The sequence below is a fragment of the Carya illinoinensis genome, chromosome 6, assembly GCF_018687715.1.
Source record: "Carya illinoinensis cultivar Pawnee chromosome 6, C.illinoinensisPawnee_v1, whole genome shotgun sequence".
NCBI classification, from domain to species: domain Eukaryota; kingdom Viridiplantae; phylum Streptophyta; class Magnoliopsida; order Fagales; family Juglandaceae; genus Carya; species Carya illinoinensis.
Window position 1 is genome coordinate 12363069 of NC_056757.1, and position 144179 is coordinate 12507247.

Below are 144179 nucleotides of genomic sequence, written 5' to 3' on the forward strand. Positions count from 1 at the left end.
TCAGCAAGAAACCTGATGAAGCACTATCATTTTTTGACTACCTTGCTGAGAGCGCACAACAGTGGAACACTCGTACTCATCGAGTTCCATTAGCAGCACAGCCACTGAGGGCTATTTCTGGAGGGGGTAGATATGAGCTTAAAGAAGACACCGATGTTCAGGCCCGAATAGCTGCATTGACTAGAAGACTAGAGGTAATGGAAATGGAAAAAGTGAAGGCTGTGAAAGTAGTAGAGGCATGTTCTATATGTGCTGATTCAAACCATAAGACCCAAGACTGCCCGATTATGCCAGTATTTCAAGAAGTTGGGTCTGAGCAGATGCAATCAGCTAACTGGGTTAATAGAGCACAGAATCAGCCTTTCTCCAACACATATAATCCGGGGTGGAGGAATCACCCAAATTTCTCATGGAGAAATGATCAGCCTGGTCGGTCCCCACCACCTCAGCAGCAGCCATTTAATCAGGATGCTCCTCAGCACCAGTATTCGCCATATCAGAATCCTCAGAGCTATCCTTATGTAGCTCCTCCTGGATTTCAGCCTCATGTAGCTGCACAGAGTTCTCAGCCTTCATCATCTGCAAAGAAGACTCTAGATGACAGTATGGCTCAGATGGCCAATACACTTCAGCAATTCATGCAGATTCAGGCCACCACAAATAATCAGAACACTCAGGCCATAAATGAGTTGCGAGGCACTATTAATAAGATGAGCACAACCTTGAGCACCCTAGAGAAAGGGAAATTTCCAGCACAGTCTCAGCCTAATCCTCAAGTGTACAGGCAACAACAACAGCAAGTGCATAATGTCTCAGGGGATGTTATTGAGACAGCAAAGGCAGTTCTTACTTTGAGAAGTGGGAAGGAAGTTCCCCAACCAGAGATGCCTATAGACACACAGGTAGTTGGTCCTACACCTAAAGATGTAACAGAGACTGATGAAGTTGAGAAAGAACCAGAGGTAGTGAGACCAGAGCTGAAGAAGCCTGTGAGTGCAGATGTTGAGACTAGTAAGGGATACCAACCTGTGGTTCCCTATCCTCAGAGATTGGCAGCTGGCTAAAAGAACAAGTATCACACGGAGATCCAAGAGATTTTCAAGCAAGTGAAGATCAATATTCCACTCTTGGACGCCATACAACAAGTGCCTTCATATGCAAAATTTTTGAAGGACTTGTGCACAGTGAAGAGGAAGCTGAATGTGAAGAAGAAAGCTTTCCTAACGGAGCAAGTTAGTGCATTGATATTGAGCGAGACTCCTCAGAAGTTTGGAGATCCTGGCTCTCCCAACATTTCCATTATGATTGGTGAATCACGCATTGGGAGAGTTTTACTTGATTTGGAGAGTAGTGTGAACTTGCTACCGTTCTCAGTATATGAGCAGTTGGGATTGTGTGAGCTGAAAAAGACCTCCATCGTGCTACAGCTGGCTGACAGATTAGTTAAGGTACCGAGGGGTATTGAGGAGGACGTGTTGGTCCAGGTGGACAAATTCTACTACCCAGTGGATTTTGTGGTTCTTGACATGCAGCAGCCGGTCTCCACTATTTATCAAGCTCCTGTCATCCTAGGAAGACCATTTCTAGCTACATCAAATGCATTGATCAATTGCAGAAGTGGAGTTTTGAAGCTTACCTTTGGGAACATGGCACTTGAGTTGAACGTTTTCAACGCTTGCAAGATACCAGCACATTTTGATGACACAAGTGATTTGAATGCTGTGGAGAGTTTGACACCAACAGATTTTATTTGTTCAACTTCTCTCTTATCTGATGATGATTATATTTTTCAAACACCTGAATTTTTACTTGATGAGAAAGTTGATCATATCAATGAAGATGACTTTGATTTTTTTGATTGTTTTGCAGATTCTTCGTTACCACTTGAAGTACAATTTGTGGGAGCAAGATGGAAACCCCAGTTTGAAGCTCTACCACCACTAGACATGCTAAAATCTTCAGAGGAAGAAGTTCCCCAGTTGAAACTGAAACCACTTCCTCAAGATTTAAAGTATGTGCTCCTTGGTCCTGAAGAAGGAACTTTTCCGGTGGTGATTTCCTCAAAGCTAAATCAGAAGGATGAAGCCTAGTTGATTGAAGTATTAAGGAAGCATCGAGGCACAATTGGTTGGACAATAGTTGACATCAAAGGCATTGATGCCGCTGTATGTACCCACAGAATCCATCTTGAAGATGATGTTAGACCAGTTCGTGATGCTCAATGTAGGCTTAATCCTATCATGAAAGAAGTTGTGAAAGAGGAAGTGTTTAAGCTACTCGTAGTGTGTATTATTTATCCCATCTCAGACAGTAAGTGGGTAAGTCCAACTCAAGTGGTACCAAAAAATTCTGGTTTGACTGTCATAAAAAATGATAAAAATGAGTTGATTCCAACTAGAATGGTTACTGGCTGGAGAATGTGCATTGACTATAGAAAACTTAACTTAGCCAGTAGGAAGGATCATTTTCCTTTACCATTCTTGGATCAAATTTTGGAAAGAGTAGCCGGTAATGCATATTATTGTTTCTTGGATGGCTATTCTGGTTATTATCAAATTACTGTAGTGCCTGAAGATCAGGAGAAAACCACTTTCACCTGTCCTTTTGGCACTTTTGCTTTTACTAGAATGCCTTTTGGTTTGTGTAATGCTCTAGCTACTTTTCAGAGACGCATAATGAGTATTTTTTCTGATATGATTGATGACATTTGTGAAATATTCATGGATGATTTCTTTATTTTTGGAAAATCCTTTGAGAGTTGTTTGCATAATTTGGCACGTATTCTCCAGAGATATGAGGAAAAAAATCTTTTACTTAATTGGGAGAAATGCCAATTTATGGTCACTCAGGGCATTGTATTGGGGCATATTGTTTCTTCTGAGGGTATAAAGGTTGACAAGGCAAAGATTGAATTAATATCTAAACTTCCTATTCCTAGGACGGTTAGGGATATTCGTTCTTTTCTTGGTCATGCTGGCTTTTATAGGCAATTTATTCAAGGGTTTAGTTCTATTGCAAAACCTTTGTGCACTCTTTTACAAAATGATATTGAATTTGTTTGGACTGATGAGTATGATGCCCCCAAATCCCCACGCAGATACGGGGAAATCGAGATGTCCGGATGATGACAACCCGGGTCACCACCCTAAGACGAGTGTCAAGTGTGTGTAAGAGCAACAAATGTGCAAAAGGAAAACGCAGCGGATAACGAAAGTCATATAACTAAGTACCAGAATTTTTCTTAATATAATACAAAGCTGTTCAAAACATACATATTAAAATATTACAGGACACAAACATAATTTTAAAAACAGCTACACAGCACAACTTCAACTCAAAACTCCGGCGGAGCCGCATCCTCGGGCTCAGCCTCCTCCTCCTGCTCGAACCCTGCACCAAAATCTACAGAACCAAAAATGGCGTCGCAGGTAAGTAAAATCCAAACACTACCAGATAAATACATATAAAACTCAAACAATATGCATGAAGTATGCCAATGCACATGTCTCATAAGCCACATCTCAAAACCCATAAAAACATATTTTTCCACAAATGCCAAAAAAATCCCATTTGGCCCAAAAACATATCATTTTCAAATATCACGCCAAAAGTCACATTTGGCCCATATCCATCTCAACTCATTATCCAATTAATCCGTATGCACCATGGCCTCCCCTAGGGGTCATCCGCACACCCTGGCTCCAGTGCCACATCACAGGTTACGACCACGCATGTGACACCTAACGAGCGATGCCCAGTTCCGCGCCCTGCACGTTCGTAGCCAAGCATCCTCTAGCCCTCGCCAGCGAAGGGCCACGGAGTTGGTGCGTAGAGCGATGCCCGGTTCCGCGCCCGGCGCGTTCGTAGCCAAGCATCCCCTAGCCCCCGCTCCCGTCGTCGCCCAGCGACAACTCAGGGGACGTCACTCAGTTTATTCCACTCCTGAATGACCAGAGGAGCTCCACCGAGATAATACCCCATCCCGGCTTGGGATCGTGATACACACGCACCCGAAAATCCACTATGCCAATAAAACAGGCTTTTCTCAAATTAAATAAAAGGCACGCGCATGCACCATGTAAATGCGATTTCAATGCACAAAATGATCAACCAACCATAAATCAATAAAACAAGCAACTCCGTCCTCCATCCATCCGACCCCCGAACTCCTCGGACTCAGTCTGGAATCAGCCAACCAACAGATAAATAATTATTGAATGAGCAAAATATATTTAAATCTGAAAGTAGGGTTTGGAAAATACTTACAGCGCTATACGGTATTTTCAGAAAACTCGCGGCGTTGCAAACGGCGGAAGGAAAGCAACGTAACAGTGAAAATTCACTGTGGCCGTGGGTCGTAAAATACCCACTTTTGAACGGAGACAAACCAAGGCTTGGGATTGATAGGGAATGGTCTAAGGATGATTATGAAGCTAGTGAAAGTGAAGTTTGGCCGTGGGTGGCGGCGAAAGCGGTGGTTGATGGCCGGATTTCCCAAAATGGAACGCTAGCTCATGGAAGTTGTTCCGATGGCTATTAGAGGCCGGAAATGGGTGGGTTAGGACGGCAAGGAACCAATGATGAAGTGGTGAAGAGGTGGTGGCCGGAGGTGGAGCGACGGCGGCGGATTGGGGCAAAATCCGTGGGGCTTTGTTGGGCATTTTCCGACCAAACGGCTGGCCGGATGGGGCTGGGGTTCGGTGGGGTGGTGCGCCGGAGGGAGGGGTTTCGACCGGTGGGGGTGGTGTCGACCACGGTGGCTGGACGGCTGTGGGTCGGGCTGAGGTTGCTTCCGGCGTGGGAGAGGAGAGAGAGAGGGTCGACGCACGGGAGAGAGAAAGGAAGAAGAAAAAGAAAAGAAAGAAAAAAAGAAAAAGAAAAAGAAAGAAGAAAAAGAAAAGAGAAAAAGGGAAAAAAGGAAAAAGGGAAAAAAGAGATGTAGGAAGAAATGAGGTTCAATCCTCACTTCGGACAACAAAACAAATCCGTCGAGAACGAGATTAAAAACCGTAAAACAAATAAATAAATGAAACACAACATCCAACAAATAAAAACCAAATTTAAAATGCAATAATTTAAAATAAATAAAGCAATATATTAGTTAAATAAAAAACAACCCTTCAGTGAAAATACACGTAAAAGCGGGTTATCACAATGAGTGCCAAAAATCTTTTGATACCCTTAAGAAATCGCTTACCACTGCACCTATTGTGCAACCTCCACAGTGGGACCTTCCCTTTGAGATTATGACAATTGCTAGTGACTATGCCTTAGGAGCTGTTTTGGGGCAGCGGGTGGATAATAGACCATTTGTGATTTATTATGCTAGTAGAACCTTGAATGATGCCCAGAAAAATTATACCACTACTGAAAAAGAATTGCTTGCAGTGGTTTTTGCACTTGATAAATTTTGGACTTATATTCTTGGTTATCCTATTACTATTTTCACTGACCACTCTGCTCTTAAGTATTTGTTGGCTAAGAAAGATGCAAAGCCACACTTGATTCGCTGGATTCTATTACTTCAAGAGTTCAACATCAACATTAAGGACAAGAAAGGAGTTGAAAACGTGGTAGCTGACCACCTCTCTAGATTGTCATCATCTCCTCCTTCAAATGTCAGCCTTCCTCTTGATGATAGTTTCCCAAATGAGCAGCTGTTTGTGGTTGACAGAGCTCCCTGGTATGCTGACATAGTCAATTATCTGGTGACTGAGTGAATGCCTTCTGAATGGTCCACCCAAGATAAGCGTTGGTTTATCTCTGAGGTACGATACTTTTATTTTGATGATCCATATCTTTTTAAGTATTGTTCGGACCAATTGATTCGAAGATGCATTCCTGATGATGAGTTTTCTTCGGTTTTGAGATTTTGTCATATGGGTGCATGTGGTGGTCATTTTTTAGCAAAGAAAATAGTTTAAAAAATTTTGCAAAGCGGTTTCTACTGGCCTTCCATGTTTAAAGATGCTTATAATTTTTGCAAGGCTTATGAGCCTTGTCAAAAATTGGGATCCATTCGCAAAAGAGACATGATGCCTCTTTCCCCTATTCTTACTTTAGAAATTTTTGATTGTTGGGGAATAGACTTCATGGGACATTTTCCAGTTTTTTTTGAAAACACATATATTCTATTGGCTGTGGATTATGTTTCAAAATGGGTGGAGGCCATTGCTTGCAAAACAAATGACCATCATGTTGTCCTAAAATTTTTGCAATCTTTGTTTGCTCGTTTTGGCATGCCAAAAGTTATTATAAGTGATGGGAGTTCTCATTTTTGCAATAAACCATTTTCTATACTTGTAAAGAAATATGGTATCACACACAGAGTTTCTACCCCTTATCACCCTCAAACAAATGGGCAAGCTGAATTGGCAAACAGAGAGATAAAAATTATTTTAGAGAAAACCATCAAGCCTAATAGGAAAGATTGGTCGGTTAAACTTCTTGATGCTTTGTGGGCTTATAGGACAGCTTTTAAAACAAATCTAGGGATGTCTCCTTATCGATTAGTTTATGGTAAAACTTGTCATTTACCTGTTGATATTCAGCATCGAGCTCTTTGGGCCATAAAATATGTTAACATGTCACTTGATGAAACTTCAGGGTTGAGAAAATTGCAGATCAATGAATTGGATGAAACTCGTCGAAATGCTTATGACAACGCTCAGATTGCAAAGGAATGCATGAAAATTCTGCATGATCAGCAAATTCATCCAAAGCATTTCACACTTGGCCAGAAAGTTCTTCTTTTCAACTCTCACTTGCACATTTTTCTTGGAAAGTTGAAATCCCGATGGAGTGGGCCATACATTGTAAAGACCGTTCATCCTCATGGTATGATAGACATTGTCAATCCGAAGAATGGTAATAGCTTCATTGTCAACGGACAACGTCTAAAGTCATTTCTGAAGGTCTTTGATCCACATGAAGAGATCTTGCTTGTGCAAGACCCCAGGGAAGTGTTTTGATTTGCTTCTCCTTCTTTATAGTTTTCTTTACTTGCTTTGTTTTTATTTGTTCTTTTACTTTGATTTTATATTTCATGTTGATTGTTTGTTTTGCTTGTTTAGTTCTGTGCACTTTCTTTTCTTTCGTTCGACTCATTGAGGACTATGTCTCTCACTAGTTGGGGGGTAGCATGTGTGCACGGTTAAAAAAAAAAGATAAATAAATAAATAAGATTTGTGAAATTTGAGCATCCTAGTGAAGTAGTTGAGCGGGATCATTTGTGAAGATTTATTTTCAAGCTTAAACATAGAGCATGATTTTTGATACATTATATTTTGTTGATATGTGGCTTGAAACACCGGGATGTTATGCTTATTGAGATGAAACTTGATAAAATTTTTGTAGAACGAAAGGCAAATTTTGAAGGACATTTTGCACATGCTTACGCTTGTAGTGTTCCTTATTTACCATTCATTGATTTAACACTGGAGAAGTAAACTGCAGGACTACCGAGCCATGCCAAAAAAAAAAAAAAAGGAAAAGAAAAGAAAAGAAAAAAGGATTTGAAAAGAAAAGAAGAAAAAAAAAACAAAAAGAAAAGAAAAAAAAAGAGAGAAAAGGAATAAAGGCAACTTAGTGAACTTTCCTAAGTAAAAAGAGCTAGAAATAGTTATCCAAGACTTTGGGGGTTGAGTGTCCAACCTTTAAAAACAGAGCTGGCGTGAAAACTACTAGACCCTTGGGCTTTGAGGTAGTTAGAATCAGCAATGATTAATCTTAAGGTTGAAAAATCCTATGGCAAATCATGGCTAGTAATGAGGAACACACAACCGGTCTAGCCCCACAAACACATTTGAGTTCTGAGACATTTGCCTTAATTCTATGTGAAAGATTGTTGAGATAGTCTTGGTGGATATAACCCTTGGGGGTTGAGTAGTAACGTGTCACTTTTGTGAGAATTCAGAATAGTGTTTGATTGTTTTTGTTTGAATTTCGATCTTTATGCAATATTCATCTCAATTAATTTTCACTATTTTGCTCAAGGATTAGCAAAATGCTAGTTGGGGGATGTGATTGAGCTGAATTATTGTATTTTTTAATGCTTTTGAAACCAATATATATTAATTCTTTCATTACTTTATCATTGGTTTTATATGGAAAAATGAATAAATCAAAGTTGTGATTTTAATTGATTAAAAGTATGAATTTCTGCTCTAATTTTATCAACTATTTTTTAATGCCAGAAGCCGCCGCTCGAGCAAAGTCAGGCAGATTCAAACGCTCGACTTCCGCTCGACAATGGGCTCGAGCGAGTTGCGGGAAAAGAGATCGCTCGAGCGAACTTAGGCAGAGTCGAACGCTCGATGTTCGCTTGACACTCCACTCGAGCGAATATTGTATTTTTACAGATCAGGGTTTATTCCGCCGTCAGAGTATATATATGTTTTCTTTACATCTTAGGACGACTCTTGGCTGGGAAAACTCGATTTTGGGTAGAGAAACACTGAGAATTCATTTTTTCCATTGATTTTCATTCAGATTCGGAGAGGAGGATTCATTCAATCGATCATTCACGCAGCTACACAATTTCCATTGGATCATTCACTCACACTGCAGCAGATTGAAGAACTCCTTGAGGGGTCCAATTGCCTCTGCAGCTCAGCCTCCTCCACCGCTTCGAATCTTCATCTCCATTCAACTGACTTGATCTTTTCAATTCCCTACTTGCTATTTCATTTCAGTTTTGAGTTTCTGAATTATTTTAGAGAATTTTGATTTAGACGTTTAAGTAATTTATTTGTTATTCATTCAATTCATGTTATTTATTTTTATCGTTTCATTAAGCTTTCATTTTAGTAGCGATTACAATTACGGTGGTTTGATTTGAGAATTTGTGATTTGAATATAATGATGAACCCTAGAACATTGAATTTGGGGCTTTTCAATTTTCAGTTCATGTTTTATCAATTACTTCCTAATTTAGTTTAATTCTTAATTTAGTTTTATTAAATTCTGAGTTTAATCTATTAGTCCTTTACATTCCAATCCAACAATCAAAATCTAAAAACATGAATCTAGTCCATGACTAGTACCATTTTCCATCCATTGCACACACCATCATTTTATTTTCTCTTTGTTTCACCTTTTTCAACGAGTTTGATTTTTAAGTAACTTTCCCTGAGGAGATGATCTAGGAATTTATTCCTAATTATTACACGACATCCTCCTGCACTTGGGATAGTTTTAGTGCTACTCATTTTTGAGTGAGTCAACTACTGGTTCATCCAGTAAAAAAAGATTGGAGGGAATACTTTGTATGTCAAAGTTTACTCACAAACGAGAATTATGATATTACAGGTAGTTCATCCACAAAATTTAATATTGGAGAGAACACTTTGTATATCATAGTTTACTCCCGAAGGAGACATTTGATGATACAACTAGTTTATCCACAAAATTTAAAATTGGAGGAAACACTTTGTGTGTCAAAGTTTATTACAAAATGAGAATTCTAAAGATACAACTAGTTCATTCACAGAATTTAAAACTGGAGGGAACATGTTGTGTGTTAGGGTTCATTCCTAAAGGAGGGACCTCGATGACACTATTAGTTCATTCATAATAGTTTAAATTCTTGATAATGCATGGGTCAAATTCTGAACTTAAAACTGGAGAAAACATCTGTGCGTTGGGATTTACTTCCAAATGAGGGATCAAGATGACACTATTAGTTTATCAATAATGATTTAAATTGTATTATTGTTTATGAGTGTCGAACTCCAAGCAATAAGATGATCAATATGATTTTCTTGCAGTAAGTATATGAACATCATTACAAGTTTTATGTATAAAATGGACTCTAATATAGAAAAACATAAGCATGTCAAATTTACACCAAGACTTTTAGACCCTGGTTTATCCATTTTAAGTTTAATATCAATTATTATTGAGAATAGTGTAGAGCACTCTCAATGGCTCTTGTAAAATACATTTTTCTTTAAAATATATATACAAAAAATGTTCTTAAAATACTACTCCATTGTATTTTGTAAAATAAAAATACTTTACATTTTGCTACACTGGTCCCTCTACATGTAGAGGATCCTCTATATCATTGTAAAAGTTTTAATTCATTTCTCTCTCCCCTCTCGTGCTGATTTCCCAATTTCACACAAGTTATCTTTATTCCATTTCAAACCCCCTCTCTCTCTGCCGTTCCCACTTCCCATGCTTCCTCTCCTATCTTTTGCAAGGTTTTGACTTCCGTTCCGTTCTGGTCAAAATTTGCTGTTCCGGTGTAGTTTCCGGTACATTTTACCACCCCGTTCAGGTTGGCTTCCAATTCCAGTCATTCTGGTCCTGTTTCGGCCATTCCAATCAAATTCCGATCATTTCAGCCGAAATTGAGCGTTTCGATCCTCATTCTATTTCAAGCTATTTTTGTAATTTTCTTCTGCTTAGATGGCATTTTTGGAAATTTTAAATTCAAATGGTATTTAATTAATTCTATAATACAAATATATTTATATAGTTTTAATTTTTTTTATAATTTTAAATATGCCCCCTCATTCTCTATTTTTTTTTTTAAATATCATTATTTATAATAATTTATCTATCCTTTTATTTTTTTTCTTTATTTTGTGTCTTAACTCAAGTTTGTGATTTTTTCCAACATAAATTCATTTTATAGATATTCAATTCTTCTATATATATACACATATACATGATACGCACTTACATATATATATATATATGTATTTATTTTATTAGTTGTTAGTTTATATATACATATAATTTATATATAATATATAATTAATTCCAAAACGGTACACCGAAATATACCAATACCGAAATATGTCGTCCAGTGCCTTAACCGAAATGGTCACCGAAACGGTATTCAAAACTTTGATCTTTTGTGCTATTTTATTGAAAGAATCTTCCCATTGTTATTATTAATTGTTATTGGTCCATTCTCTTGTATATCAAAGCATCAAGGGTCTGCTTCTAGTTTTGATTCAATAAATCTAGACCTATAGAGAACGTGAAATCCAAGTTACAAAGACTAAATGTTATAGAACTGTGCTAATATATAACAAAAAAAAAAAAAAATGTATCTTGTGGAATGTAATATATATTCTTTGACCAATTATCATGCTATAAAAATACAATATTATCATTCTCATAATATGCTCTGAGAATATTTTCATTATACAATCTCTTCTTTTTATTTTTTGAATTAATTTATATTTTGGTTTAGCTTATAAATTTAGATTAATTTAAAATAGAACATAATTATATGACATTATATATGGGGAGATATTACAACTATCAAAATATATGAGGATATCATTGGTAGTTAGAGAAAATATTTGAAATGAATAAAAAAAATAAAAATTATAATATTTAAATGATATGAAGAAAAAATAGGTAAATTGATGTACGATATATTATAAAAGTCAGTTTGTAAAAAAAAAAAAAAAAAAAAGAGTTTTGGCAATATATTTTAAAGGATAGGATACATAAACCATTGGGAGTGCTCTTAGGGTCATAAACATACAATGTTTAAGAATATTGAATTAATTACTACATATTTAACTATATGAATTTTGTAGTCTTGTACATAATGGTTTACTTTAGAGGCATTATTTTCATTAAAGTAATGAGATATGAACAAGTTAGTAGCGGTTGTTAGCTAGATACAGATTGATTTGGCTAATTTGTATCTTTTGGGAAATGAATGAAAAGATTGTAATGAAAATATAAGAATTATGTTAACTGAAGTTTGAAAGAAACAATGACACATGAAGGTTTAGGTGCCATAAGTATAATACATGATTCAAAGGGAAGGGTAAACCGTTTTCGGTATAAGTTTTGAATAAGATCTTATACATGTTTATGCATTCTTTTTAGATTAAACTTGAATATAAATGTTCAAATTTCCATTTGTTTCAATATATCATTTATGTTGGTTCCATTTTTCTTTCCAATAAAGTTGTATTTGTCATGCCTTCATATAATATTTTATTAAAAGTTTTTCACTCATAAGGTATGTACTGGAATGAAGCAAAAATGATTTATGAAAAACTTTTACAATTTATGGCATAGAATTTGAAACATAATTTGTGACATAAAAGTTTAGAAAAGATCTTCAATAAAAGTTATAGAGATTAGTAAATAAAATATTTTTTGCATTTAGATTTTCTAATCTCAGGATGTGTGTTGATTTGTATAAAAGGAAAACAAATCAAACATACCAAGAAAAAATAGTATAAGGAATAGAAAGTTACTTGAGATAATGCATATAGACACATGTAAATATTTTTCTCTATAATAGTTGATAGATAGAAGTATTTTATTATTTTTATAGTTGATTTTCATGATGTGAATGTATCTATCTGCTATATGAGAAGTCTCAAGCTAATAGAAATTCTTGAGGTACTTCTCATGGGGAGGAATTGCAGTTAGATAAAAATGTAAAAATCATTGAATTGGATTGAAATAGTATCATGAAAAATATTAAGAGTTGGGCTATAATGGTTTAAAACTTATATCGTGTTTTTAGTAATGTAGCCTTAATGATTTATTTTGAGTTATGAATTGATTGCATATACATGTATTGGTAGTCAAATTAAAGTAATACTTTATAACCCCAATGAAAGAAAGTTGAATCCTATAATAGTTATTGGATACATTATCATTACTGATTACTAAGGGAGATTCAAATAATTTAGAATGTATTTTTTCTATTTTGAATTTGAGAAAATTGAAATGTCAAATTTCTTATGGTTGGCAAAATTCAGTTGATGTGATGACCCGCTTTTACGTGTATTTTCACTGAAGGGTTATTTTTAATTTAATTAATATATTAGTTTATTTATTTTAAATTAATGTTTTTTTAATTGGTTTTTATTTATTTGAGGATGTGTTTTATTTAATTAGTCGTTTTATGGGTTTTTAATCTCGTTTTCGGCAGTTTTGTTTTGCTTTCCGGAGTGAAGATTGGACCTCATTTCTTTCCTACATCTTTTCTTTTCCCTTTTTCCTTTTTTCTCTTTTTCTCTTTTCTTTCCTTTTTCTTTTTTTTTTCTTTTTCTTTTTTCTTCTTCTTTTTCCTCCCCTCTCTCCCGCGCGTAACCCCCCCTCCCATTCGTCTCTCTCTCTCTCTCTCTCTCTCTCTCTCTCTCTCTCTCTCTCTCTCTCTCTCTCCTCTCCCACGCCGGAACCGTCTTCAGCCCAGAACCACCGCCGCCGGCCACCGTGCGGCACACCACCCCTACCAAAATCTTTCCCTTCCTCCGGTGAACCACCCCACCAATTTTCACCGACAACAGAGCCGTCGTTTGGCCGGAAAACGCCCAACAAGTCTCATGGATTTTGCCCTGATCCGCTGTCATCGCTCCACCTCCGGCCACCATCTCTTCACCACTTCATCACCGGCTCCTTGCCGTCCTAACCCACCCATTTCCGGCCTCTAACAGCCACCGGAACAGCTCCCATGAGCTAGCTTTCCATTTTGGAAAATCCGGCCTTATTCCGCCGTTTCCGCCGCCACCCATAGCCAAACTTCACTTCTATTAGCTTCATAAACATCCTTAGACCCTTTCCTATCAATCCCGAGCCTTGACTTGTCCTCGTTCAAAAGTGGGTATTTTACAACCCACGGCCACAGTGAATTTTCACTGTTACGTTGCTTTCCTTCCGCAGTTTGCAATGCCGCGTGTTTTCTAAAAATACCATATAACGCTGTAAGTATTTTTCAAACTCTACTTTTAGATTTAAATATATTTTGCTCATTCAATAAATAAATTATTGTTGGTTGGCTGATTCCGAACTGAGTCCGAGAAGTTCGGGGGTTGGATGGATTGAGGACGGGGTGCTTGGTTTTGCTTGTTTGTGTTTGCTTGATTATTTGAGCCATGAGGCGTGAGTTGCATATTGTGTTTATGTGCATATTGTTTTAATCGAGAAAATTCTGTTTTATTGGTGTAAATGGTTTTGGGTGCGTGTGTCTCACGAGCCCAAGCCGGGATGAGTTATTATCTAGGTGGAGCTCCTCTAGTCACTCGGGAGTGGGTAATACTGAGTGACATCCCCTGGGTTGTCGCAGGGCGACAACCAGATCGCACGATACGGTAACGCTGTCGTGACGACTCCGTGGTCCCTAGAGTGGCGGGGACTAGAGGATGGTCTGGCCAGGTACGTGTAGTCGTTACCTGTGGTGTGGCACAGAGCCAGGGTGTGCGGGTGATCCCTAGGGGAGATCATGGTGCATGCATAACCGGTTTGTTTTTATGGTTTTCGGATGTGGGTCATTTTCTGGGAAAATGGCGATGTTGGTTTTCGAGGCTTCTGATCCATTTTCTGGAAAAATGGTGGTTTGGGCCATTATCTGAGATAGTGGCGAGACTTGGTTTTAAGGACATGTTTTTGTGGGCCAAATGGGTTTTTGGCATGCGTGTAAAAATCATGTTTTATGGCGCATGTGCATTGGTTTTTATTTCATGCATATTGTTTGAGTTTTATATGTTTTTATCTAATGGTGTTTGGAGTTTACTTACCTGCGGCACCATTTTTGGTACCGTAAATTTTGGTGCAGAGATCGAGGATGAGGAGGAGGAGGCTGGGCCCGAGGATGCTGCTCCGCCGGGATGCTGAAGTTTATGCTTTGTATTTAGTTAAATATTATATTTGTGCTTTGTAATATTTATTTATGTATATTTTGAATAGTTTTGTATTAAACAAGAAAAATTCTGGTGCTTAGTTATTGACTTGCTTTTCACTGCGTATTTCTCGTGCACATTCGTCGCTTTTTCACACACTTGGCACACGTCGATAGGATGATGACTCGTGATGTCATCATCCGGACGTCTCGATTTCCCCGTGTTCGTGCGTGGGGATTTGGGGGCGTCACAGGTGGTATCAGAGCGGTTTGGCTCTGGGTAAAACCACATGTCCCGTAGGTAGTACCAGAATGTTTTTTTTTTTTTTAGGGTTGTGTTTTAAAAATTATGTTAAGTAAAGTTGTTATTTGATTGGTGTTATTTGTTTTATTTGTTTGAACTTGTTTGTTTGTTTTTATTTATTTAGTTATGTTTTTGCAAGCTGGTTTCTTTTGTTTTGTGTGATGTGGTGTTGGTCTTTGGTTCTGTTTTTGTTTGTTGTTGGTTTTATTTATTTTTGTTTTCTTAAAGGGGGTCAAAGGTTGTGGTGGTAGGAAAATAGGGAGGCCAAAGAAATCTACTCATGAGCCACGGGACAATACGTCAAGAGATGACTCCATAGCCTAAGCCATACGACAGATGACGGAGTTTATGCAGTAAAATTTTAGGCCACAGCAGACAGGGCCTTGGCCACAACCAGGGGGACCTTGGCCACAACAAGGGGGTCCCTGGCCGCCACAAGCAGGGCCTTGTCCGCAACAAGAAGGACTTTGGCCACAACCAGGAGGTCCTTGGCCATATCAGGGAGGGCCTTGGCTTTACCCGGGAGGATCTAGCAGCATGGTGCAAGGCGGATGCACCTATGAGTGCTTTCTGGCGCATACGACCCCACACTTCACTGGAGAAGAGGATCCGCTTCAAGCTGGAAAGTGGATCAAAGACCTGGAAAGAACTTTTGAGGTGTGTGGTTGCACCGAGGTGCAACAGGTACTCTACGCCAGCTATCTGTTACAAGGCACCGCTTTTGATTGGTGGTATACCAAGAGAGTGATGCCAGAAGCAGAGTTGGGATCATTCACCGCTGTAACCTGGCAGCGCTTTAAGAAAGAATTTAACGACCGCTTCTTTCTCGCATCGGTAAGGAAGCTAAAGGCAAGAGAGTTCTCAAATTTGGTCCAAGGAGGCATGACAGTGGAACAGTATCCCCGAAGGTTTATAGAACTTGGGCGATTTGCTCCCCACCTTATCGCCACAGAGGAGATGCGAGCTGAATGTTTTCAGGAGGGACTACGCCCTGATATATGCCGTATGGTGGTCAGCCACCAAATATCCACTTTTCAGGAATTAGTGGATGTGGCCACCCTTGTGAAGCGAGAGAATAATTTGAGTATGGGCTCCCTTCCAAGGCATAAGAGGCGGAGTTTTTCTGGTGAAGAAAGCAGCTCGGGTTCGCCTCAGAAATTTATTCAGCGGACCGGAGCTCGACCGCAAGCATCCTCAGGTGTTCGCATGGGAGGACGTGTGCCTGTTTGCAGTGTTTGTAATAGAGCTCATGTGGGTGAGTGCCCTTCTGGTGGGGCTCGATGTTATAATTGTGGCCAGCAGGGTCACTTTGCCCGAGAGTGTCCAAGACCAGTTCAAGGAAGCCGTGGAGGTAGACGCGGTGGAAGAACAAATACAAGGCAAGTAGTGCAAACCCGGGTTTATGCTGTCACACCCGGAGATGTGGATGATGCGGCGCCAGCGACCCATGATGCTGGAGTAATTACAGGTATGGATTAATTTAATTTTATGTTGGATTTAATTTTGGTGTATTTGGTTTCTCCTTTGTTTTTTTTTTGGATTTCATGGGTTGTGTGTTTGGTTCAGGGAGAGTCCGTTTGTATGAGTTTTATGCTTGCACTTTGTTTGATTCCAGTGCTTCACAATCATTTGTATCTTCCACGTTTGCGTGGATGTGTAATTTGGTCACGGAACCTTTGCCAAAGTCTTTAGTAGTGGCTTTACCCGATGGTGAAATGGTGTGGTGTTCCAAGGTTGCGTTGGGATGCCCGTTAAATTTTGATGGAAGGTTCTTAGATGCTGATTTGGTGGTGTTTAAGCTGTTGGGTTTTGATATCATCCTCGGGATGGATTGGCTATACCGATATTCTACGAGTATTTTCTAAACCCTACTTTTAGATTTAAATATATTTTTCTCATTCAATAAATTAATTGTTGTTGGTTGGCAGATTCCGGACTGAGTCCGAGGAGTTCGGGGGTCGGATGGATTGAGGACGGAGTGCTTGGTTTTGCTTGTTTGTGTTTGCTTGATTATTTGAACCATGAGGCATGAGTTGCATATTGTGTTTATGTGCATATTGTTTTAATCGAGAAAATCACGTTTTATTGGTGTAAATGGTTTTGGGTGCGTGTGTCTCACGAGCCCAAGCCGGGATGGGTTATTATCTAGGTGGAGCTCCTCTGGTCACTCGGGAGTGGGTAATACTGAGTGACATCCCCTGAGTTGTCGCAGGGCGACGACCGGATTGCACGATACGGTAACGCTGTCGTGACGACTCCGTGGTCCCTAGAGTGGCAGGGACTAGAGGATGGCCTGGAGAGGTACGCGCGGGGCGCGAGTCTGGGCATCGCTCGTTTAGGTGTTACATGTGTAGTCGTTACCTGCGGTGTGGCACAGAGCTAGGGTGTGCGGGTGATCCCTAGGGGAGATCATGGTGCATGCATAACCGGTTTGTTTTTATGGTTTTCGGATGTGGTGGGCCATTTTCTAGGAAAATGGCAATGTTGGTTTTCGAGGCTTCTGATCCATTTTCTGGGAAAATGGTGGTTTGGGCCATTATCTGAGATAGTGGCGAGACTTGGTTTTAAGGACATGTTTTTGTGGGCCAAATGAGTTTTTGGCGTGCGTGTAAAAATCATGTTTTATGGCACATGTTCATTGGTTTTTATTTCATGCATATTGTTTGAGTTTTATATGTTTTTATCTAGTGGTGTTTGGAGTTTACTTACCTGCGGCACCATTTTTGGTACCGTAGATTTTGGTGCAAAGATCGAGGATGAGAAGGAGGAGGCTGAGCCCGAGGATGCGGCTCCGCCGGGATGCTGAAGTTTATGCTTTGTATTTAGTTAAATATTATATTTGTGCTTTGTAATATTTATTTATGTATGTTTTGAATAGTTTTGTATTAAACAAGAAAAATTCTGGTGCTTAGTTATTGACTTGCTTTTCACTGCGTATTTCTCGTGCACATTCGTCGCTTTTTCACACACTTGGCACACGTCGATAGGATTTTGACTCGTGATGTCATCATCCGGACGTCTCGATTTTCCCGTGTTCATGCGTGGGGATTTGGGGGCGTCACAGTTGAAGTATGGAAACTAGAGATGTGATTGTCGTGAAGTTCATTCTTGTACTTTTGAAAATTCTTATAGTTTCTTTTTATGATTATCTTATGATAATATGGAACAACAAGCTAATGATCATCCACCTCATCAGAGAAACATTAGTGAAGAATTAGCCATAGAGAGATCAGAATAGGTAACCTCATGTAATCTTCTTGATTTGCTATTTGGTTAAGACACGTGGTGTATTTTCAAAATTTGAATGTGAGATAGAAATAAATAAAAGTTTACATATGTTTTCACAAATTATAGAAATAGATGATTCTATAACAGATCGATCCATAAAAGAGTGATTGAAATCCATTGATCAATATAAAGTCTGTAATTTTGTCTAAATTGTCTGAAATGTATGAAAAGTCGAATGGAAATAGGTCTTGGAGACAAAATCCTGACTTTAAGGGCAATGTTGAACGATATAAAGTTAGACTTGTAATTAAGGATTTCACTTAGAAATAAGCTTTGATAAAAAAAAATTTCTATTAAACCTAAAAGAACTCATTGAGGATCACTATGAGATTAGTAACTCATTATGGTCTAGAGTTGCATCATATAGATGTATAGATATGAAAACAATTGTAGAGTGAAAGTCTAAAGTCTACAAAAAACAAATAAAAGGATTACTTAAAAGAGGTAATAGATTTCTTGAAAATTGGTATTTGAAATTTAATAATACCAATACTGTTTTGGGATTAAAACAATATTTATTTTTAATATATATACCCATTGTGACACCCCGTTTTTACGTGTATTTTTCACTAAAGGAATATTTTAATTTAATTAATATAATAGTTCCTTTATTTTAAATTATCGTATTTTAATTGGATTTTAATTGCTGTTGAATTTAAATTGTTGTTTAATTTATTTTAGCTTGTCTTTGGATTTAAAATTAAATAGTTTGTTTTTACTAGTTATTTATTATATTTTCACTTTACGTTGTATTTAAAATATTTTCTTAGTTTTATTGCTTTTAAATTTATTTTCGTTGGATCAGTTGTTGGACTCCAGAGGTGAGAATTGGATCTCATTTCTTTTCCTCCATCTTTTCTTTTCTCTTTTCCCTTTTCTTTTATCTCTTTTCTTTCTTTTTCCCTTTCTTTTTCTGACCCTTCCCCCGCGGTTTCCCCCTCCCCCGTGCGAATTCTTTCTCTCTCTCTCTCTATACCCATTTCGCCTGTTTTCTCTCTCCACCCTGTGCCACCGCTCACCAGCGCCGTGGCCCACACCACTACCACTAAAATCTTCCCCTCCCTCTGGTGAACTACCCCACCAAGTTTCATCCCCAACCGTGTCGCCATTTAGCCGGAAAAGGCCCATCAAGCAGCGACGTCAAAGTGCTCCAGCGCCGCCGTCGCTCCACCTCTGGCCACCACCTCTTCACCACTTCATCACTGACTCCTTGATGTCCTAACCCACCCATTTCTGGCCTCGATCCGTCTCCGGAGCAGCTCCCACGAGCTAGTTTCCGATTTGGGCCTTTAGCCCTTCCTCTTCCGTTTTCACCGCCACCCACGGTCAAACTCCACTTCCCTTAACTTTATAAACATCCCTAGACCATTCCCTATCAATCCCGAGCTTTGGTTTGTCCCCGTTCAAAAGTGGATATTTTACAACCCACGGCTACAGTAAAATTTCACTATTACGTTGCTTTTCTTCTGCCGTTTGCAACGCCGCAAGCTTTCTAAAAATACCATATAGCACTGTAAGTATTTTCTAAACCGTACTTTTAGATTTAAATATATTTTGCTCATACATTAAATTATTTGCTGTTGGTTGACTGATTCCGGACTGAGTCCGAGGAGTTCGGGGGTTGGATGGATGGAGGACGGAGTTGCTTGATTTATTGATTTATGGTTGGTTGATTGTTTTGTGCATTGAAATCGCATTTACATGGTGCATGCATGTGCGTTTTATTTTAATTGAGAAAAACTCTGTTTTATTGGTGTAAATAGATTTCGGGTGCATGTGTCTTACGAGGCCAAGCTGGGATGGGGTATTATCCCGGTGGAGCTCCTCTGGTCACTCGGGAGCGTAATATATTGGGTGACGTCCCCTGAGTTGTCGCTGGACGACAACGAGAGCGGGGGCTAGGGGATGCTTGGCTACGAACGCGTCAGGCACGGAATTGGGCATCACTCTACGCACTGACTCCGTGGCCCTTCGTTGGCAAGGGCTAGAGGATGCTTGGCTACCAACGCGTGGGGCGCGAAACTGGGCATCGCTCATTTAGGTGTCACATGCGTGGTCGTTACCTGCGGTGTGGCACTGGAGCCAGGGTGTGCGGATGACCCCTAGGGGAGGTCATGGTGCATACGGATTAATTCGTTAACGGTTTGAGTTTGATATGGGCCAAATGTGACTTTTGGCATGATATTTGAAAAGGTTATGTTTTTGGGCCAAATGGGATTTTTGGCGTGCGTGGAAAAAATATGGTTTTATGGGTTTTGTGCATTGGCATCCTTTCATGCATATTGTTTGAGTTTTATATGTTTTTATCTGGTGGTATTTGGATTTTACTTACCTGCGGCACCATTTTTGGTACCGTAGATTTTGGTACAGAGATCGAGGATGAGGAGAAGGAGGCTGAGCCAGAGGATGCGGCTCCGCTGGAGTGCTGAAGTTAAAGTTTAAGTTTTCTTATTTGGTTTAAAACTATATTTGTGTTTTGTAATATTTTATTATGTATGTTTTGAACATTTTTGTATTAAATTAATAAAAATTCTGGTACTTAGTTATATGACTTTATTAATCCGCTGCGTGTTTTTATTTGTACACATATTGCTTGTGCACACACTTTTGGCACTTGGCGATGGGATGTGTGACCGTGTTATCATCGTCCCGACGTCTCGATTTCTACGTGGCTGTGCGTGGAGATTTGGGGGCGTCACACCCGTAAGTCAATGGGAGAATATTTTCATTTTTGGTCATGCATGTATATGACTTTTGGCAAGTATGAATTATGGTTTGTGGTATGGCATTAAAGTTATGTATCTAAATAACTTTAAAAATGAAATTTATGAATGAGACATCTAAATTTTATTATTAAACTCTTTCATACAAAATAGCATACCTAGGCTTCCGTACTCTTTCCCTTGGGTCGTGTTTGTCTTGATGCGTCATGCTTATCCTATCCCTGGAAGGGCACACATAAAAACTAAAATAAGTCGATGACTCGTAAGCATTACTTCATACAGTTAAAATATAATAACATAGGTTTCAGTCATGCATTTATCACTCCATACATATCATACATAGATATTCAATTCATTTTAAAACGTTGCGAGGTGGAGTTTTTCTTTAAAAATGATTTTCATTCGTAAAACAGTTCCCCACGCCTCACTACCTTCATTTTTTAAAGGGTCTGTTCAGGCATACATCTTTTCTTACATACATACATTCTTTCTTATTATTTTCATTGGTCGTAGCACACTGTTAGCCCCATGTGCTGGGATTAGCTGTCTTTTGGACCTAATTCCGCCCATGGCTACAGGTTGGAAATCCATATGGTTAGGGTGCAGCACTGGGTACACTATCAGTACTACTTACTTGGCATTGCAATCTGCCCAGTCCAATCATTTGGTATCCTTTTCTATTCATATGGCCGTTACGTATTTTCATACATTAAACATTCAATCCTTTCAATCCTTTACGGTCCTTTCAGTCATTTACAGTTCTTTTAATCCTTTCGTTCAGTTCATTCATAAAAGTCATTTAAAACGCATGGGCTTAAACATCATCTTTCATGGTATCATTTAAGATATTAGTCCATGCATCATTTAAAGCATCATCTTTCATAGGGACATTTTAAAACACTTTCTTAACGTCGTTTAAAGCATAGGGTTGAGGTCTCACATTTCATTTTTTGAAAATACATGCAATACTTACCACGTATATCATCTATTCACATGCATACACTACATACTTTGGGTGCGTAAAAAGGGAATCCCAAGGAGGGCCGTTACATACATTTACTTGAAAACTTATACTTAGCATCATTTCGTAAAAAGTGTTTCGTAAATGAAAGCATTTCATTTTCATTTTCTTATCTTTTAGAAAACTCTAGAAGAGTATGAACGCAATACTTATCTGGATTTCATGTGACTCACTCAAAAATAAGTAGCACAAAGGCTATCCCAAGTATAGGAGAATGTCATGTAATAATTAGGAATAGAATTCCTAGATCATCTCCTCGGTGAAAGTTGTTTAAATCCAAACTCATATAAAATGATGAAAAGTTTTACAAACAAAAGTGGTGGTATGTACAATGAATGGAAGAGTGCAATGGAAATAAAAAGGATACCAGTCATAGATTAAATTCATATTTTTGGATTTTTGTCGAAATGGAATGTAAAATACTAACAAATTGAAATTAACAATTAAAGAATCAACTAAGCTAAACAATCATCATTATTTAACCTAAAAATTAAATAATAAAACTGAAATTATTTAAGTCTTAATTAACCTTTAATCAATCTAAGATGCAATTGTAATGCATATTTAATAGAAGTTTAAAGAAACAAGAAAAATAACTAATATAAAATAAAATAAATAGCAAATAAAATGTCCAAACTTTTAAACCAAAAATATAAAAAATACACTATAAATTCAAATTGAAATTTAATAGAAAGTAGGGAATAAAAAGAACAAGTCAAATGAATGGAGATAGAGATTGAAAGTAGTGGAGGAGGCTGGACTGTAGCAGTAATTAAACTCTTCAAGAAGCTCTTCAACGGCATTGGAGCCTATATGTCTCTGCTACGTTATAGCCCCCAAACAGAAAGAAAGAATTCTTTTATCCCCCAAGGTACCGTGCGTCGTGAATTGAATACCCAAGAGTAAATAATGTTGTGGCGTTGAAATGCCCAAATATAAAAAATGTGTGCGGTGTTGAATTAATGCCCCTTGGAGAATAAAATGTGTTGCCATCCCAGGTCCCGTAAGCGTGAATGAATGCTCCTCCAATCAAAATCAATTCTCCCTTTTATCTGTGCGGCATGCTTCCTCTTTATAAACCAAGTCAAGTCTCATGCAGCATGCAAAAACTAAAAGGCAAAGGAATTCCTTCCAGGTTCCATGTGTAACTGTTAATAACTCTAAACTTCCATTTTTTTTTTATCACTGCATATAAGGATAAATAAAATAAAATAAAATAAATTAAAATAAGAAGAATAAAATATATAAAAAAAATGTATTGTTCATATAAAGAAAAATTGCTCACTTAAATCACTAGTTCTAAAATTAAGCATAAACCATGTTATTAACCAATTTAAATCATAACTCGGATTTATTTATCTTAACATTTTTTTTTATATAAAATCAATAATAATGTAATAAAATAAATAAAATATATTGATTCTAAATGTATAAAATATGCAATATTTTAGCTCAATCATCATGCCATACTCATTCCATGTAGTCCATTCATGTGCGTGATAGATGGCAACCTATATGCATACACATAACCTCACATTATTCTCTATCTAATGCATAAGCAACTATACAATAAATAGAACTACGCTTCATTTGAAACACTCTCCGTCCATCACTGGGTTCTTATGTGCCATTTACTATGCTAAAACCTTTGGAGTCTTATCTCTTAAAGTGAACCTCCGTGATTCACTTTAGGATTAAGACACTAAGACTTTTGTCTTATTCTTCTATCAACCGCATGTCAACGCATGACTCAGACTGACTAAGTCATGCATCCCAATCCTAGACGACATACCCATTACTACCTTTATGCATCCTAGCTCACACTAAACCCTCATGCCCATCCATCCACGTCACATAGTTTAAAGCCAACTTTGGGGCTAAAACACTGCGTAACCATACTGAGGATAGATTACCCATTACATATGGTAAATTTGTCTGGTGCACGTGTCTCACTAGATGCACATGTACCTTACCATTTTTCAACTTAAGACTAACACTTAGTCCATTGGTAGCTTGCTTATATGAACAAACACCATACTCCGATACCAAATTGCTCAGACCCAATCAGTAGGACTTTTCCTACCTCCAGACCTCTTTACAAGTTCATCCCAACACTTGACATGACAAGATTGCATCCACAAATGCATCTCCGTCATGTCATGTAGCTCGAGACTAACCCAGAGTTACGTCACGGCACCCGTCATGCTTCTGCTACGCTACTCTTACACTTTTCCACCACTTCACACATACTCCCAGACATAAGTCAACCACAAGGTGATACCCGTCACCTCGGACTACAGGCCACGTCACAACTATTTTGGGACACTGTTATACAGTTCCCAATGCTACACAATACACTCTACGCTCCTCAAATACGTCGTCTAAACCTTCGTGACACGCCATCCAGTATATCATGACACAAGATAGAGTACATCTCATGCGAACTCTCTTCCATCCACACTACGTCACGCATCACTATGACGCATGCCACACGGTGCATCGCCGCACAACATGGAGTACGCACAATGTGTACTCTCTCTGCTACATTACCTATTATCACAACTTACACCACATGGTGCATCGCTACACAACACAGAGCACACACCACGTGTACTCCCTTCACACTTGCTACCCCACATCACCATTATGGCATACACGTCATATGGTGCACCACTCCATCACATGGAGTACACACAACGGTGCTCCTTCCACAACACAATGCCGCATTATAACTACGGCACATGCTTCACACCCATATTCCATAGCACAGTCCACAATACTACACAGTTATGCCCAACACTTCATTACACAGCCACAATTCACAATACTAACAGCACAATCCACAACCTATCAACTAACATAACAACGAGGATAAAGGATAAAGAGTCATACCATCGATGGAATAACCCATGCGTTGCCGCTTCTTGTCATGGTGGAAAGCGTCGGAGGAGTTTTACGTAACGGTCAACACTACGTACAGTGGCTATCCACCTTGCATGATGGCTGTCCACCACATAAGGTGGCAGTTTGGGGTTAGGGAAGGGCTAGGGGTGGTCTTGGGAGGTTCATGGTGGCCTTGGACTAGTGGTGAGGGGCGGAGCATGGCGACATCTCGCCTGAATAGTGAACTTGAGAGAGTGAGGGTGCGTGAGGTTGAAGGGAGCTATGGAATTTAGTGGGGAGCTAGGGGGAGGAAGAGGGAGGCTGGTGGTAGTGCTTGGTGGTGAGGTGGTGGCTAGATGGTGGCTCATGGCAGTAGATCTAGTCATGGATGGTGCAACCCGTGCATGAGAGAGTGGGGGAGAGTGAGAGATATGGGGATCTCGGTTGGGGAAATAGCTAGGGAGGTCGTGGTGGTCAGGGGATCATGGTGGTGGTGGTATGGTGGTGCACGGTGGAGAAGCCGTGCGTGTTTCAGGCATGTGTGTGTGTGTGGTGGTGCAATGGAGAGTAGAGAGTTCGGGGAAAGAAGACCATGGAGAGGAAGCCCATGAGGTGGTGATACCGTTGGTGGTGGTCGGTGGCCAAGCTGGCTGTGTACGACGGCGCTAGGAGGAGAAATGGGTTTCAAACCCATTTCCATTGAAGATGCTGTGAAAGGAGGAGGAGGGCACGTGGAGGCTCGCCGGTGGGAGAAGGTGTTGGCCAGAGAAAGGGAAGCAACTGGTGATCGGCGGTGAGGCCAAGGGTGGTTGGCGGTGGCTGGGTTGAAGATGCTGTGAAAGGAGGAGGAGGGCACGTGGAGGCTCGCCGGTGGGAGAAGGTGTTGGCCAGAGAAAGGGAAGCAGCTGGTGATAGGCGGTGAGGCCAAGGGTGGTTGGCGGTGGCTGGGCTGGAGGAGAAAATGCCACAATGAGAAGAGAAGAGAGAGAGCACGTCAAGCTGGAGAGAGAGAGAGAGAGAGAGAGAGAGAGAGAGAGAGAGAGAGAGAGAGAGAGAGAGAGAGAGAGAGAGAGAGAGAGAGAGAGAGAGAGAGAGAGAGAGAGAGAGAGGTAGGGGCCTGGGTATTTAATCCAGGTCTTTCGTTTCGGGATCCTCAAAACGATCTAACAGTGAGTTTAAATCCTGATTTGAAAATGCATAATCATTTTATTTAAATTAAAACACTGAGAGGAATTAAGATAGAATATTATTTTAATTAAAATGATGAAGTCTCATTAATCACTTGAAGAGAATAAAACAATTTAAATTAATTTAGAGTTGTCAACATAAATTTAAATCTCGTAATATTTTTAAATGACTAAAATCTTTTAAATTAAATAATTTTTTACAATTATAATATTTTTGAAGTTCTTGAAAAATATTATAATTATGTTATTTAAAAACAAGTTTAGTCCGATAACACTGAAAATATCATATATAAATATTTTCAAGACATTTAAAATATCTATAAGCTTTAAACTATTGAACTTGCTTTGAAATCTGCTTGGTATATTTTAAAACACGACATCGAGGTCGACACGTAAAATAATGCTCGTAATTATAGAAGAAAGAATGAGCGGGTTATTATACACACATGCCCATATCTAATGGGTTTAGATTAACTCAATCTTATCACTTAATTTGTTGAGTTATAGTAGGACTTGAATACCTCTATATCCAATCATAGTGGGAAACAAAATCTCTAGATTTCATAATGACTGGAAATATATAAATAGTACTGTGGGGTTAAAGTGTTTTCACCTACAATATCATTGTGCCTCTAGCTATTAGGAGATACTTAGAGGTAAAGTTGTTAGGGTGATTATTTTCTCATAGTCAGGTTAGATTCTTTGTCAAACGGATAGAAAAAAAGTACATATTTAATTATCATTATTTTTATTATTGTGAATCATAGAAAATTGAAGATCCAATTATTAATGTTCATGTTAAAATATTTAACATTTCTCTCTCTGTGTCTGATAAGGAGCAATACGTCCTCTCCCATGTGTGATTAACCTATGAAGTCCCATGGCTTTAATATTTAGGTTGGAGAAATTACATACATTTTTTTGAAATTTTTATATAGGGGTGGGGGATTTCGAACCCAAATTTTTTATTTAGAGAACCGGTCATATGTCATCATGTCATTAGACTCTTGGCGAGTAATTACATACTTACGTAGCGTAATGTACAGGTAATATAGACTTATTATATATGGGCGGACCAATTTATGTGTTGGGCTTAATGCGATGTATACAAACATATATATATATATATATATATGATAAATTTTATTTGTAGTTCCCAATTAAGGACTGTATGTGTAGGCCCTTTATTAAATAAGAAGAATGATTATTTAGGAATGATATTTTTATAATTACCTAAGCTTGCATTGCAATCCCTAAATAGGGACTGTACGTAGCATTGGTTTAAAAAAATTATATATATATATATATATATTGATTTATGAGAGTTGTGCACAAAAGATTAGACTATCTTAGAAAAAATTGATCACGAAACGTCAAGAAATTTAAGGTTGGACATATAAACTCTAGATATACGGAATTGATGACAATATTATGGAGTTAATGTGATTATAGAGTTTTGAGGATTTTAGGTTTTAGGAAAATATAGATTTTTCTTAATATCTCAGGCTTTTAATACGAAGTATGAAATAAATTAAAAATTTATGTAAGTTAGATGTATTTTATAGGTAATCAGTCGCGTTCCGAAAATATTAGATTTACATGTATTTTATTAAGAAGTACGAATAAATTAGAAATTTATGTAAGTTATGTGGATTACAGCTACGGTTGGAATCAGAATCTACTTAGATTCACTAACCCTAACTCACGAGAGTCAACAGTGGGTATCAGCTTATGATAAGTGAAAGATAAGTTCATGTTCATGTTATTTACGTATGTATTTATGATTATATATGTTTCTCAAGAAACTTTATATTTATTATGTTTACTGTATGATATGTTGCTTATTGAGTATTCGACTCATTTTTATTTTTATTTTTATTATTGTTTTGAAAACATCTCGGGTGATGACATTTATAAGGATGAGACTGCAGGATAGGACTTGACCTTGGGAGGCGAGGCAGAGGCCTAGACATATTATGATATGATTAGTTTTAGGATTTTAGTTTAATAATTTATTTTGATAAGTACATGAGACTTTATTGATTTTAAATAAGTGCTTCTGCATACTGTGTTTTGGATTTTAAGTATTTAATAAAGATTAAATTTATTTATTTATGTATCTGGCGCTCCATTAAGGAAAAAAAGTTTTTAAATTCAAGTTTAGTAGCACACCGTTTCTTTGAAAATTTAAAAAATGACTTTATTGGATAGCAGGGTGTTACAATTGGTATCAGATATCATGTCGAAGATTCTGTAGACTACTAAAAAAAATGAAATTTAGAAAATAATTACATACTTACATGCTGTACTGTATAGGCCGGTTATATAGGCTTATTATATATGGAGGGACCAATTTATGTGTTGGGCTTAATGGGATATATACAAACATGTATATATATACACACACACACAATATATATATATATATATATTGATTTATGAGAGTTGCGCACGAAAGATTAGACTATCTTAGAAAAAATTGACGTAACCTTGGGAAATTTATGACAATATTATGGAATCAATGTGATTATAAAGTTTCAAAAATTTAGGTTGCAGGGAAATATAGATTTTTTTTTTTTAATATCTCAGGCTTTTATTACAAAATACGAAATGAATTAGAAATTTATGTAAGTTACATGTATTTTATAGGTAATTAGTCCCGGATTAGCACTACGAGGTAACTAGCATAATCATACCCTTACACATATGTATTGTATACGGTATGTCTTTTATAAAAATATTATGCATGTATGCCCTCCTTTGGAAGCCCCTTTTACATACTCAAGTCATAATAAAAAGATTCATGATTTTATGTGAAGAATTATGCATTAAATTATTTATGAAAATTATTGATTTTATGAAGAGAATTATGCATTAAAAAATTTATAAAAAGTCATGATTTTATATAGGAGTTATGCATTAAAATAATTATAAAAAGTCATGCATGATTTTATGTGAAGATTTATGCATGAAAATATTTATGAAAAATCATGATTTTATGTAAGGAAACATGTATCACGATATTTTAGGAAATATGTGATTTTATTTGAAATCTATGATATGACAAGTATGCAAGTATGATTATGATGAAGTATGAATAATCAGATATGTAACGGCCTATGTTATGATAAGAAGACGGTACCATATGTTATGGGCATATTGCATTGCCAAGCTGTACATGCTAATAGTGCACCCAATGTGTCTTCCATATGTATGGATTCCACAACCCACGGCCACATGCAGAATTGGAATCTACTTAGATTTGCTAACCCTAAATCACAAGGTCAACAGTGGGTACCGGCCTATGGTAAGTGAAAGATAAGTTCATGTTCATGTTTATGTTATTTACGTATGTATTTTTGAGTATGCATATTTTTCAAGAAACCTTATGTTTATTATGTTTACTGTATGATGTGTTGCTTATTAGTATTCAGCTCATTTTTGTTTTTTTTTTTTTTAATGTTTTTAAAACACCCTAGGAGATGACATTTATGAGAATGGGACTGTAGGACAGGACTAAACCCCGGGAGGCAAGGTAGAGGCCTAAACAGATTATGCAATGATTAGTTTTATCACTTTAGTTTAATAATTTATTTTGATAAGCACATGAGACTTTAGTATTTTAAATAAGTGCTTCCACATACTCTCTTTTGGATTTTAAGCATTTAATAAAGATGAAATTTATCTATTTATGAGACCTTTCATATCTAGTGCTTCGTTAAGAAAAAAATAGTTTTTAAGTTCAACTGTTCAAGTTTAGGAGCACACTGTTTTTTTCAAAAATTTAAAAAATGACTACATTAGGGAGCTGGGTATTACACATAAGCTGCAGCCGCTATTTTAAGTTTTTGGTCTGATCTTTCTAGCCGCTACTACTTGAAGCTTGCTGCTTGGAGCTTCAAACTGTGATCCATGGAGGCTTGAGAGTTCAGGATTTTAGAGAGATGAAGCTAAAAGTATGAAGAGAAAAACATGAAGAGGAGAAGAAACCAAATTACTTGAGTTGATGAAGTGTGTCGGTTTGAGATTGTGTGTGTAACGGTTGTCTCTATCGATTGTGAACAAATAGGAGCTGAAGAAGGGTTAAGAAAGTATGCAATCTCAATTTGGTCAACATTTTAAATATATGGTGTATAGAAGTTTAGGAAAAACAATCGAAAATTATATTAAATGAAGACAATTAATTAATAGAGGGAAATAGAGGACTACTCCGATAGCACACATATTATTAGACAGCTTGATCAAATTTTCATTTCAACGACTATATATATATTTTGACACTGAAAAGAAGAATAAGATTGTCAAAAAATTTCTTAAATGAATTAGAATCATGTTCTTAAAATAGAGTGAAAAATCATTTTCTTTTTAAGGTTCTAAAATTGAAGAAATTTATAAGTTTATTTTTGTGAGATTTCTTGATGGTTAAAGTATTTTTCTATTTAAATAGGACAGGTGGCATGGGGACGGATCAACTAAATCGACACTTTTTTTTTTTTTTCTATTTTGGTTCTTGTGCATTAGGAAAGACAACCGACAAGGAAATTTTACACCTTAAACGACCTCCCTTTTGTCTTTGGACTAGATAACTTATCTTGTTTGTGGAGTGATGGTAGGCTAATTTGTTGTTGGCATTGTTTCCTCTGTGTAGACCAGAAGAGTGCTTGAATAAGGAGACTAAAAGAGATGATGAGGGTAGTGGCAAGATGATGAGTGTTTGGGTGACAAGATTAATGAATGCGATGATGATTGTGTAAGTATATATATGTTATCATGTGTAATATTTTGTAAATAGCACATGCATCTTATTATTGATAGTGGAATAAAAATAATTAGTGTATATTAGCATCATATTTCATATGCCTTTGGGCCAGGTTCCAGCAACTCGGGTATTTAGACTTGGACCTGCACACTTGGAGAAAATACACAGAGACTCAAGGGCCAGGGTGTAGGCAGGGGAGTCTCTGATTCTTAAGTTAGTATCGTCTTAGTAGTTTGTGTGAGAAAGTAAAGGGATGATGGGGTGATGTGTCCCCTCATTCCTTGCATTTCGGGACTTCTCGCATGATTTTGGCTAGGGGCCGACCTCAACTTCTAGACCGGGGACCCTTAATGGGCCGAGGGGCCATCTAGCCGGGTTGAGCTCCCCATGTTTAGGCTCATCTTCTGGGTCTTCAGCCCAAGGGGCAAAATTCTTTTACAGTAATCCTATCAATTCCTATCGGACCAGTCTTCTTGCCTTTGTCTTCATGTCTTCCTATGGTCGGTATCGTTTGATATCCTCCTTTCTGGAAGGTGTGGCCATTTCACTCCCCTGCTCTTCCACATATTGGGTCCTAGGGCACCCCTGCCTGGTCTTTTCGTCATTTGATGCGATGTGTGACAGTTCCCTTCTCAACTTTATTGGCACATTTTGTATAGTTGAGTTCCAGCACTCGATTGCATCCATTTTGTCTCTTATGTATTGATGGTGTCAGGTGACTCCTTCCCCTCCCCCCCAACGTCGCGTTGTGCTGCGCATTTCACAGGATTTGAGCCATTCCATATCCCACATCTAACACATTGAGGTGGAAAGCCAAATGTCACTTCCCTTTATAAGCTCTATCCTGTCCTCTCTTCCCTCTTTTACCACATTTGCATTCTTCTCGTGTCCTAACTTTCTCTTTCTCCCTAACTTGACTGCTCCTTCTTCCCATTACCATTCTTATCCCCGACCTAAATGGCTTCCAAGAAGTCTGTTCAACCCAAGATTCTCAAAGAGTTAGATAGTCCCGAGGTCCGCACTACGAAACAAACTTTCGTTGGTTACCACTGGCGCTTAGAGGCTACCCCTGAGTTCTTGTCGTCAGTGATTTCCACCTACCAAATCCCAAAAAAGGTGGCTTTTGAGGTCCCTAGGCCATGGGAAGGGGCAATCAACGACAAGGTTTACGCCTTCAACTTCCCTAGCATGTTCTCCTTGCCCTGTATGTGACATACTGGATCATCTCAGATTAGCCTCCTCTCAGCTTCATCCAAATGCTTGGAGGATTTTGATGTGCTACTACATTCTATAGCGGCGGGCCTTCTTGAAGTCTGACCTGGAGTACGATCATAAAGTGCGTGAATTCATTCTAACCCACAACCTCATAAAGTGCAAGGGGGACCTTTACAATTTCAAGGCGATGCACACCCCTGTCGCACTGGAAACGCGCTACCGCAAGGTCAAAGACTGGACCATGAAATTCTTTTTCGTGTCAGGCCAAGGATGAGAATTCCTACTTGGGAAGGTAACTAGCAGGGAGTTCCCCGTCGGGGCTATATGGGGGGTTGTCCATGATTACAAAGCAGTATGATCAACTACTTCTACCAAGGAGTTGCGCCATATCGCCATTGTTAAGGAATAGGTGAAGAATCACCTAGATGATGTCCTTTATGAACCCCGTTCTCGAGGAGAAGAATATAAGGGCGTATCTGCCTCCTCTTAGCTACACCTTCTTCGATGACCATACCATTCCCCTGTGGTCGCAAGCTGCCCTGGCCAAGAAGTGTTTCCCCAGCCCCCTCACCCCTCCCATGGGCAAGGGAAGAAACTTAGCATTGAGAGTGCTAGGGTCAATAGTAGCCCAGTATCCCCTCCTTGATTTCCTCCGAGGCAGTCATTGAAGGTGGTCAAGGTGCACCAGCCACCGCCCGTAATGCCTACCCTACTGCTAGCTCCTTTTGTTCAACCTTCAAATCCTCCACAAAGGCAGGAGAAAGGGAGGGAGGCTTGTTGTTCCAGAAGTGCCAACTGTTCCTCTGTTCGCATCCGCTTTAGTCACAAAGCTCTTGAAGGTCACAAACCCCACGGCGCCAACCGCTTTGATGGGCCCGCATAGGCTGTCTCAAGGGGCCAACATACTCTCGATGCACTTTTATGAGGCCCTCTTGGAGCAGGCTCCTTGGCGGTAGACCTTGGCCGTCGCTCGAAGAGTGCCAGGTGGAGACTGTTCCCCTCTCCACTCGATCTGAGGCCAGGGGAGCCCAGGCAGAGTCCTTGTAACAGGTGACTAAATCCCTGATGAACTTCTTTTTCGAGGTATCTTTCACTCATCAAAGACCTTGAAGACTGAGGGCTAGTGGCGAAAGACCTTGAAGACTAAGTTAGCCTCAAGGAAGGAGCAAGCCGAGTTGGCTCGCAATGACATCTTATCGAATTGGTGGTGACCAGCTTGGCCCTTGAATAGTTGTTGAGCCAACTTCAAGGAGAGCACGTTGTGTTGAGGGGCCGCCAAGACTTTGAGGCCCAGTAGATCAAGCAACTAGAGAAAGAACGTCGGTCCCTCTTAGATGCTTTAAAGGGGTGAGGGGACTCACTGTCGGTTGCTCAGGCTATTGTTGACTAAGAGAAGAGGAGGGCTGATCAAGAGTCGAAGGAGTTGGAGAAAACCCAACATAGGGTAGTCGCCAAGGATGTAGTCATCGAGGACCTACGGAGCGACTTATCTCAAGTCCAAGAGGTCATTCCCCACTTAGAGGGGCAATTGAGGTTGACCATATTTTTTCGCAACTAGTCTTGGTCATACAGGTACATTGAAGGCCTCAAGAGGATGCAAGACCATGTTCTGGAGAATCCTCATGCGGATTTGAGGGCGATTGAGGCACACTTAAGAGCTCTCGACGTTTGCAATCTGCCTCTAAAGCCCTGGAGCATGGTTGCAACCTAAGCCGAGACATGATCCCCTATGCCTTTTCTCCTGACTTTGAAGCTCCCGAGCCTGATCCCGAGGTGCTCGAGGTAGATCCTGATGCTCTTGAGGTCGACCTCATTACTCCCGAGGCAGATCTTGATGCTCTAGGGCCAAATATTAATATCCCCTACCTTAGATTTTATTTATGTTTCTTGCATTGTTATATTCTTTATGAAGATATAATTTTCTTTTTTTTTATCTTTTTCTCTTGTAAAGAGCTCAACTGTAAATAAACGTGCATTTTTCTTAATTGTTCTATTGTGAACATTAATTTACTACTTTTCCTTCAATTTTTCACTAGCTATTCTAATGGGTCTAATGGCCCTCTAATCTTATCATTGGCCTAGTCCATGGAGACAGGGGTTGAGGCAAGACCGTGGAGACACAGTACTTGACTCCCCTCGTTGGCCTTTTTTTGGTTTGTTTCCTTCGCTTTCATCCTTTTGTAATTCACATACATTCCGTGTGGTTTGGGAGAGAGTGTCAGATGAGAGACGACATCATCGGCACTACAGACAATTCGTAATCAGACTTGATCTTCTTTACGTAGTTGAGTAACCCCGATCTGGTGGAACTCTTAGGGAATTAAGTCATGTTGTGGAGAGACCAGGGCCCCATTTGTGGGGAGAAAGGCTGTGATGCCTTGGGCTAATCCCTCCTTTTTGGCCTCTCATGAGGGTGAGTTGTCATGCAATTAGAGTTAGGTGGGAGGTAGGGTCGACCGCATACAGCGCTTACAAATGTGGTCGAGCTTGCCTACCCATTCGGATGCTTGGGAGGTTAGGTGGTCCATGACCTTTCCCATCTGTTAACTTTTTATAGAAATGGTGACAAGCTAGGAAGTCGAAAGGCGAGAGACTCTTCCTAAGTCTTTAGAGGAGGTCAAGTAGCTCGTTCAAGTTGGACTCACCTTGTTGACCCTTGGGCTTAGCAAAGGAGGGTTGAGCAGTATGTTAAGGCTGAACTCGCCCTAAGTCTTAGAAGGAGGTTGAGCAATGCGTTCAGGCTGGGCTCGTCTCGTTAGCCCTTGCGCTTGTCAGGATGGCCAATCAGCACGTTAAGGCTGAACTCGCCCTAAGTCTTTAGAGGAGGTCGAGTAGCACGTTCAGGCTGGACTCATCTCGTTGACTCTTGAGCTTGACAAGGGGGCCCAAGTAGTACGTTAAGGCTGACCTTGCCCTAAGTTTTTACAAGAGGTCAAGCAGCCCGTTTTGGTTAAACTCGCATCATTGACCCTTGTGCTTGGGGCAACAGGGTATGAGTAGCACTTTAAAGCTGGGCTCACCTTAAGTAACGTCACGCAGTTGAGAGACTGGACCTGCACTTCCTCGTGAGGCAGGTTGGACCGACCTGTTGGCCCTCAACAGAAAGGTAAGTAGGAGACGTTTGTTCACATTGCAAAAGTCAAACCAGTTAGTGAAAACAATCTCAAAAATTCACAAATCTGAGTTGTCCTACAAAAGTGTAGCAAAGGTTTGAGGCGTTATCCGTTTGGTGTTTTCTTGCAGGAGCAAGTGTCCCATAGCAATGTTGAGTAGTCAAAGGACTAAACCTGCATTACACCAGGGGAAGGGTAGGGATGCCTTAGGCTAAGTCCGCCCCTTTGGTCCCCTGGGAGGTAATCTGTCGGATGGTTGGGAAGCCAGTCTGCACTTCATCGTAGTGGCAGGGAGTAAGTCATTTGGGTGGCCAGAAGGTTGGACCTGCCTATCAACCTTCACAAGGAGGCAGGTTGTTCAGGTGGCTTGTGACTGGACCCACTTACGCTTGTTGAAACTACAGGAAGGTAAGTATTAGGTTAGGTTGGCGTTGATCCCACTCTTCATCATAGCGAAAGTCAGGGTAAATTTTTTGGGCAGCCATGAGACTGGACTTGCTCTCCTCGGTGGAGAGGTCAGGTCGCCGCGGGGGTTGGACCCCCCTATGAACCCTCACGAAGAGGTAGGTTGTTTGGATAGCTTGGACTTGACCTGATCCCCCTGTTGATTCTCACGAGAAATGTAAGTTTTCAAGCAACCGAGGGTTGGCCGCACTTCACTGGGAGAGGGAAATAGCATCCTTAGGCATTACACTCATGCCTTTAGTACCCTGCAAGAAAGGTAAGTGTCGGACATCTAAGCAATCGGTTCGCACTTCATCGTGATGGGAGTGGGAAAGGTTGTTCGGGTAGCCAAGAGGCTAGACCTGCTCTACTCCATGAGGGAGGTTGGGTCGCCACGGGGGCTAGTCCCTCCTATCGTCCTTCACAAGGAGGAAAGTTGTTCTGGTAGTTTGAGATTGGACCCGTTCTCAGCCGTTGATATCACAGGAAAGGTAAGTGTTGGGTCAGGCTGGCGTTGATCCCACTCTTCGTCATGGCGGAGGTCAGGATAAGTTGTTGGATAGCCGAAGGGCTGGACCCGCTCTTCCCTACGGGAGAGAGAATATGGCTTTAGGGCTCATCTCACCCTTTGGAGACCCATAGTAAGGTAAGTTACTAGGCAGTCTGGAGCTAGACACACTCTCGTCTGTTAATGCCCACGAGGAAGGTAAGTTTGGATAGCTGAAGGCTAACCTGCACTCTGTTGCAAGAGGGATAAAGCAACCTTAGGCATTACACCAATCCCTTTGGTGCCCCATGAGGAGGTAAGGAATCGTTGGAGATTTTGCTGATGAAGATTTTCGTTGGTGGAGATTACGTTGATGGTGATAACGCTGGGGGAGATAGGAAGTTTACACATTTTATTTCTAAAAGGTCACACTTTCATTAATAGAGTTTACACTATTGACATAAGAATGTAAATTACAAATTGTAGAACTTTTATCAGAAAAAGTTTCGTAGGCACTTGGTGTTCTAGGAGTGCAGCGGCTTCCATTGAGGGCCGAGCCTCCCTTTGTTCGTTGTGATATGCACCTTCACTCCACCTTTAGCCGGTAGGAGGAGTCGTCTATGAAGATTTGCTGAGGCTTTATGTAAGGCGCATACTTGAACCCTTTCTTGCAGCTTAGACTCAAAAGGATCACTTCCAATGGTCTGTTTGGCTTCACCATTTTAAGTAGCTGAGGGGTGAGCCGCTCATACCTCGCTAGCCCTGTGCTTTAGTTCTTGCACGTAGCACTCTCACGCTAGAACATGTTCTTCTCGAATGTCCCCCCCTCCCTGAGAGGTCGGGAACTTCATCTTCAAATGGTAGGTAGATGTGACTCCCTTCAAGCTGTTGAGGCATTGTAAGGTGATGTATCCTTTACTACCAAGAAGTTAATTGGCAGAAGCTGTGCAGGTTGGTTATTAGTCAAATGTCATAAGATTAGTCTCTTGACTAAAGTCAAATGTCATGACTCATGCATTGGCTTAATTTGTAGGGTTGGTTATTGTTCTATTTTAAAGCTACGAACCCTAAATCTCGTTTTTATTTAAAATTGTTCTAGAATTTTAAGGTAAAAAATGGATATTTATGAATAGAGTATTTATATCATATATTGAACCAAACTTAATTTTTAAATTAAGAGAAATGCAAAAAAAAATTCTATAAAATATAAACACACAAACCAACATGGTTTGATATGATATACTAGTTTGTAAAGTTATTTTTATTATAAAGAAAATCTAACGTGTCCTATAAATTAGTTATGTCAGTTTGTAGATTTATTATTGTGAAACCTCTTTTTAATAGTAGTACTTCTCATTCAAATATTCTTCAAAGTCTTTTTTCACATTTGGATGAATTTATAGCTTCCATTTACTTAATCATCAAAACTACAACAAATTGAGATGTCATTTTTCTTGTCCTTGTTTCTGTCTCTACTGATTAATACTAGATTTCCAAGTCTTTCAACTTTGAGTTAATTAATGTCATAAGAAGATCAAACAACATTCTTTTTGCAACCATTACAATTCACAATCATGAGTTCTGCTACATATAATTATTTTTACTTACTTTTTGCGTGCTCTACTGATGTAATTGGTCAAAACAGTTATGTTATATTAAAAAAAAGTTATTCAACTAATTACATTAGTAAAATGCACAAGGAGTATGTAAAAGTAATTGCAAATAGAATTTTTGATATATATATATATATATATATATAATTTTATGTGCGTCACTTTTATGTACTCGTTTGCTTACTCCACTAATGTAATTGGGTTATATATTAAAAAAATTGATGTGACCAATCACATCAATAGAGTATGCAGGGATTACGTAAAAGTGACTTTATATAACATTACTCATATATATATATATATATATATATATCAGATGTTAGCTAGATATGTAACCTCGTTTCTGTCAACCCTAATGCATGAACAAGCTGGTTAATTAACCTTAATATATGAGATATTAATATAAGGTACTGTCGATATATGGTCCATCACTAAATTTCATACAATATGGATATATTAATTATTACTCCTATATAATTAATTGCTTTCTTTTTTGTTTCCCACATGTCAAATGGTTAGTGTCCGGAGTTAGGTACGTACAGGGAATGAATAACGGCTTGATTGTGTAGGACAAGCAGAAAAAACAATATATAATATATTTATATATATATGAGTTATTTCCTCGTGATTAGCCAATGATCATAGAGCTGTGGTTCTTGGGTAACAGCAACGGCTCCGGACGACTTGCCGTTACCGGAGAAGTACATCCTGGAGCTGTTGAAAATCTTCTCCATTTCTCCATCTTCCTTGAGAGCATTTTCACTCACCGTTTTGGCAGGACTCGTTGCTGGCGTGTTGCTCTCGAGTGTCTACTTCTTTTTCACAGGCTGCTCAGGTCAGTCCCCGAGGAAAGCTCTTTTCGGTCGGAGCTACTTTGGGCTCGATCTAACGGCCTGATCACTCTCTACCCATGTCACTTCCGGGACGATTCTTCTTACTCGGCATCTGAAGAATACACCGCTTTTATCAGGTCCTACGCTCTGCTTCTCGACGAAGCTCTCGATTGCTTTGCGTTAGATAGCAGGCGGCAGAAGATTACGAAGAAGACCAAGAACAAGAAGTACTGCCCGGTACTGCTTTACGTGAGAAGACGAAGGAAGTCGGACGACTGCTTGAAGTTTTGCCACAGCTCCAGAGCCTCATCGATCGCGTAATGGACTGCAGGCCTACAGCGGAGGCAGCAAGAAGCTTTCTTGTCCGGTCGGCCATGAAACACATCATTCGCGATAGTTTTAGTTGTTACACGATGCTCCGAACGGAGATAGTCGTGGTTTTGGAAAATCTTTTCCAAATGCCATACCGGAGTTTTATGTCGGCGTTTGCAGTGTACAAGAAAGCGGCGGTCTAGGCAAATCAGCTTTGTGGGTTTTACGAGTGGGGTAAGCGCAAAGGAGTTTGCGGGTCTTACGATTCCACAGATACAAATCACAGCTCTCGAGACTTTCCTCAATGGAATGTGGGAGATGACAGAGTCATCATCCTCGCCAGCATCCCGGTCATTGTCAGAGTCGGCTTTTAAGGATCAAGACGATGTTGAAGAACAGGTGGTTTGGAGGGAGATAGTGAAAATTACTACTGATAGCAAGTGGGAAAAGTTTGAAGAAGGAAAAGAAGAAGATCATACTAATTTGGTAAGAAATTCTGGGCGGGTTGAGGAAGAGATAGAGCCGTTGATCAAGTTCGAAGATGATGATGACGACAACAAAAATTTTGGATGGGACTGGGAGGCTCTTTTAGAAGCTTCTGTGAATGTGCACTCATGCACTCCTCCAAAAGCCATGTTGATTGAGTACATTGAAAATTGGAGAATTAATGGAGGATATGAGGCTAGTAATAATACATGGAAGATGATGTAGATATATGCAAGCCCAATGCCATGAATCCTTTTTGTCAGCCTCATTGCATATGCCCAGTTATTATGGATCATTCAAGATCAACCACTTATACGTCCATGGATATAACAAGAATAAATCATTCATGATCATGGATGCATGAAAATTCCCTAGATTCGAGAGTTTTTGCAGGTAATTGCCAGATGTGTTGATACAACTAATGATTTAGCCAATGAAGCGATTAAATTGGAAAATAATGCAAGTACTCATCCAAGGCATCTATCTGCCTTTGAAGAGTTATTATTAATATTATTCTTTGATATTACCAATCATTCAGTCTTTCCTTGATCGCATAGGCAGGCCATGGTGATAATTCAACATAAAGACACAAATATTAATCCAAAACACTAAAAGCATCGACTTCCACCACAATAATGGTAGGGGGTGGGGGTTGTTTTGCAGTATTCTGCGAAACATTTTCTGCAGTAGATATTAACTAACAAAAGATAAGTCACTCAAAACTATTTTTTACATTCTGGCAAGATTGACTGTGAGGACATGAAGGAACTAAAATCCAGTAAAAAAACGCATAAGATTACAGGGTGCTCAGTATTTACAACATTGTACATTGTATGAATCAATTTTTTCCATTTTGAACTCGCGGTGCTATTAATGAGAGCCAACAAAGTCTGTAACCATTTCAAATGTCTGGTACAAGTTAACCATCATGGGGATAAATTCGGAAGTGAAACTCGCAGCCAGCAAATTCAAATGTAAATTCACTAATAAGAACAGGATGAAAGGAACAAAGCCTTTTCAGTTCACTACAGCATCTCTCTTCAAAAATTACTTCCGGTGCCTCCGCTTTGGTTCAACTCTTTGCCTCTTGTCGTCATCCCACTCACGGTCATAGACCCTAGATCATGGTCAAGGACTTCGAATGGAAAACATGCTAAATATAAAAGAATTGACATTTTACGACTAGGTTCATGCTCAACTCTTTTCCATTATGGCTCATGTCACCAAACAAACTTTATCAAAGCATAATACATTGGACAGCAAAACATTTTGAAATGCTAGGAAGAAATCAACAACTAACTTTTTAATAGATGACACCAACCACCTTTGAGAAGACAGTACACTCAGAGACAAATGCAGCACAGACGCTAAAAGGCTTTATGCATGTATGGATGGATGTGTGGATGCATGCGTAATTCCAGGTGTGCAAGATATATGCATGCATGATACTCTGGGAATTGACTTTAAGGATACGCGTCTGTTTCACGACGGGTCATTTTGCTTGCAACTTCTTTACCATGAATTCTCATACTTGATTCATCTAAGTAACCTGCTCGCTGGATCATTGCTCCCTTCCGATCTCTCCCGTCTCTTCCTTCATATGATTGTGACACACCAACACCAAGGGAAGGAGGTTGTGGGGCCACAGGTGAATATTCCCCTGCTTCCCCAGCTGGTAGATGCTCCCTCTTAAGTTTCCGCCTCTTAGAAGCAGCACTTGCATCTATGTCATCTTTTAAAAGGTTTGCTTTCTCCCTCTCCCTCTCCCTCTCCTTTTCTCTTTCCCTCTCCTCTACCTACATGCAACATTAAGAATTTAGAGAAATTCCTGTTCAATGTATAGTGACAATGTTGATGGCTAATGGTGCATCGTGAAAAGTATATCTATCTATTATATAACAAGCAAATACTTAACACTAAATGAAACAATATAGAGCACAGGTCACAATGAATACTGAAGAACTTCTCAGGAAAAGAAAAAGGGAAAAAAAAAAAAACTTGACTCGATGGAGATCAAAGAAAAGGGATGAGGGTAGGAAAAAAAATAATTCCTATTATGACTTAGAATATTGAATCAATAGCTGGTACATTCATACACAATGTTTCATGCAATTACAAACTAAAAAAGAACAGCATAACACAGATATGAAAAATTATGATGACAGCAACAACAATAAACTATGCACAAACCATTTAAAAGGAAAATCAAACTAGTTGTAGGAATGCAGTAAATATAAGCTAGAAATCCAGAAGTCAATACTACATGTAAGCTAGTAATTCTAATACTACGTAGCCATGAATAGTCAAAGCTATAACTTTGTCAAGAGGAAGTAAAAGTGAAACTGAAGCTGTAGTCTGTAGAGCTCCTTACCAGACAAGTTTCAAAAGTAAACTCGCTAAAAGGTGGAAACTGTTTCATTTTTTTTTTTTTTTTTTTTTTTTTATTGGCACCAGGTGTCTAGGAACGACATCCTGACTAATCCCGAGGGTGCACAGACCCTCAACAATGAGTTTCCCGCAAGTGCAATTCGGCTAATTCAAGGAGAAAAAGCCCCAGTCCAATGGCGCCTAGAAATTGTTTGCACCCAAGAGGATTTTGACCTTAGACCTGGGGGGAGCATACCCCCAAGCCCAAGGCCTTTACCACTTGAGCCAACCCCTAGGAGCTACTTGAGTCAACCCCTAGGGGTAAAAAGGTGGAAAAATTCAATGGTAAAGTCCATTCAAAATTAAAAGCTTGAGTTTCTTTTTTTTTTTTTTTTTTGCTTGGTAGACAACTGAAAATAGTAGGATGGATGTGCAACACCTCCGTTGGAACACAATCCTGTATAACAACACAACCATATAAAAAGGTGATTCTCCACTCTTCAGCAAATTCTAGAGCCAAACACGAGTAAGATCAAGCCAAAAGACTATAAACAAGTATTTCTGGACTATTACTGGAGACTCACAGCACCTGGATATGACAGACAAAATTTATCCATTCATTACGCATAAAACTATCTATATGAATAGAAAACACAGATTCTAGCATGACTCAATTATTTTGCCAGACGATTACCCAGCACATCATCATAGTTATTATTTTGAATCTAAAAGACAATTATAGTACTATATAAGGGCTGATGCATACCTTCATTGAAAGAGCCTCTCGTTCCTCCCGCTTTCTCTCTCGAAAATCATCATCTCTTCTACGCTTTGCATCATCCTGCAAAGCCAGGGAATTCTCTTCAGATCGTCTCCGTTCTTTCTCTTCATGTCTTGGAGATAGCCTTTGCGTATGTCTCGTAGCTCCAAACCTTCTATCAACGTCTTCATCTCTTCTACCAGTATTGACAGATTGAGGAACCACATTAGGTGGTAAGGGTGGAGGTGGAGGCAAGCTTTGACCATGAAAACGATCATCAGCATGAGATTTTTCAGCATCATTGTACCGTAATTTACTTCTGTCATCTTTGATCCTATCATCCTTAGCTTTGTCAGGAAGTCTATCAAAACTCCTATCAGTAACTCTCTCTTGAGGTCTTTCAACTGAACGCTCTCTTCCATATCTTTCAGTTGACCTATCCCTCAATTTTTCAGAAAGAATATCATCCCCACGGGACTTATCAGGACGATCTACTCTTTCCCTATAGTCCCTGTCATATCTTTCATTACTCTTATCTTTTGACCTATCCAAAGGCTTATCCGTGGGTCTATGGACACTTTGTTCATCATTTCCCTGATCTAAAGACCTCTCTCTATCAGACAATCGAGCATCACCCTCTAAGTCTCTTGTTTCAGAATCCCCCTTACGGCGTTTACTGAGTCTCTCGGTTTCTTCAGCAGGACTGCCTCTCTTTTGCAGCTTATCACTAGACTTGGAAGCAGTTGCAGAGTTATCATGCCTAGGAGAATGAACACCCCGTGAAGGGGGCCTTGGTAGATCAGACGCTTCAGCACCATCATCCTTTACAGCAGAAGCCCTCATCTCAGAAGACTTGGAAGCTCCACTCTCTGTCTTGGATTCATTACCATGGATATCGGATGATGTTCTGGCAGATGGAGTTAAACCTTTTGCTGAAGCAGAAGCTGAAACTGTGCCACCATTTGCAGTGACTGAAGAGGAGGCATTGACAGTCACAGCCTGCCTGCCCTCTGAGACATGAGTTGAAAGATCCTTGTCACCAGTTGAAGAGCCATGATTTCTACCAACGCCTTTACCAGATCTACTATCATCTTTTGTAAGATCTTGTTTTGGCAGCTTAGTAAGTGATGCAGTAGTTGCCGATCGTTTTGCCGAAGCTCTCAACTGTCAATGGAGTACATTGATATTAGAAAGGGAAGAAAATATATGATTGAGATAGAAAGAGAAATGACGGAGAAAAATAACAACAGTAATTATGAATATTAACAGATTTTAAATCACGAAGTCCAGAAACAAACATGCCATGCAGCATCACGGGACGCAAGTTAACTAACAGATCAAAAGTGCCAAAATAATAAGATTCCACTATTCCATACCCACTTCAAACAACAAACCGAAAGCTTAATTCTTTTATGAAAATAAAAACCAGAAATGAAGAGATCGTGGGCGAGCACTACCAGATTAGAAAACGATAAAATTGCATTTTATCATTGCCTTTAACTGCCAGAACTCATACCTCACAACATTTAAGTTTCTCATATTGAAAAGTCAACTTATTTGTCCTTTCAATAATGAGGGAGTTCACTTGTAAAAAAACTAATAACGAGGTAGTTCACATGCTTTATTTTATTTGCTCTCTCAATTATAAGAATGACTAATTAATACTGTTGAGTATTTGCCAGCAATGTACTAACTAGAACAAAAGCAGAGGAGACAGGTGACTAGTCGAAGCATGCAGCACGTGTTTAAAGTATAAAAGGCATTGCCCCAGTACATAGGCAGTACACAAGAGGAACACCTAATTAGAAATAGGAAAAGAGACAAGAAAGTCATGGAAACTCAGCCCGTTACAATCTATAGAAGCTACCCAAAAGAAAAAAAATATTAAAAAAAAATCTAGCTCCTCCAGCATCCGGTGCAGTCCTTAAAATGTCTGTCATCGTTATCTCCAAATACAATGCATTTGACAAATAGAGTTAATCTTCTGTACTGCTGTAATTTGTGAACTGCCATATAACCCAGTCCAATTGGCAAAGAGACCCACAATTTTTCTGCGCATAACCCAAGTCAACTGAAAATTTCATTCTACAATGTATTGGCAATCTCACAATGGAGGAAAAGGTGGCCTATAGATTTCCCCCTCTTTTTGCACAAGCAGCACCAATCTATCACAATAATGCAATATTTCCTTAGGTTGTCCACAGTGAGAATTCTCCCCAAGGAGTTTGCCTAGGCGTCTTAGTCTGCCAAGGTTTCCTCCAAGGGAATAGGTTACCTTGTAGAAAGATTGGACAGTGAGCTTCCCTTTCTTAGTAGGGGCTCAAAGCATCTTATCCCCACCTCCAGATGTAATCTGTAGACTACAAGAGGTTGAAGAACTCTGTGAAGTTCAACCTCTAACCTTGGGCCACTCTGAAAAAAATTTACTACACTGTGGGGAACTCCACTAAATCAGCCACTGAAGCTTCTTGGGCGCATGCAATACTATACATCTTTGGAAAAGCTTCCTTGATTAGCCCTGTAACCACACCATACATCATGCCGAGCCATCATCCACCTCATGTCTAACATGATAACAAAACACCCCTCATCGTCTTCTATCTTCTTCCATATCCCCATGCCATATAACCCCAGTACCTCATTAGAACACTATCCATCCCAAGCAAATTTAGAATCCATCATGACTTTCCACAGAACCTCCATCTCTTTTTGATACCACCAGAGCCATTTCCCTAGAAGAGCATGATTGAACAGAAGCAAGTTTTGAACTCCCAAACCACAATCTGATGTTAGAGAGCACACAGCCTAGCCCAGTTCACTAGGTGAAACTTGAACTGTTAACCTAGCCCGCTGCATAAAAAGTCTCGTTGTTGCTTCTCTATTTGATTGGCCACACTAACAGGGTGGGGAAAACAAAGACGAGCAATATGTTGGAAAATTAGAGAGGGTATATTAATGTAATCCTAACACCTTTGGAAAGATAGAGTCAATCAACGGTCGATCGTCTCAATCACATCATGCCAATTTAGCCTTGAAATAGGTGCCAAGGGGACGCGAGGTATTTCATGCACAAAGATCATACCTTACATCCAAAATGCTACCAAGATTCTCACCAGAACCACCTCTGACTTAGTTAAATTCACTTTCAACCCAAAAGAAGCCTCAGAGCATAGTAACACATAAATACATAGGATGCCACAATTGCTAAATGTGGAACTTGGCAGCATCTATTATCTGTACACTGTTAGAGAGGGGCCCGCCTTTCAAACCCCGAGCAGATGACAACATCATCTCAATACTTCACATGCCTACATGTGAAACCAACTGCAAGTGATGCTGCTACATTGACTGCATAATTGAGTATGAATGAGGAATCATTAATTGAATAAAGACAAGATTTCAAATAATACCTCCAATTCTGTCGAGTTCTTAGCAGTAATTTTTGCCACGTTTTCATCCACTACTCTTACAGATTCATCCACTTGCTTTGGATTTTCCATTGATCTTGAAATACCAGATTGTAAAGCAGTTGAGGGCAAAGATGATTGGACATCCGATCCGTTAACTAAAGAACCACCTTTTACTTTCAGAATTCCAGCATCCGACTTTGCAACTGTAACACTTTCTGTTCTTTCCAACCTCCCATCTGCTGGCTTTGCTTTTAATAGCTGATCTTTCACAGAATTCCCATAATCAGGATGTAGGGTTGCTGCGGCACTTTGAGAAATTTTGATGGAAGAGCTGCTTTGCACAGGTGCAGAACTAACTGAAGACTTGATAGAAAGTGATGGTGCAGGCTTGTTATCCAGATAGCCGTTGCCAAATTCTTCATCTGTAACCCATGCAGGCTGCAGAATGAAAGGATATTTAGTTCAAGTAGATAAAATTGCAGACAAATACACAATTATCTAGCCGTTGCCAAATTCTTCATCTGTAACCCATGAAGGCTGCAGAATGAAAGGATATTTAGTTCATGTAGATAAAATTGCAGACAAATACACAATTAAAGCTCTAGAATACCTTTCTAGCTAATATATACACAGAGGAGGCATTTGGGGAGGGAGGGAGGGAGAGAGAGAGAGAGAGAGAGAGAGAGAGAGCACCATAACCCTACACGCCACCGCCCTTGGTCCGGCAAGTGGCGTCTCACCTCCAGCATAGACAAGGTTGACTGGTCCCCGCGACCTCGCCGAGGGCCGTCTGACACTGCTTCTCCTTCCGGCAACCTAGGTTTTCGCAAGGGCAGTTATCGGGTAGTGGAATAGTGACCGTACCACCGTCGGATCCAATGGTTGTCGACACAGAAGGTAGTCAACCGTGATTGGTGAACCTTCTGGGAGTACTTCGGCACCAGTTACTTCTCCAACAACGGTGGAAACATTTTGTCTTTTTGCACAGAAATTTCTGTAGGTGTTTTTTCAGGGCCTTTGTTTGATCGTGCTGCATTGGAGTCAGGATACGTTTGCGTGGGTTTGTGGTAGTTCTTCTCCGGCGTCCAAGAATCCTTTCAATGGCTCTGCCTTAGATTTGCAGTGGGCACAAAACTGTTCTTTTTCGTTAAGAGGATGAAGTGGGAGCAGTAGGGTATCTCTGATTTGGGATTTGGGATCTGTCGATGACGACGCGTGATGCAAGTTCGTCTCAGTTGGAAGGCAAGAGGTGGTTGAAAGTGGAATAAAAAATTTTCTTTTTACGAAAGAGAGAGGTAATAGTTTTCGTATTTCTAAACGTAGCAAAAGGATAGCTAAGTTCATGTGTCTAGGTGGAATGGCAGCTTCGTGGGTGGCTAAGGGGATTGAGGATTGTTTAAAACTTAACTGTCATGAAGGTTTCTTTAGAAAGTTAAGGATAGGTAATGGAGTTTTTATAATTCAACATCATGTTAACGCAAGGGGTAGCTTTCTGCAACTCTCAGAATTCCGGAATGGAATGAGGAAAGGTTTGTTAGTTATTCCGGAGGGCCCAAATGGCTTTGGATGGAGGAGGCTTTCTGCAGTCCATTCAAAGTGTTACTGGGTCCAAAACCACTATTCTGAAGCATGCAAACAATGGGGAGTTTGTTGATGGAAAAACAGTGGGAAGGCCTTCTTCATTCAAAGGTGCTTCATATGCTAGGGTGTTAAGGTCACTGGCGAGTAGTCCAGCTGAGTTCAGCTCAGCAATAGAAGGAAAGGGGAAGGCACTTGTAGGAGACAAAGGTCGTCAGGTGACGTTGGGAGAAGTGAAGGGGGTCTTGTGGGATGTTAAAGCTCAACTGTAGGGAGTTAAGGGGTATGTGAGAGATCGAGCGATTAAAGTGGATAAGAGGCTGGACCTAGTCGAGGGTTTTGGTGGTGGGTCAAGAATGGATGAGGGAGGGCGAGGGGTAGATCCTTCAAGTTTGAAGGCCACAAGTGTGCCAGCAAAGGTTTCAACACCATCACAGATAGGGTCATTGGATGCTGGCATCTTTGTCCATGCTAGTGTCACTATGCCTCCTAAGGGAGCAATAGGGCCTCAAAACACCAATTGCAAATGGGTTTAGTACTTCTATACAAGCTTCATTTTTAGTTGAAGATGAGGGTCCCTCTAGGGTCTTGTGTACTTTGGAAGAAACAGTCGAGCCTCTTTTAGAAGATGCAAACAGGGTAATAGAAGGTTGTGTTTCCCTTACCTGTTCTATGTCTCCTGAGGGAGCAATAGGTGATAGAGTACATACACGCAATGTTGATAGAGGGGAGGAACATGTAATGGTGACAAAAACAATGGACAACAACCATATAGCTGTTGAGCAACCATTTGGCAAGAATGAAATTATCGGTTTATCGTTGGTGCCTTGTGTGGAGGAAGGTTTAGAGTTGGGAGTGCAGTTGGGTACTGTGTCTAAGGATAACGTCGTTCCCCTAGTTTCTCTTCCTCCGGTAAACGATATAGTGGGTTCTCCATCGGATTGCGTTTTGAATAAAATTAACGAGTGTCAGCAAATCCTGGGGCTTTCACATGGAGAACATGAAGACCAATTTAAAGTAATACTCACTGCAATCGAAGCAAGCCACGCGCTTGAAACCAAATCACATTTCAAGAAAAGCAAGGAGTTAAAGCATCTTTCATGGGCAATCAACTATGATGCCAAGGGAGATAACTCAAGTTGAGGGAAGACTAAAAGGAGGGCATTGTGACGAGGATTTTCGGGCATTCTTGTAGTGGGATTTTCAGGTAGATGATTAGTTTAACAGAAAAACAAAGGGCTGGGGTTGGGGAGGTGTGTTCCATTCAAATTCAGGCTTAGTGTATTTTGGGTAGTTTTCACAGGCTTTTTGGGTCATTAAGGGCTTTTTATTATGGACTAAGTGTTTTCTTGTATACGTCCAGTGTACTTGGTTACTACTATTGATATTTATAATAAAAATATATATATTACTTATCAAAAAAATACCTTTCTAGCAGCCAAAGCTGCACCAACCCCTGTTGCCAACACCTTGAGATCCTCTCTTTCATCACTTTTGATCTTAGCTACCTACATGGAACGTAGAAATACAATTAAAAATGCTATACATTTACCACAATTTATTTTTTATTTTTTTAAGTAACATTTACCACAAATAATGTAATTCATGATAAAATAGAAAAGTATCCAACATATCTCATACCCGCTTTTCAAGGTTTATACCAGTCTTTCGGGTAACAGGGAAAACACTAGAAATCTTTGTCAACAATATAAGAGCATTTCGTATCTCCATGTACTCGGTAGATTCCAAGCACTGAATCAGTAATCGTGTGATCCTTTGACTCCATTTCCAATGTACCTATAAGCAGTAAGGCAACTTAGCAACATTCTTGAGCCAAGCAAAGAAAAAGAAAACATCATACATGATGATAGTAATAGACTAATTGCACTATTTCACATGCCAAAAGATTGAAGAAGGTAGAAAATAATGCAACAAAACATATTTGAGACAAAATAACAAAACATAAAAAACTAAAATAGATCAAATATTGATTCAATCAAGAACTCTATCACGTGTCAAATAGAATATCAAGGACCACCTTAATGACATAAAGGATACAGCAGGTGATTTCTCAGACTTATTCTGATCATTATAAAAAACTTTAAATTTCTAAATGATCGCAAAAAAGGAAAAATGCCTACAAACTCTAAAAAAAAGTGGAACTTATAATTGAATTTACTTTGTTTCCTGCAGAACTTCAATCTGCCCCGTATAACTAAGAAAACAGTCTCATTTAACCCTGATATATAACAATACAACACTTTTACAGAAGTATCATTATGAGGGAGCACTGCAGATCAAATGTATGTAGAATTATTGACGAATCAACCAACATTAGACTTACTGGACCTCAACCTGACAAGCATCTAACTCTACAATGACGTATCATCAAACATTTTCTGCTAGAATGCCAGTTCTTGTAGGTTCAGTATACGAGAGCCATCAGTCCTCATTCCTAAATAAGGTCACCAATCACCAAACTTCAACAACTTTTTGAAACATTGCAGATATGTGGGAACTCTTAAACTTCTTCAAAGCCAATCATGTGCACGTACCCATCTAGTTGTATCCCAATGCAATAAAATGATACTAAAAGATCAGTAACCCTTAACCTGACAAGCATCTAACTCTACAATGACCTATCATCAAACATTTTCTGCTAGAATGCCAGTCCTCGTAGATTCAGTATACGACAGCCATCAGTCCTCATTCCTAAAGAAGGTCACCAATCACCAAACTTCAACAACTTTTTAAAACAGTGCAGATATTTGGGAACTCTTAAACTTCTTAAAACACAATCATGTGTGCATACCCATTCCCAATGCAATAAAATGATACTAAAAGATCAGTAACACTTTTAACTTAAACAACAAGGAGGATCAGTAACACCAATGGCCAAGGCCTCTCTCAAAAGTAAACCCAACAAATACCATAAATGGTAAAACTGTAAGCAACTGAATGCTAGTTGGGGGGCTGCAAAAACAGAAAGAGTGCAGACTTTTTGCAAATCTTATTACACGAATAGGGTCATTCATCTTCACATACCAATCTTGGTGTGTCCCTATTCAACAGAATGAAACTAAAAAATAGTAATAGCCCTGTCGAGGGCTTAATAAAGTAAACACAGGAAGAGATGCCATAAACGAGCTAACAGTAATTGCAAAGGATTTAGAGAATGCTACATAAACTAATGAACCGTTGAGTTCTCTGACATGGTGGAATTAACAAGGAAATGTTAAGCACTTCAAAGTGCAAGACAAAGAGCTTACCCTAACAAACTGCCCATATGTAACTCGCTGGCTGTTTGGATATCGATAATACACAGCAAAGCCTGGCATGTTTCCACACTCATGTTCGTAAATAGATTCATTACTCTGGAACCCCAAAAATCGGACAAAGCACAGATCAATATATCAAAAATTAAAAAAAGAAAAGTGGAGAAAAATATGACATAACGTTCAATTGTTTTATTAAAATGCCATCTAATATATAGGTAACATCCAAAATTATCACCAAGGATAAACTGCGCAATACTTATGAAACCAAGATGAAGGGGTGATTACCTTCCAATGGTAAGCAATCTTTAGTGTCTCACATAAAAACTTTCCAAGTCTTCCAGCTTCATATTCGGTGCAGCAGCATATCATGGGTTGTAAGGTTTTACATATCAGAACATCAATGTGGTTCACTGTGTTAAAAAATGGTGTTCCAAGGGAATGAAGAGTGTGCACAAACATGGCACAATAGACAGCATCTGGCATACTGAAAGTACAGCGAGGAAAAATACAGCGCTGAAGGAACTCCATGTTGATCTTCGAAGTATCAGGGCACGAACTCCACCACTTGTCTTTTTCATGGGAAAGCCGTCTACGAACAGATGCAACATTTTCTTCATGTTTATGTAGTTCAGTTGTCAGGCGATCTAGTGATTCTTGGATTCTCTCTTTGTCTTTCTTCCTTTTGGTGATTGCCGAACTTGAATTATCAGAAAACTCCTCCAGAGCCTTAAGGGCAGCATGTTGCTTGGAAATTTCAGACTCATAACGATTTCTTGGAACATAAAGATCATAGAGAGTAAGCCCCCAAAATGTAGCATAGAGATCAGGAGACAGGCTATTCCAGGCTTTTGAAGGCAACATTGTTCTGACAGTATCAAGAAGATTTGACCACCTGCATGATATTCATGGAAGGAAAAGATGACTTGTTAGAACTTAGAATTAAAAAATAAGGGTCATATAAAGCATTCAAGTTTATCCAAGTAGATAAAAAGTACAGTTTCATGCTAACTAATGCCATCAATGCCAGCAAATTAAGGACAAAAATGTGATATTTTTGTACATGTTTACAATCATTATCTATAACAGTGGCCTAGATATCAGAGCATTTATGCCAAGTAGGTTTTCACAAAAGGCATAATAAGGTAATATTGGTCGAGATGATTACATTATAGGCCTCCTTGGAGAGCCAAGATCGAGAACCATATTGCCAGAATACTCTGTAGGTTCAGACTCTGCGATTGTGGTAGCAATATTTGTGGCATCACTGTCGTCTAAAGGCCACAAGATCTCAGAATTCCCCTGACACTTGAAGAGCTTCATTACAGGGCGATATATTAAGAAAGCAACCTATATGAAGGAAAGAGAGACAATAAGAAGGATGTTACTAATACAGAAGAAGGAAAGCAAGATGATACTCCAACAAAACCACTTGAGGAATCAATTTTCACATAAAATCAAAAGAATGAAAAAAATATAGATTTAGACAGCAAATAGATAAAAAGATAAAGCATACTAGCCCTCACAAGTATAGCATTTTGATTAAATAGGGTGGAAAGTAGCCACAGGGTGAGAAAAGGATAGAGGACATACCTCAGGATCAAGGTGGTAAACATGGACAAGATCATCAAGCGAGGGAATCAATTGAGCATAAGCTGATGCTGGAGTCACTGCACTAGAAAGAAATTCAACATATTGAAGAAGAGTGCCGTGGCATCTATCAAACTGCTCGCTAACCATCTTTATATAGGGGGCATCAGCATTAATGACGACCCTGCAAAAAATAATAGAATGAGGCAATTTGGTTTTGTTTTCTCTCTCTTTTCTGTCCCTGGATGAGACTCACTAACAGGACATAACACATCAATCTCATGGCAACCAACGTGGGCAGGTAAAAAGTATCCCACCTGATTACAATTCCTTACAAGTTGAAGTCCTTTTTATTTATTAAAAAAGGGTTAGAGAAGGGAAGGAACCAAAAGACTGTAAAAGAAACTAAAGGAACCAAAAGGACTTTTTTCATTGTACACAGCTATTAAGGCTAGGTAAGAATTTCTTCAGGCTTGGTCAAAATTTGCATGTGATACTATGATAGATATATGATGGATTGATTGTTGAAGAAAAATTTTAGCAATTGTTATATTTTATTATTACTGTCCAAATGAAACAGATGCTAATTTCTTTGCAAACACTTTTATAAAAATCTGCTTACGACAAGATCACATTATAAAGCTTGACTATTCATAAATTGTACATCAGCTAGGAGGGTAGAGTCGATAAATACTTACAAAGACAGAACAATTTGAAATACTACAGTTTATTACAGCGCTGTGACAACCTCCAAGGCGGCTGTTTGGGCCTCGAATCTTTAAGTTTTGAATAGCATAAGTTTTACCCCCAATGAGTCATCTTTAGAATGAATCCAATTTCCCCAGTGTTGCGACATCTTGGAGTTACAACGAGTGAAACCCACAAATATGTTGCTGATTACACAACCCACCCACCCACACACAAACACCCAACAAGTTTAAGGCCCTCGTGTCTGGGCCCAAGATCTGACTAGGGAGAAGAATATTATACTACTCAATAAAATAAATAACATATAGAGTTCTAAAGCTTACACAGAACGATGTTGAGCAATAAGTAACAAAAGAGGAACTGCCAGCTTTGGTTCATCTTTTGAAAGCAACGAGTCTCTAAGCCTGTTAGTGGACTTGATCAATGCCTGCACAGACATGTCAACCTCAGAAATTCAGCATGAACATAATATTAAACTCAACAAAGTCTAATGCAAAATCAAGGTGAATTTACCAGTCTTAAAGTTTTCAAGCAGTTTTTAACAGAAAGAAGGAACTAAAAAAATTACATTTTGGCTTAGGGTATCTTTGTTATGAGTCAAGTGCATAAAATATTGCAAATTTCCAAAAACAACATAAATAGTGTGAAAAGGGTAAAGCAAGAAGTTTGGGAACATCTGGATAAAACAGAATGCAGCAATAACATTCAACTTAATGAAAATTAAAAGTACTGGGTTCTCACTTATTTACATGGGTTGGAAGGAGGTTTGGTGGTTAATGGCTGGTTTGGGAAGTGACATAATCTCATCTCAAAACTTCTCATAATTTCCTTTCCAAACATCACTCAAACACAAACACTTGTCAATTTCAAATCTTCAACCTTTTCATCTAATCAGTACAATTTTCCCAAAATTCCAAACAAAACACAAAAAACAATACAACTTTTTCAAATTTAAAAACAAAAATAATATTAAAAATTATATTCTAGCAATATTTTGACTTATAATATTTTTACTCAATTTTTTCTCTCTAATTTCCTAAAACCCAATATAAAATATCTTAACTCAAACCATTTCACTACTATTCACCAAATTCTCATCTCATCTCATTACTCAAACATGCCCTAAGAGTTGGGTGAGAACAAACTTCTGGCTACTAAATGGGACATATTGTAAATATAGAAATCGCCAATTCAAAGAAAACCTCAATAGTTCAAGTAAAAGCAACATCTATGTGTACTGATGCTTGTGTGTAATTGCGAGGTCAGCACATATGGAAAAATTAAACCACACACAAAAACCACCTATATGTACATAGGAATCATGAATCCTCTGTGTGATACCCCATATGATAAGGATAAGAGTAGGTGGTGTATAAGATCCCACATTGCTTGAGAATGAGAAGTTCCTGCTCTTTACAAGGTTCTAATAGGGCTATAATTGTATCATTGACTAGTCCTTTTGGAGTATAAGCCATGTGGTTCGGGCCTTTCACTGGGACGTTACAAATGGTATCAGACCCTATCCCAACCAGAAGTGTGGGACTTGAACAGTGCCACCTACGATGGAATGGCACGACAAGGATGTCAAAAATTTATGGGGGGTAAATTGTAAAACCCCATATGATAGGAATAAGGTAGATGGCGTATGGGATCCCACATTGCTTGGGAATGAGAAGTTCTTTATCTTTATAAGGTTCTAATAGGGCTCCAATTGTATCATTGACTAGTCTTTTTGGATTATAGGCCATGTGGTTTGGGCCTTTCATTGGGGCATTACACGTTATAAGTGTGTTAACGCATGTGTAATTACCTAATGTACATGAAACTAGAGTTGACCAATTCATCGGATGCATGAGTCAATCCACATTCCTAATACACTTTGTCAGAACAGCTTAAGGTCCACCTAAAAAATAGTGCAAGCAAAAAGGGAAATACCTTGTTATTTCTAGTTACTCCAAAGGAAGTTGCCTGATAACGAAGAGTCTCACCACCTGCCATGGAATCCAGCTGTTCCTCAGTAAGGTTCTCTGTGTACTGGACATTTGCCATTTGTTGAATAAGCTCCTGATATAATAAAAACTCCAATCAATAACTAAATTTTGATATGTAATAATTCATCACCAGAAAGCACAAAAGGTGTAACCAAAGTCCATAGAATGTATATAAGATTGACACCCACCTACAGGGTTAAAAGGATACATGAAAATCATGAAAGTCAAATCCATTAAAGTTAGTAGAACCTGTCCAAAAGAAAAGATTCTAGTAAAGTAAGGCAAATCATGTGTGACCACCCAATCCAATATTTCTAAGGTCGGAATATGAATAATTTTATTCATCCGAAATTAGGTTAAATGGGCCATATTTCTAAGGACGATCTTCCTTGGGGGGCTGCTTTTAAGGCAAAGCATATTTGTGATGGCATGTTAGAAAAGATCAAAAGAAGATTAGTAGAATGGAAAAGTGTCCAAGGGGGGCAGAATCAGTTGTATCAAAAGCGCTCTATCTAACCTCCCAACATATTTTCTCTCTTTTCTGTTTACCTACAAGTGTGGCATCTCACAATGAAAAAGTCTTATGTGCTTTTCTTCAAGACAAATTGGAGATGAAGCTAAGTTCCATCTTGTTAGTTGGGACAAAGTTTGTTCCCCATTCGCTTGTGGTGGATTGGGGGTGCAAACTTGAGGATCATAATTGTGGAGGTATCATAGGGGTTGTTGTTGACTCTTAAGTATGGGAGTGTTAGTGGAGTGGTATTCTGACGAAGTAAGGGTACATATGGAGTGGGGCTGTGGATGAAGATCTATAAATAATTTGTTTTTTTTGTTTTTTTTAGAAGGGGGGATGTTTTCCAAGTTCTTCAGTTTTGAAGTAGCAAGTGGCTCTCATGTTTGTGATGTGATGAAGATGTGATGATATGGAAACCCTCTAGGAAAGGGAAATTTTCGGTACGTTCTTTTTATGATTCTATTATCAGGCAACAAAGGCATAATTTCCCTTGGAAGAACATTTGGAGGAATAAAGCACGAACCAAGGCCGCTTTCTTTGTATGGACCTCAGCCTTAGGGAAGATATTGACTATTGATAATCTTAGAAAACGGGGCCTTATAATAACGGATTGGTGCTGTTTGTGTCGAAATAGTGGTGAAACGGTGGACCATCTACTTTTACACTGAGTTTGCTAGAGATATCTGTAATTATTTTTTCAGCAATATGGGAATAGCATGGGTGATGCCGGGCGGGTGGTTGAACTTTTAGCATGCCGGAGAGGGCTCACTGGCACAACACAAATTGTAGCTGTATGGAAGATGGCTCCTATATGTATTTTTTGGTGTATTTGTAATGAACGAAATGAGAGACATTTTGAGGATCATGAACATTCTTTGGAAGAGTTTAGGAGTTTTTTCTGGAAGACTCTGTTTTTGTGGGCCATTGCTTTAGATTTGAATGGTCTCAACTTCCATGATTTCCATGTAATTGTTTCTAGTTCTTAAATAGGTGCTTTCGTATACCTCTAATGTACTTCGGCTATGCCTATCTTTATATCAATAAAATATCTTATTACTTATCCAAAAAAAAAAAGTGGCTCTCATGTTTGTTTCTGGCATGATGTTTGGCATGGTGATAGGGCCCATAAGAGCTTTTCATCCACTCTCTATTGAATAGCAAGTGATAAGGAGGCTATGGTGGCTGATTAGATGGATTGCTCTAATGGCTCAACTCAATGGAACGTTTGTTTCAATAGAGCGGCTCAAGATTGGGAACTTGGAACCATTGCTGATTTTTTGAGTTGGCTATATGATACGAATGTTGGTAATGTTGTGGAGGACAGGATGATATGAACTCCAAAAGGAAGTAGGAGATTCAAGGTTCGATCTTTTTACAAGGCTCTTTTGGGTCATCATAGTAACCATTTTCCTTGGAAGAGTATTTAGGGATGCAAGGTAGCTCCCAAGATTGCTTTCTTTGGTTGGACGGCTTCCCTTGGGAAAATTATCACCAGAGACAGCTGAGAAAAAGTGGTCTTATAATTATGGAGTGGTGTTATTTAAGCAAGAAAAATGGGGAAACTGCAGATTTATTGTACTTTGCATGGTGGCCAGGTATTTGTGAGATGCTATTATCAACCAGAATGGAGTGGATTGGATAATGTCTAGAAGGGTAGCAGATATTTTGTAAGTGTTGAAGAGGTCTTCGGGGTAAAATTCATATTGCTGCTGTGGAAAATGATTCCTCTTTGTATAATGTAGCGCCTATGGATAGAGAGAAATGGTAGGGGTTTTGAAGACTGGAAGCATTCCTTGGTGAGTTGAAGAGATTCATCTTTAACAATTTCTTGGGCTTCTGTCATTGATTGTAATGGGGCTAGTTTCCAAAATTAGCTTGTATCCATTTATAGTTCCTATTTGTTACTAAGGGGATGCTTGGAAAAAAGTTTCCATCTCATCCCATCTCATCTCATCTCATCCTATCTCATTTCTTTCTCAAACATCATTTAAACACAAATACTTTCAAACTAATCATTACAACTTTCCCAAACAAAAAATAATTCAACTTTTTCAAATCTTAAAACAAATCATATTAAAAAATTATATCCTAACAAAATTTTAACTATATAATATTTTTTATTCAACTTTTACTCTCTCATTTTCCAAAACCCAAAAAATACTTAACTCAAACTATCTCACTACTATTCACAAATCATCTTACTACTATTTACAAAATTTTCATCTCATCTCATTTCCCAAGCATTTCCTAAGTGTACTCCATGTATACTTCCTGTGCACTTTGGCTATGCCTATTTTCCTTCAATAAAATTTTATTCTCGCTTATCAAAAAACAGAAAAAGTGTATTGAAAATAAGAAAGTTTTGAACTCATCCAGCATCCATTCCCTATCTTCAAAATTTCTAACTTGTTTTTACCTACAAATGCACCATAAAAGGCAAGTAGGAACCATCTTTACACTGCTTCAATCTGTGGGCTGCCACTTCACCCTCTCCAAGTGCAAAAAAAAGTCTACCATTCTTCTGGGCATGACCCAAAAACTTAATCCCACAAAGTACTGGCAATTTTGCAATGCAATAAAAAGAATATGATCATTGGATGACTCTCTCCTTTTACACAGCACCAATTATTCTTAACAATGTATATTTTCCATAGATTATCCACAGTGACAATTTATAATCTAGGCAGTTTTTTTTTTTATAAGCTATAATCTTGGAACTAATTACTGGTAATAATGAAGTAACTTTCAGATGTCAAAACTACCTGCAATAGAACAAGCTCAATTCCTTGGCCCTTCTTTAACTGGTTCACAAGATACTGGAAAAGACCCCTCAACTCCATTGATGGATACTTCTTACACCTATAAACAATGATAATGCATTAGTGAAGAATTCAAAAAGTAATTAGGGAAGATTCAATATTTAAAAGCACATATTTAACAAGCAAATATCCACACTGACAATATATGATGACGACAATGATGATGACAGCAGTTATCAAGCATGACCCCTATAAAAAGAGAATGTTGTGGCATCTGTCACATCAGCAATCATAGCCAGAATTTACTGACATCTCATGAACTAATACAGGAACTATTACACCATTCACCAGATGAAGCATCCTTAATAATAGATAAAAGATACTAATTGAGAAGCCAAAGCTCACATCTAGGTGGAAAATGACTTCCAATATATCAAAAGTAGAAATCTCCAACTGTAAAACTGCGATGAGTACCCCAATAAAAGACGAGTGTATTTACTAATGCATACTGCCAGTAGAAGAAGAAGGCACATCAAGGTGCAAAGATGCTAAAGAAAGGAAATAAATAACAGAAAATGCAAAGTTAAATCATTACTGTTCACTAATATTATGATAACATTTTTAGCAGGAAACCATCTCATTGTTTGTTTCAATTGCTAGCTTAAAAGAATTTTGCAGTAGCGTTCACAAATATTAGGATAACATTCTTCTAATCAGGTTTCTAACAGAACAACGTGTCCACACATGATACAAACATAAAGATCAACAAAATCTGCATTAAATGTTTTCCACTTTTCCTTGCAACCTATTTTTAGCATTTTAGAACCAAATTTTACCTATAAAAAAAATAAAAAAATAAAAAAAAAAAAGCATTTTAGAACCAAATTTACCATGCAAGCATTTGTGACACTTGAGTACTTCTATGCATACTCCACCAGAAAAAAAAAACAATAAAGTCTGAATTAGGATTGAACGAAGTGTATTCAGCAAAATATCAAACAACTCACTTGAGGAATTGCTTCCTAAAAATTCTAAATTGCGCACATAAATAAAACAGACACCAAAGGACTCCACTGCCCCCAAGAGTTCCTATCTTCAATAATCTTAAAAATGACGTTTCACAAGAAATCTCTTTTCATACCACACGATGAAGATTCTCAAAATTCGAAATTCCACTTATCTTAGACCCTAAAAGCTACGTAATCCTATTTTAAAAACAACCATCAGCATTCAAAAAAAAGTGGCAAGATAATGGCAATGGGCAGGATTAGCATTAGCAATATACTGGCCTGGACGAAAAATTTCAGCTGGATCTGATGAGCTATAAACAACCTAGTGGAAAAGACGAACCAAAACTGAACACAAGTTTTTGTTTGTTTCCACATTATCATGTTAATGGAAGGAAAGGGCCAAACATAAAAATGAAAACAGACGAAGAATTAAAAAAAAAAAAATTATAACTGGCATCCATCCGTGAAATTAGCAAACCAATTCAGCTAGAAGTTCCAATACAAATTATAAATTTAGTTTGTAATGGGACAAGAGATCAACTCTACAGGATAATGCACCAAAAATCTACAGAAATGATACAGGTACAAGGACTTGGTTATATGGTACATGAAGCATCGCACAAAGATACGACCCATTTGAACAAATTATATATTACTTAGGCATTCATCATAGTGAGATACCATTCCAATTACAGTTTCATATTAGGACCACGGGAGAACACTTAACAGACTCAGTAAGATATAGTCAGAAAGACAAAGCACTAACAATTAACAGCTCAAGTGAGCAACATTAAAATTAAAGCAATGAAGAAACATGAGCCTGATGCTGACAACATAATCTACAGAAATGAATATCACAGAGTGAAAACTTGAAATGGTTTTAATCTAAAAAATTCTTCAAATCAATGCCAGCGCAAGTTATTTTTAAATATCCAGTATGATCCAGCACAGCAATAAATGAATAAGGCTTGGCAGAGAACACAAATAATGAGAATCATTCCGAAATCCATACTTTAAAAAAACCCATTACAATTCCTAATAAATTCAATGTTTCTAAGAGGCAACAGATGCCATTTTCAAAATTTAGCATATCAAATTTCTGATCAGCTAAGATTGAAAACAGCCAGGCCAAAACATCAAAACAGCAATAAGCCTAGCTTGGCAGTCACCACCGGTTACTAGCTCCATACCCCATACATCAAATAAATTGTAAGGAATCTGCTGGCCAATCCTATTCCGCATCTTCCTAAATTCAGCAAACCTTCAATATGGTATTAAATTACTTAGGGCTCGTTTGGACACTAGGGGCATGCTTGGGTAATGATATGAGATGACAAATTGTGAGAATTATATGAATAGTAGTGAACTGGTTTGTGAATAGTACAGAAATGGTTTAAATTAAGATGTTTTATGGGGTTTTGGGAAATTAGAGAGAAAAGGTTGAATTAAAATATTATAATGTTAAAAAATTGTTTAGTGAATTTTGAGAATTTTGTATCTCATCTTTGTGTCCAAACGAGCCCTTAACCTTGTGGACGAGAAGTATTAAATGGAAGATAAAGCATCCAACCAAGAATTCTGTATCTCATCTCTGTGTTCAAATTTTGAATAACCCTTGACATCACATCGACAGCACAATAAAAGTCAAGTTCTAGGACAAAAGTCGTGTACAACATGTTATAACATATGAGGAATATTGTTGAAATATAAACAAACCGGACATACCAAGAGTGTTAAAGCCTCCAATTTGTACCATCCAACTACTTGTTTAGCCCCATACCAACTCTTAAAAGTGAAAACCACAACAGCCTTCTTAAAAATGTGTATGATCAAGGCATCATGTAAAAAAATAGCCAGAACATAAATTAAAGAACTCAAGAAAAACAAACAAAACCATTAAAAAAACTGCTATCCTAAGAAGTTCGGAATGAAATATGCAAGACAAATAGAGATTTGTACCAATCTGCATCTCTGTTAGCCATAGAAGGTTATCAGTAATCTTTATAAATGGTGCAAATATCTACAGAACATGAATTCCCCCACCCCAACCTGCCCACACCCACCAAAAAAACAAAATATATAAAATAAAACACAAGGAAAGGGGAAAAACAAGAAACAGAACTTTTGCAATTCTCTAACCATACAGATCCTGCGCATTATACAACAGCCCCAAAATCCTTGGAGCTTTGACAGATGAAGCTGTATAAAAGCAGCGCAGCCCACAATCCAATTAGTGCCCCCTTAGATGTTGAGATTTACTTCAGGAAGTCAGTTGCTCGTCAACATTCTATATCTCACATATTAAGGAGAAGTAATTCCGCCCATCTCTTTCTATCAAAACACAGGAGTATGCAGAATGAAAAGAGTACACAATCAAGAAGAACCGATGACATTTATAACATAGCACCATCTTCACAACTAGCTAATGATGATGCAAGCAAACGTCCAATTAATTGTACATACTCCGATAAAGGGTTTGCTTTTACTGAAGAAAGCTCCCAGGATGTATTTCTTCCTCGATGGAAAAATATATAGAGAACAGCTTGTTAAAACCAAAACAGTATCCTGTCCGTAATCCTCCAACAGCATCGTGAGAGGAAGCAGCACAAGAAGAAAGATAACTGGACAAGGATCTGCAGTACGAACCAAAGGCATCTTATCTTCAACCTTTACCTAGGACCATGATTTCCATAGAGACCAATAAACCAGATCCATAATTCCTACTATTTTGGAGGTCAGTGAGATAAAAAACAAACAATTTTGACTGGGAAAGAATATCAGCATATTACTGTGCCCTTTCAGCTGTACCAAGCCCTGAGTACTTTGAGAAAGTCAACCAGTCTACTCTTTCAACCATCAATTCCACCGCAAAACATTGAAAATATTAAGAGAATGTTCAAGTATGATAGGATCGAAGGCTGCACTCACAGCAGACAACTTGCTTTTGATTCAAAAAAATATTGTATCAAACCCAGCAGTGATTATGCATCTTTAATTCTCAATGGACAAACTTAGCAGGTGCCTTACTCATTCTCCAATCTCTAGCAAACCATATTCAAAAGGCTAAAATAAAGAAAACCAATCAATGTTTGAACATCATATTTCGGACCAACCCACCCCAGACATATGCATCTCCTTTTTACATTCTGACCATCTGTCATCAAATCTCTGCGACCACACTTCATACAGTTCTCCAAGTATGAGTGCCCATTGGGAAGCCAAATTGTTAAAACAATTCTAACCTTGAATAAATGCTATTGCTCTTGTTGGTATACAGGCCGGGTAATATAATTGTAGGGCCACTCACCTTGTCTGCATGACAAAATCCACTAATCCCTTACCAAAATCACTTCCCATCAAATATCAATCGTCAAAAAATCCCTCGGAAATAAGAGGCAGATTATTTTTGCAACATCCAAATATGTCAGCACCAGTCATCCTGCCATTTCTGAGCTTAATCTGCAACCCGGAAACTTAAGTGAAGCATTCCAGGAAATATCTCAAATCAAGTATGGGGTAAATGTTTACTAACGATTCTAGTAGAGATCATACCAAAATGCGCAAAATAGACTACCAAATATCACTTATGGTCAGTACATTACAGAAAAGAAGGTAAACAAGAGACACACACATGCTCGGATGCATCAGCACAACAAACAAATTAACAATTTAGATTTAGACCTTTTAACTGCCTACGGAACTATGGAAGTCCTATAAGTCCCCACAAAAATTATATTAAATAGAAAACAAATGAGACTCGCAGAAGTTTTAAAACAAGAAGAAGGGGGTGGAGAGGAGGAAAGAAATGAGAACGATTGAAACATACAGATGACCCCAAAACGAAGCCAAGGATTGAAGCCAGTCTGACAAATTAAGGCCATCATCTTTTAGCTTATCACGTCCCCCTTGTGCCAAACGCTCAATCACCACATATTCCAAAACATCATACTCAAGCTGTGAAGAGAGCAAGAATTTCATCAGGATCAATACAAAATATGGAGGGAAAAAAAAAGTGTTATTGCTTTTTAGGTGAATATTTATTCATCAAAGTGAAAGGGATTCCTTCACACAGTGAATGTACTAAACAATCCCAAAGAATGGGAAAAATAGTCTTACTTTTGTTGACAAAAAAGTAGTCAATTTTATTCCATGTACACAGTAAAGACCATATTCAACAAATAATTGTTCTTACAAGTAAATAAGTAATTATATTAAATGCGAAAAGTGACAACCAAGAATGCATACAAGAGAAAGCACCAGGAAGAAGTTGAAGACCAGAGATTCATTAACTCTTGAAAAGAAGAAAAGTGGGCACCGTGTATGAGCAATAATCCAAGTGTAGAGAGAAGAATCACACTATGCCTAAACTAAATCATAGCAACAAAGCAATTACGAGGGAAACATAGTCTTGGTTAAAGTGCCAAGCGCACTTAGGCGCAAACAGCACCTAGAGCCTAGATGCAAGATTGAAGTAAAGTAAAATATATATATATATAATAACAAAATATTCATAAAATACAATAAAAAAAGTATAATGAAGCACAATGGAAATAAATTTAGCTGATTTAACTTAATTTGTTAGATTATTATGGAACATAACAATCAAGTGATCAACTAGGCCCTGTTTGGATAGTGAAAGTGTTTCATCTCATCTCATCATTACAACTTTCCCAAATTCCCACACAAAATTTAATAAAAAATTCAACTTTTTCAAATCCCAAAACAATAATAATATTAAAAAATAATATTCTAACAATATTTTTTTCAACTTTCATCTCAAATCATCTCATCTCATCTTACTATCCAAACCGCACCTAAGTAAACCAAAGTAATCATAGCATTTTATATAATTCTCTTCAGCAATACAAAAATATACAACTATGATATGTAAAAGCCATAATCAAAATAAAGTACACAGTTGAATTAACAGATAACCAAAAGGCATGAACCAAAAAAGCACAAGAATTGTAGGTACTGACTTCCATGCAAACGTAAGCAATACGATGCAATCCTAAAGTATATAGTCATCCTTACTAAGCATAAAACTATCATATTTTTCATAAAAATATTATAACTCTCTTCATCTTCCTCATTTACTTCATCTAAATTGATGGTACTAAAAAGCAGTGCGAATTTCAACTAATATTTTATATTGCTTTTCAAAATTTTACAAAAACACACTTTTTCTTCTTTAAGCTCACTAAAAAGTGTCAAAATGTGCGCTTTTGTAAATGTGCTTCTCTTTTGGTAAGCAATGCACTCTGGGCTTTGTGCTTGGCTATTTGTGCTTAAAGAAGCAAGTACCAAGAACCTACCACAAGTAGGTATCCTTTAAACATTTACTCTGTTCATTTTCCCCATTATGGTCATGCCAAGACATCTACACTTCTAAGAAAACCAATGATGTTTACTGTAGCAGTGAAAATTCCTAAGCCCTAAAAGATAGAAATTAAAGAAGAAAACAAGTTTGGAATTTTAACAAACCCTAAATCTGAAACCAGAACCACAATAATCAGCCTTTTAATACCTCCACTTTTCACATTCAAATATGTCCATCAGTTTAACAACATCAAGAACCTAAAACCATGTTAGATAAGTTGAGTCAACAAATTCTGCCGCTGCATTGACTAAATTTGTCAAGTCCAGAATTTAAATTTAATAGTCAGAATGCCGTTCAAAAAACACTTTCTAAAATACAAAGTCAAGTTAACAGGGTGGGACAAGAAGAATAGGACAGATATCTTGTCACAAAACACTTGACATGCACCAATTTCTACCACAAAAAATCAACAAAATTTAAACAGTCATCATAAGAAACAGAAGAACAAGAAGAAAAGAAGATACTGTGTTAAGATGCAAACGAAAATCCACACCTGTGTCAGATATTTGAATGCATCCACTACTGGAGTAATCATATCCCTGTACGCCTCAATCTGCACATCACAGTTTTATGACATTACATTGTCACTAATAAAAATCCAGAGCAGCAAGAGAATTACAAGGTATCCCAATTGAACAATACCTGATGAACTATTGTTCTAAGTACAGTCATTGGATTGGCATGGGCCAGTTTTGCAACCATCCGACCCAGTTGCTTTAGATTTTCCTTTGCAAGCCTTTTCAAAATTCTCCTAGTGTCCAACTGTAAAGCAATGTAGCACAACAAATGACAGTTGCAAGGCACCAAGGTTTGGAAGACAGGAGATGAACTCAATGGAATAAACAATTAATATACCTTGGCTGTTTGCCTTTTTTAAATAAAATTTGTATTTACCGATCAAAAAAAATATATACCTTGGCTGTTTGACGTGAAGCCAAAACCAAAGGAATCCCCTCATCATCTTTTTCCCATTCACCGTATAAACGGTACCGCACCTAAGCAGACAAGATTCATCTAGCAAACTGTCTAACATGTCTAATAAATTCTCAGATTAAGATTATATAGCACTGAATTATGGCCAACCTCATACGGGAGGAGATTCATTACTTCCCAGATCTCCTGGCCAACTGCTGGATTTGCAGGTATCATTTGTAATGAAGGAAGTAGACATTTTCCCAAGGCTTCCTCTATTCGTGACCTAGCATCCTTCAGGTGCAGACGAGGAACTCGATTACCAACTACAGCAGCTTCAGAATTCCGTGCTCCATCACCATTTCCTACAAGCTCTAGTGCAGACAAGTAGTAGCCTCTTAATACTCTACATACCTACTCAAGAAAAACCAAGACATGAGCTCAAAGGGCAACAAAAAGTGAAAAAAAAAAAAAAAAGGTTATCAAAATATCAGAAAGAAATAGTGCACCTTCTGAAGTAATAGAGTATCACGGTAAAGATAAGGTCCAGCACAAGCAAGCATCTGAAATAGTTCACTCGGTAGATCAATAAACGAAGCAGGACCTGATGGATTTGCTTCATCCATGGCATCAATGCCAGACCCTGAAGGAGGCCCAAAGCTTTGGAAATGTGCTTGATGAAGAATGGCATATGCTGAAGAGATTGATTTTTCAATAAGCCTGGACATCACAGATTTATTGATGATGAAAATATAGAGGCACTCCCATATAAGTCTAACGATGGTCAAACTCAAAGTAATAGTTATAAATAATGCCACCGTAATTGCACTTGAAAAAGTAAAATACTTTTATGTTCTTGTATGCTTTACACAAACACACAAGAGCAGAAGAAGTAGTCAACCTGAATTCAGACAAAAAAAAAAAAAAATTTGATAGGCAAATTCAAACAAAAATAATCCAAATATATATATAGATTGACTTTACCCGAACAAGCTGTTACAGATTTGGCTGTGTTCCACAGGATTGAGAGCCGACAGACGATCAAATAGTATATGTGCATGGTACCTGATAAAATATAGGTCATCTTATAGATAAACTGTATAGTATCAACAAGGAGAAACTGCAAAAGTTTTAAATGAGAGAAACAGAGAGAGAGAGAGAGAGAGAGAGAGAGAGACAAACAAAGATTTTAGCACCTTGTCTCTGTGTATTACATGCATAAAACAGACATCGATTAACCATATGTGTAAAAAATACATAAAGAGGCAATTAAATCAACATAGTTGGACTTCTGAATGGATGTAGCCCGTTCTAGTGTTTTGCAGCACTCAAGCAATACCACATTTGCTTGCTAAAATATAAAAACTTTGGAGACAAAAACCTCCAAGAAATCAAAAAGCACAGCTGGGAGAAGAAAAAGTATGTCCATCTCTTGATTGACAATTTTTCTGAAAATTTATGAAATGATTGAGATGAGTTTTTTTTTCGGGTTTGTGAAAACGGAGGACCTGTAGAAACTATGTTTGGGTAGATGTTTTTATTAAAGTTTCTAAAAGTAGTGGATCTAAAAATGCATTTTCAAGAAAATGCATCCGAAAACCCACACACACAGGATCCCATATAAAAAATAGTAAAATTTGAAAACAAAAATTTTTTTTTTTTTTTGGATAAGTAAACAGTAGTATTGATAATAATAAGCACAGCCCAAGTACACAAGAAGGTATACAAGAGATAAGACCTATCTAGGTGACTATAGACGTCACTAGAAACTCGTGTACATTTAGGCCATTAAAGTCTATAACAAGAGACCATAGAAATAAAGTGCTGAAAAATAAGATACAAAGCTCCTCAGATGTCCTCTCCTTATCTTCAAATGTTCGTTCATTTCGCTCTTGCCAAATGCACCACATAATGCAGATAGGTACCATCTTCCACACAGCTTTGATATGTAGATCTCCCCCCGGCATCACCCAACTGGCTAATAGTTCAACAACTGACTTCGGCATCACCCAATTCAACCCTACCCAACGGAATACTTCACACCACAATGCTCTAGCTGTCTCACAGTGTAGCAGGAGATGATTCACTGATTCACCAGCTTTCTTACACATACAGCACCAATCAGTAATGATTACCCGTCGCTTCCGCAGATTATCGGTGGTCAGAATCTTACCCAGGGCTGCTGTCCAGATGAAGAAAAGTGTTTTGGGCGGCGCCTTATTCCTCAACAATCTTCTCCATGGAAACGAAACATTCGGTACATCTGTAAGGGCCTTATAATAAGAGCGAACCGAGAAAATACCCTTACCCGTATGTTTCCACCACAGCTTATCTTCATGCAATCCATTCGGCTTCATAGAGTACACTAGGTTGAAAAAATCTGCGAAACTGTTTACTTCCCAATCATGCGCTGCTCTATAAAAAGTGACGTTCCAGTGGACTTGATCCCCTGAGCGAATCAAAAGATCCGCGACCGAAGCTTCTTGATCGCACCCCACTTGATATACAAAAGGAAAAGCATCCTTCAGTGCCTCCTCCCCACACCAAATGTCCCTCCAAAATCTTATTCGTGTGCCCTCCCCCACCAACAGTTTAGCATGGTTGGCAAATAACCTCCATCCTCTTCTTATTTGCTTCCAGATCCCCACTCCATACGGCCCATTCCCTTCTCTAGTACACCATCCCCCCATAGGCTACCATATTTACTATGAACTACTGCTTTCCATAATGCTTCTGGCTCCATATTATATCTCCAAAACCATTTTCCTAGGAGTGCCCGATTGAACTTTCTCAAGTTCTTTATCCCCAAACCAGCTAAAGAAATTGGTCTGCAAACTGTATCCCAGTTGATTAGGTGAAACTTGAATTCATCCCCCAAACCACTCCAAAGGAAATCCCGATACAATTTTTCAATCCGTGCCGCCACAGAAGCTGGAATTGTAAAAAGAGACAGGAAGTAAGTGGGTAAGTTAGAAAGAGTACTCTTTATCAGGGTCACTCGGCCTCCTTTCGATAAGTACAGTCTCTTCCATCCAGCAAATCTTCTCTCTATTTTCTCGATAACTGTATCCCATATAGCTATGACACTTGAAGCTGCCCCCAGCAGTAGACCCAGATATGTCAGAGGAAGAGTGGCTACCTTACACCCCAAAGTGTTAGCCAACTGTCGAGATCTACTAACATGCCCAACTGGTACTAATTCTGATTTATCAAAATTTACTCTCAAGCCTGATGCTGCTTCAAAGCATAACAATACCGCTTTCAGAGTTCTAAGTTGGTCTTGTTCTGCCTCACAGAAAATTAAAATATCATCAACAAAAAGTAAATGAGATATCGAGATAAGGCCCCTATCCCGATCACCGACAGAAAAACCAGCCAACAAACCATTGGTAACTAAGGCCATTAACATCCTACTCAGGGCCTCCATGATAATAACAAAGAGAAGTGGGGATAGTGGATCCCCATGTCTTAAACCTCTCGAGCTGTTAAAAAAACCTTCTGGACTGCCATTAATCAGAATTGAGAATCTTGCTGTTGAGATGCACCATCTAATCCACCTACACCATTTTTCCCCAAATCCACATCTCCTCAATAGATAGATAAGAAAGTCCCAATTTACATGGTCATATGCCTTTTCCATATCTAATTTACAAATAATCCCTGCCATACCGGATTTTAGTCTACTATCCAAACATTCATTGGCTATTAATACCGAATCCAGAATTTGACGACCCCTAACAAAGGCATTTTGTGGCTTTGAGATTATCTTACCAATGGCCTCTCCCAACCTGTTTGCTAGAACCTTTGAAATAATTTTATAGACCCCGTTAATGAGGCTAACGGGCCTAAAATCCTTCACTTCCACAGCCCCGGTCTTCTTCGGAATTAATGCAATAAAAGATGTATTCAGACTTTTCTGAAATTTCCCAGACAAGAATAATTCCTGGAAGACATTCAACATATCCTCTTTTATCACCTCCCAACATGTGTGGAAGAATCCCATCGAGAAACCATCTGGTCCTGGCGCTTTGTCTTTCCCCATACGTCTGATCACTTCATATATCTCCTCTTCCTCGAACGCTCTTTCCAACCTTGCCGCTGTCTGTGGTTCAATGGAATCAAAAACAAGACCATCCACTTTTGGCCTCCATCCCTCTCTTTCTATAAATAGTTGTTCGAAAAAATTCAGCACATGTCCCCGTATCACAGGGGCCTCAGTACACTCTCTACCATTTATATTCAGCATCTCAATGGTATTATTCCTCCTATGTGAGTTTGCCACTCTATGGAAAAATTTTGTACTTCTATCCCCTTCTTTCAGACACAAAGCTCTTAATTTTTGTCGTCAAGATATCTCTTCAAAAGATAATACCCTTTCCAGCTCTGATGTCAATTCTGCCTTTCTTGATCTTTCCTCTACGGTGAGAGATCGACCTTCATTGATCCTTTCAAGAACCTGTAATTCTCCCATCATGTTTTTCTTTTGCTCCCCTAGATCACCAAATGATTGGGAATTCCATAGCTTTAAATCTTCCTTTAAAGCCTTTAATTTGCCTGCAAGAACATGGGAAGGAGTACCATTAAATTGATACGAGGACCACCAACACCTTATCCTATCCACAAAACCCTCGCTTTTAAGCCACATGTTTTCAAATTTGAAGTAACCACGCCCACTTTGAATGCCTCCTCCATCCAGTAAAATTGGAAAGTGATCTGAGCATATACGCGGCAATCTTCTCTGACAAACCTCTGGATACTGACATTCCCATTGGCGATATTAAGAATCTATCCAACCGTGACCATGTCTGAATACTGGACCAGGTAAAAGGGCCGCCGATAAGTGGTAAATCCACCAAGTTCAACTCAAAGATGCACTCGGAAAACTCTGTCATGGCTGGTCGTATACAACTATCACCCGATCTTTCACTGGGAAACCTTGTGATGTTAAAATCCCCTCCTATGCACCACGGGAGATCCCACCAGCTGTGTACCCCCGCAATTTCTTCCCATAGTTGATGTCTGACGTTGTCAACATTCGGTCCATAAATTCCTGCAAAAGCCCACAAAAAGTTATCTTCCACCCTCTTAAGAGAAACGGCCACCGTAAATTCCCCTATGAACTCCTCCCTCTTCATCATCACCCTTTTGTCCCACATCACCAGAATACCCCCCGAAGCCCCATTCGAAGCCAAATAGACCCAGTCTACGTATGGGCAATGCCATACACTTCTCACTATTTTTCTGGTTACCAGTTTCAGTTTGGTCTCTTGTAAACATACAATATCCACCCGCCATTCCCGTAACAAGTTTTTTATGCAGGAGCGCTTATTAATCTCATTTAGCCCCCGAACATTCCACGACACCATTTTTGGCTTCATAAAGAAACAAACGTACCCTTCCCTTTGACCCTATCACGGCTTGAACTACCCTCATTCAATGACCAATCCAATCTCTTAAGCTCCCTTTTTTTTCTTGGCTCCTTTATTTTTAGAATGCGAGTGACCCACCTCCATGGCTGTGAGAAGAGCCAAAAGCTGTTCTTCATAGCCCACACACTCCATGCCCACTATCTGTTGAATATCTTTCACCTTGTTGAATACCCAATCTGACATCTCACATTCATTTGGTAAAAGACAGTCTAAAGGGAACGGATTCTTGTCCCCCTGCCCTTCACACTGATTATGGCCTTCCCATTCCACCATTGTGTTCACTGTCTCCACTCCACCTGCTCTGGTTATCGCCTGGTTTAATTCTTGAGAGTCAGGGACACTGATTAAGGTTATCGGCTGGTTTAATTCTTGAGATTCAGGGACCGTTATTATCTCATTACTTTGATCCATAGAATCCTCCCCCATGCTATCCGAAAAATTCTATCCACCATCCGTAAGTGGGAAAGCTCTCGGGAGCTGATTTTTTTCGTTTTTCTCCATAGTCTCCTTATTCCGTTCAGATCCGTGTTCTGAAAAAAGGTCTAGATGTTCTCCCACTGAACCATGTAACTCCATATGCGGAGAAACCTCCACCATATTGCCTATCGGCGTTGTTTGTACGTCAATGTCTGGGAAAAGAACCATCGGAGGCTGGATCTCCTCGTTTTCCTCTACACGATACGGCAAAATCAGTTCCACCCTACTCGCCGGCGATGTCTGTGTTGCCGTAATCGTATTCGCCGTCGTTATCTGTTCGGCTTGAGCGTGGGTCTGCGCTGCCGACGTAGACGGGTCGGATATCAGGTCACGGATCCTCCAGGTTTTATGAGTTACCGGCCCGTAAGCTGAGGCCGGGTCATTAGACTTCCTCATAGGGCCTTTACCCACAGGCCCCTTGTTGCCCAAATTAAAAGGCCTCGTGGCCCTAAGCTCCTTTTCTTCCAGGCCCATATCCGGCCCATTATTGGCCTGCCCCAACTCCTTGTTTAAAAGAAACTCTATTTTCTTCTGCAGATCTATAATCTGCGTTTTCGCTTCCCACAACAAATTCAACGTTTCCCCATCAGACACGCCACCTACCTGTCTGCTACAACTCTGCCATTGTACCGGGCACGTCTCTCTGTCAGGGACCTGACCCAAAGCCATACTTTCAGTTCGCTGCTCCTGTGGTTGCTCCACCATCAGTGCCTCCTTGTAGGACAGAGATTGTGATTGTACCGGCCACTGCTTGACCATCGCCTTCTTCCACTGTCCTCAGTTTGCATTTTTCTCTTTTCTTCCACAAAATCCCACAGCGCCTCCCCCATCTTATTCCACCCATTTCCTTCTTCCTCAGGTATGAATATGAAGTTTCTCCTCCCACCAACTCCATACTCTTACCACTGCTAGATAGCAACCTCTCGTGTTTGAACACCGTTGAGCAATGAAACTGCTGCTGCCTTCTCTTTTTGATGTATAAAATTCCTTTTGTTCTTCCTTTGAACATACCGCCATGGCCTTTGCCAGCCACTACACCGCTGATGTACCCAGAGTTATCTTTGCCACCATCCTCCAAGTTTTTTCTGTGATAACCACCCTGCCTCCCTCCTTTACAAGCGAGAAGCATTTTGAATCAATAATTATCTCCTTACGCCACTGCATAACGTATAAACAGATCCTAGCTAACCACCGCCGTGAGAACCGTCGTTAACTACCCCAACTAAAGCAACTGGATAAAACTAACCATCACGGGAGAGAGAGTGTACGGAGAGAAACTCATGTAATGAAACTCTTCTTTAATAACATACCAACAAGGAAAGCTACAACGGTTTTTTTTCTTTTTCCCAAAATATTATCGCTAGGCTTCATAATATAAGGTCCAAAACTGAAAATCCCCAAACGGATTACAGTCAAGAGAATTTAACTGTACTCTGATACTACACCAAGAAATTTGTGCACCACATTCTAAAGTATTGAGATTTTACAACAGTAAGTTTCGTGAAAAAAAAAATTAAAAATTAAAAAAAAAAAAAAAAGAAACCAGATGATGGAATAATCAATGTAAAGAAGGGCGTTTCCGGCTCTTTATAGTATTGCAGCGAATAGGAAGGCATCAGTGGCAGATATGCGAATATTTTCGCATTGTTTTCACCAGTGGAATATTCTTTTTAATAGGAATTTTCATGATTGGAAATTAGCTATTGTTTCAGATTTTTTCAGCTTACTATACTCCAAGGGGATGCCTACAACACGGGTATAGATTGAAGTGGAGGTCTAATAATAAGAAATGCACAGTTAAGGCATATTACAAAATCTTGACAACACAAGATCATACTCCGGTCCCTTGGAAAATTATATGGAAGTCTAAGGTGCCCTCTAAAGTTGCTTTTTTTGTATGGAATGCTGCTCTTGGAAATATCTTGACTACGGACAATTTGAGGAAGAAGGGTTGTGTTGTGGTAGATTGGTGTTATATGTGCAAAAAGAATGGTGAATCTGTGGACCATCTTCTATTGCTGAGGTAGCAAGGGGGTTGTGGGATGAGATCTTTAAAAGGGCTGATGTTCCTTGGGTGATGCCTTCGAGGGTGGTGGATTTGTTGGGTTGTTGGAGGAAACTGCAAGGTTGTCATCAAGTGGTTGCGGTGTGGAAGATGATTCCGTTATGTATCATGTGGTGTATTTGGTTAGAAAGGAATGAGCGTTGTTTTGATGATAAGGAACGTACAAGGAAGGAGCTGAAGAATATTTTTCTCCACACTTTATTGCTTTGGTTTTCTGCTATTGTACTAAATGGGGACAACGCTCATGATTTTTTGTCTTTAATTCATCGCAATTAGAATGTATTTAGGTGTTCTTATGAATACTCCCGGTGTACATGGCTTATGCCTATCTCATTCATTTCAATAATATTTATCTCTTACTTATCAAAAAAAAAAATCAATGTAAAGAAGGAAACAGGAAGAAAGCTTTAAGGTTATGATGATGATGACAGTGGTGGTGGTGGTAAATGAAGGAATGAGAAAAGAAAACAAAAACTAAAGCAAAATCAAAAATCAAGCCAACCATAAAAGTTCCATGCTTGTACCTCCAAATAAAAAATAATAAAATCAAACCTACCAGTCATCCACAGAAAGGAATCCAGTAAGCAAGCCCAACATTTGATTATTTTCAAGCTCTGGAGATCGTTCAGCAACTGCCTCAGTTTCCATGTCTAAGGCAGCAAAAAGATCTATTGTCACGTCTCCTTGTTTCTCATCATCCATTAAATCCTTCCCGGTAGCCGCAAGATTTATTTTTCCAATTTTATTAGCCTGAGAAATTGATGAATATCCATGTATACAAAAGGTGTGAGCATAATCGAATCAAGGGAAGAAGCTTCTAGAGCCTATGCCACAAGAACAGAAAAAACAAACGATGCAATCTAGAGTAACATCATGTATAATCAACACAACAGAATGAACATGATGAGAGAATGCGAATTAGCATGTAGTCATAAATACACTCAAGGTTATCTGACAAAAGACAGGAAGAGGGAAAATATGGCATTCAGCAGACAAAACCTAAGAGCTAGCACTAATACATTACATGAAATGAAACAGGCCAAGCCTCATTTTAAACAATTAAGCAGATAGCATTTCATAACAAAAAAGACTTATTATAATAGAATTGGATACAGGGAGAAACACCCATTCATACGTTGCTATTGTCATTATACCTCATCAAGTCGCTTGGCACAAAAAGTATTATAATGCTCAAAAGCCTCATCCTCCTTAGGGAGTAAATGTGCATATCTGGAACAGACAGAGAGATCTAATCAGAAAAAATAAGACATGGGTTAAGAGATTAGCAGAACAATATATTAACAGCAATGAAAAATATTTTTCAACTCAACACATCCTCACTGATGATGCTCCATTATTCAAATTAAGGAAATATGGTAACGAATCACTGCAATGGCTGTGCTCAAGGATTTCTTGTTCAATGAGGTTATTACCCTTAAATAAAACAAAGCAACACTGCTGATGAACAATATTTCATAAATTTGAATTTTCAACTTCTTATTCTTGGAGTAGTTGGATAAGCAATTGAATAGATTAATCGTGTGTGATTCATCCATCGACATTCCAAGCATATTAGTAGCTGCTGAAGGAACCTAACATGGCCCCAATTAGCCTTCAGCTCACTCAAAATACATCTTTAATGGGTAGTCCTTTGGAGTAAACATATTTGTTTTTTCTCTCTTATAACATAAATTGTTCTTCAACTTATTTTAGTTTCTACTTTTAAACATCATCTAGCATCATTCACAACAGCATAGCCAACTTTGGTTCCCCACCTACAGTTTTACCACAAAAATCATGCAGCAGTACTGTTTTAGATTCCCACATGCAGAAAAATAATTTTTTTCTTTTTTATGAGCAAGATAAAAGCATAATAAAATATCCCCATCTTCAGATATGGCTTATCACAACCCCCACAGGTCACATTTAAAGATACTCATTTTTTTTTTTTCAGTAATCAAGAATTCTATTGATGAAAGCAATAGACATAACCCAAGTACACGAAAAGTATACAAGAGAGACATTTAAGCACTATTGGCAACCAATACAAGAAAATCATGGATGTCCAATCCATTAAAATCTCTCGCAATTGACCAATGGCACCACCATTGTCCGCTCACAATCCTCAAAGCTTCTATCCTTCCTTTCCATCCAAAGGCACCACCATACTCCTGCAATTTGTGGATAGCCATGTGGATCCCAACAACTTGTTAGGAAGTCAACCAACATTCTAGGCATAACCCATGCTAGTCCAGCTCTATCAAAGAAACCAGTCCAGTCCAGCTCAGCTCCATCCCATAGCGTCATGGCTACCTCAAAATGTAGTAGTAGATCTACGGTCTCCTCGTTCTTTTTGCGCATACAATACCAGTCCATCATAATGACCTTGCATTTCTTTAGGTTGTCTACAGTGAGAATTTCCCCAATGAAGCCATCCATACAAAAGAAAAGTTGTTTTTAAGGATGCCATGGTCTTCCAAATACTCCTAAGAAATGGATCACTATTTTGAATTGTAAGGGCCCGATAGAATGAACGGACTGTAAACTTCCCTTTTCATAAGGGCTCCAAAAGGCCTCATCTACATTTCTCACTGTCGCTCTAGTAGAAGTACAATAGATTATAAAACTCTGTGAAAGCAATAACTTCCCAATTTTGTGCCACTTTGAAAAAACTTTTTTGTTTTTTTTTTTGATAGGTAAAACAATATTAATTGAAAAAACCTAACGTTCCACTAATAAATAATAGAAACTTCCACAAGATCTGCTATCGAGGCTTCCTACATCCGTGCAATTCCATATAATTCTGGGAAAGCTTCCTTTAGGATCTATCTCCACACCATAAATCAAGCCAGAATTTACTTGACCCATCACCCACCTCAAAGTGAGTATATCTAGAGAAGAATCCTCATCCTATTCTTATATACTTCGATAACCCCACCCCATGTGGTCCATGAACCTCATATGAGCACCATCCACCCTAAGACCCACAAAATTTAGCCTTAACCACAAAGACCGAAGAAAAGATAAAATCAAGGACACCCAATTGACATAGATGGCATAGGTCACCTTAAACCAACAAAAGTGGAAGGTTCACTAAATTACATGACCAGAAAGTGTGCAAAAATTACTCACATGCTATCAAGCTCAATAAACTCTTCTTTCACCAGCAAGGCTGTAAGCTTATATAGCCCAAACGGTACCGGATCATTTACTTCCATACGCTGATAGTATTGAAATTTAAAACCAAGAATCTGTGAAGCATGAGACTGCAAAGCAGCGAAGAAGCATCAGTAAAATTAGGGTTTATTCACTTATTGCAAGTACAAAATTCCACCTAAATGACTTTATTACCTTGGGAAAAATTGGTATCAGTTCCAGAAAGCTCTTGTTATCTGGCTGAAGTTCAAAACACTCCAAAACCTGACCACATAGAAGTATCAAAAACATGATTGAATGTTATGCCATCAACTTTAACATACACAGAAAAGGAGCACAACCAGAAGATAGCATAGAACACAGAGCTAAACAGAAGCAACATACAATATCAAATGCCCGATTGGGGTCGAGATCGAAATGTCCAATTAATGACTGCAGTATGTATTGATAAGAAAAAGTTAGATACAAAAAATAACAAGGAAGAAACAAAAATGAAGATTAGGTCAAAAACCTTGATAATGCCTATTGTTGCTGCTGACACATTTTGAGTTGAAGCTTCAGAGTCTCGGCAGAGAAGGGTAACCTACAAATCCACAAGATAGTGAACACCCAGAATAGAAGTACCAAACCTAAACTAATTACAAACTCCGACCAAAGAGATAAGAAAAATAAAAAGAAATATGCAAAAATTGGATTCCAGACAATTTAGCTTAGCTGTTCCCCTGCTATGCAATCATAACTAATGCATCCCATATCAGTAGCTTGCATGTGACTTAACTACAGAAGCACATATGGCTAAGAAAATCAAAACTATGCTTAAAATTTGAATCACTCCAAATCTCTCGAAGAATAGTTTAAAAAGCCCTCCACCCAACATAAAAAGAAAAAAAGAAAAAACAGAGAGGCATACATCAACGAAAGATTGATAAATCCAAAATTAAAAAGAGGCAAACGATAGACATTAAGATCAGAACAAAGTATTTACCAAAAAAAAATTCAAACCAGGATAAATCAAAGATGTAATAGATGACATGATGCACTTAACAATAAAATTCTCTAACATTTGGAGAAGACAAGAATTTTTTTTTTTTTTTTTTTTTTTTAGGAGAATTCAACACAAATGATTTTACAAAATCAGTCAATGGTTAGCATACCAGTTTGGCATAGCCCTCACTTTCTTCTCGAAGAAGGTTAAATTTTGTTTGCTGATAAAGAAGACGAGTATTTACTCTGACCTGTATCAACAAAAGACATGTAATTTATTGATAGAAATTAGCTTAACTGAAAATTCATCAGTGCATGAACTTGATACGCATGGTATTGTTCTCAATAGCTTTCATTTTCATTATGCGCAACAGCACAGATAAAAAAAGACTCCAGCACAACATTCACTGGTCAACATTTTGCACATTCCACCATATCAGAGTATGCAACTAACAAACCATGCTCTTCTTACCTCTTTATTCTTCAACTCCTGAGCTTTTATCTTGATCATTTCAGCCTCCCATAGAAACTCTTCCTATAATATATTAAAAATATAAAGTGATTTACATCTTTACCAAAAATGTAGAGTAATCATATATCTCAAAGAGCAAGAAACTAAAAACCCAAATCACAACAAAAACTCAAAAACTAATATTACATTTTGCACCTTCAAACTACCACCCCTTTCGTAATATGCACCCAAAACTATCTACATTGACACATTTCATCCTAAAGCTACCAAAACAAATTGGTTTCACGGTGCAATTGCTTGGTAGTTTGAGGATCTAATGTCTCAATGATTGTAGTTTTGGGTGCACATTGCAAAAGAAGTTGTAGTTCAGAGCTGTGAAGTGTAATTTCTCAAAAAACAATAACAATCAACACCTCGGAACGCTCCTGGAAAAGCCTCAAAGGTACCAGTTCAGATTCCACCAACCATTTTGCCTAAGAACATAAAAAGTGAAAACAAAATAAGAACAAAGCACATAAAATATGAATCACAGAAAACAAAATAAAAGAAACATAAGGGCATATGATACATCTTGCATATTTAGTGAATAAAAAAATTTGAAGCAACATTTTTACAATGTGTGTGAAAAGGACATAAAAGTAGCAAGAATCCAAGAAATACTATAGAACTATCTTTCTACAAAGGGGCAAGTTGGAAACCAAAATATGTAAAGCTCTGTCAGACAACAACCTAAGAAAGCAAATTGTTTATATAACTTCAAGGTACAAAGTCCTTCAAAAAGACTCACGAATTAAAACTACGGAAATGAAACAGATTTTAATAATAACTCTAAGCATATATGGGGTCAGCCTGAGTTTACACCTGGTTTTGTATCCCTCACTGTAGTTGACAAACTAACTTCGGATTTGACAATCCCATGTTTGAAGACACCCGAGAGGTATGAGTTGTTGATCCTTTTCATGCTAGTTATTAACTTTTGACTCTCCTTTTCCAGTTTTAGTTTTAAGATGGAAGAACTTAGACGCTTTACGGTGGAATCAAAAACCTTCATTTTCTCGAAAGTTGGTGTCAATGGTTTTCACATCACAGAGAGGAACTGACGCTTGACCATGATCCTTCTCTTAAATGGCTCGGCAACTCTGTGGGTGGTATCAATGGTGGGAGAAGCCATCAAAACTAGGTGCAGAAATGATTTCTTCAAAAAACAGAGGGTGGGTAATGGAATTCTTACTCTGCAGCTTCTCAGAAACTCTAGAGGCAGTTACCTACTTTTGGAGGAATTTAACAATGGTAGGAGAAGAGGTTCTCTAATCATTCCAGAAGGCATAAAGGGTAGTGGTTGGGAGGGCTTCGTTTATAACCTCAAAAAGGCGGCTGAGCACACAGTGGTGCAACCAGAAAGAGTCCAACGACGGGATGTCAAGTCTGTACATGCCTTGAAATCGTACGCCATGGCTGTAGGTTCTGAGGCAGGGTGTAGTTCTGCCATGGATATGAAGGATGAAGCTTCTGGTCTATACTCTGTAGACGTGGGGACATTTTCTGACGGTGGTAAAAAGTTGGGAGAGGTTGAAGGCGTGTTTTGGGCTATCAAAGCACAACTTTCTGGTGTACTAGAAGAAGTTTCCTTATTAATGCAAAAGGTTGATATGGGACTGAACAAGGTGATCACGTCTTCCACTGCTACATCTATGCAGGTTCCCGAAGTCTAATGTTATGGGAAGGGACGTGCTTGGGTCAAAAGAGGGGACGTTGGTCTCCACTGGGTCAAAGGGCGGGGACATACTTGGGTTAAAAGCACGGTCTGCTTTTAAATCTCATGACCCACGGCCCACAAGCCCATGGGCAGAAGTTGGTGAAAACATGGATGGGGCTTTGAGCCCCCCCATGGGCCAGCCCATCCAACACTTAAGCCCGAACCCACGGGCTAAAAACACACGGGTGGAGAAGCCATCCACTGGCGGATCATGGGTCTTACGGGTTATCAACCAGTCAGCTAATTGCGACCCGCCGGTACAGACTTTGCCGGCAACTTCCCCGACCACCTTGCCGACGCAGAAACAGCTGACAAACACGGTGGTTAACTCGGTTTCACCGGCATCTTCCCCAAAGGCATCAACTGAGCCTTTTTCCGATAACTCAGCTAATAGCGACCCGCCAGTACAGACTTTGCCGGCGACTTCCCCGACCACCTTGCCGGCGCAGAAACAGCCGACGAACAAGGTGGTTACCTTGGTTTTGCCGGCGTCCTCCCCAAAGGCGTCAACTGAGCCTTTTTCCCCCATAGAGGCCACGCGTTTGGACTCCATCAATGGTTCTCAGGCCACCGCTTCTTCCCCACGGTCACAGAAAGGGCCGACGGTCTCCGGCGACCACCCGGCTCCTATTCTAGCTTCCACCCTTGCCGTTAATAGATTTAATGGGATGAAACTCTCTCTTCCACTGGGGCCAAACGTGGGTGATGCTTCCGATACTCCTCAACACTCTTTGGGTTTCTCTAAGTCACTCTCAAGGATCCTGGAAACTGAGTTGGAAGTGGCTGACAACTCCTCGGTGGATGGGAGTACTTCGGATGAAGGGCCACTATACAGTTCTGATCTCTAGTTGGTATGCAAGGAATTTGGGGCAAACACACTAGCAACCGATCTGTATGTACCTGGGGATACGCCAAGTCCTTTATGCTCATTGCCACCAACAGAACCTTCGGCTGATCCACATGTAGATTGGATTTTTCAGAAGGTTAAGAATATGAGCCATTGTTTAGGGATGTCTTGCGAGGGCTATGAGGATCAGTTGCAAGCTCTTCTCATCACAATAAAATCAGGCCAACCTTTACTTGCTAGATCAGCAATGAAGAAGGATAGGGAACTCAAGAGACTTGCTTGATCCATTAACTATGATGCACGGGAGGGTGGCGCGTGCAGGGGACGGCACAAGGATAGGGTGAATCTTGGCGATCCATGAAGCCCAAGATTCTTTCTTGGAATGTTCGTGGCTTGAATGACCCGAACAAGCGCCTCAAAGTGAAGAACTTATTACGGGATTGGAAAGCGGATATCATCTGCTTACAGGAGACAAAGTTAAAATTTATTGACAGGCACACAATAAGAAGCTTGTGGAATTGCTCTTATGCAGGATGGACCACTCTTGTTTCTAAGGGCGCTTTAGGGGGTATCATATTAATGTGGGATAAGCGAGTAGTCAATCTCGTGGAGGACTTTGTCGGGGAGTTTTCATTAGCATGCTCTTTCTCAAATGTGGATGATGACTTTGTTTGGGGTTTTGCAGGAGTTTATGGGCCAAATGATGATAGTAGCAGAAAACTTCTCTGGGATGAGTTAGCTGGCCTATGTTGTTGGTGGGATATTCCATGGTGTATCAGGGGCGATTTCAACATCACTCGGTTTCCGAGCGAGCGGTCGGAGGTTTCTAATTTGGGCTCAGCTTTGGCTAACTTCTCAGCCCTTCTCTTTGACTTAAACTTGGTGGATCTCCCTTTGGCAGGGGGAGATTTCACTTGGTCAAATGAAAGGGCATGGTCGAGATTGGATAGGTTTGTTGTCTCTCCTTCCTGGGAGAATCACTTTCCCAATTTGTGTCAAAAGCGGCTTCCTCGGCTTTGCTCAGATCATTTCCCCATATTACTAGATTGTGGAGGTCTTCAGGAGGGACAAAGATACTTTAAGTTCGAGAACATGTGGTTAAAGGTTGAAGGATTTGTTGAAAAAATCCATTCGTGGTGGGCCTCTTATCTTTTCACAGGCTCTCCCAGTTTCATATTAGCAAGAAAGCTTAAAGCATTAAAGAACGATCTCAGAAAATGGAATTTGGAAGTCTTTGGGCACATCAAAGACCAGCGGGACAAACTCTTTACGGAGTTACAACTAGATGAGAGAGAAGTAGATATGACATTATCTCTTGAGGACAGGACCAGAATACTTGTTGTACTTGCTGAGCTGGAAAAAATCACACTCATAGAGGAAATCTCTTGGGGGCAAAAATCACGGGCCCTTTGGTTAAAGGAAGGGGATAGAAGCACAAAGTTTTTCCATAGGGTCGCAAGCTCACATAGAAGGAACAACACTATAGAGGTACTCCATGAGGAGGGCAGGGTTATATCGGGCCGAGATGAAATTAAGAACCATGTTGTCCACTCCTTTGAGAAGCTTCTGACAGAGCAATACCTTTGGAGACCCAAGACGGACAGCCTAGCTTTTGACTCCATCGACCACGCTACCGCCGCATGGTTGGAGAGGCCCTTTGAAGAAAATGAGGTGTTTGGTGTGATAAAAGGTATGATCAAAGATAAAGCCCCAGGACCAGATGGCTTTCCGATGGCTTTTTTTCACACTTGTTGGAAGTTGTTAAAGAGGACATCATGAAGGTTTTCTTGGAATTTCACTCTTTTATGAAATTTGAGAAGAGCCTTAATGCCTCCTTCATTGCTCTTATTCCCAAGAGAGCAAGAACGGTGGAAGTGAATGATTTTCGCCCTATAAGTTTGATAAGTGAGGTTTACAAGATCATCTCTAAAGTCCTAGCGAAGCGGTTGAGCGAAGTCATGGGGAAGATCATCTTGAAGTCACAAAATGCCTTTGTAAAAGGAAGGCAAATTTTAGACTTGGTCCTCATTGCCAATGAATGTCTAGAGAGCAGAGTTAGAACCGGCACTCCAGGTATCTTGTGTAAACTGGATATGAAAAAAGATTTTGATCATGTGAACTGGGATTTTTTGTTGTATATTCTTAGTTGGTATGGCTTTGGGACAAGATGGTGTTGGTGGATCAAGCACTGTATTACAACTGCCAGATTTTTCTGTTTTGATCAACGGCACTCCCGAAGGCTTCTTCAACAGCTCTTGGGGTTTGACACAAGGGGACCCTTTATCCCCACTCTTATTCATCATTGTCATGGACGTACTGAGCAGAATGTTGGACAGGGCAGTGGTTACAAGCTTCATCTCGGGTTATTCGGTGGGTGGTTCAACACGTGGAAGCATGGTGGTTTCTCATCTCCTTTTCACCGATGATACGCTGATTTTTTGTGATCCAAATCTGGATCAGATCCACTCCCTCAGAGCACTTCTTCTTTGCTTCAAAGCTGTATCTGGTCTCAAGGTGAATTTATCCAAGTTGAAAGTAGTTCCCGTTGGCTCGGTTAACAACTTAGGGGAAGTGGCTGCCATCTTGGAATGCAAAGTCGCATCATTGCCAATGAAGTATCTTGGACTCCCTTTGGGAGCCCCCCATAATTCTAAGGTAATGTGGGAAGGAATCGTGGAGAAAGTTGAAAGCAAACTTGCGGGATGGAAGAGAATCTACTTGTCAAAGGGCAGGAGAATCCCACCTATTAAGAGTACGCTATACAATCTTCCAACGTATTTCCTCTCACTTTTTCCAGTGCCTGCAGGGGTTTTGAATAGACTAGAAAAGATCTTTCGTGACTTTCTATGGGGAGGCCTAGAGAATACAAAGAAGTTCCATTTGATCAAATGGGAAAAAGTATGCACCCCATTATCTTGTGGCGGTTTGGGCCTACGAAATTTGAGAACCTTCAACAAGGCACTCCTTGGGAAATGGTTATGGCGCTTTCATCTTGAGGGAGACACTCTTTGGAAAAACATTTTAGAAATCAAATATGGGAGTGCATGGGGAGATTGGTGCTCAAATGAAGTCAAAGGGGCCTATGGCGTGGGAGTTTGGAAATATATCCAGAAGGACTGGGATGAGTTTCTTGGCAACTGCAGGTTCGAGGTGGGAAGAGGCACGCAGACAAAATTTTGGCATGACCGTTGGTGTGGAGACATGATCTTGAAAAATGCTTTTCCCTCTCTTTATAGGATCACGTTGGATCAAGGTTCTTTAGTGGCTAATAATATGTGCATTAATTCTGACTCCATCACTTGGTCTGTGAGTTTCATTAGAGCTGTACAAGATTGGAAGATGGGGGACATCATTGAGTTCTATAGAGTGCTATACTCGCTGAAGCTAAGGGCAGGAAGGGAGGACAAACTACTTTGGATTGGCACAGGGAACAAGAAATTCTCGGTCTGCTCATACCATAAGGCATTGTCAACACACTCCTCCAATGCTTTCCCCTGGAAGAGCATTTGGAGGAGCAATGTTCCCCTCAAAGTCGCTTTTTTGGGTTGGGTGGCCTCCCATGGTAAAATCTTAACAATCGACAAACTAAGAAAGCATGGATTTTACGTAATGGACTAGTGCTACATGTGCAAACGCAACAGCGAATCAGCGGACCATCTTCTCCTTCATTGCGAAGTAGTTAAGGCTTTATGGGATGCAATCTTCTCAAGGCTTGACATTGCGTGGGTCATGCCCAAGAGGGTGATAGACCTATTGTCTTGTTGGCAAAGGATTAGGAGCAATCGCCAGATCACTGCTGTATGAAAGATGATACCTTTATGCCTAATGTGGTGCACATGGAACAAAAGAAATGGCCGCTGTTTTGAGGATAAGGAGCGTTCCCCGGACAGCTTTAGGGACTTTTTCTTTCATACTTTGTTACTTTGGGCCCACTCTATTGCATGGAATGGAACAGGACTTAATGACTTGTATGCTACTATCCGTAGCACGTAGTTTTTGTAACTAGGCTTTTCTTGTATACTCCCTGTGTACTCGGGCTTTGCCTATTTACAAGGATCAATAAAATTTCTTTTACCTATCAAAAAAAAAAAAAAAAAAAGCATATATGAGTTTGCTCTATGCATTATATTCATACAACCCCTCCCTTTCTATAGGTAATAAAAACAGTAGCGCATTGTAGATTATACTTTTGGCATACATATACACACGCATACAAGCTATCCACAATAACTTGAAAACAATAATATCGTAACAACATCAGCTAACAAATTCAGACATCATGGGTACATACCGCAATGTAAGCAAATAAATCACACTAACATGCATCACCAAAATACAAATAAAAAATAGAAAAGCATTTCACAACTGTTATTGAACCGTAACCATTTAACTCAATATCATATCATGAGAAAAATTCAGTGAAATAGGCATCCATTTGCAAAACAGAGCTCCATTCCAGTTCATTACAATTCTCTTACAATAGAAGCCCATTTTACCAAAAAATAATACCAATAATACTCGCTTTGTCCTGTAAAAAACAGTTCACATTTCCCTTTTGTTTCTTACAAAAGAATTATCCTGCTCCAAAGTCAATGATAATTTTTGTTTGCTTTCTTACAGGTTTTGTAAAGAGAGGGTAATGCAACTCGGCAGTGGAGTTATTGGCAGGTTGGGGAGGTAAACTGGGAAGTTAAGTACATCATACAAGTCTCGAGTACTGTGCTTCATGTGGAGTAGTTGGAAGAAATGCTCTAGACATTAAAGATTGTGAGAAAATGGCACTAGAGTTTAAAGCTCTATGCACCTTTCTAAAAATTCAGAAAAAGACCACAACAATAAACGTTTTCTTTTCTTTTCTAGATGATATTAATTCTTGTTCTCCTTCTTATGCTTAATTCAATACTCTCCTTCGTCCGTGTACTTGAATTGCACTCCTAATGCTCTGTAATAAAATTTGGCATATTTGCTTCTAAAACTAACACAAGTGATGTAATGTTCTCTTAAAAAAATAACAATAAAATTAGAGTAGTACAAACTAGGTAGTGCAATAGATTTTCTTATTATTTTAAAAACCTGTGCTCTTGGCCAACCACTTTTGCATGAAAGAGAGAGAACACAAATTTATTAACTAATTAAACAACTTGCAGACAACACATCAATCACCAAAATGGATTCGGACCAAATAATACTGTACATGTTAGTATGGAATAAACGAAATAAGTAAACACATGCAAGGAAGTATCACAAAGCAAAGATAATTCTCAGGGCTCAAAACAGCCATTCTACATAGGCGACAAGTAAGACTCACAATACGACGCAGCATTTTCTTCAATTATACTTACAAATTTTGTGAGGCGAGAACGATACTCTCCAGGCATCGCAAGCTGCAGATGAAGCGAATAAATGCATGTAAGGAAAAAGCTTGTACGCTAGCATCAAATACATATAATAACAGGTCATTGGTAAAGCATATAAAACCAAGCTATACAGCATCGTTACAAATAATGATATCATAACTTCGTTGTTAAAAGGAGGCAACATCATAATGCCACAACACTGAAACAGAATAAAACCAGCAAAACTTAATTTTTATTTAACAGAAAACCCCACTTTGTGATACTCTTTCTAAAAGATAAGTCCCTTGATGGTTTTTTAGATAAGTTGCATCCATTTCCTAAACAATACACCGATAATGACATTTTACCCATTTTTTTTATAAGTGATAATGACATTTAACCCATTGTCCCTTCCTATAGTTTGACAGTATAGATCAAGAAGTTCAAACAACTTGACAGTATATTTTTAATAAATGCAACTCATGGCAGAGGAATTGAATCCATAACCTCATGCTTTACTGCATACTTAAAGGCGGTGGTGTCAGATGAGAATCATTGGCAAACTTTGGGTGCAAATGCTTTGAGAAACAAAATTTGAAATAAGCAATTTGAGATGTACATACAAAGTACAGAAGTTTCGACCATGGTGACTCACAACTAAGCCAGATTGATTTTGACAAACTCCAACAAATTCTGAGCCCGAAACAATGTTTTCACGGTGACCTACAACTAAGCCATATTGATTTTGTCCATGGAGACAGCAGTCCGATCCTGTGCTGCCTTTAGTAATAAGACGAATTGAAATGTCTTGCTCCACTGAGCACACAAAAGATTTTGATGCAATAAAAGCTTGCTTGAATACCCCATAATTGAAAACAGGGAATAATGAAAGTCCCACAAAGACCGTTGAATTTCAAAGTAGCAAATGTTGACTTGCCAAACCTTCTACTGTTGAACTTAAAAGCAATATTAAATCCACCCATGTTTCTCCTCAAGCATTTATAAGAAGCAAAGTAATGTCATACACAACCAACACCTTTGATCATGGCAACCAAGATTATGGATTGCCACAAATAAAACTTCACATCTCGTAGGCATACAACATGTAAAAGTTTAAACCAAAGCAATTTTAACTGAAAGAACTCTAAATCAAAACATTGCATGTCCCACATTTGTCAGGAATGCCTCCACAGTGATATATTGTAACGGCCTAAAGAAAAGCCTATGTTATATACGGGATTATTCTCCAAAAAGGTTAAAATTGGAGCCCCTTGGAATCACTAGAAACCACAAGAACTACTCTCTCTTAAGAAATTTGAAATCTCACTCACCACCCTCCTATACTCAATTCAAAGTATTACAATCTCACCCTTAAATCCTTGATGTTCACATCAAGTTATTATGTTGTAGGTGACACAGCTCAAGTCCCACACTTCTAGCTAAAGGTTGGCTCTGATAGCTTATTATAAGATTCCAAAATTATTCAATCCATATGGGCTTATACTTCAAAACAAATAATCAATGTTACAATTAAAGCCCCTTGTAATCACTGTAAACAACTAGAAGTTCTCCCTCCCTAATGCTATTTGACCTCATTCACCATCTTCCTATACTCTATTTCAGGTATTACAAATATCATCGAGAAATTTTCTATGCAAAACCACAATTAATGCACTCGTTCTTACACTCCCAACAAAGATTGAACACTTCTTTTTCGTAAGTAACAAAGCTAGAACCGATAACCTGCTGTTGGAAAGGCAGAAACCATATACCCATCTAAAAAGAGAGGTCACCACTGTCCAGTAATCAGGTTTTAAAGCAAAACTTTACAATACAGTGGCTAAAACTTATATAGGACGCAAAGAAACTAAAACTATATAAAACACAAGTTACGCTAAGAATAATAAGTTACAGTTGTGCTCTGTTCAAAGTGTATTACACTGTCTTCAATATTGGTTTTACCATTCTCTCAAAACTCCGGCAGTTAAAAAACAAGCTTCAAAATCCATGGTCGTACTTATTCACACTTCTTCTCAGCACTCAAACAAGATTACGTATATAACCCAAAAAAACAAAACTCACATCTTGAGCCATTTGGGTCACAATATCCGCAAAACCCGAGCCCAACTCTTCACCTGATACTCTATCCGTGAACTCAACCGAGTCCAACGCCGCTTTACACTTCTGAAACGGCAATTCACCTCGTACCTAACAATCAAGCACACAAAAATAAAAACTAAGTCCAAAGAAAACCTATATTCGCACATATGTACATGCATAGGAGTTGGAAGAGAAGGCGAACCATGATCCAGCAGAGCTCGTAGAGGAAGCGAAGCATAGGGACGGGGTTGGGGGCCCTGAACCTTAAGTTCCCGTTCCTCCATTCACGAAGAAGGTCCTCCGTGACGTATATACATGCTATAGCAGGGAGGGACATTTCGGAGAGAAAATTTCGAACCCTAGAGGCACAAAAGCAAAAAACTGTCGGTTTGAGGCGTGGAGGTGGATCAGAGAGAAGGGGGGGAGAGTGGTAGGGCTTTGGTTTCCATGTGTAAGATAGGGAGAAATGGTGGCGAAGACAGTGTGAGCGAGAATCTGAAAGAAGCTGTAGGGGAGGGGTTTGGGCCGTTGGGGGGGTGGAACGGAGAACGATGCTGTGCTAAAATGCTGCGATGATGCCTGTGGAGTTCGGGTTCTTGTGGCCCTTCGAGCTGTTGAGTTTGGGTAGGGCGGGTTTCTTGTTCGGTCCAATTTGCGTTCGGACGGCAGCTTTCCTTTTGGTTTTTTTTTTTACTTTTTGTTTTTTAATTCTTTGATTAAAATGTGATTAAATTTTGTACTTTTGCTGTTAGATTTTTCTTATTTTTATAGATGAAATGAGATAAATTGAAATAAAAATTAAAAATTAAATAAAAATATTATAATAATATACTTTTTTAATATTATTTTTTTTAATTTGAAAATATTGAATTGTTTCTTTTATTTTGTATGAAATTTTGAAAAAGTTTCAGGTTCGGTTTGGCCAAGTCAAAATTCTCATCTCAAACACAAAATTCTCATATTATCATTATAATTTTCTCAAATACTCATATAAAATATAATAAACAATTCAATTTTTTTAAATTTCAATTTAATTTTTTCAAATCTTAAAACAATAATAATATTAAAATATAATATTTTAAACTTTTATCTAAAACTCAAAATTCTCATCTCACTCCCCATACCATACCTAATGATTAGATGAGATGAGTTAAGAAGAGTTTTGAAAATAAACTAAGCCTTAATTTTCATTTTATTATTCTTTGATTAAGATATGATTAAGTTCTATAAATTGTTATTTAATTTTATCAACTAATAATACTCTTCCAATGAATGGAAATTAGATAACTTTACTCCAATACAACATTACCTAAAATAGAAAATAATGTTATATCTCACCTTGATTATATAGATCAAAATTAGATGGAAGATAGACGAATAGAGATGGAAGTGTTCCTCACTCGCCGAAGTATTTTGGTAGAGAAGGGAGATTTTTGGTCGAGGTTTCAAGAGAAGGTGTTGCTGAAGGTGAGAGGAATGGAAAGATTACAAAAGTTATGGAGAAAGCTAAAACCCAGTGAAGAAGAGGACACTGCCATTGAATTGCAAACGCAAAGGAGAAAGATATTTGATAGGAAGAGATGGACTGACAGAGTAATTGGCAAGCTCATTGTGTAGTCAATAATGGCCAAGATTTGGAAATTGAGCAAGCCAGCCACTTTTCAAGAAGATTGGGAGAATATTTTTATTATTAAATTTACCTCCCATGCAGATAAAAGTAGATTGATGGAGGGAAGCCCCTAGTTGTTTGATCACCATTTGTTTGTAATTAACCAATTTGATGGACTAACCCAATCTAGTATGATGAATTTTGATAAGGCTACACTTTTGGTGCAATTCCATAACTTACTATTGAGAGGCATGAATCGAGAATGTGAAGAAAAAATGGGCAGGTCAATGTGGGTTGTGGAGGATGTGGTGGTTAAGGGTGATGATGTGGGATGCGGCAATTTCATGAGAGTGAGGTTTTTATTAGATCTACGTAAACTTTTAACAAGGGAAAGAACAATTACATTGCATGGATTGAAATATTGGATCTCACTATAGCATGAGAAGCTTCCACCTTTTTGTTTTAAGTGTGGAAGGATTCTACACAAAGGGGAAGTTTGTCTTGAAGCAGCTCAACTTTCGAATGAACACAATCAATTTGGCACTTGGCTACAAGTGGCTTCTAATGGATGAAGGATGTGTAAACAGCAAAAGGGAGACACTACCATGACAAAGAAATAGCTCAAAAGGGTGGTTGGGGAAGATAGCATGACAGATAGTGGTGTTTCTCCGGTGAGGAATTCGAATTCTGGGTCAACTACTGGAGATGGAATCTACGAAAATTCAAGAGGATTTCAAATATTAACATATAGGATTGGTGGCGAAGCCGAGAAGAATGTTATGGAAAGTGAGGGACATGCGGAAGAGGGTGAAGAAAGATTCAAGGGGAGCCTATTTTGAATGCAACGATTATGTTGCCAAAGGATGATGATATGGGGGCTATGAGATTTATGCTAGGTGCAGAGGTTACAAATAAGGAATTAGTTATGAATATAGAAGGTGGCTGTGAGGAGCTGGGTCAACAATAGACACCTAATGGGTCTGCTCTATATGATCCAAGCCCTATAAGCAATTTACAGGCCTATCAACCTACGTAAGAGCTCATGCATGGAAATCCCAAACCACGTACTTGGAAGAAACTAGCTCGCATATCAAGTAAACCATCTGAGCCTATTCTAGAATTAAGTAGTAAGAAGAGATAGGCAATTGATAGAGGTTGTGGGGTTACTAGTAACCCTTTTTTTAAAAAACAAAAAAAATCAATAACTCTAATCATGTAGGTGTGAGCGCAGGGGAAGTGAAAGTAAGAAAATCACCATGAAGAGATTGGGAAAGGCTATGCAGCAGCCCTGCCAGAAGCCATGATTTTTCTAAGTTGGAATTCTCGTGGGCGTGAGAACCCATAGGAAATTCGTGTCCTTCGTGGCCTGGTCAAAGGGGAAGCTCCTGAGGTATTGTTTATGCAAGAAACAAGGCTGATTAATAAGGTAATGGTAAGACAGAAAGTGAGGTTGGGTTTTGAAAATTGTTTGGTTGTAAGTTGTAAGGGTAGAAGTGGAGGACTTGCTTTATTCTAGAAGAAGGGAGTGCAGCTTACAATTATTAACTATAAGAAGTCACACATTCATGCTCAGATAAAAGTTAATGATGGAGCTACAGAACCTTGGTTCTTTATAGGTGTTTATGGACACCCTAATACTACTAAACAACATGAGACATTGGACCTTATCAGATCATTAAAGGTGGATCATAACCAAGCATGGTTATTAATGGGTGATTTTAATGAGATTCTGGGAGACAATGAGAAATGGGGGGACAACCAAGGCTAGAGAGATAAATGCTGGCTTTTAGAGTTGTCTTGGATGATTGTGCTTTAAAAGATATGGGTTACATGGGGCACCAATTTACTTGGTGTAACAATAGGAAACCCAATCACTTTATTAACGAGAGACTTGATAGGTGCCTTGCTAATTTGAAGTGTAAATTGAAGTGGTGCTCTTTACATAAAAACATGACTTTTTATAAAATATCTTGATGCATGTGTTGTTACGTCCTTAATCCTCATTTGCGATTTAATAGAGTTTGAAGCATTAGGACAAACAACACAATGTTACACATACCTGTTCATGAGAGTTAAAAATGTAGTATACCTAGCATGCATCTAACAATATGCAATAATCATAATGGATAGTTTTTTCTTTGACCAATACATAATGTACCAAAAGTGATATATCCCAAAAATATAACATAATTCATAATTTCATATCATAAACAGACAGCCAAAGGGTTACAGCACTTGTCCAACAAATTTGTAAAAAAATGAGTACCAAAGATAGCATTCCATAAATATAGACTGAAAAATAAACTACATTGCCTATCATTTCGGATGGGAGAATAGTAATTAGAACTACCAAATGAGATTTGTTTACAAATATCAACAAGATACCAACCTATTAACAATATATATAATAGTAAAATGGCATAGATGCATTTTGACATGAACATGAGCCTGACGTTACTTGGCAAATAGCAGGACATATACCTAACTTGAAAAATGACATGACATAATCTGACTTCAAGATAATGTGACTCATATTGAATTTACACGAGAATGTATTCTTGTATCATAGGATTACCACGTTGTCTTTTTCTCATGGAGTTGCCATGTTGTACTTATCTCATGGAGTTGCCGTAATGCTCGTCTTATGGGGTTACCTTGATAGTGTAGTCTGGTCTCATGGGATTATCATGATTTATTAACAATGACTTGAAAAATATTTCATAACTTACTCAATGCATGTGACATGGCATGACTTGTAGTAAAATGAACATGTGACAGCTGACATAGCATATCATGGCATGCAATAGATTAGCATGTACTATAATAAATTACATGGCATGGCATATTATAATAATTTATAATAAGCATACTAAACATGGAAATGATTTCTCAACTCTATACATATTTAAATATACCAAGATTATAAGTTGACTTATAATGATTGTACGTGACATAAAAAGTAGCGTGAACAGAAATGAGATATTTCTAAGGGTTTAAACACTTCGAAACATTATCTGACTTATGGCTAAATTACAAATTTTCCCCTCTACTTGTGGAAAATTTCAACTTTACCCATAAATTAAGGATTTTACATACTAACTACAAATCTTACCAAATTTAAAGTTTGTCCTAAATCTAAATATCCAATCAAAAAAATTTAAAGTACAACACAATTATGTGAACTATACTTCAACTTATTCACATATATAGGCCAAAATTTTATTTTTGTTGCAATTCATCCAAACTTCAAACTTTCATGCTTACTTTTTGCAACATCCAAAAATCATGTCCTAGGTTATAAGATCATACTAAGACATCAACATGCCCATTGCATAAAAATATTAGACTCACTATATCAACAAAAATGTCAAAACACCAAGTTTATGTAAAAAATGACCAACTCTTGATGTTATTGGTATAATGCTTTTCAAATAAACTCCAATGACTCCAAAAGTTTATAAATGCTCTCCTAACATGTCCATTATTCAAAGTTAAGTAATAACATACTTGATTAAATAACCAAAGTCACAAAAATGCAACCTACAAAATCAGCTTGCACTAATAAAACACCAAAGTCTTATATAGCAGGAAACCAAAAATACTAGATTCTTGATTTTCATGAAATAAAACTTCAGATAATAAAGTCATATACCTTATATTGAAGTTCTAACTTGATGTTTGCATTAAATCTAGCATCACAAGGTAAAAGTTCCATCAAAACACAAAACCAAACTGAGAGCCTCTAGTTTGAGTCCTAAACAGATATTTGCACTAATTTTGTCCAAAAATAGACTCCTAGCACATAGATCAAAGCCTTAAGAACATCATATGTAAATTTCAAGACTATTAGATCAAGTTTCCATAACAAAATATTACAACTTCTCCAAAATAGAAACTGTTTTCACACTTCCAGTTTCTAACTTCTCAAAATCATGTAAAACTCTTTATAATCCAAATCTAGCTTGTTAACACTTCACAATTGCAAGATCTCACCAAGAATTTACAAAAACTTTAATCAAAATATCAAAGTTTCACACAAACGTCTAGACTATCACCTAGTGTTACCTTTTCATACTCAAACCATATTTTCACCAATCAAAACTCCATTAAAAATTACCCAAAATATACCAATAGGAACTATACTCAAATTGGAACAAAATACATGAAAAGTGTGTCATGAGAATTGACCTTGAAAGGGCTAGAACTACCAAGAAAACTGTATGTGTGAAGCTCTCACCCGAGTTCTCTCCCAAAAACTGAATGCAAGATAACCAAAGGGTGAGAAAATTCATTGGGCATGCTTTATAGGAGACGGCTGACATAAGATGGCTGAGTGACCACCTGATGGGGGTTTTGCAACCAAAACAGTGGACAAAACCATAGGCTACTCAGCCCATGGTAGTAGGTTGCTATTGTCGAGAAGGGTGGGGTGGTTTAGGGTTGCTTTTTGGTTTCCCATCCAAGCACTATTTAAGCTGACATATCTGCCATAGGGCTATCTTGGGCAGTGGGGGAAGGTTGTTTAAGAAGCTTTGCATTGGATGCAGTTTTTTATGAGCCAAAATGAGCCCCAACTTAGGGTATATTTGGGGTTTGGTTTAGGATTTCGGTTGCATCAAGTCAAAATTCAATTTTTCTTGATCCAAAGTGATTAACAAGATGTAATAGAGTGGTTAAGGGTGTATAAGTGAAAAATTGAGTAAATAATAGCATGTGGAAGTGATTAAACACTTAATCGAAATCGGGCCACAATAGGGTTTGAAATCAAAGTTTAGGATTTTGGCTATCACCAGGATTTTAGAGTTTCAATTGAAATTCAATGGTTTGGGGTTTCTCTAGGGTTGAAGCCCTCTCTTGGTTGGTTAAAAAGTATTTCGGGTGGTCAGAATAGTATTTACATAATGGCATTATCACATAGCTTGAATTGCCTTTATTCCATTACACTTAGGTTGTGTTTGAGTACTAAGGTGATCTTAAATATTCTGTAAATAGTAGTAAAAAAGTAATAATAAAATATTGAGTAAAAAGTAGGTGAATAGTAGTGGAGTATGCTGAGAATACTCCACCACCCAAACAGGAACCCTCTAAGTGACAAATGTCCCATTACTAGTCCTATGAATGGCTAGGAATGTGCTAAGTGTCCATCTCAGAAGTAACTGTAGTGATTCTAAGTAGATTTGGATATTTTACAAAGCGATTTAATAATTATTTGAGCAGGGTGTCAAGTGGTGCTATCTCAGGTGTCACTATTCATCCAAAAAAGTTGCAAAAAACATTATTATGACATAAAATCCTAAATAATTATACGAGTTTAATGGTATAATTCATTTCACAAAATTAGACTCTCCATTGTCTCGATTAAATAAAAAGACCCTCTCGACTACTATTCATCTGGAAAGTAAGAAACTTATTAGTGCATCGTAAAATTTTAAATATTCAACTAAAACTCATGGTGCAAGTCATTTCACCAAATTATACTCCTAGGCACCTTAAATAAATAAATTAATAACTTTGTCACCTCAATGGATCGGGATCCGACTATACTAATAGATTTAAACCTAAACATTTTTCGATTCATAAAATCTTTTTGGGATTTCATGATGTTACTAAGGTCTAAAGTAATTCATCTATTGAATTTCTTGGGGGCTGTTATATGTGCCGTGCAACTAACATGAAACTTATGCATAAAATCATGGCATTTATAAATATACCATGGCAGTCGAAAATCATTTCATATATGACTTGGGTACATAAAAAGGAACTTTCCATGGAGGCCGTACATATATAATACTTTTATAGAAACATGTCGATTACTGTACATATATGTAAGGTTATGATCATGCTACTTACCTCATAGAGTTCATCCAATATTTCTTGGCACAAAGTTGATTACCTATTAAATAGGCACGTAACTTATGTCAATTTATAATTAAACTCGTATTTCATAATTTAAAACTAAAATACTAAAATAAACAATTTTTCCTAAATACCTAAATTTCTCATGACCTTAAAATATCGTTACTACTCAGATACTTGATTTTTACATAATTTCTTCAAACAATTACACGATTAAATCCTAAAATCATATTACTTCTATAAATGGGTCTTATAATATTGCCCTTGCAAGCTTGCATCATCCATGCAAACACGTGCTCTTGACCCCAAAATATACACATATTAAGTCCATAATGTCTCCCGTACGACTACTGCTCTCATAAACACAACTTGTGCCTCATAATGTACACCCATAATACCCAACCTATAACATGAGTTGCATCGACCCGTGACCCATAAAAACAAAATGAGTACAACTGTGATAAAATCCAAGGATGAATGTGAGACCTCTACAAACTATGTGTGGCTAGCCCATCTTCTAATATCATGATAAACCCATAATTAACAATGATATATATATATATATATCGAGAGAGAGAGAGAGAGAGAGAGAGAGAGAGAGAGAGAGAGAGAGAGAGAGAGTTACGTAGAGAAGTGAGTCTTACAGTTTGACTCGCTCGAGGCATTGGGCTGGGTTCCAAACAACGCAAACCTTGTTTCAACATGGGCTTCAAGGTTAGTGTGTGTATGTGGTGGCTATTGTGCATGGGGCCAACGGCAATTGAGGTTTGATCATATGTGGTGTTTCGTTTCTAGGTAGAAGGCTTGGCAAGGATCCATAGTGTTAAGGGTGTCAGCCAATCAGCAACACCCCATATTTATGTTTGGAATAGATGTGCAATTTTCATAAGTGCACATTTAAGTAAATAGACATCTATATCACAATGAAATAAGTAAATTTTTAGTCAAAAACTAAATATTATTTCTACCAAAGATCTAAACCATAAATACGTTCATTCATTAACACAAATATCCATATGTCACTGTCACTTCCCAAATAATATTATACAGTATTCTCCATTTATCTCCTAAATTTACGTATGACAGATCAAACACGATTTATCGCCTGACTAAATAGTATACCTTCCAAAATTCAAACAACTATTAACAGAGACAAGCCTCCGTTACTATCACTCTAGTGGGGTCAGTCCTTCTTCCTCGGGGTCCTTTCCTAAGGATACCTCTGCATCAAGGTCTTTGGTTCCGATAAATGAAACCATAGGTAAGTTAAATAGTTATGACAAAATTGCTAATGAGAGACAATGTATGTGAAGATGTAATGTATGGTTTCATGTAAAAGATCTATAAATGCATATATTTGTGCATGATGAGGAATCACCCTCTTAACAAAAACAAATGCATTCATAGTTATGGCGAGGAACCATCATTTGAATAAAACATAAGTATATAAGCATGACGAGGAATCACCCTCTGGGAATTATCCTTTGTGCAAATCTTAGTATACATATTTATCACGAGGCTAGGAATCACCCTCTGTGCAAGTTGATACTTCTGTTTCAAGTCATCCATCACACACTCCAAGATATATTAGATTGGCTTAGGGACATATTTTATCCGGTCAACTGACTCAAAGGCAACACATAGGATATGCCTGAGGAATCTCTCAAATCGTCTATCAAGTGAGGCTAATACGAAAGCATTCCACTCCGATCATCATAGGGACTCTTACTCCTTTGTATGAAACTCGTGGAAAAGTGTCATATGAATGGCACAGAGACTTCTCAACCTGTCCATTATGATTGACATACAGTAAGACTCATGCACTTGAAAATCCACAACATAATCAATCCAAATCATTCAAACCCATCATTGCAAAATCACAATGTAAAGATAATTTATAAACATGAAGAATAAAATGCATATTATTTTCATGAAAAGAAAGAGAAAGTTGCAAAATATGCAAAACTAAATCTCACAACATTTATCCCACATTATCAGTACCGTTTTAGAAGCTAACCTACCTCAACAATATTAAGTATACTATGGTGGCGCTAAGATTGCTTCCTCTATTTCCCACTTTCAAGCCATTTGTTTTCTTTAAAGAATCCAACTTTAAAGAAACTCCAATGCTTATAATCCCGAATATCCTTCTAACATACTTTTGATTCATAACATGCTTGAATATAAGTCATTTAGTCTCAGTTATCCATCTGCAGAATGATAGAGACAAACTAACGGCCCAATGAGACAAGGCACACACATTCCGAGTGAGGGGCAAAGTAGCCAAGGGACTGCTATTACCTTTTAATCATAGTGTAAGTCTAGGGACTCACCTTTGTGGGCGAGGGTCAGAGTAGCTAGGAGATTGTCGTCGCCCTTTAATCACCATGCGAGTCTAGGGACTCAGTTTTGTGGGCGAAGGTTGAAGAAGTCAAGGGGTCGTCATTGCCTTTACAGTTAAGGGACTCAGTTTCATGGGCGAGGGTTAGAGCAACCAAGGGATTGTCATAGCCCTTAATTCCCATGTGAGTTGAAGGACACGGCTTTGTGGGCGAGTGTCAAAGCAGCCAAATGATTGTCATCGTCCTTAAACATTATGTGAGTCTTGCTGTGTGAGTAGTTTAAAGACTCAACTTTATGGGCAAAGGCCGAAGCAGCCAAGGGCTGTCGTTGCCCTGTAGTCACTATACTAGCTTTTGAGGGTGACGGTTGAAGTAGTCAAGGGACTGTCTTCCCCCTTTCTATATGGTGTGAATCGAGGGACTTGACTTCTTTGTAGGTGATGTTAGAAACAACCAAAGGGTTGTCTTCCCCTTTTATCTTTGATGTGAGTCTCATTGTGTAAGTCTAGGGGCTCGGCTTTAGGGGCGAGGGTCGGAGCACTCGAGGGAGTGTCAATGCCCTTTAACCACCACGTAAGTCTAGGGACCCAGTTTCATGTGTTGGGAGGAGAACATCTTAGGGTATTGATACAGAATTTTTAGGAAGGAGATGATTTTATTCATTAATCTTTAGGTATACATCATGAGGCCATTAAGCATAGTATTTCCTTAAGTGCTTGGCATCCATGGGTGAGGTAGCTCCCTTCGTTAGGTGCCTTTAAGCCGATACAACCCCGGTCAGTTGTCGGCAACTATTACATATGGCCATTCTCACCAAGGACCCAACTTATCCTCTTCTTGAATGGTTGTTCTTGTTTCTTTCAATTTCAAGTAGCCCACCTTGAAGGACTTGGGCTTCGCTCTATGGTTGAAGTAGTGCCCTACTTTCCTTTTATTAATCATCATCTGTACTTTGGCCTTTTCTCGCCTTTCTCTCAGCAAGTCAAGATGATCCTCTAACTTTTTATTATTGGAGTCTTAGTCAAAGTGCTGGACTTGGTAGCTATGCATCCCAACTTCCACTGGTACAACCGCCTTGCTTCCATATGTTAGGGCTAAGGGAGTTTCTCCTGTTGGGATTCTAATGGTGGTTTGGTATGCCCATAAGACTTATGGAAGTTCTTCCATCCAGTTCCCTCTTTTATTTGTTATCTTCTTCTTTAGGATTCTAAGCAGGGTTTTGTTGGTCCCCTCAACTTGCTTGTTGGCTTGTAGGTGACCCGGGGAGAAGTACTTGAACTTGATCTCCTATTCTACGCACCAATCACAATAGTGGTCGGAGTCAAATTGTCATCCATTGTTCAAGATTGACCTAACTTGACCTAAACAAAATAAATACAGGTCAAACCCGTAAGACCCAAACTTTACCAAAAGGAAAACAATATCTACTTTCTGTACATCAATGCAATCGGCAACTGAGAGATGGGTTTGGACTGAGCAATGAGTGTTGAAGGATCTAGAGTTTCCTAGCATCTATGCATAGGTAGCAGAGGTGGCAGTGGAGGAGATGGACTATGGTGCCACTGTGATGAAGCACTGGGAGTTCTCTCTGGAGACTTATCAAGACAAGATCTTGTCAGTGTATTTTCCTCCAAATTTCGTTCCGACGAAGATGGTAGAGATGGTGATGAAGAAGGTAGTGAAGGTGTGGGAGACTGCCAATGATTTTGATCCGAAGCACTGGGCAATAAAGATAAGTCAAGGATCCTCAAAGGCAAATGAGATGTTTTTAGCCCTGATAAGGGTATTTACGTATTGAGAGAATGAAGGAGAAGCTATTTACTACATACATTAAAAAAAAAAAAGGATAAAACAAAACAAAAGGCAAAAATGAAAGCCCACATGAATCACCTTTTGTGAGGCTTATCCTATATTTAATAAATAAATAAATAAATCAGACTCTTCCTCGCTTTTAAAATCCAGAGGTTGTCAATGGCTTCCTCAAAGATCCCACCAGACTCTTCCAAGAATTAGCTTATCCATTATTTTAAAAAATATATATCTAGACTCTTCCTCATTTTTAAAATTTAGAGAATGACTTCTTCGAAGATCATACCAGACTCTTCCTCCATCTCCAGTGACAAGAATACTTGTCGGTCCACCATCTCCTCTTCCTATTACTATTATTCTTCCTTCTGCTTCCTACAAGGCCAAAGTAAGAAGCTTGGTCTTTGTCATCCTCTTCATTTTTGGCATCTTGGAAGCCAAATCTCCAGGAGTAAATGAATCTCCTTTTTGAAACAGAATAATGGGCGCTTGTTTTTTTTTTTTTTTTTTTTTTTTTTTTTTTTCGGGTGATCGGTTTTGACTGATATTAAGAGTAATAAACCCGCTATTAGGTTTGACCTGATGAACCAGACTTTAATCAGGTGGGCCTTTTGGGTTGATTGGGCCAAGAGCTTTTCTGCACGGCCTAGCTGTGTGGTGCTCGGGCTCCTTGCTCATTCACCTCAGCCTACTTTAAGCATTGCTCATCTCTCATTTCCATTTTGCGATCAATTATGAACCTGCAAAATTGGAATCTCTTGAACCCATAATCAATTTGAAAACTTATCCAAGAAAGTCAAAATCAAGTCAACTGATGAAAAAATCTTGACAGATTGAAGAACCTGTCTCAAGAACCTAGATTATAAAGGAAGAACACCACAAAAGTTGTGATTTACCTTTGATAAGTTCAAAAGTTCAATGAAGAACAAGAGGAGATAAACTCAATTTACAATGAATAAAATTCATCATATTTCACAAAGTTTCATAAACTCTTAATATGAGGCTACAAAGAGTATTTAAACCAAAATCTAATTAAAAACTTAGCCAAAATAAATCCCCATCTTTCAAAAATACTCTTGAGTGAATAGTGTGAGGCTATAGTACCGCTACAGTAACCATCTAGAAATCCTAATTCAACAAAATAAAATATATGTGGGCCAAGTATCTTCAAGCCCAATTAGTCTAGACTAATTCTTATAAGCCATTTTAATGAAATAGATAAGTCCAAGGCTTTCAATAATAATAGGCCCAAGTTGTATCTTCCATAACGTATCACATAGATGAAAACTGAATCTCTTTTTTTCAAGCCCATCTTGAGTGTTGGGCTCTTGCTAGTTTCATTCCAAGTGGATTGCACCGATTCTTACATTGCATCGTTGATCTTCTTAGTTCTTGGCCTTGTGATTGATCCATCTGAAACTTGTAAGGGATCTTTAAAACTTGGTCCACCTTGGGGCCCATCAATGAACTCTAGTGGTGGTTGCGATGCTTTGTCTGAACCTAAGCTTTCCACCATCCGGATGTCCCTTCCTTTGTTTTTGAGCTCTTGTATGTAGCACTCTTGCTTTAGTACTTGCCTACCCCAGACTTCTCCCACCCTCGCTTCCGACAAGAACTTCATCTTTAGGTAATAAGTTAAATTTATGACTTTTAGAGTATTCAAGGTCGGGTGCACAAGAATAATGTTGTAGGATAAGGGAGCCTTTGCCACTAGGAAGTCGATCATTGTGGTGGCGGTGCATGGTTTTATGCCAGTAGAAATAGGAAGCACTATGGCACCCATGGGTTGTACCAGCTCCCCTGAGAATCCTTTCAGAGGCATGGGCAAAGGGTGCAGTCTGATAGGGTTGATTCTCATTTTTGCAAAGGCATCTTAGAGGAGGATGTCGACCGAGCTATCGTTGTTGATCAAAACCCTTCTAGTGGTATAGTTGGCTACTAACAACGTTCCCATCAGTGCATCATCATGGGGATATATAACCCCTTCACAGTCTTCGTCGTCGAAAGATATGGCAATTGTTGTATGGAGCTTCACTTGCTTGGGGGGCCTTTCCGGTGAGAATACTTCCTTATATTGGTGCCTCCATGCATGCGCCTTTCTACTGGAGGAAGTGTAGCCACCCCTAGCGAATCCTCCTGCTGTGGTCCGAATCACACCCAAAGGGGCATTGTCCCTTTTTGGGCTTTAGCGAAGAAAGTAGTAGGCATCCCCTAGCATCATCCTCTGTTGCTTAGGAGTTGCACTCTTGCTTGACCCCCTGAATTGGCTCACTCACCGATTCGAGGACCATCTTCGAGGCATTGATTGTTCGGCAACTAAATGCTCCAACTCCTCATTTTCCCTCATCTCCTCTATTTTTTTTATTCAAGGTGTAGCAGTCTTCGATCTTGTGATCCTCTAGTTGGTGGTAGGTGTAGAAATGACGACCTTTCCTACCCTATTCTCCACTGTCTTGCGTACACTCCACTTTCTGCTTGCTCTTTAAGGTTTGTGTGGTCAAAACTTGGAGCCCCGTCTCTTGGAAGGTGCAACCCTTCCTAGCCTTTTCTAAGGCTTCACTTTCGTTAGGTATTTGGGAGCTCTTTTTTGCCAGCTCCAGCTCAGTCTTCCTTGGGGCTATCAAAGCCTTGAATGTGTCTTTGACTTTGACGAAATTGTCCACCCTATCCATAGACTCCCATAGTGTAGTTGGGGTTCTCCTAACCAACTCCATCATGAAGAGGTTCCTAGGCATGCCTTTTAGGAGCACATCTAGTGTGATCTTTCCATCCTGGTCAACAGTAGTCATGCATTCTCTATTGAAGGGATAGGTACACATTTAGACTTTTGACTTGATCTCGAATGTGCTTCCAAGTGTAGAAGTAATAAGTTGTATCAAGGATAAGTCCAGGATCGTATTTCCACAGGGACAATGGGTTATCAAAGTGTATAAGAGATTTGTGAGTAACAAATGAATCAAGTATGAGAGAGGAAAATAAAATTCAAATGCAATGCAAAAAGATAACCGAAGTTGAAATTAGAGTTTCTAAAAGAAACAAATTAACAAACACTTGGGTTGGGTATGAGACTCTCTTTATTTCGGATTCTAGATAATTTTCTCAATTAACAATCCAATCAAAGCATTGATAAACGGAAAATAAAAAGTTATGCTCAAGTTTTTGAAATATTTTCCTAAGGGATTCTCTACTTTACTAGTCAAACACACATTAACAAACAACTGAGAGAGGCCTTGATAGTTTTCAAACTTTTGTTGTGCCTTACGTCAACAACAAAACAAGAGCAAGAGCCGCAATCTATTTTCAATTTAAATCCGACTAGTAACTTAGTGAAATCAACAATTATCAACAAAATATTGCATCGATCTAGAATCCAAAACAAATCAAGCTTCATTCCACAACCCAAGCTTCAAAAGTTAGCTACACATGATAATTCTAACAACAAAGATTAATCTAAGTAAAGCCATAACAAAAGCTAAGAGAGACAGAAACCCAAAATGGAAATAAACACCAAGTTGAAACTGAATAAGAAACTGCGTCTCGTTTCGCAATAATCCAAAAGAAAAAAAAAGAAATTACTAAGAACTAAGAAATAAAACTGGGAACCGAACAAGAAAAGGCTAATAACGTACGTAAAGTAAAAAAAAAAGAAAAAAGACCAGCCGAAAGCAAAAAATTAAAACCAAGAACTAACTACTGAGAACAAAAAAAAGAAGTGGAAATTAATGAAAGAAGCCGTCCAGGTCTAAACGAAATGAAAGCTACTCCTTCAAGAAATAAAAACTCTGCTCATGTGTTCGTCTAACACGAAAAGGAAAAGAAATAATATTCAAACCAGCTGCTGCGCCTACCTCTTAAACGAAAATAAGAAAATGAGTAAAAACAAAAACAGCCGCCTCCAGCTACAAGAAAAAGAAAGAAATGAAAAAGACTCAGCCCAAAACCAAAACTAAGAACAAGTCAAATGAATCCGATTCAACTAAATGAAAAACGTAAAAAAAAAAAGAAGAACTCTTGTTCTGCAAGCGCCGAACGAAAAAAGAAACAGTAAGCAGAAAAATGAAAGAAAGTCTGTCTTGAGTCTAAACCACCAACTGAAAGGAAAATAAATTCAAGCCGCCTAGTTCATGAGGTCTCAAAGTAAAAGCAATACAATAAATGAAAACCAGCCGACCTTGAGGTCTAGTAGCTACTGCTGTAGCCGAACGAAAAAATAAAAGAAACAGCAAGAAGATAAACTGCAGCCTAGCATCTGAAAAACAAAAGAAAGAAAATAACAATCCAAGCTAAGCTACTGCCTGTTAAAGCAAGAATACCCCCAAAACTGAGCTACCGAACTATCCAGAAAATGAAAACCTCCAGCCGAATAAAAACAAGTTAAAAAGTAAAGAGCCCATCTGTCTTCCCATGTGATCTCCTACAGCTGCACGTTCAAACATTCGGAAAGAAGAATAATTCTGCTGCTGTTCGAGTGTATTTGTTGCTGCACTTTCAGCTACTCGAAGAAAACAATTCTGCTGCTGCTGCACGTCTGAGTGTCTTTCTGCTGCTGTACAACGTCTACAACTTCCAGGTTGGTGCTGTCTGAATGATTTTGCTTTGCTGCTGTACAACATCTGCAACGTCCAGGTTATGTGCTGTCCTGCATGTTTACTGGTCTGCATGTTTACTGCATGTGTGAATGGTCTGCATGTTTGAGTCCGAATGAGTGTTCTGCTGTATGTGTAAGTTACTGTCACGTTTGAGGCTGCTGTCTGCTGTGTTTGCACTTTTCTGCATGTGTGATGTGCTCCTACATGTGTGAATGGGTGTCTTTCTGCTGCTGTACAGCGTGTGTGAGCTGGTGTGAGTGGCTGCTCTTTTTCTGCAACGTGCTATGTTCCTGCATGTGTGAATCCGAATGCTCTGCTGCTCAACGTGATATGCTCCAACATGCCGAGTGTGTGCTGTCATTTTATTTATACTATTCACAGCAAATGTGCAGCTCATGTTGCACGTGTATTGCATGTGTGTTGCTGTGGTCCGAATGATGCTGCATGTGTGAGCTGCTGTGGGTCCAGCTGTGTGCTGTCCATGTGGTGCCCGAGTGAGTGGTTGCTGTCCGAATGATTTTCTTTCTGCATGTGTGAGTTGGTGTGATCCGAATGATGCTGCATTTGATCTCTATTAGATGAGATTCCATAAAACCATAATCAATTTCTCTATTTTCTCATAGGTCCCATTCTTTCTTTCCTTCCATAAATGCCCTACAATATATAAATGAAATGATATTATAGTTTAAGTATTTCAAGGGCAAATATGAGACTTTGATGTGCAAAAATATTGGCATCAATTAATTTGACATTCAATATTAGAATTTGATGCATAATTAAGTGTTCAATCCTTATTTGATAAAATAAATCAGTCATTTAAACAACTTAATTATGCAATTCTAACCCTTTATCACACCTCCCAACTAGCTTTTTGCTAGACTCTAGCAAATAAAGTGAATGAATTCATGCAAAGGTGAGATTTCCAACTACAATTTCAAAAGAAGTTCGAGAATCACATACCATGAAATAGACTTGTTGAGTTTAAGAATAATGGGGATAGATTAATCTGAATTTTGTATCAACTAAGAGATTTATACACAATTTAGTTAATCAACCAAGGGAATTACATGTAACAAAACTTGCTTTCTTTCAAGTGCATGGAAATGGGGTTAGAATTCCAAGATCGACTACCAAAAGACATTAACAGTTTCAATCACAACAACCAATCTGAGAAAACCACATGGTTTTACTCTAATTCAAAACTATTGTAGTGGCGGCTTTCACGCTATTACACTTTGAAAGGCGCCTACTTCTTTTTTATTTTTTTTTTATTTTTTAAGGACCCCGGTAATAGGCAACCTTTTCCACTACACAAATGTAATTTTTGTTCTTTTTATGTTTTTAGATTTCCTAGTGGGGTAATCGGACCTATGAATGTGCGCCTACCCACACTTTCACAAGTCAGCCCTTACCACTAGTCTACCTAAAGGATTTTTTTTTTTGGATCCCTTGCTTGTCCCTTTTCTCATTTAATTTATTTCAGATTTCTTCCTAAGCCATTAGGATATGGTTCATTAGAGTCTCAAACAATTGAAGTGTAAATCAACCAACAACGACTCAATATAGTCTTTCTAGGCCTTCCGGGTATGTGTTGTGTGTGTTTTATCAAAACTTTTAACATCTTTCCATTGGTTTAACAACTAAATAAAATGGATAAATACCTCTTTTGACGTATACTCTTATTTGCACTACATTCCATAGCTCCAAGGTCATATTTCCAAAACTCAACTTTAAAACTCCACTTCTACAATTTATGAGTGCATTAGAAGTAGCCAAGAAGGGTCTTCCTAAGATAACAGGTGCTTGGAAGGTAGAATGATTAGTCAATTGCATGTCGAGTACGACAAAGTCTACTGGATAGTAGAATTTGTCTACTTGAACCAAAACATCTTCCACAACTCCCCTTGGAATCTTAATAGACCTATCAGCCAACTGCAATGTGATAGAAGTAGATTTCAACTCACCCAATCCAAGCTGAACATAAACATTATAAGGCAATAAGTTCACACTTGAACCTAAGTCTAATAATGCTTGGCCTATTTTTGAGCTCCCTATCATGCAAGCTATGGTAGGGGATCCTGGGTCCTTGTATTTGGGAGGAGTGTTGGTTTGGATAATAGCACTGACCTGCTCAGTAAGAAAAGCTTTCTTTTGCACATTCAATTTTCTTTTTACGGTACATAAATCCTTTAAAAATTTGGCATAGGTAGGAATTTGTTGAATAGCATCTAACAATGGTATATTAATCCTAACTTGCTTAAAAATTTCAAGAATTTCAGCGTGATGCTTGTCTTTGTGCAAAGGGGTTAACCTTTGAGGAAAATGTGCAAGTGTAGTGCTTGGGACACTTTCAGATTTCAAAGGATCATGTGCCTCATTTTTAGAAGGAGGTTTAGAAGTGTTACCATTCTTTTCTACCTCTTGAGCTGGAATGCCGATCACCTTACCGCTTCTCATGGTTGTAATAGCCTTGACTTGCTTGATATTTAAATCTCCTGCCACACTTTGAAATTGGTGGTTTTGGCCTTGGGGATTAGGCTGAGATTGTGCAGGGAACTTCCCTTTCTCTTGAGCACTCATGGTTGTAGTCAACCTTGTGACTGACTCTCGAATCTCAGCAATGGCTTGTGAATTTTGACTGTTGATAGCAGCTTGGCTTTACATGAATTGTTGAAAATTGGTGAACAGCTGCTGGAAGTTGGTGGATAATTGCTGGAAATTGTCTTCAAGGCTCTTTTTCTGAACTGGGACCATGTGGTTGGCATATTGAGATGGTCCTGGACCTCCTGTGGTAGTGTAGGGTACAATTTGTGAAGGACCAGCTATGTTGGGTGCAGGTAAAGCAGCTTGATCACCTCTCCAACTGAAATTAGGGTGATTTCTCCATCCCGAATTGTAGGTGTTGGAATAAGGACCTGAAAAAGATTTAGCAACCATATTAACAGCATTAGATTGATCCAAAAGAACTTCTTTAAAAGCTGGAATGGTTGGGCAATCATTAGTTGAATGCCCTTGGCCTTCACAAATATTACAGCTCAAGGTAATCTGAGGTACAACTTGTACTTCATTCACTTTCTTCAGTCCTATGGTTTCTAATTTCTTAGAAATCATAGCCAACCTAGCATTCAAATCATCTACTTCTCTCAGATTATATTTCCCACCCTCTGAAATTGTCCTTGAACTTTCCGACCTATCATGAACATCAGATGTATCCCGCATTTTCAGCTAGATAATCAAAATATTCAAAAGCTTCCTCAGGTTCTTTGTTAAAAAACGCTCCATTACACATGGTCTCCACAAATTGTCTCATTTTTTGTTGCAACCCCTCATAAAAAAAACTAATGACCCTCCAATTCTCATATCTATGATGAGGACATGCATTTAAAAGGTCTTTAAATCGTTCCCGATAATGATAAAATGTTTCCACATCCTTTTGGCCAAAATTCATGATCTGTCTTTTCAAAGCATTGGTTCTATGCATGGGAAAAAATTTCTTTAAAAATTCAGTTTGCATTTCTTGCCAAGTCCCAATGGATCTTGGTCTTAAGGAATTCAACCATGTCTTAGTCTTGTCTTTTAAGGAAAATGGAAACAGTTTCAATCTTATGACTTCATCAGTGCATGTTCTATCCATGAATGTGGAACACACTTCTCCAAACTCTTTGATATGCAAATAGGGGTTTTCAGATTCCATACCATAAAAGTGTGGTAACAATGGAATCATCCCGGGTTTGAGATTAAAAGCATTTGCATTAATAGGTAAAATGATGCAAGAAGGTGTGCTAGTCCTAACAGGCTGAAGATATTCTCTAAGAGTCCTGTTTGGATTCTCCACTTCCCTATCATGATGCTCATTTTCAGCCATGATGCTATCAGTGTCTGATGATGATTTTACAGAAGATGATGTAGAGCTAAAAGATGTCAACGATTCTGTCCTAAACAATCGAGATTTATGATCTCTAGTCCAACTAATCATACAAACAAGAGCAGATAATCAAAGACCATGAAAAATAAACAGAGAGAAGGAAAAAAGATTAGATATCACCCAGGCTGTGAAAAGGTTCACAGCTCCACGTCCTCTCAGCAGTAGAGGAATGCTCTAATAAGCACCAGTTGTCCCCGGCAACGGCGTCAAAAACTTGACTCGATCTCGAATGTGCTTCCAAGTGTAGAAGTGTCAAGTTGTATCAAGGATAAGTCCAGGATTGTATTTCCACAGGGACAATGGGTTATCAAAGAGTATAAGAGATTTGTGAGTAACAAATGAATTAAGTATGAGAGAAGAAAATAAAATTCAAATGCAATGCAAAAAGATAATCGAAGTTGAAATTAGAGTTTCTAAAAGAAACAAATTAACAAACACTTGGGTTGGGTATGAGACTCTCTTTATTTCGGATTCTAGATAATTTTCTCGATTAACAATCCAATCAAGGCATTGATAAACGGAAGATAAAAATTTATGCTCAAGTTTTTGCAATATTTTCCTAAGGGATTCTCTACTTTACTAGTCAAACACACATTAACAAATAACTCAGAGACGCCTTGATAATTTTCAAGCTTTTGTTGTGCCTTACGTCAACAACAAAACAAGAGCAAGAGCTGCAATCTATTTTCAATTTAAATCCGACTAGTAACTTAGTGAAATCAACAATTATCAACAAAATATTGCATCGATCTAGAATCCAAAACAAATCAAGCTTCATTCCACAACCCAAGCTTCAAAAGTTAGCTACACATGATAATTCTAACAACAAAGATTAATCTAAGTAAAGCCATAACAAAAGCTGAGAGAGACAAAAACCCAAAATGGAAATAAACACCAAGCTAAAACTGAACAAGAAATTGCCTCTCGTTCTGCAACAATCCAGAAGAAAAAAAAAAAGAAATTACTAAGAACTAAGAAATAAAACTGGGAACTGAACAAGAAAAGGCTAATAACGTACGTAAAGCAAAAAAAGAAAAAAGACCAGCCGAAAGCAAAAAAATAAAACCAAGAACTAACTACTGAGAACAAAAAAAAGAAGTGGAAATTAATGAAAGAAGCCGTCCAGGTCTAAACAAAATGAAAGCTACTCCTTCAAGAAATAAAAACTCTGCTCATGTGTCCATCTAACACGAAAAGGAAAAGAAATAATATTTAAACCAGCTGCTACGCCTACCTCCTAAACGAAAGTAAGAAAATGAGTAAAAACAAAAACTGCCGCCTCCAGCTACAAGAAAAAAAAAAAGAAATGAAAAAGACTCAGCCCAAAACCAAAACTAAGAACAAGTCAAATGAATCCGATTCAACTAAACGAAAAACGTAAAAAAAAAAAAAAAGAAGAAGAACTCTTGTTCTGCAAACGCCAAATGAAAAAAAAACAGTAAGCAGAAAAATGAAAGAAAGTATGTCTTGCGTCTAAACCACCAACTGAAAGGAAAATAAATTCAAGCCGCCTAGTTCATGAGGTCTCAAAGTAAAAGCAATACAATAAATGAAAACCAGCCGACCTTGAGGTCTAGTAGCTACTGCTATAGCCGAACGAAAAAACAAAAGAAACAGCAAGAAGATAAACTGCAGCCTAGCATCTGAAAAACAAAAGAAAGAAAATAACAATCCAAGCTAAGCTACTGCCTGTCAAAGCAAGAATACCCCCAAAACTAAGCTACCGAACTGTCCAGGAAAGAAAACCTCCAGCCGAATAAAAACAAGTTGAAAAGTAAAGAGTCCATCTGTCTTCCCATATGATCTCTTGCAGCTGCACGTTCAAACATCCGGAAAGAAGAATAATTCTGTTGCTGTCCAAGTGTATTTGTCGCTACACTTTCAGCTACTCGAAGAAAACAATTCTGCTGCTGCTGCACGTCCGAGTGTCTTTCTGCTGCTGTATAGCGTCTGCAACTTCCAGGTTGGTGCTGTCCGAATGAGTTTGCTTTGCTGCTGTACAACATCTGCAACGTCCAGGTTATGTGCTGTCCTGCATGTTTACTGGTCTGCATGTTTACTGCATGTGTGAATGGTCTGCATGTTTGAGTCCGAATGAGTGTTCTGCTGTATGTGTAAGTTACTGTCACGTTTGAGGCTGCTGTCTGCTGTGTTTGCACTTTTCTGCATGTGTGATGTGCTCCTACATGTGTGAATGGGTGTCTTTCTGCTGCTGTACAGCGTGTGTGAGCTGGTGTGAGTGGCTGCTCTTTTTCTGCAACGTGCTATGTTCCTGCATGTGTGAATCCGAATGCTCTGCTGCTCAACGTGATATGCTCCAACATGCCGAGTGTGTGCTGTCATTTTATTTATACTATTCACAGCAAATGTGCAGCTCATGTTGCACGTGTATTGCATGTGTGTTGCTGTGGTCCGAATGATGCTGCATGTGTGAGCTGCTGTGGGTCCAGCTGTGTGCTGTCCATGTGGTGCCCGAGTGAGTGGTTGCTGTCCGAATGATTTTCTTTCTGCATGTGTGAGTTGGTGTGATCCGAATGATGCTGCATTTGATCTCTATTAGATGAGATTCCATAAAACCATAATCAATTTCTCTATTTTCTCATAGGTCCCATTCTTTCTTTCCTTCCATAAATGCCCTACAATATATAAATGAAATGATATTATAGTTTAAGTATTTCAAGGGCAAATATGAGACTTTGATGTGCAAAAATATTGGCATCAATTAATTTGACATTCAATATTAGAATTTGATGCATAATTAAGTGTTCAATCCTTATTTGATAAAATAAATCACTCATTTAAACAACTTAATTATGCAATTCTAACCCTTTATCAACTTTCATCCTTCTGCTACTTGATGGTTAGGAGGTACGCCGCTGGCCACCTCATTCTCTTGCTTGCCATAAATTGCATTAGGAATAGCCAAGCAAGCTTTTCAAAATTTTCAATTGAGCACAATTGCAATTTTCCAAACCACCCCCTTGCTATTTTCCTTGAAGTCAAGGGGAAGGCTCAACAAGCGATCTCTCCAAGAAACTTGTGGAGAGTCATGTAAGCCTTGAAGGTTTCCAGGTATTCGACGAGATCTCTAGATCCTTCATACATTTCTATTTGCGTAATCTTGAACTTTTTTTGTAGTGGCACTATCATTATCTTGGCATTGTACAACAAATCAATGCCACTGAGTAGGGTATCTATTGAGGAAGATGTGCCGATCCTTTGGAACATCTCCTTATATTTGTCCATGAGGTGAAGCAAGTCTTGGTGCATCTTTTCTTTCTCTTCATCGTCTAGGCTGATCCTGGTCGTATTTTGCGACTCTGCATCATTTCTTTCAACCTGACTCAATGTAGTACCCCTTATACCCTTTTGGCTAAGAGCTTCATTCTCTCTTTGGAGGCTCTCCATTTCCAAGTCATTCGGTTCATTCTCTCCTCCATTCTTGTAAATCTTCATTCCATCCTGTCTTCTGCTCGAGTGATTGCTATTGCAGTTTCTGATCATGGACTCTCCGAGCATGTGTTACCGCAGGCATATGGAAAGCACACTAAGATATAAGAAATTCAAGATCCCACATATGGTGCCAAATGTTATGGACATATTTCATAATGCCGACAACTTTCACCTAACCATGCACAGGGTTTTATAACCAGGCAATGCTACACAACCTCCCAACCTCCACACACCACTTATTTTTTAAATTTTTAATATTTTTTTAAAATTTTTTTTTGAGTTTATTCTTTTTAAATTAATTCAATTCTTTTATTCATTATTCATATATTAAATATTTGATAAAAGAAAAAAATAATAAAAATTAAAAAAATATGGTGTGTGGAGGTTGTGTGAATAGTAGGAGGTTGTGTATATTTTTTCTTTATAACAATGTGGATGACATTCACTAGTAGCAGATTGGGAGATTGGCCAAGCATTTGGGACGCGACAGAGTGCATCATTGCCCTCTATTATTCCCTCAATCTAGCATACATCTAGATAGTTGGGAACTCGCTAAACAATGGACCAATTAATGACTTGTGACAGAGAACCCATGACGATTTCTTTACCTTTTTTATTCTCCTTGTTGGCCATCTCTTGTACTCACCTAGGAGTGTGTAATAATAGAGTGACATTGGGTTGAAGTTGGGAGATCAACGAGCTCAGATGAGATGATAATGCTCTCAGGTTGAAGTTGTTACCTCTCTTTGCTAACGGAGGCTAGAGGACACTAAGGTGAAGGACGGGTAGGTGATGCTAAGCGTTGCTTGAAACGAAGTCATATTCACAGTCATTGCCCTCAATGCGACGAAGGGAGTCAGAATGTGCAAGACCATTATAAGGGTGATTGTGGTGCATACGTTACGTAGGATGAGTTTAAGATGGTTATTAAGGAAATGAGAGGGCCCAAGGTCCTCGGTTGATTTGGTTAATAGGAGGTCCTGGGGTCCTCAATTGGCTTTGGTTAATGGAGAACCTAGGGTTCTCGAACTTGTGAACTTTGTATTTTAATACTGAGCATTGGATGCTTGGAAATGTTTATTACATTGAATTGTATTATTTATGATTGCTCTGGATTTTCATAGATTGATTAAACATGATACTCGAGTTTCTAATTGTTTAAAGGTTGTAAACTTGCGGATAGTATTTGATCGGTTTCCTTGTTTTTAAATTTGAAGGCATGCAAATAATTATTCATTCTTGTTTCTCAGGTGTTGCACATCCCTTAGGAAAAATATTGTTTGCTCGGCCCTCCCATCTCGGTAAGCATGCATCATCACTCATATTTCTTAATGTTTCTCTTTTTGCATTTCCACTATCAGTACATGCATTATATGCCTTGTCATGGTTTTAACTTATTGAAATTTTTTGAAATCTTACCATAATGGTCCCATTGCGGTTTTGCTCTTCGAAACTGTAAACTTTTTAGATTTAGACAATGAGGACCGATACGAACAGGAAGACCCATTGCAGCTGGATAAATGAAGGGGGGGCTTGTCCCCATTTGGACTAAGATTTTGTAATTAACTAAATTGTTATGATTTAAGTGATTTGATGAATAGATGTATGGATTGTAATAAATTTAGCTAATTTGGAGTTTAAAAGTTAAAATATGGTGATTTATGGCTTTTTATGATCTCTGGTACTTTTAATTTTATTTTTCTACTACTAGTCTTTTCACGAACATGAACCGAGCATATGAGCACACAATACTTTAACAAAGAGGTGTGGAGTGTGACTCGTGTTGTGCACATCCCAGACATCATGGTTCTGTACCAAAATACAAGCATGGGCTAGGGGCGTCGCACTTTTGGTAGTACTAACACTTTCAGCTCCAAGGAACCATGATTTATCTAGGTTTTTGGAAGAGAAGGTTAATATTATAGTAAATGCTAGCCAATATGAGTCTCACACCACATGAAAAACATTTTCTTGCAAGTTTCAAATTTTCTGTAAATTAAATAGGAAGATTGTCATGCTTATTGAGAGAGAATTCTAAACAGAGGGAATAAGAGTGGTTTTGGGAAATTAATAAGGGAACAAAAGGTAGAGAAATAACATTTAACCGCCACAATTCTTGGATTTTTCAATATTCCTTTCATTTGTCTTTGTAATGAGGCTTCAAGCCACCATAGGGAGAGGATTAGGTAATCTTCATGAGATCAATCATAGCTATAATCTATTATATATGTTAGAATTAATCGTGGATAAAAAAAAAATGATGGTGTTACATTGAGATAAATTGCAAAGTTGCTTTGTTAAGTGTAAAATAATAGGTAATGAGTTCTTTTTAGGATGTCAAGAGCCATGAATCTGAAGATTATAGACTTTGTTTTAATGGATCCCAATTAGGCTTCCTTCGTTATTCTTAATGAGGGCCCAACATGGCTACAACCTATAAAGAACATTGACCTTCTTAAAGCTTGAGAAACGTAAGTTCATAGCTGTTGATTGAAATTGCAAGTGCACAAATCATAATAAGTAATAAAGTAAATGAATAAGAGTATCGTCCCACGAGGATTGAAAAATTACTAATAAGTACCAAATTTATTAAACTATAATCTATTTGATAATTCGAACAAGAATGAATTGCTGAACTAGCGAGTTTAAAATACTGAAATTAAATAAACAAGTTGAGATCAAGGAAACAAGATTTTAGGGTTTTCGATTCACCATTACTAATCCTATGCAAATTTCCTACTTGAACTAATTGCAATTATTTCCTATTGTTGATAATTTGGTCTCTAATTTATTTATTAATCTTTCTCAAGCATTAACAAAATATCCCCACAAGTAAATTTTCTACGTCTATGTGAAAACTCTAAACTAGTCAAAATTTATTAAGAGCAAGAACCCTCGTAAAGATACACAAGTCCATAGATATCTCTATCCTACGGATTCCTTATGGTATCTCAAACATAGGCTGAAACAATTGTCACTTCTCAGTCTCAAATTGAATCCTGAATCATGCAAATGTTATCAATCATTCACAAGCATTAAGTCCAGAATGAAATACTCAACAATATGAAAAAACTACTAAATTGGTTTCAATTAAAGAAAGATTCACAGAATTATAGTTAGGCTACATCGAAACCCTAGAAAATGGAGATTAGTTCATAATAAACTTGAATAAAAACATAATCAAAGAATTTAACATCAAGAAATTGAAAGAAATTACGAATAAAGAAAAAAAAAAAACTCAAAAACCAGTCTCCTCCTTGATGTCCTTGTTATAAATCCCATAAGTGGGCTGGACTTGATATCCAACTTAGTTGTTACCTTTTACTTTAATTGAGTTGTGAAGGTTGTTTAATGGCCCATGGGCCTAGTTAATGTTAGTTAGAATAGGCCCATGGCCTTAATTAGTTGTTCCAGTATATGTAGAGGAAGGGGATCCTTGTTTGGGGAATCTGGAAAATATATTGCTGAACTGTTGTTATTTTCAATGGAGGAATTGGGGACCTCAAATATCTCAAGGCGTAGCTATTTTCATCTTCTTCATTGTTCGTCTCTTGCATGATTGTTAAATTTATCTAGTATTATATCTCCCTTGTTCTTGATCTCCTTTATTTTCTAGATTTAATGTTTCCTTTACTGAAGTGTTCCTAACAAGTGGTATCTAGAGCTGATGATCCATGGAGGACTTGATAGATATGATGCTTCATTGGGTGGTAAACCAAAACAATATTACTAATCGGTATAATGTTATGGAAAAAATTAATGATATTAAAGGTTAGGAAACAGAAGTTAGTAGTTGTTGATTACCAGGAGGATGAAGAAGAAGAAGAGGAAACAAATGATCCTAATATTCCTATGTTGAACCCAAGGTTTCAAGTTTCATGTGATTATAAATCTACACATGGATTTTGATGATAACAAATGAATTCAAAGAATAAAGGAGTTTCAAGCTCAAGTTGTTCACACAATGGAATCAAGCACATCAAAGAACCAAGCATGAGCAAGAAGGAAACAAGTTCACATTAAAGTCATAGAGTAATATTATAAATCTCTTAAAATTCGAAATTAGGATTAATGCTCAAAATTAATATTTTATCATAAAGCATTAAAATACATTTTCCACATGTGCATGAATTTTTTTGAAAATTAAATTTGAAAATTTTGAAAGATGATTGATTGTCATCTTTTGCATGTGCATGCCTTGATTAAAGGGTTAAACTTTGAAAATATTAAAGATGATTGATTGTCATCTTTCACATGTGCATGTTTTATTTGAATATTTTCAAAAGTGATTGATGCTTTTTTAGACTTATACAAAAGGTAGATGATTTTGTTTGAAAAATTTGAAAAGTAAAGTGTGCTCATTTTGTCATATGCAAAAAGTAAAAGATTAGGTTTGAATTTTTTGAAAAGGAAAATGTGCTCATTTTGTCATATGCCAAAAGTAAAAGATTAGGTTTGAATTTTTTGAAAAGGAAAATGTGCTCATTTTGTCATATGTCAAAAGTAAAAGATTAGGTTTGATTTTTTTGAAAAAGTGAATGATGTTGTCTTTGACAATTGAAAAAGAAGAACCTTTTATTTGAATTTTTTGAAAAAGTGAATGATGTTGTCTTTGACATGTGAATCTTTTTAAATTTGAATATGAAGTCTCATATGCCTATAAATAGATCATTTGAGAGCTTCACATTTACAACACCAAGAGCATACAACATTCATTCAAAGCTTTCATTCTCTCTTCTCTAAGCATTGAGCATTAATCCTTATTCATTTTGAGAGATATAGTTTGTGCTGTATTGTTCTTATTTCACTCATTGAGGAGTGTTTTCTGATAACCTACCCACTATCAGCTTTTGTATCAGAAAAAGGGTGTGTATAACCCTTGTGCGTGTAGAAAGTATTCTATACGGGGAATAGTTGAATCACCACGTGTAAGGTGATTGTAAGTGTAGAGGGTGTTCTACACGGATCCTTTGTAGCGGTGTTGTTCAAAGGTGTAATAGGTTTCTATCTCCACCTGAAGGAGGTTGAATAGTGAATTTGGGAATCCTCAAGGGGTAGCTTGAGGCGAGGACGTAGGCAGTGGGGCCGAACCTCGTTAACATACTGAGTTTGCTTCTCTCTTACCCTTACTCTTTATATTTATTGTTATTTCATATTTTGTTTATATTTTATATTATATATTTGATTTATAATTGTTATTTTTTTTAATACAACTCAATTCACCCCCCTCTTGTGTTAGTCATCTGGGCAACAATTGGTATCAGAGCTAAGAGCTCTATTATAAGATTAACTATCTTTTGAGTTAAGATTTTATGGCTAACATTGCAGCTTCATTTGGTGAATGTCAATCTAGTAGTCGGCCTCCACTCTTTTGTGGAGATAATTACTCATTCTGGAAAGTTAGAATGAGAATATTTCTTCAAGCTCAAGGTAGAGAAATCTGGAAATGTATTGTAAATGGACCTTATATTCCAACAAAAGTGGTTGATGGAGTAAAGGTCAAAAAGGAAGAAGAAGAGTTTGATCCTGAAGACGATAGACTTTATACTTTAAATTTAACTGCTATGAATTTATTATATAATGCTCTTAATGGAAATGAGTTTAATAGAATAATGAATTGCGCTATGGCAAAGGAAATTTGGGATAACTTGGAAGTAACTTATGAAGGAACTTCGCAAGTCAAGGAATCAAAAATTTATATTTTTACTCATGAATATGAAATGTTTAAGATGAATGATGATGAATCTATTTCTAGTATGCACACTCGTTTTACTAACATCATAAACAACTTGACAGCTCTTGGTAAAGTTTATTCCAAGGTGGAGATAGTAAGAAAAATTCTCAACTCTTTACCAAAATGTTGGGAATCAAAAGTTACAGCGATTCTTGAAGCTAGAGACCTTAAGAAGCTCGAAATCAATGAACTCATCGGGTCACTTATCACCCATGAGTACACATTGAAAAGAGGAGAAGAAGAAGAAAAGCTAAAAAAGAGCTTAGCACTTAAAGCTGTTCCTCATGAAAGTGAAAGTGATGAAGATGAAGAAAATGACGATAAAGATGAAGAAGTTGCGATGATAACAAGAAGAATTCAGAGATTCTTGAAGAAAAATAGAACTCCTCCGAGGAAATCCTTCAAAAAGTTTTCCAAGAAAGATTCAGGTAAAAATGACACTTTAATTTGTTATAAATGCAATAAGCCTTGTCATATCAAGCCAGATTGTCCTCTGCTAAAGAAAGATCGAAACAAGGGCAAGAAAGCAATGAAAGCTACATGGGATGATGATTCAAGTAGCTCAGATAGTGAAATAAGCAATAAAGAATTAGCAAATCTTTGTCTTATGGCTAAAGATGACATTGAGGTAACAAATCTTGATAATATTGAAAATCCTTCATATGAAGAATTGCAAAATGTTTTAGAAGAGATTTATGAGGAATATGAAAAATTGGGTATCAAGTATACTGCTTTGAAAAAGAAAAATTCTTCTTTAACAAACGAAATTGAAATTTTAAAAAAAGAAAGTATCATTTTGAAAGATGAAAATCTTGAATTGAATAAGAAGAAAACCGATTTAGAAAATATTGTTGAAAACTTTACGAATGGAAAAAGAAATTTTGAAAAACTTCTTGGTAGTCAAAGATGTGTTTTTGACAAGGCAGGATTGGGATATATGCCAAAACAAAAATACAAACCTTATAAAAATTTCTTTGATAATCATTCTACATCAAAGACTAATATTCAAAATTCTTTTCATAAAAATAATTTTGTCAAAAAAGGATATTATTATAATCATTCAAGTTTTTCATATATGTCACATGCTATTTGTAATTTTTGTAATAGAAATGGTCATAATTATCATACTTGTCATATTAGAAGAAATCATACAATGACTATTAGGGCCATATGGGTACCTAAAAATCTTGTTTCTTCTAATACTAATAAATAAAGGACCCAAAGAACTTGGGTACCCAGAAAAATCATTTTAATTATTTTTATAGATATGCATGAAGTCATCCATAAGCAAAAATAAGTGATTTTTAGATAGTGGATGTTCAAGACACATGACGGGAGACAAGACTAAGTTCTTTGATCTTAGATTTAAAGAAGAAGGACACGTGACATTTGGAGACAACTCGAAAGGGAAGATCGTGGGAATAGGTAAAATTGGTAATGAATCTTCTCTCATAATTGAAGATGTTCTACTTGTTGAAGGTTTAAAACATAATCTTTTGAGCATAAATCAATTATGTGATAAAGGATTTACAGTTACTTTCAAAATGGATAAATGCATTATTTTGAATGATCATGATTATAATATTTGTTTTATTGCTTTTAAAAACAATAATGTTTATACAATCGATTTTGAAGAAATTACCTCACAAGATGCTATTTGCTTTTCACCTCAAAATGAAACTAGTTGGCTATGGCATAGAAGATTAGGTCATGCCAATATGGAACTTATTTCCAAACTTTCAAAAAATGATCTTGTGAGAGGTTTACCAAAAACAAATTTTCTTAAAGACAAAATTTGTGATGCATGTCAATTTGGTAAACAAACAAAAACTTCTTTTAAAACTAAGAAACATATTTCCACTACTAGACCATTGCAACTGATACACATGAATCTTTTTGGACCAAATAGAGTTGCAAGTCTAGGAGGAAAATATTATGCATTTGTTATTGTTGATGATTTCTCTAGATATACTTGGGTCATCTTTCTTCCTCATAAAGATGAGGCACATAATGCCTTTACCAAGTTATGCAAGAGAATTCAAAATGAAAAGGGCTATATTATTTCAAGTATCCGAAGTGATAGGGGTAAAGAGTTTGTTAATAAAAATATTAAAACATTTTGTGATGAAAACGATTTTGTGCATAATTTTTCTGCTCCTCGAACTCCTCAACAAAATAGGGTAGTAGAGAGGAAAAATAGATCTCTTCAAGAGATGGCAAGAACAATGCTCAATGAGAACAACTTGCCTAGTTATTTTTGGGCTGAAGCGGTAAGTACTGCATGTTATGTTATAAATAGAGTTATGCTAAGGTCTAAGTTAGATAAAACCCCCTATGAGCTTTGGAATGAGAAAAAGCCCAACATTGGTTACTTTCATGTATTTGGATGCAAATGTTTTATTTTGAATGACAGGGATAATTTAGGTAAGTTTGATGCAAAATCTGATGAATGTATCTTTCTCGGGTATTCTACTAATAGTAAAGCTTATAGAGTATTCAATAAAAAGACTTTGACTGTACAAGAATCTATGCATGTAGTATTTGATGAATCTAATTCTCCACTCTCCAAGAAATCTATTGATGAAGAAACAGAAGGTATAAATAACACAGAAAGTCTCAATCTCAACAAAGAGAAAACAATAGAGGAAGTTCAACATGGAGCCATCAGGAAAGATCATCAAAATTTAATACAAGATGCAACCAAACAATGGAAATTTGTGAAAGATCATCCAGTGGAACAAATTTTGGGAGAACCTTCACAAGGTGTAAGTACTCGATCATCTCTTAGAAACATTTGCAATCATACTGCTTTTCTATCTCAAATTGAACCCAAAAATATTGATGACGCACTTCTTGATGAATCTTGGATTCTAGCTATGCAAGAAGAGTTGAATCAATTTGAAAGAAATGATGTTTGGACACTTGTTCCTAGACCCAAAAATCATACTATTATTGGAACAAAATGGGTTTTTAGAAACAAGAAAGATAAGTCCGGAGTCATTACTAGAAATAAGGCTCGACTTGTAGCCCAATGTTTTAATCAAGAAGAAGGAATCGATTATGATTAGACATATGCACCTGTCGCAAGATTAGAAGCTATTCGAATGCTACTTGCATATGCTTGTTATAAATATTTCAAACTTTTTCAAATGGATGTTAAAAGTGCTTTCTTAAATGGTTTTATAAATGAAGAGGTATGTGTTGAGCAACCTCCAGGTTTTGAAAATCATATTTCCCCAAATTATGTTTTCAAACTCACAAAAGCACTATATGGACTTAAACAAGCTCCTAGAGCTTGGTACGAAAGACTTAGTGATTTCTTGATTGCAAAAGGTTTTTCAAGAGGAAAAATCAACACAACTCTTTTCATTAAATATGAAAATGATGATATTCTTTTGATTCAGATTTATGTTGATGATATAATATTTGGTGCTACTAATGAAAATATGTGTCAAGTTTTTGCTAAGACTAGGCAGGAAGAATTTGAGATGAGCATGATGGCAGAACTTACATTCTTTCTCGGATTGCAAATTAAGCAAGCAAAAAGTGGGACATTCATCAATCAATCAAAATATATTAAGGAATTACTGAAGAAGTTTGGGATGGAAAATGCTAAGAAAATTGGAACACCAACGAGCCCATCAACTAAACTTGATAAAGATGAATCCGGTAAGTCAGTTGACTCGAAGATATATCGAGGTATGATTGGTAACTTATTATATTTAACAGCCAGTAGACCAGATATTATGTTTAGTGTGTGCTTATGTGCACGCTTTCAATCATCTCCAAAAGAATCACATTTAATTGCAGTTAAGCACATTTTTAGATATCTTAGTGGTACAATTAACCTAGGGTTATGGTACCCTAAGCACACATCTTTCAATCTAATCAGTTACACAGATGCAGATTATGCTGGCTGTAAAATAGATCGAAAAAGCACTAGTGGAGCATGTCATTTCTTAGGTCATGCACTAGTTTCCTGGTTTAGTAAAAAACAAAATTCTGTTGCACTATCTACTGCTGAGGCAGAATATGTTGCTGCGGGTAGTTGTTATGCTCAAGTTCTCTACATGAAGCAACAACTTGAAGATTTTAAACTCATGTATAATCACATTTCAATCAAATGTGATAATACAAGTGCTATAAATCTTTCAAAGAACCCAATACAACATTCTAGAACTAAGCATATTGAAATAAGGTATTATTTTCTTTGAGATCATGTGCAAAAATGTGATATAATATTAGAGTTCACAAACATACACGATCAGTTAGCAGATATTTTTACAAAACCTTTACCAGAAGATAGATTATGTATGATTAGAAGAGAAATAGGTATGATGCATGCTATGAATATCTCTTAAAAGATAGACCAGAGTCAATAAAAATAGAGATAGATTTTTTAAATACTTTTACATAAACTTGAGATTCTTAGCCTCATGTTTGAGACGCTCATTCTCTTCATACAATATCAAGTCATTCTTATCCATGGGAACCAGCAAGCGGAATGAAGAATCTAATAAAAATTTCAACTGTTTATTCTTCTGCCGAATGATTCCTTCCCTTGTATGAGACTCTTGAACAATTCGTTGAAGTACAACAATTTGTTCTTTGAGCCTTTCAACTTCATGATTTTTGGCTTGTAGCCGCTGAGAAAAAGCAACAATAGAGGAAGAGTAGCGAGTCCCAAGACTCACCAAGTCATAAATAGCATCAGAATCTGACTTATTAGTCAGATTATTATTTTCCTGCTGCAACATGGCACCAATGGCAGCTGCAGAAAGGACAGGAGGTTGAGATGCAGAATGCCTCATGGATGGATCTAGAGAAATGTTAGAAGAATGAGCCATTGAGAAAAGAATAGAAGGCTTAAAACGAGAATGTTGAAGGAATACAGATGAGTTATAGAGATGAGATGAAAACTTGATGCGGATTGGATGAACTTTAGGATTGATTTTATAGAGATAGCATAAAGAATAAGACAAGCTATCATCCAAGTCAAAGAGCAATGTATTTTTTCCCGATTGGTGAAAATGACATTTTTTAGAAACTCGGAGCCTTCAATCTCGTTTGTCAACAACATCAGACGATTTTTTCAAATCTCTAGCCGCACTTGTCGGGTCACGAACGGATGAAATTTATTTATTTATCTACAGTGTCTATTAACGCACCGTTTTCTTCAGGTCCATTTACTTGTTGCGGATCCTTTTTAATGATGCCAAAAGGGGGAGAAGTGTTAGACTAGAACATTAACATTGTTTAAATTGCTAAACTTGTTATATATGCTTGGAATTATATTTATACTTTTGCTTGAAAAACTAATGCATATTTTCAGGAGGAGTTTAAGTATTAATACAAGTTTCAAGTTCTATCAAGTATTTGTCATCATCAAAAATGGGGAGATTGTTGAACCCAAGGTTTCAAGTTTCATGTGATTATAAATCTACAAATGGATTTTGATGATAACAAATGAATTCAAAGAATAAAGGAGTTTCAAGCTCAAGTTGTTCACACAATGGAATCAAGCACATCAAAGAACCAAGCATGAGCAAGAAGGAAACAAGTTCACATTAAAGTTATAGAGTAATATTGTAAATCTCTTAAAATTCAAAATTATGATTAATGCTCAAAATTAATATTTTATCATAAAGTATTAAAATACATTTCCACATGTGCATGAATTTTTTTGAAAATTAAATTTGAAAATTTTGAAAGATGATTGATTGTTATCTTTTGCATGTGCATGCCTTGATTAAAGGGTTGAACTTTGAAAATATTAAAGATGATTGATTGTCATCTTTCACATGTGCATGTTTTATTTGAATATTTTCAAAAGTGATTTATGCTTTTTTAGACTTATACAAAAGGTAGATGATTTTGTTTGAAAATTTTGAAAAGTAAAGTGTGCTCATTTTGTCATATGCAAAAAGTAAAAGATTAGGTTTGAATTTTTTGAAAAGGAAAATGTGCTCATTTTGTCATATGCCAAAAGTAAAAGATTAGGTTTGATTTTTTTGAAAAAGTGAATGATGTTGTCTTTGACAATTGAAAAAGAAGAACCTTTTATTTGAATTTTTTGAAAAAGTGAATGATGTTGTCTTTGACATGTGAATCTTTTTAAATTTGAATATGAAGTCTCACATGCCTATAAATAGATCATTTGAGAGCTTCACATTTACAACACCAAGAGCATACAACATTCATTCAAAGCTTTCATTCTCTCTTCTCTAAGCATTGAGCATTAATCCTTATTCATTTTGAGAGATATAGTTTGCGCTGTATTTTTCTTATTTCACTCATTGAGGAGTGTTTTCTGATAACCTACCCACTATCAGCTTTTGTATCAGAAAAAGGGTGTGTATAACCCTTGTGCGTGTAGAAAGTATTCTATACGGGGAATAGTTGAATCACCACGTGTAAGGTGATTGTAAGTGTAGAGGGTATTCTACACGGATCCTTTGTAGCGGTGTTGTTCAAAGGTGTAATATGTTTCTATCTCCACCTGAAGGAGGTTGAATAGTGAATTTGGGAATCCTCAAAGGGTAGTTTGAGGCGAGGACGTAGGCAGTGTGGCCGAACCTCGTTAACATACTGAGTTTGCTTCTCTCTTACCCTTACTCTTTATATTTATTGTTATTTCATATTTTGTTTATATTTTATATTATATATTTGATTTATAATTGTTATTTTTTTTAATACAACTCAATTCACTCCCCCTCTTGTGTTAGTCATCTGGGCAACATCCTATAACACCCCTTCCCCTATTGAGGTCAAGAATGTCCCCTGTTTACTTAAATAAAGCCAGGCAAGAGATTTGCATAATTTATAGAAACATTGTTCACCACTTAAAAGAGTTTATAAAATAAGCTGTCTTAATAAAGAAATAACTCAATTTCTCAAACTGACTGAATTGGAAATACTAAATTCATGGTTTGTTCCTTCTAAACTTGGCCTGCCTGCTCGTACTAATCATCATCTTGACCTGGGTTGTTGGAAAACATGAAATAAAACTAAAATGAGTCGAAAACTCAATAAGAAACTCATCACAACGTAAACATAATAAGTATAAGGATTTTTCATAAACTATTTCATGTTGAGAACTTAAAATCATGACTGATCATGTTGATGCTTATGTTATGCATGACTTGTCATGATTATCTGAATTAACTGATTGTTCTGACATGTCTAACTAATATGATTTTATTGAGCTAATTTGACCAACACAGTTAACCTTGTGTGTAAGGTTGTGTGCACTAACTTCCCCTACTGCAATATAAAGGAAGCCGACTGTGCAGTACTCTGGCATACTACGGTGGACCACGCTTGAGTCCGTGTCTTGCACATCCATCCTAATCTGAACTGCATTGATACTATGTATATGAATGACCATCTAATTTACTGATTAACTGATCTGATTTTATCTTACACTTGAACTCAAGATAGCTTATGTGTCTTATGCGATATGAGATCCATGATATACATTGTGATGACCCGTTTTTACGCGTATTTTCACTGAAGGAGATGTTTTTAATTTAATTAATATAGTAGTTATTTTATTTTAAATTATTGTATTTTAATTGGTTTTAATTTATTCGATATGGTGTTTAATTTATTTAGTCGTTTTACGGTTTTTAAAATCGTTCTCGGCGGATCTGTTTTTGGTTTCTGGAGTGAGGATTGGACCTCATTTCTTCTCTTTTCTCTTTTTCTTTTTCCCTTTTCCTTTTTCTTTTTCTTCTTTTCTTTCCCTTCCTTCTTTTTCTTCTTCATTTCTTCCCCGGTTCCTCTCTCTCCCCGCGCGCGCAGCTCTCTTTTCTCCTTACCGTCGTCGTCCCTTTGACCGCCCTGTTCTCCGCCGTCCGGCCGCCGTGTAGTGCACCACTCCCACCATTCTCTTCCCCTCCCACCAGAGATCATCCCTACCAATTTTCAGAGCCATCGGACCAGTCGTTAGCCGCCACGCACGGCTGGAAGTCACAGCACCAGCCCTGTTTTTCTCCATGGCGCCGTTTGCTTTCGCAGCCCAGAACCGCAGCTCGCCGGCGGCGTGGCCTACACCACCCACCCAGTTTTCTTCCCCTTCCATCGGTGAACATTCCCACCAAGTTTCACCTCTATTCGAGCCACCGTTAACCACCACGAGCTCCTCCAAGCCACATGAATTTTCACCGATTCTGGCGCCGTCGCACCACCTCCAACTACCATCTCGTCACAGCTTCTTCCCCCACCTCTTTCTGACCTAACCCACCCATTTCTTACCTCGATCCGTTGCCGGAGCATCTCCCACGAGCTCAACTTTGTTCAGCCCCTTTTTGGTCTTCCTCCACCGTTTCCACCACTACCCATGGCCAAAACTCATTTTTCTTAACTTCATAAACATCTCAAGACCATTCCTTATCAATTTCATGCCTTGGTTTGTTCCCGTTTAAAAGTGGGTAATTTATTACCCACGGCTATAGTGTAAATTACATTGTCGCGTTGCTTTTCCTCCGCCGTTTGCAATGCTGCGAGCTTTCAAAAAATACCATATAGCTCTGTAAGTATTTTCCAAACTCTACTTTTAGATTTAAACATATTTTGCTCTTACAATAAATATTTATCTGCTGGTTGGTTGATTCCGGACTGAGTCCGAGGAGTTCGGGGGTCGGATGGATTGAGGATGGAGTTGCTTGGATTATTGATTTATGGTTGGTTGGTTGTTTTGTGCATTGAGATTGCATTTACATGGTGCATACATGTGCATTTTATTTAAATTGAGAAAATCATGCTTTGTTGGCGTAAATGGATTTTCGGGTGCGTGTGTCTCACGAGCCCAAGCCGGAATGGGTTATTATCTCGGTGGAGCTCCTCTGGTCATTTGGGAGAGTAATATACTGAGTGACGTCCCCTGAGTTGTTGTTGGGTGACGACGGGAGCGGGGGCTAGAGGATGCTTGGCTACAAATGCGCCGAGCGCGGAACTGGGCATTGCTCTACGCACCGACTCCGTGGCCCTTTGCTGGTGAGGGCTAGAGGATGCTTGGCTATGAACGTGCGGGGCACGGAACTGGGCATCGCTCGTTTAGGTGTCACACGCGTGGTCGTTACCTGTGGTGTGACACAGGAGCCAGGGTGTGCGGATGACCCCTAGGATAGGTCATGGTGCATACGAATTAATTGGTTAATGGTTTGAGTTGGATATGGGCCAAATGTGACTTTTGGCGTGATATTTAGAAAGGTTATGTTTTTAGGCCAAATGAGATTTTTTTGGCGTGCGTGGAAAAATATGATTTTATGGGTTTTGAGCATTGGCATCCTTTCATGCATATTGTTTGAGTTTTATATGTTTTTATCTAGTGGTGTTTGGATTTTACTTACCTGCAGCACCATTTTTAGTACCGTAGATTTTGGTGCAGAGTTCGAGGAAGAGGAAGAGGCTGAGCCTGAGGATGCGGCTCTGTCGGAGATCTGAGTTTGAAGTTAATATCTTGTTGTTACTTCGAATAATATTTGTGCTTTGTAATATTTTATTATGTATGTTTTAAATAGCTTTGTATTAAACTAAAAAAAATTCTGGTACTTAGTTCATGATTTTGCTATCCGCTGCGTGTCTCTTCGTGCACATTTGTTGCTTATACACACACTTAGCACTCGTCGATAGGGTGGTGACCCATGATGTCACCATCCGGACGTCTCGATTTTCCCGTGTCTGTGCGTGGGGATTTGGGGGCGTCACATACATACTGATATATAAATTTTTTTTTTTGATAAGGAAACCAAATTTCATTCATATAGGAGGCTCATTACGAGCAATACAAACTAAGTCATCCAAGATGACTCTCTTGACTACATCAGGACCATCTTCCAGCCAAACAGCTTCACTGGCCACACTAATAGCTAGTTTTGCAGCAGTGTGTGCACCTGCATTAGCACTTCTGTGAACAAAATTTAAAGCCCACTCTGGATTAGCTGCCATGATAAGCTGCAGGTCTTCAATCACTTGTCCTAACCAGGAGCTGTCCTCTTCACTTGAATTCACTGCATCTACAACGTTTTTTGCATCCCCTTCAAAGCATACTTGTGACAGTCCAAGCTCAAGACACAGAACCATTGCTCTTTGAAGAGCGTAGCACTCAGCTTGGAAAGCTGACTGGATGTTCTCCCTTGGAGCTACCAGACACCCCAGCAGTTCCCCCTCTGAATCTCTTAACACTACTCCCAGTCCCATTCTTCCTCTATCATGATCAAAGGCTGCATCGAAGTTAACTTTTGAAAAAGGCCAATCCGGGGGTTTCCAAATCTGCTTCATACCATCTGCTTGTCTTCCTTCTGTTCTGTCCTTACCCCCTGACTGTGCTTCTTTATACATTGCTTGTTCAGACAAAGCCTTCGCAATAATCAAACTAGGAGAATGAAATGTTTCCTGAAAAACCATTCCATTTCTTCTTGTCCACAGATGGTAAAAAATTATTGCTGCCAGTTCCAATTCTTCCTGATTCAACCTGACTACCATTTCTTCCCACAGCAGTTGGAAATCATTAAAGCTCCTTTTCCACTTACTAAAAGGAGTAAAGCCTCCCCACACATCGGCTGCTGCAGGACACTCCCAGACCACATGCACTTCAGTTTCGGGTTCCCTCAGGCAGATTGGACACAAGTTGCTTTCCACTATGTTCTTTCTAAAAAGTTTGTCTCTAGTTGGAAGGATCCTACCAATGCACTTCCATATTAGCATCTTCACCTTACCTGGGATCATGAGGCCCCACATTTTCCTCCACATACCGCTGATTGACCCTCGTGAGGATGTATCCCCCAAGTTTCTTCTCTGCATTGTAGTTTCTAGGAAGTAGGCACTCTTGACTGAGAATTTTCCTCTTGCTGTAGCTGCCCAAATCCTCCTGTCACTTGCTCCCCTACTGCTCAGAGGAATGGATAGGATCATTTCTGCTTCATCCTCCCTGAAAACTGCCTCCACCACCTCTTTTCTCCATGATTTAGTGGTCACATCTATAAGGATTTCCACCTTTGCTTCACTGTCAAGAGTATTCATTGGAGACTGAACTTGAAAAGATACAGGTCGAGGTAACCACTTGTCTTTCCAAATGCTGATGTTCTTACCATTTCCAACCCTCCACACCATTCCCTCCTTAACCAACTTCAAGCTCGACCATAGGCTTCTCCACACAAAAGATGGGGACCCTTTTAGCTTTGCATCCACCAGGTCACACCCTTGAAAGTACTTCTGCTTGAACACCCGAGCAACCAGCAGATCTGGTTCCTTTATAAACCTCCACAGCTGCTTTGCTAGTAGTGCTTTGTTGAAAGAACTGAGATCTCTATATCCTAATCCCCCTTGGTTTTTTACTGTGCTTAGGAAACACCAGCTCTTCCAATGTATGCCTCTCCCTTCTTTTTTATGGTTCCACCAAAATCTTGCCAACATAGCTTCAATCTCCTTTAGTAGCATAACTGGTAGCTTAAAAACACTCATAGCATAAGCAAGGATTGCCTGTAGTACACTTTTAATCAGCACTTCTTTTCCTGCGGATGAGAGGAATTTTGTTTTCCAGCTGTTTATTTTCTTCCATATCTTCTCTTTCAAGCCCCTAAAAGAGTTATACTTTGATCTTCCAACCACTGTAGGGAGTCCTAGATATCTGTTATAATCATTACATCTTGAACCATTAATCTGTTGTAGGATGAACTCCCTTGTTTCTTCTCTTGTGTTGGTGCTAAAAAATACACTGGTCTTTTCCCTGTTTAATGTTTGACCTGAAGCTTGCTCATATACGGCCAAGAGTCCCCTAATTTGGTACCACTCCATTATGTTTGCTCTGCAGAAAATAACACAGTCGTCTGCAAAGAGAAGGTGACTGATTCTTATTCCTCCTCTCATTACCTCGACTCCTTTAATCATGCCTTTCAATTCAGCAAGTTGTAGTAAATTACTGAGGCCTTCAACACATAATAAGAATAGGTAGGGTGACAAGGGATCACCTTGTCTTAGTCCTCTAGTGGGAACTATTGTCTCTCCTGGCTGTCCATTGATGATAACCGAATATGATACTGTTCTGACACATGTCATCACCAGATTTGACCATTTCTGTCCAAAACCCAATTTTAATAACACAGCCTCTAAGAAATCCCATTCAACCCTGTCATAGGCTTTCGACATGTCTAACTTGACTGCCATAACCCCCTCTTTACCCTTTTTCTTTTGCTGCATTGAATGAAGAACCTCAAAAGCCACCATTATGTTATCGGTTATCATCCTCTTGGGGATAAAAGCACTTTGATTCCTTGATATCACCTTGTCCAGCATGCCTTTCATTCTATTTGCCATAACCTTCGTGATCAGCTTGTAGAACACATTACATAGGGATATAGGTCTAAATTCATGTACTGAAGTGGGGGAATTAACCTTAGGGATTAAGGCAATATGAGTGTGATTTAACTCCCTTGGTAAGGTACCTGAATTTAGGAAGTTCAGCACTGCCTGAGATACCTCCTTCCCAACTAGTCCCCAGTGTTCTTGGAAAAACCCTGCACTAAACCCATCCGGCCCTGGTGACTTGAGAGGAGACATTTGTTTGAGTGCCAGCTCCACTTCCTTTTCTGTAAAGACTCTTTCCAGTCTTAGACTCATCTCGGCTGTTAGTCTTGATTCCAGGCCCTGCAGGCTTTGCTCTATACTTGCTGAACTGGGATTTGTTGACTTGTATATTGCTTTGAGGTGGTTCTGAAAACTTGCAGCTATCTCTTTCTTCTCCCTCACTTCTGTTCCTTCCATGTCAATGATCCTGGTGATATTGTTCTTTTGCCTTCTCTGATTTACGCAGGCATGATAGAATTTTGTATTTCTATCCCCCCCAATCAGCCAGTGTCTCTTTGCCCTTTGCCTCCACCCTATAGCTTCTTGTCCCAACAGAAAGTTCAGGTCTAACTGTAGGCTTTTTTGTCTCATTATGGTGCTTGGTTCTTCTCGGCTTTGAAGCTCACCTAGCTGTTGTGTCTTTTCTCTTATAGCTCTATTTCTGTCTCTTGCCATGCCTCTACTCCACTTTTGAAAACCCCTTCTAGTTCTTTCAAGCTTATATAAGACCTTCTCCACACCAGACACCCCTCTATAATTCCCCTGCCATGCATCCAAAACTACCTCTCTACAGCCCCTCTCGTTTATCCAGTTGGCTTCATACTTGAAAGAAGAATGATATCTGTATTCTGAGCACCTCTCAAAACTACAGGAAAGTAGTATTGGGCTGTGATCAGAGCAGATAGCGGGAAGAGTATCCACTGAAACCTCTGTATAAATTCCTTTCCACCTCGGGTTTGCTAAAGCTCTGTCTAGTCTTTCCTTTGTGAAAGACTCATCTTCATGTCGGTTACACCATGTAAACTTGTTTGTTTTCCATCCTAGATCAATCAAGTTCCCTTCTTCCATCAGCCCCCTAAACATTTTCATGAGATTTTCACTCCTGCCTCTTCCCCCCTCCTTCTCATCATTTAGCAATATCTCATTAAAGTCTCCTATCACCCCCCAACCCCCTTCACTAGGCTTGAAAGATGATAAAAGGTCCCAGGTCTGTTTTCTCAAGTTTGCATTCGGGTGCCCATAAAAGCATGTTAATAGCCACTTAAAATTACACTGAGTATCATTCACCAAAACGTTAAAGTGATGTCTTGAGTAATTAACTAGCTCTACCTGGTCCTTTTGTTTCCACAGTAGAATAAGACCTCCACTTCTACCAACCGCCTCACTCACACAACAGCCCTCAAACTTTAAGGACTTTGCAATCCCATCTGCTCTACCATATGGGAGTTTGGTTTCCATAAGGAAAACCACATCAGGCAACTTCTCCTTCACTATCATGCGAAGGGTCTGAACTGTTCGGGGGTTCCCAAGCCCCCGACAGTTCCAACTGAGAATCCTCATAATCTCTGGTGGGGCTGCCTAGCAGCCTCCACCATATCCCAAAGATCATTGTTTTTCTCCAAAGAAACCGAATCACCAGGCCTTTTTTGTTTTTTCTGAGATCCAAGGTTAGTATAACTTACCTCTAACCCCCGTTTTGCTCCTTTTGACCGTGTGGAGATAGAGGAGGATGTTGGGCAACTCTGCACCCTGGCCTGACGTTTCCAGCTACGGTGTTCTTTCTGCTGAGCCTTGCTTTGTTCTTGATTCGGACCTGTCTCAACCGCTTCTTCTTCCAGGTTAGTTACTGAAAAGGGGATGGGCCTTTCCTGGTCTAAAAGCCGGCCCAGTTCACCATAAAGCCCAGCCTTTTCGCCTGGCCCAACGTTAGTTTCTGTTTCACTCCCCTTTTCCCGCCCATATCGATCTCTCCCTGCCTTGTACAGTTCCTCCTCATTTTCCCGCCTGATACTGACTAGCCCCAACGTACACTGCTCCTTTTCTTTCAAGCAGCTTAGAAGGTCAGCTTCCATCACGTCCCCTCCTTCCTCCAGGTTTGTCCCCCGCTGTCTCTGGCAGCTAGTGTCTGCCATGTCACCCTTCATAGATTCCATAGGTTTCTGTACGTGAGGCAAGCCGGAAGGGGTCTCTTGTCCACCATCCACCCCCTCCGCCAGCCTTCCTTCTCGGGCACTTTCTTCTGGTACTACTGCCCTCCCCTCTTCACTGAAATTCTGTTTCTCCCTTGCTCCCGTATCGTTTGGATAACGCGCCTGGCCAGACCGACGTCTAGGAGCCCTCTCAGCCCGAAGCCATGGGCCAAACTGTGGCTTTCCATCGGGGTCCTCCTCTCTCTGATTTTCTTTGCTCGCTTGGCACCCCTGATCATCATGAAGAAGCCAGCCGCACTGAAAACAAATTTTTGGTAACGATTCGTATCGAAAGAGAACCCAGTGTTTAGCATCCTGGACACTTATGAACCTGCCCCTGGCAATTTGTTTCCTAAGTTTTATCTCCACCTTTACCCTTAAACATCTACCCCATCCGGTCCCATCCTCTTGCGTATCTACATCTACCACCTTGCCCACCGTCTTCCCAATTCTGTAACCCCATTCCTCAGACATGCAACTTAAGGGTAAGTTATGGATTTGCATCCAGAAAACTTCACTGTCGAAGACTATCTTCCCTGGTTTCAGTTTTCCGTCATACAACATGAGGAGAAACATAGCACTATCGAAAAACCAAGGCTTTCCTTCCAATACTCTCTGTAGGTCCGCATGTGTTCCAAAAGAAATAACATAGGTGTTTTTCCCAACTTCTTGGAAAGAAGCCTTCTTACTGATCCTCCATATCCTTGCCATGGTATTGCTTATCAGATCTTTCCCTATCACCCTATCCGAGCATACTCTCCCAATCAGACTTAGTTCACCTTTCCGTTGAATATCTTCGTTCCCACAGCCCTCTAACCCTACCACCTCTTCCTCCTCTTCTGTTAGTTTCAAATTTTTCCATAACTCCTCCAGACCTCTAGCACTGTGCTTCTCTTCTGCGTACATAACTGGACTGTAAAATGACTTCACTTGAAAAAATTTAAACTGAAAAACTTAATCTGAGATGATACTGAGAACACTAAAAAAACACCACCTCTGGTTTTGCTCGAGAGCTAACCCGAGAGGAGACGATAACCACCATTCTTCTTTACTTTTCATACTGATATATAAATAAATATATATATATATATATAAAACTTGTAATTTTTGAATCTAAACATGATGCTAAATGATATGATCATGAGCTGTGTTGAGTGATATGCTGATATACACCATGACATACGTGGTACATAAAAACGACTATCAATGAACTGGCTTAAATAATACTTATATGAGCTAAACTGTGATAATTCTAATTCATGGTCAAATTACTTACCTCGTTGTGCTGCTTTCTGAATTTTATTTTGTAGCTCGTCACCTATACAAAGTATTAAATATTACTAAATATGTTCGAGAAAACGTGTCTTAATATTCTACTGATTTAATATATATACATATATATATATATATATATATATATATATATCATGGAGAATAATCAAGTTTCATACAAAAATCATTGAATCATACGTATCATATAATTAAACATATTATAATTTAGTGAAATTCTTGGGCTAATTGAACTTCATTAAAATAAGTCATGGAAACGTAAATTCTTAAAATAGATTTACTTTCTTTTAATTAACATAATTATTTAACTTTACAAGAAATCTAATAATATTCATATCAGTTAAAAATATTCTTAACATATTTCTTTATTTTAATAACACAACTTAGTACATAATGAAAATAATATCTGTCAGAGCCAAACTTAAACTCGTATAATAAAATAGACTTATTCAGATTAAAGCGTTGAAAATACAATTACACAATTAACATTTACTACTAAATTAAAATAGTAAAAATCTATAATAAATAATATAATTAAATTCTTTAATTATTTATAGTGTATAGTATAAAAATATGAAATGAAGCCCGTTTATTTAAAATACAAATCCATTTAAACCAAGCCCACTTATTTAAAATATAGACCAATCAAACTAAGCCCACTTAAATCATTAACATAATTTCTTAACAGTTCGACAAACCCAATTTATACATCAAATTCACATTAAATCAGTCTATTTGAATTAAGTCTACTTGTAGAAATTAAAGCCCATGAAACTACTATTTACAACACAGTCTGATTAAGCTTTATAAAATAAGTCCAAAACAAGTTAAGCCCAAAATAAGGCCAGCTTAAAGCAAGCCCAAAGTAGAAAATGAAGCCCACGTGAAAACCGCAATCAACCCATATTTTACTGTACAAGTACAACTGTATATTAATATATACATCAATTTAATATAATTGATAAAAAATAATTTTTTTAATAATAATATTAATTAAATTTTAAATACGAGATAATCAATTTTAATATACAAAGTATACGACTTTCCTTGTACTTAACAAATTCGCTCGCTATATATATCATACAAAGAGCATAGCAATAAAATAATACAACTTCTTTTTGAATAATCTGGGTTCACAGAAATATGAAGAAATAAAGTTGGGCGGCTGAAGCTTACCCATAGAAGAACTAAAACCAGAGGCACCATTGAGAAGAAAGATGTGACGGAGCTTAGCTGCATGTGACGACGACACAGTGGGTTCTGGGTGGCGCAGCGACGATGCCATCGATATGGGCGGTTGAGCATGAGAGAGAGAGAGAGAGAGAGAGCAAACCGAGAGAGAGGGAGGAAATGAAGAGGAAGAGCTGCTCACCGAGAGGAAGAATAACCGCTGTGACGTGCTGGTTGCCAAGAGAGTACCACGCGTCACAATTGGGGGCATCGAACAATGCAGGTGAGAGGAATGGGATGCACACAACATAGGTCTGGAAAGAGGTCGACGATGGTAGAACTTCAAGGTAGAGGAGCACGGTGGCATTTATGAGATGGCGGCGTCGCTGGGCATGAGAGATGAAGCTGGGATGGGGATTCTATCCAAACGTGTGCGACGGCTCGTTGGTGGCTGTGGAGAACGATGCTCGACGTTAGCTGGGTTGCTCACTATGAGCTTGTTGTGTCTCCTAGTTCTGTTTTCCTTGCCTAAAAACAGAGGTTGATGGTTGGCTGAGGAAGACTTGATTGGGGTGCTCAAGTAGGTGACTTGAGGTCGAGCTGTGTTAGAGGATACAGGGCAAGCTACAAGTCATTTAGACCCACCATTCCTTGAATATATAAGCTGTCATATTTCATTATTCTTTGGTTTTGTTATTTTACTCTACAGATGTCATTTGCTCATTTGGATTTACAGTTAGTTAGTTAGAATATTCTACTGTATATATATTAGCACCTTTTGTGTACGAGAGAATGCAATAGAAATGAATCTTTTTCTTCTTCTTCCATCCACTCATCTCCATTTTTCATTGTTTTTCTGTTGCACTTGGTTGCTTGCAGTATTGTTTATTATCTTCTTACATGGTATCAAAGAGCCACTGAGAGATTTTTTGATGGAAAACCCCACCTCCCCCAAATCCCCCCAATCCCCCAAATTCCCCAAATCCCACTCAGACCTTCACATAAATACCTTATCTCGTTACCTCAACCTTTATGATCCAGCCAATCCTTTTCGCTTGGATCATGGAGATAGCCCTACCATTACCCTCGTATTTGAGCCCCTTACTGCAGACAATTATGCCACTTGGTCTTGTGACATGCGCCGTGCCCTTCGTGCGAAAAATAAAATTGGTTTCATCAATGGTTCCCTCTTGCAACCTACTAATTCGATGGACCCTTTACTCGAACTATGGGAAAGGTGCAATGACATGGTTGTTTCATGGATACAAAACTCTATAAGTCCCTCTATTAAATCTAGTGTTGTTTTTGTGGATGATGCTCAGGAAATTTGGCAAGATCTTCAGGACCATTTCTCTCAACAAAATGGCCCACAAATTTTCCAACTCAAGCAAGCACTAGCTGGCCTTCTTCAGGAACATGATTCAGTAAGTTTATACTATGGTAAGTTGAAGACTATTTGGGATGAACTCTCCATCTATGACCCTATTCCCATTTGTAATTGTGGCACTATGAAAACACTTTTGGATTGATACTAAAGAGACTGTGTTCTCCAATTTCTAATGGGTTTACATGACTCCTATTCCCCTATCTGAGACCAGATCATGTTGATGGACCCCATTCCCCCTGTCACAAAAGTCTTCTCCCTCATTCAGCAACAAGAAAGGCACCACCAACTAATATCCATTGTCCTTTCAATTGAAACCATGGCACTGGCCATTAAGAAACCTTTTTGCCTTTCAAAATTTTCCAAAACAAATCATTCTTCCAAAAAGGAAAAGCCATATTGTAGCCATTGCAAGATTTCTGGCCATTTATTGGAAAAGCTACTTCAAACTTGGCAATGCAGCAGCTTCCATCTATTCACACTGCAACTTAACTAACCATACAGTCGACAAGTGCGACAAGTTGAATGGTTACCCACCTAGTCACAAGTTTCATGCCAATCAGCAGGCTCCTGGTTTTCTTGCTAACCAAGCCATTCATTCTAATGCTACTAACCCTGAAATTCTTAGTAATGACAAGATTGGTTTGACCAAGTTTCAATACTAGCAGCTTATGTCTTTAATTCAACCTCAAGATTCTTCAATTGTAGCCAATGTTCTTCACTCTGGCAATCAACCTCAACCCTCTCAATCTCCTGTTCCTTCTTTCAAAATGTCTGGTATCTATCAATCTCTTTCTACACACACAGAGAGTTCCCTACACAACTCTTCTTCTAGTTGGATAATTGACACGGGTGTCAGTCTTAAGCACTTCTTTTTTCACTTCCATTACCTCCGTTGTTGCTTACTTAGTTAAGCTTCCCAATGGAAGCTCAGCCTCCGTGACACATGTTGATACCATTCATTTGACAAATACTATCATCTTGAGGGATGTTCTTTGTGTCCCTTTATTCTCATTTAATTTAATTTCTGCAACCAAGTTAACTCATTCTCTAACTTGTTGTTTACTTTTCTTCTCGAATTGTTGTTTCATTCAGGACTTGCCTTCTTGGAGAACGACTGGGCTTGGGCTCGTTTGATGAGAGCAATAATAGTGATAAAAGAATCTAATTACCGTCACCATACATAGGAGCTACAGGGATGAGAAACGAAACTAGTAAAAAAATATTTTATTATATAAATGTCTAAAAATTATAAAACAATTGTCTCTTAATTTATTTTTAACCATAATAATAATAACAATAATAATAATAATGTGATACATACGAGAACTAGCTACCACTTCCAGTCTTCCACTAATCCAGATCAAGTTGATGAGGGTATTCATTGCCATGCCATCCACATAATACGACCTCGCTAGGAGAACACATAATTCATGGAGTCATGAGCCCACTATTTCCACGAGGAGATCATCCTTCGGTGGGTCAACCCTTGAAATTAATTAAACTTTTGACAATGGTGAAAACATGGCAAACGAGGAAATGTAGTAGTACTACTACTGAAGTAATGTTGGAAGACGAAGATGAGTGGTTTTTTTCCCTAATGATCTAAATAAGCAAGAATTCTTAAAAATACGTGAGGTTCGTGTCTACGAGACATCATGAGACTCATAAACATATTTTGAATTTGTCCCACACGTACGTGTCCCTTATCTCTGTTATCATCCTTACCAAAATACACCGAAATTTATAAACATCAATTCAATCAATTTTACTAACAGGCCAGTCAATGTTAATACATTTCTACTGCTGGGGCGTGTTGGGTTGATGCATAAAAATGCTCTTTCTAATCTCTTTCTTCTGTTCTTTCTCTTCTCCTTCTTAGTTTCACCAACTGTGATTCTTTCTATTTTAGTTCTCTACCAATTCCGTCCATCTCATCTCGTCACTTGCCATGCATGCCCGTTTCATCCGATCGTTGTCCCTGTTCAGGCCGAGTGATCATCCTAATTTAAAGATTAGTTAGTTTTCGTACTTGTTTATGGTACAAACTCGATCGCTGGTCACACCAATTCATCTTGAAATCGCAGCCGGTTGGAAAACCTAACTTACGTGGTTAGTGCGGTTAAATGAATCAGTCCTAACATGAGTCTGGACTCTTAATCCAATTAAAACGTCAGGAATATGTAAGCAAGTGGTAAAGATCCATGCAAGTGCTATACAACTGTCTAAGATTATGGCATTAAAAGACTCTGCACCACTAGCTGTAAACGCTCATTAATTAGCTTACTCATTCAACTCTATATTGTGCAGTTGTTCTAAATTTCAATAGGTTTCCATCTGGCTAGTTTGAAACAAGATATATAACAACTGTATGTCTTAGCGGCAAATGCAATTTTCTCGAATGCGTTCATTTTGGTCTAGAAAAAGTCTTGAGATATCATGTGCATTGTTTGGTTTATTTCGGTTTTCAAAATGTTCGAAAACAATCCTCAATTCCAAATTAATTAAACACCTTTCATTCTCAAAAGAAGAAAAAATATATTTTAACTTTTTATCTAAAAAACCCAAAACTCAAAACAAAAACTTTCATAAAAATTAAAATACAAAAATATCATATAATAATAATGACTATATCTATAAACTTTTACGAGTGGTAGGCTCTGTTTGGATAGTTAAATATTCTGATAATATTTTAATATTATTAATTATTTTATTATTATTTTTTATTTATTTTTAATTATTATATATTTACTATTATTTAATATTTTATCAATATATTTTATTACTCTTCATAAAATATATGATATCCCTTTACTTAACAAACGTAACCTTATACAAACATATATTTTTTTAATAAAAATAGAAAAATTAGAGTTTCAACCTTCACAAAATCCAATAAGAAACAGTTCGTCCCATTTAATTAAAAAAAATCGAAATTTCTTTAGCAGAACATAATTGCAGTCAGCAAAGACTGGTCTCATGAAAGTCATGAAACAATCTATATATATTGGTGCAGCTAATTACGACCAGCTACATTATGGGTAGCGTGTGGTCAAACATTTGATCAGAGTGATATTACAAAATGGCCCACAATATTTACGCTAGCTCCGACATCTTGACCGCTCACACAGCTTTCGGCTTTCTTCCTATCAGAAATGCACATCAAAATAACCAATTTTCATATCTTATAGCACAACGTAAATACGTACGTAGTTGTACCATGATTTTCTTCCACTTCATAAAATCAAACTGTTCACGTGTGTTGCACGGGGGTGGACGGACCAACATGCAGCATTGATTATCATTCCTATTCTTCTAATTAAAGCAGAGAAAACGTACAAGAACATGCTCCTTTGTATATGGACTTGGCAATATTTCTTGTTTCTCCAGTACGTTACTCAAATATGATCATTTTCTTTCTGTTGAATACTCAAATCAGCCCTCATGACTATCCAAAAAATTGTGATGAGAATTAAGGGCATTAGTCAATGAAGGGGAGGGATTTTTCGTTGATATTTGTGTCATTGTCGCTTCAATATGTATAAATTTTATTATATATAATCTCTTTTATATATTTTTTATTTATATTTATGTTATTGTTGTTGATATTTACGTATATAAAATATATATAAAAATGACTATATATAAAATTTATATATATATATATAGTCAAACATCTGATTTTTGCTATCACAGCAACGAAGTACGACTTAATTGCTAAGAACCGAGCTTTACCAACTGGGTTTATCTATTGATATAATATTATATAGTATGGGTATGGGTTCTTGCTGGAAAAATTTGAGTCATGTTTTTTTATTTAAATGTGTTTATTGATACACCTAACATTAAAGTACTGGAAGCTTTCGCATTAATTGGTATATATATATATATATATAATTGTTAGTATTTTTTATTTATTTTTAATAATTATAATGAATTTTACTTTATATCAAAGTTTAAATTATAAAATTTTATTAATTATGTTGTAATTTAAAAGTTGTGTGTCTTTCATTATTATTTTTACATGGTATTTGAAATCTAAAGGCCCGGGTTGATACAAAAAACTAAACAATCTCATTTCATATTATTTCATTTAATAATTATAATTTTTTTAAATTTTTATATAAAATATAATAAACAATTTAATTTTTTTAAATTTTAATATAAAATTAATATTAAAAAATTATATTATAATAATATTTATTTATTACTATTCATAATATATCATCTAAACTGTGTAATTAAACAGGGCTGTAAGTTCTATGCATACACTTCTTTTAAAAAAATATATTTAAAAAAATATAAAAAAATTACACACTCTAAAAATATATTTATTATTATTTTAAAAAATCATATATGGCATCAACGTCCCAAAAGGACAAGGAATCTGATCAGGTAAAGTTTTCCACGTTCTTTCCACGTGTCGAACTTTTGTGAATGGCGAAACAAAATCTTTCCACGATCTTTGTTCTACCAAAATGTTTAGATGGTCAAGTCCGCAGCATATTAAATTGATTTAAAGGGAAATGCAGACTAGTCTTAGGAGAATATGTACTTTAAACGCTTTAAACACTTCTGGTCAAATTTGGATATCTGATTCAGCCACTCTTATAATTAAGAATTAATTAATGAAACTGATCTTATAAGGAACAATAAAACCATGTGAAACTGAGGTGCTAAAAAGATTACCAAAATTATGAAATTAGACCCATTAATCGTTTGGAATTTAGACTAGGTTAATTCAATTCAGTTTAATTTAAAGTTACGTCTTATATTCAAATATCAAACTTATCTCAATTCAAAATCTCTTTACACGTGAGACCCATAATTTTTTTCAATTAAATAATTTTTTATATGTGGGATCCACAACTTTTATAACTTCCTATAAATACGTTTAAATTTATTTTAATATCTAAATATATCTAAATTTATTTTAGGAAGATTTCATAAAACTCACTCTAACATGTCAATTCATTATTATTTATAAAAAAATTTATCATATTTTAACTCAACTCAATATTCAAACAAGACGGCTACTTCAAATGAGAACTGAATCCTCTTAAATTGGTATTGTTTTGTAAGTAATGCTTAATTATTTTAAGATTTTATTGTCTTTAATCGCATCAACTCCTACGTCACATTTTAATTCGCTTTTTATATAAGTTATCCAGTTTAATTAAAAATTAATTTTAAATATAATATTCACCTAATATATAATTGGAGATAAAATGAAAAATGAAAAATAACAATTCTCTAATTATTTTATAGTATTATTGGAGAAATAAACAGTTGTTGACGCTCATATCCATTTTGTGGTTCAAATTCTGATTTTAAATATATTACGTACTGAACTCTCTTATTGAAGAAGAGTCTAAAACATATGAAGATCGGATATATTATTGAAGAAGAGTCTGACACACATAAAAATCGAATGTATTAAAATATAATATATATAATAATATAAATATCTTTTTATATATATAAAATTTTAAAATAAATAAGAATTTCACATGAGGTGTCTAATATTTAATTGAAAGCTTTCAATGTTAATTGTATATATATGGTATATATGCTGGAAGGAAGAACTTTTACAAGCCGTACGTGATGGAGCCAAGGGACCCTGGTCAATGTCTCTTGGATAGTGAGTTGAGAGTTGGTTTAAAATTAAATAAAATATTATTTTTTAATATTATAATTATTTTAAAATTTAAACTATTTATTATATTTTATATGAAAATTTTAAAAAATTATAATAATAAAATAAAATGAGACGAGATAAAATGTTTTTATCCCAAATCTTAATTAAGAAAAACAATGTACAAAACTTTGGTTCACAAATTTCTAAAAGAAACAAGTATTTTTTGTCACTTTTGTATATTTTTTATATATTTTATTAATATGATCGGTCAAAATAATTATTTTATGTTATAAAAATGTGATGCAATCAATCATATTAATAAAATGTGTAAGAATACATAAAAATAATTGTATATAAAATTTTTATTTTTAATTTATATATATATATATATACACATCGTTGATGCCTAATTTTTCTCCCACAACTTCGAGAACCCCAAAGCTGGCTAGCAATAGTACTTTGAAGTCATAAGTTGTGAATTGATCATTGAGTTTAATGCTTCTGGAAAACTGCAAAAAATGGCGTTCATATTTCTTTTTGCCATTGAATCAAAATTTTCTTTTGGAAGACTGAACAATCCTTGCACATTTTCTAACAACCATTCCCTAGCAGCAGCTGATGGTTGATGAGTACTAAATACACAACAAAAAGTAGGGATGTTACCCGGCACCATACCCGCACCCCGCCCTGTATGGTGTGGGGGTGGAGTTTTCCCATCGAGCTCCTGTCCCCGCATCCCGGGGGCGGGATATCCCGTCCCGCTTTATTTTCACTTTAAATATAAACTACATCTTATTATATTTAAAAATTATTTCTAGATTCAAAAGTGATAAAAAAATATATTTTTAGATCCAAATTATAAATTTTAATTTTTTAAATATGACTATAATTTAAAGATTATATAGTTTTTAAATTTGCTAGTGCATAGTTTATGTAAGTTATAGTGTAGTAGTTTTAAATTATATAATTTTTAAATTTGCTAATGCATACTTTGTAAACAAGTTTAACAAATTGTAATATATATATATATATATATATATTTATATACACACAATTTGTAAAATATAAATATATATTTATATTTATATATATAAACATATCATAACTCAAATCATTTCACTACTATTCACAAACCATTTCACTACTATTTACAAACCATTTTATTATTATTTACAAATTTCTCATCTCATCTTATTTTTCAAATATTTTTGAGCATTTATATGCCGTTTGAATAGTGAGTTGAGATGAAATAAGTTGATATGAAAATTGAATAAAATATTGTTAAAATATCATTTTGTAATATTATTATTGTTTTAGAATTTGAAAAGATTGAATCGTTTATTATATTTTGTGTAAAAATTTAAAAACGAGTTATGTTATATATAATCATTTTTGCATACTCTCTATGTATTCTACTGGTGTGATTAGTCAAAATAATTATTTTATGTTAAAAAATGACGCAGCCAATCACATAAACAGAGTATGTAATATATATGTAAAAGTGATTGTGTATAGAATTTTATTTAAAAAAAAATTATAATAATAAGATTAGTAGAGAAGAGAAGAGAATAGAAGAAAAGAGTAGGGAAAGAGATGGAACATTTTGACCATCCAACTAATTGGCATCCAAGTCTATATATTCTTTTCCAAACTACTAACCACATTTACTGCCGATAATTATTAGCAACGACCGTAGAGACACATTGAAAACTTTGCCGTGATGCTCCCCCATTTACATCTGGAGGGTAAGCAAGGTTTGAGGGTTAATCATATTATTTTATGGTTTTCTAAAAAAAGAAAAATACAATTTAATTGCAGCCTGAACACTTCGTTTTTTTTTTAATACCTTAAATAATTAACACTACAATCTAAACTACCAAGTTTTTTAATTAGTATTCGTGATTAAAATCTAATTACAGTTGAAATCGATGAAAAGTGAGAGTAGTTTAAGGACATAAACGCGTTTCCCTAAAATAAATAAGGGAAGAATGAGAGCCAAATCACACCAGCAAATTGCCAATGTACTGGTACTCATCACATGCATTTCTTCTTTGTTGCTAAAATTATTAATATATCCATCCACGAATCTGCCAGAAGCTGTAAAAGAGTGTTTTGGTACAATTTCCATTTGAAAACTGCTCACTTAATTCCATTAAGTTATCTTTAAAAGCTCTTTAAAATTATAATAGTATACTTCTCAAAATGATACTTTTTCTCATTTTCCACCATTTATCACTGGATTTGCACATGCAATCCCCTACATAGGACTGTAAATATAATTTTTCAAAGAGTTTATTATATATCCAAGAACTCAATTATTTACAAGTTTGTAAATATGTCATTTACTTTGAGATTTATTATAATTAAAAAAAAAAAAATCAAAACACAAACATAGGACTTCCACATTATTTTGAAAATAAAACTTTTGATCTATCTTATTATCACTCTAAAACATATCAAGCATTGTATAATTTATTATGGGAATAAATGGTACATGCTCCTCAAACTAGTAAGGGCTGGTTTGGTTATATAAAACCAAACTAATTCGTTCCATATCATATAATCATTACAATTTTTACAAACTTACACACAAAATATAATAAACAATATAACTTTTTTAAATCCTAAAACAAAAATAATAGTAAGAAATTATATTATAACTATATTTCATTCAACTTTCAACAAAACATC

The 144179-nt window shown here is 37.7% G+C and overlaps 2 protein-coding genes and 1 pseudogene across 3 annotated transcripts in view; 1 reads left to right on the top strand and 2 right to left on the bottom strand.

Moving 5' to 3' along the window:
• The first annotated feature begins 35868 nt into the window (after window positions 1–35868).
• Window positions 35869–39541, top strand: LOC122312635 (annotated as a pseudogene).
• A 498-nt stretch (window positions 39542–40039) lies between these two features.
• Window positions 40040–88800, bottom strand: LOC122313563 (THO complex subunit 2). Of its 2 annotated transcripts, XM_043128675.1 has the most exons (32): window positions 88358–88796; window positions 88138–88263; window positions 86062–86103; window positions 78530–78589; window positions 78117–78179; window positions 77815–77895; window positions 77172–77243; window positions 77045–77092; window positions 76856–76924; window positions 76637–76770; window positions 74659–74734; window positions 74061–74254; window positions 66518–66598; window positions 66043–66253; window positions 65705–65947; window positions 65536–65616; window positions 65264–65383; window positions 65115–65174; window positions 63068–63195; window positions 58235–58331; window positions 54903–55031; window positions 53291–53394; window positions 52263–52443; window positions 51838–52019; window positions 50958–51564; window positions 50664–50768; window positions 49036–49191; window positions 48822–48902; window positions 45817–46254; window positions 42413–43570; window positions 40753–41075; window positions 40040–40396 (listed from the first exon to the last, which is right to left on the bottom strand). In XM_043128675.1, exons 1-32 carry the CDS (start codon window positions 88490–88492, stop codon window positions 40327–40329), a joined length of 5655 nt encoding a protein of 1884 aa, XP_042984609.1. In that variant the 5' UTR covers window positions 88493–88796; the 3' UTR covers window positions 40040–40326. The 2 variants fall into 2 exon arrangements, 1 of the variants encoding a protein (XP_042984609.1); XR_006243429.1 differs by lacking the exons at window positions 40040–40396; window positions 40753–41075 and adding an exon at window positions 45489–45714 and having other exon boundaries at window positions 43514–43570; window positions 88358–88800.
• Window positions 88801–144124: 55324 nt separating this feature from the next.
• Window positions 144125–144179, bottom strand: part of LOC122312987 (U-box domain-containing protein 21-like) — a 1972-nt gene continuing 1917 nt past the window's right edge. The window contains exon 2 of the mRNA XM_043127678.1: window positions 144125–144179. This exon is cut by the window's right edge and continues 1609 nt beyond it. The gene's annotated coding sequence lies outside the window, so the exon portion shown is untranslated.

Excerpts from the sequence above, each read along its gene's own strand:
- LOC122313563 (XM_043128675.1), bottom strand. The coding sequence starts at position 88,492 with ATGTCCCTCCCTGCTATAGCATGTATATACGTCACGGAGGACCTTCTT. Across the intron at positions 74,255-74,658 it reads GTGCCAAGCGACTTGATGAG|GCTAATAAAATTGGAAAAAT; the intron begins GTATAATGACAA and ends TCAATTTCTCAG. Across the intron at positions 46,255-48,821 it reads CAGCTTTGGCTGCTAGAAAG|CCTGCATGGGTTACAGATGA; the intron begins GTATTTTTTTGA and ends TTCATTCTGCAG.